This window comes from Mobula birostris, chromosome 31 (genome assembly GCF_030028105.1).
Source record: "Mobula birostris isolate sMobBir1 chromosome 31, sMobBir1.hap1, whole genome shotgun sequence".
In the NCBI taxonomy this organism is placed as follows: domain Eukaryota; kingdom Metazoa; phylum Chordata; class Chondrichthyes; order Myliobatiformes; family Myliobatidae; genus Mobula; species Mobula birostris.
In genome coordinates this window covers 8,150,277-8,294,455 of record NC_092400.1, presented here as the reverse complement: position 1 = coordinate 8,294,455, position 144,179 = coordinate 8,150,277, and the positions used below count along the sequence as shown (strand labels likewise).

The 144,179-nt window shown below is 40.8% G+C and overlaps 2 protein-coding genes across 4 annotated transcripts in view; one reads left to right on the top strand and one right to left on the bottom strand.

Annotated features, from left to right (window-relative positions):
- The window catches only part of taok3a (TAO kinase 3a), a 116,576-nt gene extending 101,551 nt beyond the window's left edge, over positions 1 to 15,025 (bottom strand). For 2 of the 3 annotated variants that reach the window (XM_072247955.1, XM_072247959.1), the window contains exon 1: positions 14,887 to 15,025. The gene's annotated coding sequence lies outside the window, so the exon portion shown is untranslated. Of the gene's footprint in view, positions 1 to 14,582; positions 14,699 to 14,886 lie in introns of those variants that run through there. The other variant, XM_072247956.1, reaches the window with a different exon arrangement.
- A 26,911-nt stretch (positions 15,026 to 41,936) lies between these two features.
- Positions 41,937 to 103,492, top strand: suds3 (SDS3 homolog, SIN3A corepressor complex component). The gene is made up of 12 exons (XM_072247678.1): positions 41,937 to 42,312; positions 72,013 to 72,085; positions 76,274 to 76,329; positions 80,859 to 80,930; positions 81,925 to 81,944; positions 84,050 to 84,206; positions 85,367 to 85,462; positions 88,548 to 88,609; positions 89,603 to 89,628; positions 89,753 to 89,878; positions 100,780 to 100,864; positions 102,827 to 103,492. Exons 1-12 carry the CDS (start codon positions 42,201 to 42,203, stop codon positions 102,923 to 102,925), a joined length of 984 nt encoding a protein of 327 aa, XP_072103779.1. The 5' UTR covers positions 41,937 to 42,200; the 3' UTR covers positions 102,926 to 103,492.
- The last annotated feature ends 40,687 nt before the right edge of the window (positions 103,493 to 144,179 follow it).

The window sequence follows — 144,179 nt, the reverse complement described above, 5'->3', positions numbered from 1 at the left end:
AACTTAGAATATGTTTGGGAACAATATAGCTCTATGTGCAGATGAAGACCAAAACTAAATGAAATTCTATTTTGTTTAAAAGAAAGAATGTGTTGCAATATATTCAAATCAGACAACAGGGATTTGAGGAGTGGGGTAATAGTCACCTTGTTATTTTAATTAAATTTTACAGGGGAAAACATTTAAGCAACCTATGCCAAACTGATAAATAAAAAATAGCTTTAAATAGCTACATAAATTGTCTCTCTATGCCAATGCATTTCAAACCTAATCCACTCTATGAAGCTGATTTTTAACAATGCCTTCTTCCTCCATGAGAAGGCAATTACCTTTTGTGAACAAAAATGCTTATAAATCGTGTTCACAAAAGGAAAATTTTTGCATTTATTCATCACCTTAAAGACAAGCAACTTTGCTATCAGCAGGAACAATGACCCCTATTATATCTATTCACAACTTTATATCCAGTAATCTGATGGGTTTCTATGAATATAATCAACATCATGATGACACATTGCATTCATGTAACACAGAATGTAGTTTCCAGTGTTTGGCTCAGTGAAGAGGGAAAATAGCAGTTTAAAATTTAAAATGTAATCGAGGGTTAAATTAATAGATATTTAACAATATTTTAACCAGTTTACATTCTTAACAAAATAATAAGGATATTCAAGCAAGCTGGCAAACTAATAAAAAGTATATCCAGAAAGGGAAGAAAGAAGAAACATAAAGGTTCTTGGAAAATTCACCCTCTTCACTGAGGGTGAATGAAATTGTTCAGTTTCTACTCAGAAAATTCAGTTTATAGACAATTCTCAGGAACAAAACCCTTAATACAGGGATCCTCCCCACCCATTCCCTATCACAATTTTTCAGGGTGCTGCTAAGATCTGTGTACGTTTGTACTGCCCACGAGGATTGCCATGTGATAGTGTGCAAAGATTCACAGGTTAATTTCGTTGGAGTGGCACCGTCTTATGAGGAATATTGAAGCAGTCTGGACCTCTGCTCTCTTATAATTTAAGAAAAAGAGAACGTGGCAATTCATTGAAATGCAAAAACTCTTTCAGAGCTAAAAGGATAGTTGCAGGGATAAACTCCCACTACTATTAACTGCTCCCAGTGGTGTGCATCTCAAATAGTCTCTGATAAACAAGTCAGGCTCCTGGCCTTCACATGTGACTAACTTACCAAGCCTGGTAGAACTGTATCTACTGAAAGGAGAAGATGCAAAGGTGGGTTACTGGCACCTTAAACAAGTCACTCTGGGCAGATGAGCTCATCAACCCCTCGAGGAGAAAGAAAACTCTGACGTCAAACCTCCGTTGTCTTGCGGCTATATTGATTCACGGGGAAGGCTTCGGGAGTAAATCAATCTGGACCTGGAGTTCCTAAGGCAGCCCTACGTACATTAGGCAATGCACACAACGCGATGGAGGAGCTCAGTAGTTCAGAAAGCATCTATGGATGAGAATCAACAGTCAATGTTTTGGGCCGAGACTCTTCCTCCAGAGCTGATGAACGGCCTCAGCCCAAAATGCCGACTGTTTATTCCCATCCATAGATGCTGCCTGACTTGATAGTTCCTCCAGCACAACGTGTGCATTATCCTGGATTTCCAGCATCCATAGTACCTCTTGTGTCTACGCATGTTGAGTTCAACGCTGACTGGCAACTCCTGCGACACCACTGGTGCTAAACTCTATTGGTCTCCGCCATTCCTTTGATTCATCAGCTGCGTAGAGCAGGGTAGTCTGCTGGATGGGCAACAGCTTGTTCTGCACATTGTACTGCCCTGGCTTGTGCATCAACTGACGGAGACAACGTAAACAACTAGGGTGTAACATCCATAGTCATCCCAAGCAACAGAGGGCCTCAGAGGCATTGCAATATAAATCTAAGTATTCATTCCAACAGTGGTTGAGTGGGATACATTTTCACCTGGTCTCAGAATAGGAATACATTTGGATTCAGTGGGAAGAATAATACATAATAACAGTTTTGACAGAGCAGCTCCAAGTGAGTAACAATGTATAATGGAGTCATTCCTCAAAATTACATCTTTTTGAAAATAGGCTTCCAATGTAAATTTAGCAGTACAGGAAATATGACTAATATTCATTGCTGCAGATAGGGCTGCATACACTTTGAAAAACAACCTGTTACTACTGAGGACATTGAAACACAAGAAGTAAACCAAAACAATGTGCAGACTTGTTTACTCTTGGTGAGGAAAGGGAAAGCCTTCCAATGAAGCATCATTTAGAGTGTATTGGGACATGTTAGAACCGGCAAGAAACCAAAGTTATCAGATTAAAGCACTCAAGTCAAAAGCAGGAAGTTTAAATTATGATACTATATTCGATTCATTCTTTTTAGCAAAAAGTCCACTATAGAATGGCATTAAAAGAAAACAGCTATAAACAAAAACAGTAAATTTCTAAAATCTGCACAAGAAAATTACAATAACTAAAAGATGAGACCAGTTATACAAAAAAAATCAGCAAAATACTAACTGTTTGAAGTTATTAGCCAATTAAAATATGTGCACAAAGTCTTGAAAAAAAGATTGAAGCTTTTGTTTTAGTAACCAAGAGACTGGTCTTAATTAAAACATAAATCATATCATTAAAAACTTATTCTAATTGAACAACAGTAGTATATTTACCATGCTCAATAGGAATATAATGTGTTTGATGGTTAAATGAGAACAAAAGTTGCTCAATGGTAACAAGTTAGTGTGCCAGTTCTACGGGTTCAGTTTGCTTTACTGACAGAATTTATATGAACTTGCTATACAACTTCATGCGCTTTCAATGGTTTTTAAAGCTGTGCTTCACAAGATACTTTTACAATAACCTTTTGATCCATAGCAATTTGAATCAGAATTATCACCGACTTAGATGATATGAAATTTATTTTTTTCTGACAGTACAGTGCAGACGAAATTACTAAAAATTACAAAATAAGTAGTTGTAAAAAAGGAAGAGTGAGGTAGTGTTCATGGATCATTCAGAAATCTGATGGCAAAGGGAAAAAGCTATTACTAAAATTAATTGAAAAAATTTTCAGAAACAATTCAATGTTTGAACGGAAAATGCTGGAAACATTCAGCAACTCAAATAGCATTTGTGCAAAGGGAAACAGTTCACATTTTGAGCCAAAGATCCATCACCAGAACAGAAAATAGCAGAAACTCCAATGTAGCCGATCCATTCAATGCAACATAGTACTAACATCCTTACTGCTTGTCCATTTGCACACAAAGAACAAGAACATGAGAAAATAAGAGGAGACCATCAAGTCTGCCCTACTAATTTACACTGGTCTCAACGCCTGTGCTATTTCTTAAAACTCTATTTTATCATCTCAAAGACTAGAAGAGCTAATTTATAGAAGAATTATCAGCTATGGCAAGAGGCAGGAGCTTCAAACAAGATCAGATACACCTTGGTCACACTGAATGAAAGATTCAGTTTGATGGCCACCTTCTTTTGTCATATCCTTATGGATGAACTTCTGGTTTCCATCACAGCATTTGGCTTTGAACTTCACTTTTAGTGTCCCAGTGAAATCATAACGAAACACAATAATAAAAAGATGAGACTAATTACTCAAAAAAGTAGAAATCTGTAAAATACTGGCTAACTGAAGTTATTAACCAATTAAGATGTGTGAATAGTTTTAACTTCAGATTGATATGCAACCTAGAAATGTTATCATCTGGATACTGGCATAGACAAAAGATTTCAAAATCAGACCTACACAATTTACTAGACTGGGTATTTTTGAACAGAGGAACTAGAGAGGCCTATTTTATTCTGGTTCATCTGCACTTAGCGCTATTTTCCAACAAATGCTACTAATTTTGGATACCATTTATGAAGAAAACCTGTTCAGTTTTAAAGTTCCCAATTACCCCAGTCTTTAGGAATCGAGACTTGGTGTGGAAAAAAGTAAAGGAATCATTCAAGGTTTCTGCAACAACATGTAAAAGTGCCTCCTGATTTCAATCATAAATAGTCTAAAAAATTCAAGATATCCTCATGCTTTTGATTTCCACAGTAAACATAGAAACATAGAAAATAGGTGCAGGAGTAGGCCATTTGGCCCCTTGAGCCTGCACCGCCATTCAGTATGATCATGGCTGATCATCCAACTCAGAACCCTGTACCTGCCTTCTCTCCATACCCCCAATCCCTTTAGCCACAAGGGCCATATCTAACTCCCTCTTAAATATAGCCAATGAACTGGCCTCAACTGTTTCCTGTGGCAGAGAATTCCACAGATTCACCACGCTCTGTGTGAAGAAGTTTTTCCTAATCTCGGTCCTAAAAGGCTTCCCCTTTATCCTCAAACTGTGACCCCTCGTTCTGGACTTCCCCAACATCGGGAACAATCTTCCTGCATCTTGCCTGTCCAATCCCTTTAGGATTTTATACGTTTCAATAAGATCCCCCCTCAATCTTCTAAATTCCAATGAGTATAAGCCTAGTCGATCCAGTCTTTCATCATATGAAAGTCTTGCCATCCCAGGAATCAATCTGGTGAACCTCCTTTGTACTCCCTCTATGGCAAGGATGTCTTTCCTCAGATTAGGGGACCAAAACTGCACACAATACTCCAGGTGTGGTCTCACCAAGGCCTTGATTCATCTCCTATAATAACATGCCAACCAGATCATCTCTGTCATACTTTGGAAAATACATCGCAGTTTATACAACCATCCTCAATTTAACCCACCAAGCCCATATATTCTATTGAAACTATATTCTATCCAAACCAACCACAACATGTCATCTGATACAAAATTCTGATGGAATCTGACCAATGCTCCGGAAAACTGAACAATCTATATACTACTAAAACTCTCATGCTCTGTTTGTCTGTTTGTGACTTCCAATTAGCGCAAACGGTGCATTACAGTGGCACTATTTTTGGCTAAATTGACTTAAAATGCACTAACTTACAGAATGCAGGCAAGGTTCAGGGTTATATATTCGTTAAAATTTGCTCACTCGCCAAAATCAACAGTTCCGCTTTCACCCAAGAGCCGATGTCAGCCATGATGGAAACAGCAACACGACACCACAACGCATACACACAGCCAGCCTCAGAAGCGGCTCACGATGCTCACAGCATCGACACCAACCGGAGCAAAAGGGCAGGGCAGCTCTATTCAGAGCAGTCACTTTCTGCTAATCACCATCAGCATGTGCAGGATTGGGACAGATCTAACTGACACCCATCAATAAGAGATACTTAAATCTTATGGTAATGACGTACTTCGAGACACCCATCAAACCATTTGCTGCAGTCAAAGGACAGCGGTGACTATATCACGTCCATTTAGGAGAGCGCCAACCACATCATCAAGAATAATCAGCATCCTGGAGGCTTTGGTGTTACTGCTTCGTATCTTCTATCCAGCATTATGGTAAAAAAAAATATGGTCAGCCTAATTATGCCGCATGGAAAGAGAAAGGGGACATTATGGTCAAGAGACGACTCCAAACATCGTCGGGAAGCAGCAAGGAGAGGGAGAGAACAAGAGTCAGATGAGGCCAGGCAGGCACGACTCCAGGATCAAAGAGTCAGGACAAAAAATGATGAGACAAGAAGAGACAGAGGAGCTGAGAAATGCAAGTCTCCAGGATCAGTGACAAACAACAAACAGCAAACAGCAGAAGAGATGAAGAGACAGGGGATGAAAGGGCTGCACTTCTCCAGAATGACAAAAAACAGGCACAGGAGGAGGAGGGAGGACAGACGAAGGAGCAGAGAAATGCACGTCTCTAAGATCAGAGACAAAGAATAAACAGCAGAAGAGATGAAGAGACGGCGGATGATAGGACTGCACGTCTCCAGAATGACAAGGAGAGACACAAGGGTGGCAGATCAACCAGAAATGATGCCATCAAAAGTGTCCTTCATTAAACGAGGAGGAGCTATATTTGCCTTGCTACGCATCGCTGTTCTTTAATAAACTGAGGTTTTCTTCTTCAATTTCCAAAGCAAAGCGATACCAATAGCATTCAGGAAAATTTAATGTTCATTCTGGTCACATAAGACTGCACTACCCTTCTCTCAAAGGGTGCTGCAACAGGTCACCCTGTTGTCTAGTTCTAGCTCATTTCAAAATGATTCCATTTGGTGCTTCTTTGCCATCTCACATCAAATCTACTATGATGAGTACTTTAAGAAATGTTTCATGGCCAAACTTAGCTCCTGCCTGAGCAAGGACCTGGGCCCACAGCAATTTGCCTATCACAACAGGTATACAGCAGATGCAATCTCACTGGCTTTCCACTCAGCTTTGGAGCACCTGGCTAAGGCCAATAGGTACATAAGACTGCTGGTTATTGATCACAGCTCAACATTCAACACCATCATCCATCTCAGTACTAATCAATAATCTTCAAGACCTGGGCCTCCGTGCTTCCCTCTGCAACTGGACCCTCAACTTCCTCATTGAACACAGTCAGGGCGGAACAGTAATAACATCTCTTCCTTCAGAAAGTAAATTCTGAAAATATAACTATTCTGAAAAAAAGCCAGTATGACATTGTACATTCCCTCCACATTTTGTTGTCTGGTATGATTGCCTTCACATTGGACTACCTCCATGCACAAATTCTATAAAGAAGTAAAACTACACAATTTCTCATATTTTCAAATATTTTCCCTCTTCTTGGCCTATTTCATCCTTTTCCATTTGCATTCCATGACCTCTGGATTTAATATAAACAAGACATTATTTCAGTATAAATACGTTCTTGTCTTTCAAACTGCCCTTTTGAATTGCTTTATCTTCCTTGCACTTGATTACATTAAGGTTGTTCAATGAGCCTACCAATAACTAGACAAAGGATAATCTCAAAAACAGATGATTAAAAGCTCAAAGCATAATTTAACTTAGAAGTAAAAAAAAACTGTGTATACATCCACGACTATCCATGTTTAACGATAAACACTGTAGGTCAACTAAAATATACGGAATGTCATAAGATATAAAGGAATAATATAATCTACTATAGTCTGGTACCCATTTTACAGATCAGTGCAGAGAATACTGATAAAATAAAGTTTTGTCATATATACACACCGGCCATACTTGATCTCCAGTATCTGACTAGTGCTCACTAGGTTAAAAAAGTTAAAAACAAGTTTCTTTCAGAGACATTTCATTTTTATCTTACAAATAAAAGCCTTAGCAATGCAATAACTTCAACACAGTTTCAATATGAAGGCAACTAAGCAAGACTACTGTATCTACCAAGTACATCATCTGCAATACCCTACATATCTGCTTCAAACTTTTTCTAGTTCATCACCAGGAGGTGAAACACTGACACAGCAGATACAATTACGATAGAGGCAGTTAGAAGGTTTCAAGTATTTTTAAATTAGATTATTATTTTAAAATCATACACAGAAGTACATTGCTAGTAGAATTAACTCTACAATGGTCACAGCTAAAGAATAGCTAAAGTCCAGCACCAAGGCCTAAATAGCAACTGGGCCTTACTGCAGAGCCCCACTTCTGGAACCATCCTAACGACTGGCAAAGCTGGGGGTAAAACAAAAATCAACCCTCAACTATTGTGAAAAGTTTAGAGTATTTTAAATATCTTAAAATAAAATGTGAATTGAAGATTCAAGAAAAAACTTTTTAAACATTTTAATCAAACCAAAATACTCAGTGGCCACTTTATTAGGTACCCTTGATCATTAATGCAAATATCTAATCCGCAAATAATGTGGCAGCAATACAATACATAAAAGTATGCAGACATGGTCATGTGGCTCAGTTGTTGTTCAGACCAAACATCAGAACGAGAAAGAAATATGATCAAAGTGACTTTGACTGTGGAATGATTGCTGGTGCCACACAGGGTGGTTTGAGCATCTCAGACACTACTGATCTCCTCACTTTTGAACAGTGGCATGCAGAAAATTATCTCAAAGAGACAACACACCAAACCTTGACGTGGTTGGGCCACAGCAGTAGAAGATCACAGTGGGTTTCACTCCTGTTGCTAATAAAATGGCTAATGAGTATATATTATCTTTTTGAAAAGGACTGATCTTTGCCTCCTCAGCTGAAAGTTTACAATCTTAACATCACTTGGTTTCAGATACTCCCAGATCCAACCCAGTGCAAAAACTCAAAGGTCATTCCTGAGAATTTATTTTACTACGTGGAGGTAAACAGCAGAGTGATCTGATAAATTCCACAAGCTTCCATATTCAACAATACACTTGAGAAAGTCTGGGACTTGCAACCATTCCAACAATGGAACACCAAGGACTTAACGCACCAAATCCCAGCATGCTATTGCAAAAGAACTTTCCAAAACATCCAGGATAACTGTTAACATTTATGTTGCAAATTTCTGAACTTCCCCCTTGTATGTCTGTTGCTATATTACCTGAATAACTGCAGTTACACATCAGAATAATTGATTTTGAATCAAATACTTTGCAACGCTACATACAACAGAACCACCACATAAATACATTATCTTTCTAAATTTTCCTAAGACTACCCCAAAATAAACCTGGAACTTTATAATTAGCTTTTGCCATTTTGAAGGTAGTGATATGAAAAGACAAAAAAAATGGTCAATGTATAAGAAAATTGATATAATAAATGTAATCAGTCTAAAACTTGGATAATGTGCCACTCAGAACTGCTAGATACTCAACACAGCTGGACAGAACTCAAGTGCAAGCACTCATTGCATATTATTTGGCAGGGTCATCAAAAGACTGATTTTTCAAGGACTATCACATCTACCAATCGAAGATCCTAGCAGATGAATTTTAACAAGAGGATGATGAATGCATTCTGGTTCAAAAAATGCAAGCAGCAATGTACTGTGAACAGAAGTGGAGCAGTGAAACAGCAAAAAGATTAGAGCAAACAGGTTAAAGGGATACCCAAGTATGTTTAGCAAGTTGATAATGTTGGAAAAACTTAATAAAATATTATATTGTGTACGAGACTTTTAAAAAGTTCAAATTCAAGTTTATTATCATTCTACTGTACACACGGAGACAGCTAAACAAAACAACATTCCTCTGGAACCAAGGTGTAAAACAGAATACATATATCACATACAGCATATAAAATAACATTAACATAATTAATATTTTTTATAATTTATCTAATTTCCAGTCTTTTCTCACTCTAAAATCTCACTGAGTCTCCTCACTATCTCTTTACGATCCTGAACAGTCTGTAACTAGTCTGTCTACCACCATACCACTTGTGGCACCCTAGTTAAATCAATGAGCCACCAACTCATTTGGAGCATACATGATAAATGTTCAATTTTACAAGTGCATTTAGCATTTGTGTTTTATCAATACAAAAAACAAAGTACTATGTTAAAAAAACCTCCAGTTCAGTCACATGAAGAATTTGCCATTGTGAAACTGTGGAATATCAAGGATTAACAACTGACACAGAAATTATGGCACATTCAATTTTACACAAAGACAGCTATATAAAAATGCTTTTATTAAATGGGTTTCATGATTTAAGGATTCATCAGAGCACTAGACAAATAAGTATGCATGTTTTAATGCAATGTCAGATTAGGAACTAAAACAGTCAATATTTGATGATACAAATAATGTAATGATGACACAATAAATTATATTTTTAGTGATGCTGATTGAGAGATAAACATTAAATAGGTGGCTGAGGATATGATCCCCTACTCTTTTCAGATATAGTGCCAGAAATCTCTTACATACATCTACCCAAGAGAGCAGATGGGATCTCAGTTAGCATTTTATTTGAAGCCTGCTATGCAGCAAATGCAGCAAAGCCTCAGAATTGCACTGGACTGTCAGTCGATATTGTCATGTTCACATTTCTGACAGGAATTAAAATGCATAACCTTCTGACTCAGAAGCTAGTATTACCCACTGAGCCATAGTGGATAGTGATTAAAACAATCTGCTCAATTTGGCTAATAAATACAGATTGGATCAAATAACCTACTTAAACATTTAACACATCCCCTTAGGAATGGGGGAGGGGGGGAGAAAGTGAAGCAAAAGCAATTTAAAATATAACATACAGTAATTTTAAATAATCACCTTTTGCATCAAGGTATCCATTCTGGAAACAATGCACGCTATCATAAGATCAGGAATTGAGTTTTAATGAAGGGCCTTCAACTCTCTCTTTGTGTAGAAGTCACTCAACTTGCTGAGCATTTCCACAACTTAGTTTGATTTTTACATTTCTAGTCATTGCACTTTTTTATTTTCTTCAAGAATTCACAACTTTAATGCATGGATAATAAAGTATACTATGTGGCACTACTACCTGCAGTAACTTCTATAGTACCACCTTTCATTGCCTTATGGAAGGAGGCAAGTCTGGCCATTCAGTCATTAATGTGACAGTTCTCTACTTGTGCTCCTCTCAAATTCATTGCCCCAGCCCTTTCTCTGCAAATGAAAAATCATAAGCAAACTGCAGAAACTGGAAATCTAAAACAGAATTAACATGCAGCAGATCAGACTGCACCCATAAAAAGTGAAACAGATAAATTTCCAGGTTGAAGACTCTTTGGCAGAACTGGAAAAGACAAAGAAAATATCTCTGATCTGGTAAAACCAGGGTAACCGTAAGAATAAGCTGCAAACAAGGTCAATGAGTGAATGGAAGCAGTTAGGGAGTGAGAGCATAGATAAACATAGAAGCTGCAAAAAATGCAGAGCAGAAAGACATACCAAAGAGGTAAACCTCTATAGCCTTGCAAATACTTCGTTTTCCCAGAATACATTCATCATATTTCTTCTTGAAAGTCACAATAGGACCAGCTGAGACAGAATCATGCTTAATATGACTGGCATGTTATGAAATTTGTTGTTTTGCAGCAGCAGTACATTGCAATACATAATAAAAATTATAAATTGCAATAAGAAACATTATTATATAAAATAAGTAGTTCAAAAAGCAAGCAAAAAAAGTGAGGTAGTGAACACAGATTCGCTGTCTACTTCAGAAATCTGAGGGAGGAGGGGAAGAAGCTGCTCCTGAAACAGTGAGCGTTGTGTGTGGCTTCAGGCTCCTGTACCTTCTCCTTGATGGAAGCAATGTCCTGGGTGATGGGAGACCTTAATGATGGATGCTGCCTTTTTGATGCATCGCCTTCTGAAAATGTCCTCGACGCTAGAGAGAATAGTGCTCATGATGGAGCTTGCTGAGTGTGCAACTTTCAGCAGCTTTTTCTGTTCCTGTGCAGTGACCCTTCCATACCAGATGGTGATGCAATTAGTTAGAACATTCTCCACAGTACATCTGTCGATATTTGTGAGTGTGTTTGGTGACATACCAAGTCTCCTCAAACTCCTTATGAAATATAGCCGCTGTTATGCCTTCTTTGTAATTGCATCAAGATACTGAGCTCAGGATAGATCCTAAGAGATGTTGACACCCAGAAACTTAAAAATAATTGTCATTTCCATTGCAGATCCTTCGATGAGGACTGGTGTGTGTTCCCTCAACTTCCCCTTCCTGAAGTCCACAATCAATTCCTCGGTCTTTCTGACATTGAGTGCAAGGTTGTTGTAATGACACCACTCAACCAGCTGCTCTATCTCACTCCTTGTCATCATGTGAAATTCTGCCACCAATAGTTATGTCATCAGCAAATTTATTTATGATATTTGAGCTGTGCCTCGCCACACAGTCGTGGATGTAGACACAGTAGAGCAGTGGGGCTAAGCATGCATCTATGAGGTGCGCCAATGTTGATTGTTAGCAAGGAGAGGTTATTTCCAGTCTGCACTGACTGTGGTCTCCCAATGAGGAAGTCAAGGATCTAGTTGCAGAGGGAGAGAAAAGCATTCCAAATACCAACCACATAGTGTCAAAATCTTTTCCTCCTAATATGCCCAGTTCTTCCCAGCTTTGTTTTGTACACATTATCTCAAGACCTCAATCACTCCAAAGGAAACATCTTTCCATTATCCACTTATTTCTATATACTTGGATCAAATCTCCTCACAGAAAAGCAAACTGTTGCAGTCTTGGAAACAACAGGAATTCTGCAGGTGCTGGAAATTCAAGCAATACACATCAAAGTTGCTGGTGAACGCAGCAGGCCAGGCAGCATCTCTAGGAAGAGGTGCAGTCGACGTTTCAGGCCGAGACCCTTCGTCAGGACTCTTGAACAGTCTTTCTAATCAATGGAACTAGTCTGTAAAAAAAATCTTATTTGGATACCCTCTAATGTCCTGCAATGTGGCTGCCAGATTGAACACACTATTCCAGTTGAGGCCACGCCACTGTTTCAATAAAGTTCACCACAAAATTCCCTACTGTCATACGCAATGCCTCCACTTTTAAAGACCAAGGGGGACTTCATGTTACTGACTACTTTCTCAACCTGGCCCACGCACTCATTGGTTTGTACACACATATCTTCAAGTCACACTGCACCTGCATTCTTTTTCAATGATTTACTTTATGTTGCCTTTCCTAATCAATTCACCACCTCACATTGGTCTGCATCAACATTCGTCAGCAGGACATCTGCCTGTTCCGTCATATTGCTGTTTCAGAGACACTGAAGCTCATGTCTACAGACAATCATGCACAGACATAATACTTATCGCATTTGCAGCCTAACATTAGTATTAGTTTCAACATGGATGTTGTAATGCAGATAAAATATTCAAATATACTCGACAGTATGACATTCCACCTAAATATTATTGTGCCATCAAATGATAATGAAGAGCAACATGGCAAATGAAGATACAAGGAACCATTAAATACAAAACTGCTCTCCCAAGTGCCATGGATTAGAAAGAGAAAATTATCTGAAGTTCTTCGGCATTAATTACACTCATAATCTTTCTAATAAATGATTTTTAGAAGTCCTAATATTGAACTATGTTTAACTTTTTTTGCTGTTACAGTTGACAGGATACATGACCCATTCAAAATACTTAAAAGGGAAAGTAACTACAAATAGAATAAAGAGAGGCTCCAAAGCTAGAGAAGTCTTCATCGTCAAAACTGGAGCAGCAGAGACTGAGGGAAGTTCTGACTGAGGTGTGTTAACATTATGAAAGGTATAGATAGAGCAGAAAGCATCTCCCCCCACCCCGGGATTGAAATGTCCAATACTAGAGGACAGGCACTTAAGGTGAGAGAGGGTAATGTCAAAGTGGGGGGGGGGGTGTGTGAGGGAGATTTTTTTTAAACACAGAACGATAGGTGCTTGGAATACACTGCCCTGCTTGATGGTCGAGGCAGATATGGTTAGACTTAGATAGGCACATGAATGTGAGGAAAATGGAAGGATATAGACAGTGTTGACAGAAGATATTAGTTTAGTTGGCCATTTGATTACTAATTTAATTGGTTTGGCACAACACTGTGTGCCAAAGAGCCTGTTCCTGCGCTGTACTGTTTTTTTTATGTTCCAATGCATTGCAAAACAAAAAGTATACCCAAAGGAAATGGACTTCAGACGAGGAGTGGCATGACCACTGAATATCCAACTAATTCCTTTATTACACAAGTTCACCCATTCACCCTGCAAGATTCTGAGACGGCTTGTAGTTAGGTCATCCCTCATGTGTCAGATGGATCAAGACCCAACTAGCCAAGTATAGTACAAGTTCAATACTAACAGGAGGTACCACCCAATCTGATACTTTTCAAGTAATTTATAGAGGGTTGAAAATCTGGTGATATTTCTACTTAAGCGAGTCTTTTGAAGAATGCATGGAGCATTCTTGCAGAAGTCACACAAAGTATAGGCGGCACTAACCCAAAATACTGTTGGGCAGACTCGGGGGGGGGGGGGTGGGAGGGAATAGTTAAAGTAGCAAAAAGTCACTCTCAATTACAGGGAAATAACCATACAGTGCTGCTACCTGTTGCCAATACCGGCTGCCCAGTCCTGGGGTTATCAAGAATTATATAAGCAAATAGCAATAGGTAGAATAAAAAGATTGGGCTATAAGCAAACTCCACCCACCACAATTGCAGACCCGAGCTTGGTATCAATAATCGGAAGCACTGGAACTTCAAGGAAGATGGCATTCCCCTACTGCCGCCTCATCCAAATCAACCCCACTGCTCCTTCTCATTAACATCACCAAACTTGACCCTACCAACTCTCTCCTGCACCACCAATGCTGCCATTCTATCCTACCCCACCATGCCCCACCCATTCTCTCCACCATACCAGCTATTGTCAACTCCTCCCCAACCACTCCTTCACCCTCCACTGCCCTTCTGTCATTTATTTCCACCTGCGTCCACTCTCCCACCCTCAGCCCAAACTACCGTTCTCTGTCCCCTGCCACGATCCCTTATCTACCACCCTGTCACACCCTACTCCATTCACCCTCTGTCCATCAGATCCTTTCATGGGCCTTCCCACCAACCCCCTCCCTGCACCCACTCACCAATCCCCTACCCAGCCTAACCCGATCCCCAACCCAACCCCACCCGCCTCCGACTATTCAACGCCCCCACCCCTGATCAGACCTTATCGAAATCCCGCACCCGGCCTGCCGAGTGAGCGATGCTTTACCGGGTTTAAGGAAGCAGCAGATAGGACTGTCAGAGAGAATGCCCCTCCGCAGCGATCCCCGACCCGCAGCGGGCTGGTCCGTTCGAGCTGACAGTTCCACTCCGGGTCGGTAACCCCTTCAGCTCCCTACCCCGAGAGGGTGCGCGACCCGACTTCCTGGTGAAGGCCAGACAGCGCAGGCGGAAACGCCGCCAACCCTCCTCCTCCTCCTCCCTCCACATAAACACACGGCGGCTGAGAGCAGCCGCCGGCCCGCCCGGGCTTCGGGATGCGTCCGGACCGCGGACGGCCCCCGCACACTCACCGGCCGTGCTGGCAGCGGGCCGTCCTCGCCTCCAGCTGCCCTCCGACCCGGATCGTCGCACGCTTAACCCCACTCCAGCCCCGAACCAGCCGCCGCTCTCCGCCACCACTAATATGGCCGCTCGACCGCGCCTCCCCGCCGCCAAAGAGCGTTCAGACGTGTCGCAAGAGGGGACGCACTCCCTCTTCCCGCGCAGGCAATATGCCAGCTGGCTGGAGGACCAACCAGTGGGAGCGGGTCAGCACCGCTCTGCGCCGCAGCAGAGGCATCCCCTGCCTCCCTGTATGCGACCAGGGGCTCGAAGCATCTTGCCAAGTGAAGGAAGGGTCACACAACACGGAAATCGGTCCGTCCGCCAACTGATCCATGTCGATCAAACTTCCCATTTAAGCTATCCCTGTAAGCCTTTCCTATCCATGTTTGTGCCTTTTAAATGTACCGGCCCCAAACACCTTGCTTGGGTAAACAATTTGCCCATCGGGCCCCCATTAATTACTTTTCCTTTCACTTTATGTCTTGTTGTTTTTTTATTAACAAATCTGAAAGAAAGCACCACACATCCTATGCCCCTCATGAATTTATCCACCTCTATTAAGATCACACCTCGCTCTCCTGCACTTTATTGGAAAGCAGTCTCAACCTGCTCTACCTCTCTCCATACCTCAGTTCCTCAGGTTTTGGCAACATCTTCGTCAATCTCCCCGATCCCTCTTTCCAGATGAATGGCATCTTTCCCATAGCAGGGCAATCAGAACTGAGCACAATTTTGTTAATGTGGCCTCGCCAGCATTTTGTACGATGGGTTTGCTGGGGGGGGGGTTGGGAGGAGGTGAACACAGGATACTGCGGATATTGATATCTGGAGCAAGAAATCCAGAGTAGTTCCGATGAAGAGTCTTGACATGAACAACAACTGTCTGCTTCCCTCTGCAGATGCTGCCTGATCCACTAAGACCCTCCACGTTTTTTTGTACTGTCAGTTTAATTCTGCACACAGGTAAGTCTCCTTTACACTGCGGAGACCAAAAAAACCCCTCCTTCCTCACCCCACCTGCACTGCCCTTGCTTCCTGAACATGGTTCTCCTTTCCAGACTCTCAACCTGTTTTTCAAAACAAATACCTATCACTAAAGCAAGTGTGACCCAAATTCTCTAAACTTTCCCACCCAGACTTGTCAGCCTTCGGGCTCCTGCAGTACTCCAATGTAGCCCAGCGTAAATTTAAGTAATAGGGAATTATCAGCTAACTGTTACTGTTACAACACGCACCCAGCCACACCAGCCTCCGGGCTTCAGACGCTCTAACTTTCCAGAATATGAAGAGCTGGCCTGGCCCCTTTAAGGATTCTGGACCGCCCTGCGTATTAGCGGTCATGTTTTGGCGCCAGGATTTTAATATTAAAGGCACACCTGCACTGAAGTTCGTTGCTCAATTTTGTCTTTTCATCTAGCGTCCAGTTTAGAACTCTGTTTTGTGTCTCGATTCTAGTCTCGGCGCTTGGGTCTTAACCATCCTCGCCTTGGTCTCTTGTCACAGTACGATTAGGCCTAATGTGGACCCAGCAGGATATCAGAGCCTCTCGTCAGCTGTGGCTAGCCACAGTGAGAAAATTTCCTGGCAGAGCCTGGAGATACACAACCCCCAGGTCGCTGTGCACCAGCTGTCACAAGGAGGAAGCCAAGGTCGCTTGGGTAAGGCTATCAGTCACTCTGTTCAGTCAGTCCATCTTCCAACCCTGGAAAGTTTCAGCGGCGACTTGGGTTCTTGCTGCTGTCTCCTCACTCAGTGTTCATAGGTGTTTGAAGACCAGCTATCCCTCTTCCCTATGGAGCTCAGAAGGGTGTCCTTCATGATCTCTGTACTGACCAGGAGAGCCCTGGCCTGGGCCACCACACACCGGGATCAGAGATCAGAGGTTTGCTGAGCTTCAGAGGAATTTATGGATGCTGTGAAGAGGGCACTCCATCATCCTGCTTGTGTTAATGGAGCCTTGGACTGTCAGATGAAGGTGTGTCAAGGTAGACGTTCAGCAACTGGCTATGCTATTGAGTTTCGGAATTTGGCTGAGGAAAGTGGCTGGAACAGGGTGGCCTTGCTCAATTTATATAGACGTGGACATTGAGGCGAACTAAAGGATGCCCTTGCCTCGGGAGAACCGATAGAGGACTTAGAGGTTCCGATCAATGAACCATCTGCCTCGATAATTGCCTGGCTTAGTGAGAGTGGGTCTACCTCAAGAGGCCAAAGAAGGCTAGCCTGATCCTGACCTCAACACATCGCAGTTCTGTTTCCTGACCTCTTACAATGACCAGCCCGTCTCCTGCTCAAGATCTTGTCGAGCCCATGCAAGACTCTCCGCTGATGGGGACTCTCAGTGTTGGAGTCAAGGTTGCTGCAGGGAAGTAGGTCACCTACGCGTTGAATATCCAAAGTGGCTGCCATCGTGTGAACTGCCAAAACCGTGTTGAGAGGACTGTGACGGTAGCAGCCGCTACTCCCAACCCTTCTGATTCTGGTGTCACGCTGAAGGCGGAGATCAGGGGAAAGAACCGATGAGAGGTGGATGCACTTGTGGACTCAGGGACAGCCGGTAATTTCGTGGAATGGTGGACCACCCATTGCCTCAACGTACCTCTGCAGGAGTTGAACCAGCCCTGGATGGTCGTCCTCTTGGTTCTGAGCAGATCCTGCAGCAGGCATCGGCTTTGCGGGTGCAGATAGAGGAAAATGTGGAAGACATTTGTTTCTATATCAGCGAGTCTCCTCACACACCCCGATCCTTGGGCACCCTCGGCTGTCCCAGCATAACCGTTCCGTGAACTGGAAGGAGGGGAGGATCATTGCATGGTCCAGTCTTTGCAAAGGGGTATGTTTTCAGCTTGGCATTCTGACCCCAGGCCCTCCTGAGACCAATGGCTAACAAGGAGGCAGACTTCTCTTCAGTGTAACCTGGAGCCCCTGGGAGACCCAGTCCTGCCTCCAAAGGCAGCCAGCCGGCTCCTGCCAACAGGACTGTGTCTAGTCGGGGATGTGCTGGAACTAGAGAGAGAGAATTTCTAGTTCAGGAGCAAGCCAAAGAAACGGTCAAGCAGTCTGGAGCTCTAGCAGCCAAGCCTAAGGGATCCAGTTGCCAGGTCTCGTCTAAGGAGGAGGCTGTTAAATGCAGACCCTTGGACCCTAGTCCCAGGAGCTCAAATACCATTTTTAGTACCTCATTGTCTAAGGATATGAATGAGGATTTGGACTCTGATTTGGTCTCTGTTTCAACTATAGACTCTGAGCGAACCTATGGAGGAGACTCTGAGGTCTGCTGAATCATCCCTGTTACCTAAAGAGCCTTAGGAGTCATCCAGGGGTAGTTGCAATACCCAAGCTGGTCGAAATCCCTTCTGTTCACAAGGATTTGGAAGAGGTCTTCAGCAAGGGAAAGGCTTTGACTCTTCCACTGTACTGACCTTAGGACTGTGCAATAGATCTACTGCCTGGTACTTGGTGCTCCGCGGGGTCGATTATACACACTCCCAGGCCTGGAGAGAAGCCCTATGGAGAAGTATATGAAGGAGACTCCTGCCACAGGATTCATTCAGGCTTCCACTTCACCAGCCAGCCCAGACTTCTTCTTCATACAGGTAAAGGACAAGGGCCTGTGACCATGTATTGATTATGGAATGCTGAATTGCATAACGGTCAGGAATTGTGACTGCCTTCCACTCGTGAACATTGCCTTCAAGATTCAACAAGGGACAAGGGTATTCTCAAAGCTATACTTTCACAGTCTGCTCTGCATAAAAGAGGGCAACAAGTGGAAGACTGCAATCAGCACACTGACAGGGCACTGTGGTTACCCGGTCATGCCCTTCACCCTTGCGAACATGCCAGCAGTCTTCCAGGCCTTTATAAATGACGTGCTCTGGGATGTTCTCCATAAGTACGCCTTCGTCTGCTTGGAAGATATTCTAATCTTGAAGTCCACGGAGAGCACGTTACTCACGTCAGAGATATCCTAAAGAGACTTCTAGATCATAGACTTTATGTCAAGCTAGAGAAATCTGAATTTTATGTAACCACTGTTTCATTCTTGGGTTTTATCTTCTCTAAAGACAATCTCAAGATGGACCCGACCAAGACACAGATGGTCAGAGATTGGCTACAACCATCCAATATGAAACATGTCCTACGATTCCTGGGATTTGCTAACTTTTACAGGAAGTTCATCAGGAGCTTCAGCTCAGTTGCGGCTCCACTGACAGCACTAACTAAGAGAACCACAGACCCTTCTGTTTGGACTACTGAAGTGGAGGCCGCTTTTGCAGAGCTCAAACAACGGTTCAGTTCAGCTCCCATTTTGGTTTCACTAGACCTGGACCTTCCCTTCATCGTGGAAGTGGATGCCTCAGATGTCAGAGTGGGTGCAGCGTTGTCTCAACGGACACCTTCGGACAATAAACTGCGCCCGTGTGCGTTCTTCTCCAGGGGGCTATCCCCGGCAGAGGTGAACTACAACATCAGAAATAGCTGCTCACAGTCAAGTTGCCTCTGGAGGAATACCGTCACTGTCTTGAGGGGGCCAAGAACCCTTTTATCGTAAGGACAGACCACATGAACCTGGCTTATGTTTGGGAGGCCAAACTACTGAATTCCAGGCAGGCTAGGTGGTCTCTTTAATCATTTCAATTTCGTCCTGACCTATCAAACAGTATCAACGAATCAGAAACTGGATGCCTTGTGTCTTCAGATTGAACCTGAAAGAGTGGAGCAGCCTACCACCATTTTGCCCCAAGCTAAGGTGAAGGTGCCAATTTATTGGGGAATTGACGCAGATGTTCACAAGACCCAGGTACAAGGGGAGGCTCCCAAGAACGGACCTCCGGGTTGTCTATTCGTCCCAAGTTACGTCAGGTTTCAGGTACTTCAATGGGGACACGCTCACCCAGGGATTTCCAGGACCCTCAAGCTCATTAAGAGAAGATACTGGTGGCCTGGAATGGCGAGAAAAACTGACAATAGGTGCAGACATGCAAGGTGTGCACCCGGAGCAAGGAGCCTCACATCTAACCTCAAAGGCTTCTTCACACTCTACCTGTTCTGGACAGACCATGGGCACACATTATCACAGACTTCGTCATGGGGCTTCCAAGGGTAAGGCTGCCATCATGGTAATTGTAGATCATTTTTTGAAGGCCTGCAAATTCATTGTCTTGGACAAAGTATCATCTGCAGCAGAGACGGCCAAAGTTGTCCTGCACCAGGTCTTCAGGATCCACTGATTTCTGGTGGACATTGTGTAAAGGCGCGGTCCTCATTTCGCTTTGCGTTTTTGGAAGGTGTTCAGTGTAATAATTGGGGCAACAGCAGGTGTTTCCTCTGGGCTTCACCGGCAGTCCACAGCCGGATGGAACAGGTGACCAGGGGATGGAACAAACCCTAAAGTGCCTGGCCTCAGAAAAATACCAGGCAAGTGGTGAGACCATCTGATGTGAGCAGAGGTCGTCCACAACACTTTACAGCATTCTGAGCATGGGATGTCCCCATTCGAATGCCACTTTGGATATTCTCCGCCACTCTTCCCTGAGCAGGAGGCTGAGGTTGTGGTTCCTGCAGCCAAAGATCTCATCTGACGCTGCAAGAAAAAATGCGGTAGGACAAGGGAGATTTTGTTGGTCGAGACCCAGAAGGCTGAAATAAAGGCTAATCGCAAGAGAAAACCGGTCAGCTTTATAACCTGGGCAACAGGTCTGCCTGTCTACTCAGGATTTGCCTCTCCGGGTGGAGTCGAGGAAATTGACAGCGCAGTTCAAAAGTTCAAAGTAACATTTATTATCAGAGTACATACACGTCACCACATGCAACCTTGAGATTCTTTTTATGTCAGTGTACTTATTAAACTTATAACTGTAAGCAGGATCAATGGACAAAAACTTGTGCAAATGCAGATAAAAATAAATAGCAATAAATAATGAGCATGAAATAACAACATAAAAGATTCCTTAAAGTGAGACCATCGGTTGTAGGAACACCAGAAGTAGAATGAGTGTAGTTATCCCCTTTTGTTCAAGAGCTCATGGTAGCAGCGAGAAAAGAGCATGGCCTATGTGGTGAGAATCTTTGGTGACGGATACTGCTTTTCTACAGCAATGTTTCATGTAGATGTGCTCAATGGTTGGGAGAGTTTAACCCAGTCAGCACACTTTCCACCACACATCTACAGAAGTTTGTCAAGGTTTATGATGACATGCTGAATCTCTGCAGACTCCTGAGGAAGTAGAGCCTCAGACCATGTGATGAAGGAGTGTCAGGGTAGTCAGTCAGCAGCTGACTACACTATTGAGCTATGGACATTGGCCAAGGAGAGTGGTTGGAGCGGAGAGGCCTTGGTCGCTCTGTACCACCACAGACTCTGAGGTGAACTAAAGGATGCTCTTGCCTTGGGAGAGCTGGTACAGGACATCGAGGTGCTGATTGATCAGTCCATCTGCCTTGTTAATAGCCTGGCGGAGCAAGCGTAGGAGTAACTCATGAGGTTGAAGAAGGGCAGCCAAGCCTGGCCTCATGCATTGCAGTTCCACTTCCCAACTTTGGACAATGACCAGCCCGTCTCCTGCCCAAGATCCTGGTGAGCCCATGCAAACCGGCTGCACGAGACTCTCCGCTGATGAGAGGTCCCGGTGTTGGAGTCAAGATTGCTGCTATTATGCAGGGAAGCAGGTCACCTATGGGCCAAATGTCCGAAGCCGCAGCTGTCAGAAGAACTGCTAAGACCGTACAGTGTGGGGAGGACTGTGATGATAGCGGCCATTACTCCCATTCCTACTGATCCTGGTGTCATGCTGAAGGCAGAGGTCTGGAGAAAGAGCTGATGAGAGGTGAATGCCTTTGTGGACCCCATCACTTGGGTCCGAACCATCCTCGCCTCGGTCTCTTGTCACAGTGGAGAGAGCTTATGGGATACTTGCCTTCATTAGTCGCCAGTTAAGAATAAATGTGCAGGTATGGTGTAGTTATAAAGCATCATTTAGGCCAGGCTGGAAATATGTACCACCATTGAGCACATCTGCAGGAAACAATGTCACAGGAAAACAGTCTACACATCAGGGACCCCCACCACCCAGGACATGCTCTCTTCTCACTGCTGCCATCAAGAGGAAGGTACAGGAGCCTCAGAACTCGCACCACCAGGTTTAGGAACAGTTATTACCCCTCAACCATCAGGCTCTTAAAACAAAGGGGACAACTTCACTTGTCACACCATTGAAGTATTTCCACAGCCAATAGTCTCATACTCAAGGACCATTCATCTTGCAATCTCAATACTTATTGCTTATTTATTATACCCTGGGTTCTACGTGTACAGAGGCCAGACCTCCTCCCTGTCCTCTGTAGTTCAGCCTGAGTCCGAAAGGAGTTCAGTTCCTGTGTGCTGCCAGTGAGGAGGTACTACACGAGCCTTGCTGTTGGAGAGGCTGTGTACTGACAGGGAGAGACTTGCACATTCAGCTCTCCTTTTCGCAAGACTGCTAGCCAGTGGTGGAAGCTCAAAGTACCACGCTAGGTACATCACAACAACCATTTTGCCACCAGGTAAATGTTAAAATGTACATTTTGTGAAGATTGTCAGAGCAGGTTAAAAATTAGAATTTGATTCACAAAATAAAGGAAATACCTAATTGGTGTAAGTACATCACCATCAGTTTCCTCTGATCATCAGTAGAATAAAAAGGTGTCGGTAGAGCTGTGAAGTGCCTAATAATCTGCTCAATGTGCTCAATTTGGATTCAGTCAGCTCTAGACTTCATTACAGCTTTGGTGAAAACAAGGACAAAAAGCTAAACCCCAGAGCTGTGGTGTGATTAACTGCCCTTGAGTACCACAACAAAAAACCCAAGCAGAATTGAAATCAGTGCAGATCAATGATAAAAACAATTATCCATTGGCTGAAAGTATATTTAGTATAATAAATAACAGTGGTTGTTAGAGATAAACTGTCTCAGTCCACAGTCATCACAGTGAAGCCTCTTTAAGGTAGGGGATATTGTTTAATCATTTTTAGTTGCTTCAGTAATGATCTTCCATTCTTCAGAAACGGGCATGTGAACTGATGATCGCACATATTCACAACTCCACCATTCCATCATGGCTGATTCCGGATCCCACAAAACCTCATACACCCGCCTCTCGCCATAACCTTTGACACCCTGACCAATCAGGAAACTTATCAATTTTCATGGTCTTGGCCTCCATAGCTGTCAGTGACAGTGCTTTCCACAGATTAAATAATTTGAAATAGCAAAGATTCTGCAGAAAGAAACAAGACAAATTTGATAATAGTTAAAGCATTCCCTTTCCTGAAGTCAGTAACAAACAGAAATGGATTCATTGATTGTCATCTAAATTCACTCAACCTATTAAAAATAACTTACAAATGAATTAAATATTTTTCAAAGAGCTATAGATAATTCTGGCTGGTTCAGAATGTCTTCATTTGTAATAAGAGGCAGTATTTCTTACTTTAAAAAATCTTATAAAAGGATCAAGGAAATCATTCCTCCTCCCTTCCAACACACACACACACACACACACACACACACACACACACACACACACACACACACACACACACACACACACACTACACAAGAAAAGACCGACAAAATTGTTGGAGCAAAGTCAAACGAAAATTTCAAAAATTGTGTTTAATATAACGTTATGGAGGAAGCCATTATGCTTGTTGAGTCAGTACAGGCTCTGTATAAGGGAAAGTAGCAGGTCTTTCTCCTTCCCTCTGCACTCCACACCCACATTTCCCCCTCCCATTGTCCTGCATATTCCTTTCTCTAAGATATTTATCCATATCCCTTTGGAACTTTGCAATTTAACTGACCTCCTTTACTACCCCAGCAGTGCATTCCAGATCCTGCGTAAAGAAATGTACCTTCATGTCACATTTGGTTATTTTACCAATTCCCTTCATTCTGTGTACCCCCATTCTTGAAATGTGAACAGTTTCTATCTGTCAACTTCGTCAATACCCTTCATGGTTTTGTATAACTTTATATAATCACCTAGCAGGCTTCTGTTCCCAAATGAACATCCCCAGCTTCAATAATCTAACAATTTACTGATGTTCTTCTTCCTGGGACTCATTAGTAAATCTCCTTTTCACCTGCTTTAAAGCCTTCAAGTCTTTCCTAAAATGTGATGGCCAGAACTGTACACAATACTCCAGTTGTGACAAGTGTTTTATAAAAGTTCATTATCACTTATTGCTCCTATTCTCCATGCCCCTATCTTTGAAACACAGGTTCATACATGTTTTAACCACTTTCAGTAAACCAGATATCGTGATTTTAGAATCGTGATTTATCCCTGTTGTTCCTTTTAGAATCGTGATTCTCATTTTCCTACCAGAATGTAACACTTTGCATTTCCCTGCATTAAATTTCATCTGCCATCCATCTATCCAATCCAATAGCGACATCCAAAAAGCTGGAGGAACTCAGTGGGTCAGGCGACATCTATGGAGGGAAATTAATAGTCAATCCTACCCTATAGTCAACTGTCCACTTCCCTCTGTAGATGTAGCCTGAAACACTGAATTCTTCCAGCTTTTTGAGTGAGGCTGCAGATTCCAGCATCAGCAATCTTTTGTGTCTCCTGTGTGCACTCATTCCCATAGCCTGCTGACATGTCCTTCACATCTATTCCTATCCACTTTATGATTCACCATGTCTTTAAATTTTGCATTATTTGCAAATCAGAAAACTGTGTATGTCATTAACAATTTTTTTTAAAAGCAGGTATCAAATGTTAGTTAGGTTGATGGAGTTAAGGTACAGATCAGCCATAATCTTATTGAATGGTAGAGCAGGTCCAATTAACCTTCTTATCACAATGAATTCTGTGCTCCAGTAAAAATCTTCAGTAAATAGGTTTCAAATTCATGATTAATAATGAATTCTTGAATTCTCTGTTTTCAAAATCCAGAACTTTATTGGCTTTATTAACAATTTTATCCACCGGGTTATTTTTTTACATTCAAAGAATGATGAGGTCAAGTTGTTCTTCAGTGTTGTTGGAAAATGGATTCTCCTTAAGCCTTTTAACAGTGCTTGTTGTTTGCACTTTATGCTATACATGCTATCAATAAATTTTAACATGATTCCCCAAGTCGAAACCTGCTGTATGTGAAAAGAAGCATAGATCCATGGACTATATCACTTGCAATCTTTTATTGGTTAAAATATCCTGAACTAAACCGAAAGGTGGTTTATGGCAGATCAATAAACTAATATGTCATGATCGATCAATTGACTTCCAAAGGACAGGATAGTCTTCAGCGGCTTAGCAAACAACTAGAGCAGTGCCAAGACTATTTCTGCAACTCATCAAGTCTCGGAGATAAGGAGGAACTGACCAGCCTGATTTCCCACTCCTTATCTTTATCATGCGATTCCTGCTACAAGCACTTGCACATTTTAATAAGGGCAAGAGAGATAAATGTTCCTGGTGTTAAACAGCTGCAGGCACTCACTTGAAATGCTACATGTGAGTAACATTTACATGCACAGTGTTATGCAGTTCAAATATATTCTAGCAATGTTGCAGGACGAAAGATGGAGGACAATGTAGTAAAATAGAGTAAAGTGGTCCATCTATGATTCCTCAATCATAAATAGTCAAATTTCACAGTAAGTCTCAACTTTAGTTCTCACTTTTACTTATCATCAAAGCCATTAGCAAGTTTGAAGGTTGTAATTATTAACTGAAATTGGCCTCAAAGGGGAATTTATCCATAAAATATTATATCGGGGCTAGTAGGGATATTAGATATTAGATACTAAAAAGCATCTAGAAATAATACCCTTTGTAATGTGCATTATCTTCTACATACTGCACACTGATTGTCTGGAAATTTGCCTAGGATTGACCTACTGATTACTTTTCAGCAATTTTTCCTGAAAGTGTATGCGTATTGAGTGAGAATAGGAATCAAGTTTATTATCACTAGCACGTGTTGTGAAATTTGTAGTTTTACGACAGCGGTACATAATATACTATCAATTACAATCGGAAGTACTACAGAATATTAGAGTATAAGAAAATTAATCTAAATATTATAAATAATGTTCAAAGATTCAAAGTACATTTGTTATCAAAGTCTGTATGCAGTATACAATACTGTAGAATAGGACGTGTTTGACTTCAATATTTTATGCTTTCCATTTCATGTTTAGATAGACTTCCAGGATTCAAGTCTGAAGTATAGCAGGTTGGTAATCAAAATGTACTGAGCAAATAATCAGCTCACTCAAGGGTATAGAAGGCAAGGAAAAAGAATCAAAGATCACAAGCTGAAGAAGCAAATTGAATTTAAAATATGATACGCTAATTGTAATATCTGAGATGCAAATGTATTTTTTGCATTGGACTGGATTTGTCGTCATCAAAGAGGATAATGTAGTTTCAAATCTAAAACCTTGATTCACTTTTTGCGCTAATGTAACTAGATCCACAGTAAAACATGTTTTTTTTATTCAAGAGATGATAAACATGGCTCGTGATCTATCTGTGACCAATGTTTGCATATAAATGCTAGAAAACCAGTTCTTCCATAAGAACTACTTCCACACCCACTCTCAATCATATTTTATTTTTTGAGACAGTTCTTTTGCACTAACGTGTAGTGATTCACAGTTCAGTGACACTGCTTGTCTTCAGAATTGGATGACTCATTAAACAATCAGGAAATTAGTTGTGGAAAATGTGTAGGTGGACCATGACCTACAACTGTAGTGTAATGTGTTTTATCTTGTTGTCCCCTTTCCACAAATTGATTCCAACTGCAAATATTTCCATCCCCCAACACTTATTCAAACTATACCTCTACAGATGTATTTTATTTAATTTTGAACAGCAACTTCTCTTCAAGAAAAATTTGTAAATATCAGTACGTACATTTGTGACATATGAACATTATGCTGTGTTTGTTTCTGGATATACAGTGCCAATAAAAAATATTCACCCCCTCCCCCCCGGAAGTTTTCATGTTTTATTGTTTTACAACATTGAATCATAGTGGATTGAATATTTGCTTTTTTTAAACACTGATCAACAGGAAAAGACTGTTTTGCGTGCAAGTGAAAATAAATCTCTACCAAGTGATCTAAATTAATTACAAATAGAAAACACAAAATAGTTGACTGCATAAGTATTCACTCCCTTCAAGTCATTATTTAGTAGATGCCTTTTGGCAGCAATTACAGCCTTGGGTACATGTGGATAGCTCTCTATCAGCTTTGCACATCTGGGCACTGCAATTTTTCCCCATTTTTCTTTACAAAACTGCTCAAGCTCTGTCATATTGCATGGGAATCATGAGTGAACAGCCTTTCAAGTCCAGACACAAATTCTCAACTGGATTGAGGTCTGGACTCAGACTTGGCCACTTCAGGACATTAACTTTATTTTTAAGCCATTCCTGTGTAGCTTTGGCTTTATGTTTGGGGTCATTGTCTTGCTGGAAAACAAATCTTCTTCCAAGTCACAGTTCTCTTTCAGACTGCATCAGGTTTTCCTCCAGGATTTCCCTGTATGTTGATTCATTCATTTTATCCTCTACTTTCTCAAGCTGTCCAGGCCCTGCTGCAGTGAAGCATCCCCACAGCCTGATGCAACCACCACCATGCTTTGTGGTAGCGATGGTGTGTTTTTGGTGATGTGTGGGGTTTGGCTTACGCCAAACATGCTATTTAGTATGATGATCAAAAAGCTCAATTTTGGTTTCATCAGACCATAGAACCTTCTTCCAGCTGACTTCAGAGTCTCACACATGCTTTCTGGCAAGCTCTAGATGACATGTCATGAGAATTTTTTTCAACAATAGCTTTCTCTTTGCCACTCTCCCATAAAGCTGTGACTGGTGAAGCATCCAGGCAGCAGTTGCATGTACAGTCTCTCCCATCTCAGCCACTGAAGCTTGTAACTTCTCCAGAGTTTTCATAGGCCTCTTGGTAGCCTCCCTCACTCGTCCCCTTCTTGCACAGTCACTCAGTTTTTGAGGATGTCCTGCTCTAGGCAGATTTACAGCTGTGCCATATTCTTTCCATTTCTTGATGATTGCCTTAACTGTACCCCAAGGGATATTCAGTGACTTGGAAATTTTCTTGTATCCATCTCCTAACTTGTGTTTTTCAATAACCTTTTTGCAGAGTTGCTTGGAGTGTTCTCTTGTCTACATGGTGTAGTTTTTGCCAGGATACTGACTCACCAGCAGTTGGACCTTCCAGATACAGGTGTATTTTTATTATAATCAATTGAAACACCTTGACTGCACATAGGTCTCCAAAAACAGATCTCCATTTGACTAATTATGTGACTTCTAAAACCATTTGGCTGCACAGTGCTGATTTGGTGTGTCATATTAAAGAGGGAGGGGTGAATACTTATGCTATCAATTATTTTGTGTTTTATATTTGTAATTAATTTAGATCTCTTTGTAGAGATTTATTTTCACTTCGACACAAAAATCTTTTTTGTTGATCAGTGTCAAAAAAGCCAAACTAAATCCACTGTGATTCAATGTTGTAAAACAATAAAACATGAAAACTTCCGGGGGAGGGGCGGGTGAATTCTTTTCCTAGGCACTTATCTACTGGAGTTATAACCAAGAATTAGTAATAGACCCTAAATCAATGAGGTATTTTGTACATTTCTGCAACTTATGTCATTCTCTTCTGTTGTTTCAATTCTGTGCCCATAAATAATTAACACTTTGCCTTTTATAAAATTGTTGACGTCAGTTCTTAATTTACTTTGTGTAATGAATAGTTGTTTTCTTTTATTCCTTTTCTATCTCAATATCAGAAAAAAATAAAACATTTTAATATGACTACTATCCTGAACTTCAATGTTGCAGATGGTTTATATAATTCAAGCAATCCTGGTTTCAAAGTCTTCTGATCATTAGAAGGGTTGACCTTATGATTATAGTTATTTGCATAAAGAACATAGCAAATTTCAGATGAAGCATTTCTTAGTGACATTGGCAAAGTAAAAACCTGCAGAAATTTCTTGAGGATGATTCTGTAGCCAATAGTACATAGAAGGAGAAAATGCAGGAAATACTCAGTCGTTTAGGGAGTGGCTGGGGAAGGAAACAGGAAATGTTATATTTTAATGATTTTTCATGAGAACCAGTGGATGAATTTAAATGTTTTAGATGTTTTACATGTTTTCTTGTTCTTCAATGTGACTTTTTAAAAAATATGGCTGATTTTGAATTTTTCCTGAATGACGGCAGGTTCAGTTTGGTGGCTTGCTTTGACTGGGTCTCAGAGAAATGCAGTGGGATTTATGGTCAGAAAGCCTTGCAGCATACAGGAGCAAGCTGAAGTCAACTTTCACAAGGAATGTCATGCAGGGGCACTGGCCGAAGATGAGATTAAGCTTATTAGGTTGTTGACCAGCAAGTGTGAGAGGTAGGATTTCCACTAATCCAATAATTCACAGGCTTTACGCTTGTTTCCAGGTTACGGTTACTGTCCATCCAAGGTTTTTTTATTTTTTTATTTTTATTTAGTTACAGTAATGTAAACAGGTCCTTCTCGCAACAAAGAGCCTGCGCTACCAAATTTTCTATATCCCATTTTTGAGTTTTTTTCCCCTTTTTAACATAGGGTAAATACCAGGCCAGCATTGGCCAAGGTTTTGTCGTCATCAGAGCACAGTGAGCACTGTTGGATCCCTCATAATAAAAAGACGTAGGCTGTCTGCATGATGCCCTGTCTATAAAGACCACTCATTAAAACATAAGGCTCTCAACAGTAGGCTCTTCAACCCCTCATGTCTGCCCTGCCATTTAACCTCTCACCTCAGCAGCACTTCCCTGAACTAACCTCATATCCCTTGATTATCTAACAATCTGCTGATCTCTGTCTTGCACAAACTCAGTGACTAATACTCTGCTGTTCTGCTTCAGGAGAGAACTCAAATTATTCACTGCCTCATGGGTTGAATTTTTTTCCCGTCTCTAACCTGAATGGCTTCCCCTTATTCTGAGGCCATGAGTCTAGGTAGTAGACGTGCCAGTTACAGGAAACATACCCTGTCAGACACCTTAAGGGTTTTGAACAATTTGACACTCTTCTTAGCTTAACAAAGAATAGACCTGATCTGCTTAATTCTCCCCTATAACAACTAGCCCCAGGAATCAATCTGCTAAATCTTTGCAGGGCCTGTGTGTCATAAACATAACCTTCCCAGGTTAGGAAACTAGACACAAATTCCAGCTACATGCTCACTAGGGCTCTATATATTGCAGCAATAAAGATCAACATATAGCTTGCCTTTCTATTTAAAATCAGAGTCAAAATCAGGTTTAACATCACTGGCATGTGTTGCGAAACTTGTTAGCTTTGCAGCAGCAGTACAGTGCAATACATCATAACAGAGAGAAAAGACTATAGATTCTGTGTGTGTGTGTGTGTGTGTGTGTGTGTGTGTGTGTGTGTGTGTGTGTGTGTGTGTGTGTAATAAGTAGTGCAAAAAATAGAAATAAAAAAGTAGTGCGGCATCCATCACGAAGGACTCCCATCACCCAGGATATGCCCTCTTCTCATTGCTACCATCAGGAAAGTGGTACAGGAGCCTGAAGGCACACATTCAATGATTGAGGAACAGTTTCCTCCCCTCTGCCATCAGACTTCTGAATGGACATTGAACCTATGAACACTACCCCACTACTTTTTTTTTCTCTTTTTGCACTACTTACTTAATTTAACTTTATAAATATACATCTACTAGAAGAAGTTTTAAATTGCAGATCACATCAGATTAGTTTATTGTCATGTATACCAGCATACACTGAAATTCTTTGCACACATAGTAAACATAATTACATGGTTATAATAAGTAGAAGAATGAATACGGCAGTGAGTGCAAAACGAAAAAATGGTGGCATAGAACATAGAACATAGAATAGTACAGTACAGTGCAGGCCCTTCGGCCCACAATGTTGTGCCGACCCTCAAACCCTGCCTCCCATATAAGCTCCCACCTTAGATTCCTCCATATACCTGTCTAGTAGTCTCTTAAACTTCACTAGTGTATCTGCCTCCACCACTGACTCAGGCAGTGCATTCCATGCACCAACCACTCTCTGAGTAAAAAACCTTTCTCTAATATCCCCCTTGAACTTCCCACCCCTTACCTTAAAGCCATGTCCTCTTGTATTGAGCAGTGGTGCCCTGGGGAAGAGGCGCTGGCTATCCACTCTATCTATTCCTCTTATTATCTTGTACACCTCTATCATGTCTCCTCTCATCCTCCTTCTCTCCGAAGAGTAAAGCCCTAGCTAGATTGGGGTTGGTGATTGTTCAGAGAGAAGTAGAGGAACCGTTTGTGATTTGAAGCAAGTTTCCTCAAAACACATGTAGCCGAGATTAAGATAGTTGTAGTGTTTACTCCAGAGTGCTTACCATATGCCATCCTTTGTCTCCCCCTGATACCTCCCCTTTACTATAGTTGATTGGCCTCTCAACATGCAGGCTGCATTCCCCACATCTCTGCTCTCACCCTCTCTCTTCCTGCCCTGAATAATGACACAGTAGATGTTGAATGGTGTGGAGTATGGATATTTAATCAGTGAAGTTTAGAAGAGGATATCTGGTCTGAGTGCAGCAACATTCTGAGAGGGTATATGCTGAAAAGCTGCAAAATTTTAACTAAGGGACCTTCGTCTGAAGAAGGGGATCAGACACATATGAGAAAATGATGGGACGACTCTTCATTCGGAATATTCTCTAACTTTGAAAGGAAAAGAAAATTACACCCCAAACCAGATTCAAGGCCTTGCTGGCAATCTGTAATCTGTGCATAATTTTTCTCTGCAGTGGTAACGGGATATGATGCAAAGACTATGGGGCATTCACTTCCATCACTCATAACATGTGACACGACTGCACCTACACCATGAGGTGAGGTGTCCAAGGGAAACTTCACTGGATGATGTGATCATAATGTGTGAGTACGGTGTCTGATGTCACCATTTCCTTTGCCTTTTGGAAAGCCACCTTACTCTGTTTGTCCTTTGCCAATTCTTCCTGATCTGTGATAATGAGTTCAAAGGGTGGAGCACAGTAGCCAATTTTGGCAGAAACCTGTTATAGTAATTGACAAACCCCCAAAAAAATGACCACAACAGTGACACTTCCTTTAGCCTTGGAAGCCCCAAGATTACATGGAGTACATACTCGTGTAATCCTTGTGCATCAGTGGTGTAACCATAGTAAGTGATGCTTGGTTTAAAGAACTCACACTTGTTGCTTCATACTCTAAGCCCATAGTCATCTACTCTTTTTAACGCTGTCTTGAGATTTTGTAGATGTTCCTTGTCATCCTTACCACTAACAATGGTGCCATTCAGGTAACACTGAGTGCATGGACAGCCTTTCAGCTCCAGGTACATTCTGCCAGACTGCAGGTGCAGATGTTACTCCAGAAATAAGACTATTAGAGTGATAAAGCCCCTTGTGAGTGTTTATGATGAGAAACACTTTGGACTCTTCTTCCATCTCCATCTGTAGGCAGGCTAAATCCACTTTGCTGAAGTGTTTCCCTCTGTAACGTGAAGAGTTAATTTGCTTGGCACTGAAAGCCACTTCTGCTGTGCCAGTTATTGATTGGCCTGTTCAAGGGAGGCCCCACAATGTTGACCCTCCTGTTTTTACCACATACTAGCACAATGTTGGTGCATGGCCAAGTGATTAAGGCGTTCGTCTACTGATCTGAAGGTCGTTAGTTCGAGCCTTGACTGAGGTAGTGTGTTGTGGCCTTGAGCAAGGTACTTAACCACACATTGCTCTGCAACAACACTGGTGCCAAGCTGTATGGGTCCTAATGCCCTTCCCTTGGACAACATCGGTGGTGTGGAGAGGGGAATCTTGCAGCATGGGCAACTGCTGGTCTTTCATACAACCTTGCCCAAGCCTGCGCCCTGGAAGTTTTCGAAGGCGCAAATCCATGGTCTCATGAGACTAACAGATGCCTATTAAATTATTAAACACAATGTGGCTTGTTGGTTGTCATACTTCACTACTATGAATGTCATTCCTACAGGATTTATCTTTTTTCCAGTGTAAGTTCTTAGTTGGATATCTGCAGGCTTCAGTTCAGAATCTTTGAAATGCCTTTCCAACTCATCTTACGGAATGACTGAAACAGCTGAGTCAGTGTCCAATTTCATTTTAATTAATTTGCCGTTCACTTTTGGTGTAAGCTGTATTGCTTCTCTCTTGTTAGTTTTCACATTGTAAACCTGAAGGCTGCGCAGTCCTGTATCACTGTCATCATTTTCAGATCTTTCTTCAACAACGTGCAGATTAGTGCTCATTTTGAAACTACAACATGACATTTTAAAATCTTTTTCTCTTTTCTGTGCAGTCCATTTTTTTGTCTGTCTGACATGCTCTTTGTATGTGTCCTACTTTGTTGCATTTTCAACAAGTTTTGCCTTTAAATCTGCATTGGGCTGGTGTATGTGTGCCCTTGCCATGATGGTATCTCAATTTGTTTGGCCAGGCAGGTTTCTGTTTAGACATTGCGATTTTGTTCACTTTCATTCTTGACTGACTCTCAATTGCTTCTCTGATCGCCGTTTTCATTGATTCAGTGATTTCAACTGCTCTTTTAAATGTGAGTTGTGCTTCAGTTAGAAGCTATTTTTTTATGCTTTCTTGTAAATTTCCACAAAATAAATGCTGTCTCAGTGCATCATTAAGCACATAAGTTTAGCCACATAAGCTGAAATGGGCTCCCCTTCTTCTTGATTCTGCTAATGAAACCTAAAGTGTTCTGTGATCAACAATGGTTTCAGTTCTAAATGTTCCTACATTACATTCATGATATCAACAAAGCTCATTTCGGCTGGTTTGATTGCAGTAGCTAAATTTCTAAGCAAATTGTATGCTTTTCCATCTGTTGCACTTAGCAACACTGACACTCGTTTTTCACTGTCAATTTAATTTGCTTCAAAATACTGCTCAATTCATGCAGTGTACGTCCAATTATCTGTTGTGCAATTGAACATGTCTATTTTTCTGATGTATCCAGCCATTTCTGCTTTATTTATTTATTATCTCCCAGTACTTTGTGCTTATGAACCCATGGCTGAGCTTGTTACTTGTTACTTTTGACCCTTTTTCTGGCTCCCCTTCCGAAGAAAAACGTCCTGCACTTCAACTGGTAGGTAGTTGTCTCGGGTTCATTTTTAAACTTCCTTGTTGCCACTGTTATGTTTTGTAGCTCCAGAAACTAATCAAAAGAAAAAAAAAAACAGGAACTGGGATATTTGCATTCTTAGTTTTTCTTTAGAGAGGCACTCACATTTTTCATGGTGGCATATGCTATTCATGAACGTCTTACATATAGCCCATAATGAATTATGTAAACAAACAAAGAATGTTTAATCAAACAATATATTACTCAAATATCACTGAAATATTAAATATACTGCAGCACTAAAAGGCATCTACGTCTTACAAATACCATAAAGCACAGAGTATCATCACCTAAAACTGCATTATGTGGTAATGGAAAGGCAACCAACATGTTCTGCTGAAAATTAGGTCATGGATTTCTAAGTGTCCAGAAATTCTAAAAAGCAAAGTAACAGGCAAAATACAAAGTGTAGAAATGTCAAGCAAATCTGTTACTAAAATTGAATTCATATTTATACTCAAATCATGACAACAGGAAGTAAGTTAAGTTGACAAGAAGTGAAAAATGTTGCAAAACTTTATGTCTGCTGCATGTCAATCACTCTTCAATCAACAAATCAAAAAGTACAGTATACATGAAAAGTAAACCTAATTATTTTTCTTTTTCTTCTTATCTTTGATATTTTGCTTTTTCCCTTGATGGCCAAGAGCCATGGCTATGTATGCAATTGTGTACTATGTCCTGATGAAAAATCTTGGTCCGAAATGCTGACTGTGCTCTTTTCCATAGATGCTGCCTGGCCTGCTGATTTCCTTCAGCATTTTGTGTGTGTTGCTTGGATTTCCAGCATCTGCAGATTTTCTCTTGTTTATGTATACAATTTTTCATTTATCTTAGTGAAAGTGATCTTGGTGTACTTTTAACATTGCCTCTTTTACAGCACGTGCACCTGTAAGATTGCACCACATGAATGATACAACAGTACTAATTAAAATTTATTGAGATTCCAGTGAATTAAATGAATGCATTGGATGATGCGATGAACATGGCTCAGTGCTCTTTGACTGTCACAAGCCCTGAGCATACTGGTAGAAACACACGTTCCTTCTTCAGAAAATTCAGGTATTGACAAGACTGAGCAAGAAAGGGAGTGACCAAGGAGCCACCAAACTATTCAATAACAATTTGCGCTTATATGGTATTTTTGATTCAACAAAATGCCTCGAGGTATTGTTTAAAGACAAAATGTGATACCTAGCCACAGAGGGAAATGATAGGTCAGGTTATTGATAGGCAGCTCAAATTGTTTCCACTGAGTTTTGTTTTACTTATTATCATGATGTCATTGCTTTAGGATAGGATAACATTTATTGTCCATCCATAATTGTCTTTGAGATTGTAGGAAGAGCCACGCACTTGAAGTGTTGGAGTTTCGCTGGTGAAAGTAATGTAACAATGCCATTCAGGAGGGTATTCCAGGATTTGGACCCAGGTGCTCACGAAGAATGACAATATATTTCCAAGTCAGGATGATATGTGCCTAAAAGTGAGACCTACAGATGGTGATATCCTCATGCATCATATATTATTATCCAACGTGGTTGAGGTCACAGATTTGGCAGTTTCCTGAGTAGCTACAATGCATTTTGTTGGCAACACGCACTGCAGGATTGGCCATGGAGGAAATAACTATTTTGTGTTGTGGATAGAACGTACATTAAGTGAACAGTTTTGTAGTCTGAGGGCGTGGAGCTTCTTGAGTGATGTTTAATTTGTATTCATCCAGGCAAATAGAAAACATTCTATCATACTTTGAATTGTGCCCTCTTAGAAAGTGGAAAGATTCTGGGGTACAAGTGGGTTACTCAGAAAAGGTAAATCTCTGACCATTTTTTAAGGTATGGTACAAATACAAGACCATAAGACTTGGCCTCCAATGAGTGTGAGTAGGTGGAGTGACATCCTTCCACTTAAGCAACAATGCCCTCCTGGCTATAAATTTAGAGAAGATTCACTGTTCAACTTCTGAACCCAGACAAGATTTTTTAACATTGTGGGGACCTTTTTTGAATTATTTTCAAAATCTTTGATTGGCTTTTAAGCACAGATGTTGGCTAACAATATGTTTTATTACATGGTAAGAACTTTTTCCTTTTCTTTTTTTTAACCAAACAGCTTTTTTTTTGCTGGTAGTGGGTTTAGATTTTTTTGTATAATAAAATTATCTCTTTTCAATATTATGTTTAACTTTAATGTATACGGATATGAGGTAATGAGACTATATTTGTGATTTCAATATATTGTAATTGACATATATTATATATCCTACTGTACTCTATATTCTTTTATGTAAGAAATCAATAAAAATATTGAAAAAGAAAGACGTGGCCTCCACTGCAGTCTGTGGCAGTGCATTCCACAGATTCATGACTCTCTAGCTAAAATATCCTCTTTACGTCTGTTATAATTTTGACGCTGTGTCCTCTAGTTCTGGATACCCTGACCATAGGAAACATTCTCCCACGTCCACCCTATCTAGTCCTTTCAATGTTCGGTAGGTTTCAATGAGATCCCTGAACATTCTTCTAAATTCCAGTGAGTACAGGCCCAAAGCTGCCAAATGCTCCTCATGTGTTAACCCCTTCATTCCAGAATCATCCTCGTGAACCTCCTCTGGACTCTGTCCAATGACAAAACATTCTTTCAGAGATATGTCTATTTTAATTATATTACTAGACAATTGTAACATCCCGCATATTGATGAAGGGGGACTTTTGTTGGTAATGTCATTGAATATCAAGGATAGCCTGTTTTTTTTTGGAGGTGATAATTATCTGGTGGTGTGGCATGATGTCTGTGGTAAAGGAATGGCATTGGGCTTAAGTAGAATATTAATGGTGCCATGGACCAGTTGAGCTAAATATTAGCTTTATTTGGCACATGTATATCGAAACTCACAGTGAAATATGTCATTTGTGTCAAATCAAATCAACAAAGGTTTTGGTGGGCAGCCCAGGAGTATCACTATGCTTCTAGCACAATCATAGCATGTCCACAACTCATTAACCTTAACCATACGTCTTTGGAATGTGGGAGGAACCCAGAGCATCTGGAGGAAACCCACACAGTTACAAGGGGAATGTGCAAACTCCATACAGACGGCGTCAGGAATTGAACTGCAATCTTACAGCTGCAGATTTATAAATTAGTCCACATACCTCGTTATTGGTCTGGACTGTATCATTTTATTTCCCTGGCCATACATTATATTGGGGGTTAGTGCTGACCTAAGGTAATATTTTGCTCAGACTCCCTGTGCAGATTCTTAGCCTGATCTCTGTTGTGTGTGGTCACAAGGGTGAAGATTGGATCAATTTTAATTGATATAAATGGAGACTCCTATATAAGTAATTGTAAAGAGCTGTAGCGATATAAGGAGTTGGATATTTCCAGACTTGGCCCATTGCCCAGAGTCACTTCCTAAACTCTTGTCTGCCTGCACTACCCTAGACTAGATATGGAAGGCTGATCTCACTGGATAGGCAAATCCCTATGGCAAGTAGGACTCAAGCTGAGATAATTTATATTCAGATGCGTCCAAATAATTATAGTTATCAATGAGGTATATAAAAACCTTAAATGAAAGTTTACAAGCAATCATAAACTAGATTACTTTTTCTATTCTTTGGGCCAAGAGCCCCAGCTGAAATGAATGACTTTTGTCAGGTTTGAGCTAATGTAGGGTCAGCGAATCCAGTTCACTGCTGGACTCCACAGAAGCATCTGGCATTCATTTTGATTGAGGCTTTCAGCTCTGGCTGAGTTTGGGACTAAACTGTATCTAAGTCTCTTCTTCTTGGAACACACATCAAAGTTGCTGGTAAATGCAGCAGGCCAGGCAGCATCTCTAGGAAGAGGTACAGTTGACATTTCGGGCCGAGACGCTTCGCCAGTCCTGACGAAGGGTCTCGGCCCGAAACATCGACTGTACCTCTTCCTAGAGATGCTGCCTGGCCTGCTGCGTTCACCAGCAACTTTGATGTGTGTTGCTTGAATTTCCAGCATCTGCAGATTTCCTCGTGTTTGCGCTCTTCTTCTTGGGTGGCCTCTTGGAAATGAGAATGTGATCTTGTGATGGTTGATGACACCGATGTGGGGCCTTCAGGTTTTTACCACAGATGGGGTAGGGGGTGTCTGATGGGATGATAGGGTAGGTGGCTGTAAGGTAGTGCACTCCTCTTGCTTTTACCAGCCTTCCTTGTGCTCTTAAAGGATGTGTTTGAGGTTTTCAGTGCCATTTTAAAGGTTCCTGCACTTTGAGCATCCATGGGCCAGGGATTCTCATGAGTAAATGGAATGTTGCTATTTTTTCAAGGAGGATTTGTGAACATACTTGAATCTTTCTTTACTGGCTGGTTATCTTTTTCTGCAACAGACCTTTGAACAATTACCTATTTTTGGAGGAATAAGAATGACCTGACCAGTCCAATGGAGTCAATGAATATAATTAGACCCTCAAAAATGTGGATGTTGACCTGGTTGATGTTGGCTTGCTTACCCTTCTGGTGGATTTTTTGGAAGTAACTTTGGTAGTATATTTCCTTTATGCTCTGACGTGCCTGTAGGTGTGTGAGAGAAAGTTTATATCTGCTGAGTGGCATCTAACATTTGGACCATGAGTCTGTGAGCATGTATCCAAATAGTTGAATGCTGGCTGTTGCTTGTGTAGTTCGTGGCCACAGTCAGGCAAATTCACCCCACTAAACAATATTCACGTCTGTCAGGAATGAGATGATGTCAGCCAAAATCAGGCAGGTGTTGGAAATAATGTTGGAGGTATTTTGAAATAAAATTACTGGGAATACACAGTGACTCTGCACCTGTGTTGAAAGAAACAGGATCAATATTAATTCTAGTGTATTCAAGGGAGAAAAATGATCTATAATTGTTGCAAAAATTGATTTAACAAATATGAATTAAATAAGTGGCATTAAAGGAAATATTTCCAAGGTCGATCCAGACAATAAGTCTTTGAGATTTACAAGGAAGGAAAGAATTCAGAAGAATGCCAAATGAGCTGAGAGTTCATTATGCTGCTTTTTCATTTCCTAAGAAACTCAGAATATTAGAAATGACACCATCAAACATTGGTGTTTACCCCATTTGCTTGAAACAAAAGTGACTCCTTATTTAAACTCCACACTCATCATGGGTTACGTTGGAGGCAGTATGATCAAACCAGTATATCATTTTTAAAAAATCTCCTGAGTGTAAGTCCCTATTTAAAACTTGAAGCAATACACATAAAATGCTGGAGGAACTCAGCAGGTCGGGCAGCTTCCATGGAAATGAATAAACAGTTGCTGTTTCACACCAAGATCTTTCAGGCAGACATCTTCCCCCTTTCTTTTCAGTCCTGAAGAAGGGTCTCAGACTGAAACATCGGAAAAAGCCTCTGACTTTCCACACCATCAATGCCTCTCATCATCTTATACACCTCTATCAGGTCACCTCTCATCCTCCATCACTCCAAGGAGAAAAGGCTAAATTCACTCAACCTATTCTCATAGGGCATGCTCCCCAATCCAGGCAACATCCTTGTAAATCTCCTCTGCACCCTTTCTATGGTTTCCACATCCTTCCTGTAGTGTGGTGACCCGAACTGAGCACAATACTCCAAGTGGGGACTGACCAGGGTCCTATAAAGCTATAACATTACCTCTCAGCTCTTAAACTCAATCCCACGGTTGATGAAGGCCAATGCACCGTATGCCCTCTTAACCACAGAGTCAACTTGCGCAGCAGCTTTGAGTGTCCTGTGGACTCGGACCCTAAGATCCCTCTGATCCTCCACACTGCCAAGAGTCTTACCATTAATATGATATTCTGCCATCAGATTTGACCTATCAAAATGAATCACCTCACACTTATCTGGGTTGAACTCTATCTGCCACTTCTCAGCCCAGTTTTGCATCCTATCGATGTCCCGCTGTAGCCTCTGACAGCCCTTCACACTATCCACAACACCCCTAACCTTTATCTCATCAGCAAATTTACTAACCTATCCCTCCACTTCCTCATCCAGGTCATTTATAAAAATCACGAAGAGTAGAGGTCCCAGAACAGATCCCTGTGGCACACTTCTGGTCACCGACCTCCATGCAGAATATGACACACCTACAACTACACTTTGCCTTCTGTGGGCAAGTCAATTCTGGATCCACAAAGCAAGGTCCCCTTGGATCCCATGCCTCCTTACTTTTCAATAAGCCTTGCATGGGGTACCTTATCAAATGCCTTGCTGAAATCCATATATGCTACATCTACTGCTGTTTAGACACATTCTCAAAAAATTCAATCAGTCTCGTAAGGCACAGCCTGCCTTTGACAAAGCCACGCTGACTATTCCTAATCATATTATTCCTCTCCAAATATTCATTAGTCCTGCCTCTCAGGATCTTCTCCATCAACTTGCCAACCACTGAAACGGATTTGATGGATTATCCCACAGTCTGCACTTCAGCTCCATGTGCTCCGGACAGAGAGACTCAAAAAGTGTCCAAATGCTTCTCTGTCCATCTCAACAGAATCAGGTGAAGGATTCCATTTTTCATATTTCGTATATATTTTTTCAAGACATCTTTGAGAAGATTATTAAAACAGTTTCTCACTCTTCTTTAGAATGCTTGCCACATTAGAGCTGACAGTGCTTGCTTTGGGAGACAGGTATCAAACTTATAGACAGAGTGGGCCACCTATTGAAGCTGGCAGAGCTTATGCTCATAGCTTAAGATCTGAGGACATTGACCTGGGAAAGAACACCAATGCCAATTCACCTATTCCACTGGTGTATTTGATGATCTTTGATAATAACATTTACTTTGAACTTTGAATTATTACCTTCATTGTTAAGGTCCTTCGGCTGTTGCTGAGTAACAGGGATGTTCTTTTAAACTCGAAGAACACATTATTTACAAGATGTTAAAACAGCGAACTTGGTTTCCACTGGGATTTATTTGTCAGAATAAACTTTTCCATTGGGAAGAACATTTTAGGTAATGTTTTTAAATATTTTTCACCAGTTAGCAGCCTACTTATCTTTAGTCAGTAAGTTTAAAAACTTCAGTAAACTGGAGGGTAAACACGAGGAATTCTGCAGATGCTGGAAATTAAAGCAACACACATCAAAGTTGCTGGTGAACGCAGCAGGCCAGGCAGCATCTCTAGGAAGAGGTACAGTCGATGTTTTGGGCCAAGACCCTTTGTCAGGACTCAACCATTTTCTGATCTGTCTAAAGCTACCGCCAACACTCAAAGACATGCTGGAATGACTGAAGTCCACAAAACTAGGAGAACATTGAGATATGGTCTGCGAGTCAATCTATGAGACCGAGTTGCCTTTCTAGTGGGAGTTAGTCTTGACGAAGGGTCTCGGCCCGAAACGTCGACTGTATCTCTTCCTAGAGATGCTGCCTGGCCTGCTGCGTTCACCAGCAACTTTGATGCGTGTTGAGTAAACTGGAGGGACTTGTTTATAGTTCGTTGCATGTGATTGATGAAAGATCCTAAGTGAAAACAAAGCAAAGCACTGGGGTAAACATCCAGTAGCTCAGTCAACAACTAGGTGGAAAAAATTATTATAACGTTATCATTTACATTTATTAAAATCTTTAACAAGATTTATTAGAATTACAAAACAGCAAATTTCAATGTGTTGGAGTGCATGCAATTGACATTTTTCTTCCATAGAAACATGTGAAGGGTAATAATTGCAGCATACACAATGACAATATTGCACAGTGGTTACAAGTGTCATTGAGTGGAGCCCGGATCGCGCGCTCCCTCCAGCAGGGAGGTCCCACCGGTTAGCTGCCTCTGCCTCTGCCTGATGGCGATTTCCAAAGTCTGTCTGGATGGTAGGGTTCACTCTGGTCACCGGAGTTGACTGGCTGTCGGGTTGCTGTCGCGGTAGCCGGGCGATCGCTGGCGGCCGTGCTTGCTGCCCGTGCCAGCGGTGCGAGGCCCCGGCAGGCAGGCGGCGGAGCGCCGGTCGGTGTGCTTGCCCGAGGAGGGAGAGGGGGCGGGCAGCTCGGCGGGGAAGATGTCCGCGGCTCTCCTCTCGCCCATTGTCGACTATTACAACGACGAGGAGGAGCTAGACAGCGTCGACGATGAGGACGAACGCAGTATCCGCGGCCGCGACTCCGATGAAGGTAACTTCCCGTCCGTTTGTGGCGGAGGGTGCGGAAGAGGGCGGGTTGCTGCAGCCGGCTGGTGGGCCTCAGGTACAGAGGCGGAGACCGGTAGGTAACCGTATCCCGGGAGTGCAGGCAGATCCCCGGGCCTCGACTCTTCCCCTACAAATCGGGGGAGTGGGTTGTCCGTGGTAACAGTGGCAATGGCTGCTGCTGTACGCTTGCCCAAACTTTAAGTAAACTCCCACTAGAAAGGCAACTCGGTCTCATTGATTGACTCGCAGACCATATCTCAATGTTTTCTTATTTTTGTGGACTTCAGTAATTCCAGCATGTCTTTGAGTGTTGGGGTAGCTTTAGACAGATCAGCAAACGGTTGAGAAATTGCTCTGTTATTTTCACCCTTTTCCATTCAAATTTAATGCAGAGTCACTTGTTCCCATTGGGACCCTGTCCAAATAGATGTTACTAGTATGCTAGTTTTAGTAGGTAGTAGTGATATTTACAGCTTTTTCATACTCGGTCTGCACGTTTGAGCAAATAAAGTATATTGGATGGTGCAGGGTATTTAACCTGAATGTTGGTTAAATCCTAACTTGGATTGTTTTTGGATATACCCTTTCAATCCCTTTGCACCCAGTATATCCGTAGCATAATTGTATGAAAGACTGGTTCTCTTAATATTGCGAGTTAAGTGAGGAACATTCTGACATATGTTCATGTTTACTTGGCCTGGTATGGAAGCACCAATGCTCTGGAACAGAAAAGCGTACAAAAAGTAGTGGGTACAGCTTAGTCCATCATAGGTAAAGCCCTCCGCACCACAAGCACATCTACATGGAGCACTGACGTAAGAAAGCTGCTTCCCTCATCAATGACCTTCATCATCCAGGCTATGCTAATTTCTCAGTGCTGTAATCAGGAAGGATGTACAGGAGCCTCAGAACCCACACCACCAGGTTCAGGAGCAGTTATTAGCTGATCTATTAGACTGTTGAACGAAAGGGGATAGCTTCACTCACCCCATCACTGAACTGCTCCTACAACCTATGGACTCACTTTCAGGGACTCTTCGTCTTAAGTTCTTTGTACAGGTTGCTTACTAATTAATTTATTATTTACTTACATTTTGTATTTGCACAGTTGTCTTTTGCACATAGTCGTTTGTCCTGTTGGTTGTAGTCTTTCATCGATTCTGTTGTGTTTCTTTTATTTGCTGTGAATGTCTGCAAGAAAATTAATTTCATGGTTGAATTTTGGTGTCATTTAATACTTGGATATTAAATTTACTTTGACCTTTTGACATGTAATTGTTCTGATTGATTTTGGCGCCTGTTTAATATTTGGTGTTTCAGCACCTAAACTGGTCATGATTGAATTTTTTTTTACAATGGTAGTGAAATAGTAGAAATTAATTACCTTGGTCAAGGTCAAATTTGATTTGATTGGGTCAGATTTTAAACTTATCCCAAGCAGACCTTTTGTCTTAATTAACGCAACACACATCGAATTCCTGTTGTTTGCTTTTGTGTTAATTTCAAGTTATGACTTGTCTCCAGAAGGATTGTGTAATGGATGCTTCAAACTATGTAATTATGCAAAATGTATATAATAGATGATGCAGACAAGTTCAAGTTTACTTATGTGTTTCCTTCATGATCTTCCTCAAGTCCAGTATAGCAGCTGTATCTTCTGGACTTGGCCGTTCGTACATCTACTAAGACACCCTTGGTGATAAATATTTAAACTCTTTCACCAGTAATGTACTCCTTGTGCTGCTGAGTTGCCTTCAGCATGGAGTAATTCTGATTCATTAATTGAAGGAAGACAGGTGGTAAACAACAGGGGTTTCCTTTGTGCATATTTGACTAAATCACTGCAAACCATGAAAGTTCACAGCAACATTGAGGACGCCTAGAACTTTGATACTATTGTGCCTTCATTATAGGTGGGCCTCTTTTTTTTAATGTTGAGCAGGATGTAACTTGGGATAGCTTTGGAGGAGTTTTGGACATTGGCAGAAGGTGTGATTCTGTGAGAAAGGTTGTATCTAACTTCGTTGATGCAATAATTGTAGACTGTAACAGTGATTTACTAGTTCATTTCAGAATGAAGAGTTAAAGTTGGTGCTGTGGGTTTGAAATCCATACAAGTCAGAGAAGTAAGAGAGTAAATTTCCTTCCCAGAGAAAATCAGTTAAGTCTTTTGCTAATCCAGCAACTACATAATAAGTTTACTGATAAGGAACGCTGACATTTTTCTTACAGTACAGGTGTCCCCCGGTTTTTGAACATTCGCTTTACGAAACCTCACTGTTATGAAAGACCTACATTAGTTACCTGTTTTCGCTAACAGAAGTGTTTTCACTGTTACGAAAAAAGGCAGCGCGCGATAAAAAGCAGCGCGCGCCCCGAGCAGCCACTGCTCCCCCGGATTCGGAACTGCATTCTAGCCGGCATTGCTTAAACATGTGCCTGTGAGCATCCGTTTCCAAGATGAGTTCTAAGGTATCGGAAAAGCCTAAAAGAGCTCGTAAGGGTGTTACACTTAGTGTAAAACTAAACATAATTAAGCGTTTCGATCGTGGTGAACGAAGCAAGGACAAAGTGAGTTTGGCTTGTGGAAGTTGACGAAGATGATGTTGAAGAGGTTTTGGCATCCCATGACCAAGAACTGATAGATGAAGAGCTGATGCAATTGAAAAAAGAAAGGATAACAATCGAAACTGAATGCAGTAGCGAACAGACCGGAAGTGAAGTCGTCCAGGAACTGAACGTGAAGCAACTGCGTGAGATTTTTGCTGCAATGATAAAATACGACTTTAATTTTGAAAGGGTATGTTGGTTTAGGGCATATTTGCAAGATGGTTTGAGTGCTTACAAAGAACTGTATCATAGAAAAATGCGCGAGGCTAGCAGTCAAGCATACTGTCGTTTTTCAAGCCTTCCACATCAGTCACAGCAGACGACGAACCTCGACCTTCGACATCGAGGCAGGCAGACATAGAAGAAGATGACCTGCCTGCCCTGATGGAAACAGACAACGATGAGATGACACCTCAGTGTCCCACCACCCCCAACCCCCGGTCTGCGAACCGATACATTGCCGCGGAGAATGCAGCGGTAGCCAGGACACCCCCAGCACATCTTTAAGAAAAAAAGCCGAAATAAACAAGCTAGTTAATTAGGTGCCGCCTGGCACGTAAATATCGGCCCAGATCAGAGGCAATTGCCGATTGCGTCGCCTCTGATCTGGGCCGACATTTACGTGCCGGGCGGCACCTAATTAATTAGCTTGTTTATTTTGGCTTTTTTCTTAAAGAGGTGCTGGGTGCGTCCCGGCCACTGCTGTACTCCTGCATGCTTCGTGGATCGGTATTGGTCGGCGGCCTGGAGAGTGGGGACCACTGCACCACCCCAACCTCCGATGACTTAGCCTAACACGCCATCGTCAATATGCTCTGCGCTGTCTTCCCAATTCCGGTAAGTGATACTACACTGTACATACATTGTTTCTACTTTATATAGGCTGTGTATTTTTATGCGTTATTTGGTGTGATTTGGCAGCTTCATAGCTTAAAGGTTACTGGAGAGAGTGTTTCTGCCAAGAGTGCTTGCGTGAGGTTTTCACTACGGAGAACAGTGCAGGCAATGATTGTAGAGAAATATTTCTACTTTATATAGGCTGTGTATTTATCATATCATTCCTGCTTTTACTATATGTTACTGTTATTTTAGGTTTTATGTTGTTATTTGGCATGATTTGGTAGGTTATTTTTAGGTCTGCGAACGCTCACAAATTTTTCCCATATAAATAAATGGTAATTGCTTCTTCGCTTTACAACATTCTGGCTTACGAACCGTTTCATAGGAACGCTCTACCTTCGGATGGCGGGGGAAACCTGTAATAGGAGTGCACAAGTGAGGTTATGACATGGTCGGGCACCCTGTGGAGTCGTGTATTCAACTTGGGGTTTCTTGGCTCTTGGAAAGTATACATCTTATATTCCTCAGTATGAAATTGGAGAATTGCACAAATATAACCTGTATTTTGCAACAGTCTTCACCGTGGAAGACTCTAGTAGTATGGTGGAGGTTCCAGGTGTCAGGCTCGCATGAAGTGTGTGAAGTTACCGTAACTAGAGAGAAGGTGCATGGGAAACTGAAAGATCTGAAGGTAGATAAGTCACCTGGAACTGAAATAGATGGCTGAAGAGATTGTGGAGGCATTAGTAATGATATTTCAAGAATCACTAGGTTCTGGAATGGTTCTGGAAGATTGGAAAATTGCAAATGTCACTCCACTCTTCAAGAAGGGAGAGAGGCAGAAGAAAGGAAACTATAGGCCAGTTATTCTGACTTCAGTGGTTGGGAAGATGTTGTATAGCAGTGATGAGGTCTCAGGGTACTTCGAGGCACATAATAAAATAGGCTGTAGTCAGCATGGTTTCCTCAAGGGAAAATCTTGCCGTCATATCTTTGGAATACTTTGTAGAAATAATAAGTAGGATAGACAGAAAAATCGGTTGATGTTGTGCACTTGGATTTTCAGGGAAGGCCTTTGACAAAGTGCCACTCATGAGCTGCTTAACAAACTACGAGCCCACGGTATTACAGGAAAGATTCTTACATGGATAAAGCAGTGGCTGATTGGCAGGAGGCAAAGAGAGGGCATAAAGGCAGCCTTTTCTGGCTGGCTGCTGGTGACTAGTGGTGTTCCACAGGGGTCAGTATTGGGATGATTTTTGTACATTATATGCCAATGGTTTGGATGATGAAATTGATGCCTTTGTTGCAAAGTTTGCAGGTGATATGAAGATAAGTGGAGGGGCAGGTAGTTTTGAGGAAGTAGAGAGGCTACAGAAGAACATAGACAGACTAGGAGAATGGGTAAAGAAATGGCAGATGGAATGCGATGTTGGGAAGTATATGGTCATGCACTTTGGCAGAAGAAGTTAAAGGATTGACTATTTTCTAAATGAAGAGGAAATAGAAAAACCTGAGGTGCAAAGGGACCTTGGAGTCCTTGTGCAGGATTCCCTAAAGGTTAAGTTGCAGGTTGAGTCTGTGGTGAGGAAGGCAAATGCATTGTTAACATTTGTTTCAAGTGGACTAGCATATAAAAACAAGGTTGTAATGTTGAGACTTTGTAAAGCACAGATGAAGCCTCACTTGGAGTATTGTAAGCAGGTTTAGCCCCTTATCTTAGACAGGATGTGCTGAAACTGGAGAGCCTTCAATGGAGATTCATGAAAATGATTCTAGGATTGAATGGCTTGTCATATGAAGAGCATTTGATGGCTCTGGGCCTGTATTCACTGGAGGGGTGATCTCATTGGAACATATCAAATGGTGAAAGGAACTCAGCTGGTCAGGTAGCATCTCTGGAAAAAAGTACAGTCGATGTTTCAGCCCGAAACATTGTCATTACTTTTTACATAGATGCTGCCTGGCCTTCTGAGTTCCTCCAGCATTTTGTGTGTGTTGCTCAGATTTCCAGCATCTGCAGACTGCAGGACTCTATTGCTCTCAGTAGACGGTCTGGCACTTCGTAAGCTTTCAAGATCTTCAGCATTTTACCTTGGTGAATGGAGTCAAAAGCTTTGCGAAAATTGATGTAAGTAAGCACGGCTGGTAGGTTGTTCTTCTTGACTTTCTTGATGATTCTACAGAGAGCAAGTATTTGCATTACTGTTGTGCGCTTCTGCCGAAAATCATTCTGATTGAATCTTAGCTTAGGGTCAATGGTGGTGCGAATCCTGTTCAAGATCATCTGATTGTATAGCTTTGCTAAGATGCAGGTCAAGCTGATACCGCGGTAGTTATCTGTCTTTGTGAGGGATCCACACTTGGGGACTGGGATAATGTTTGAGAGTGACCACTGTTCTGGTTTGATTAAGGCAGAGGTTGGTAGGTTCTTGATTGGTCAGAGCATGAAGGGATACGGGGAGATGTCAGGTGACAGGCTGAGAGGAAAATTAGATCAGTCATGATGAAACGGCAGAGCAGACTCGGTGGCCAAATGGCCTAATTCTGCTCCTTTATCTTATGGTCTTATCGTATTCTCTTGCATTAGGAGACTAAGAAATGTTCAAGCTGTGTTGTACTTCCGGTAACATGGCGGGTGTTTGAATGCAGCAGTTTCTATGTGGCCAACCAAAGGTGTTTTTGTCTTTTCTAAACTTTTTTTTTTACGATTTCAAGACCTTGCTGGACATTAATAATAAAGCACTGCAGGTCTACGCCCATCAGTGAGTTGCTGATTGGCTGAGAAACTGAAGGAGCTGGACTTGGATGCCAACCATGCTGCTGACTGCTTTTGTGCTGTGTATGACTGTTGGTATTGCATTTTGCACATTGGCCCCAGAGTAACGCTATTTTGCTTGTATTCATGTATGGTTAAATGACTATTAAAATTATTTAAAGGACTGGGAATGTTAGTTAGAAAATGTTTCATCGTTTTGATGAGTACTTTTTTGAAAAATAGATATGTTAGGTATTTATTTAAGAAGTAAACATTGAAACAGTAATTTAAGTATTCGTCTAAGACAGTGGTCCCCAACCACCGGGCCGCGAGCATGTGCTACTGGGCCGCAATGAAATGATATGGTTTGGCGATATGAACTGATTTGAGTCAGCTGCACCTTTCCTCATTCCCTGTCACGCCCATTGTTGAACTCGAATGCACGCGAGGTCCACAAGAATATTGTCAATATTAAACCGGTCCACAGTGTGCAAAAGGTTGGGACCCCTGGTCCAAGATACCCAAAACTACTACAATGTACATTCAACAGGAATTCTGCAGATGCTGGAAATTCAAGCAACACACATCAAAGTTGCTGGTGAACGCAGCAGGCCAGGCAGCATCTCTAGGAAAAGGTACAGTCGACGTTTCAGGCCGAGACCCTTCGTCAGGACTAACTGAAGGAAGAGTCACTCTTTCTTCAGTTAGTCCTGACGAAGGGTCTCGGCCTGAAACGTCGACTGTACCTCTTCCTACAGATGCTGCCTGGCCTGCTGCGTTCACCAGCAACTTTGATGTGTGTTGTTACAATGTACATTCAGTTACCCTTTAAATGAACAGATACACTGCTAACCCTGGAGCTTGGTGATCCATTGCTTGCTGTAACATACCCAGCCATCCCTGGAGTGTATGGATAGGGAGGGTCAGTAGCTTTATTCGCTGCTTCAACAGCCCATTCATATGTTTGACTAGGCCCGCCACCTGAGGGTAATATGGGATGTGAATTACTCAAGCTATTGCAGATTCTGTGACCCAATCCTGGAGCTTAGCTCCTGTAAAATGTGTGCCATTGTTGGATTAAATCTCCCAGGGAACCCCATCCGTAGATGCCAAATGCTGCAACCCTTTTATAGTGTAATCTTGGTCAGCACAGATGCATGTCTCTGTGACTAGAACGCTGAAATACGTGTCAATCATTGTCAGCACATACCGCTTTTTTTTTCGTTGCGGCAGAGGCCCGATGAAGTTGAGCTGCCAGGTCTGACTGGCCCCCATATGCCCTGAGGGGCCCGCCAGCTGTACTCTGGGTTTAACTTGTCTGCAAGTCGGGCAATTTACAGCTGTAGTTCGGGCCTCATCGTAAGTTAATGCCACCCCTTAAGCCTCCGCCCACTTCCTCATCCCATCCACCCCCAAATGCCCACACTTCTGGAGCGTCCAGTCTGCAAGGTGACTTCAGTCCTTGGAGCACATTGTTGCTCTATCTACAGGGTTAGGAATGGCTTCTTTGGTGTCCCAAGAGGTGTGGGCATCTATGTAGTAGACAGAAATCTGCAGCTCCATGCATCCCTCCAGATATGTTCCCAATAAGAGTGCCCCTAAAGAGGTTGCCCATGTACCTCCCAGTTCTGCATGTGCCAGTGATGCATCCAAACCAGCATACTATTAGTGACTGCCCAGCATTCGGTGTAGACCTTGATAGGCTCGATTGTCTTTTGGAGGGGCAGAGTTACAGTCAACAATTCAGCCTGTTGGCTAGATTTCCCCCCCCCCCCCCCCCGTGCCAACCTTGCCTGTTGCAGGGTGGAGAGCCACAGCCTCCCACCACTGCTTGCCACTCTGCCAACGGCTAGAACCGTCTGTGAACCAGACATTGTTTTTCTTCAGGGATCAGATCATCGTTTGGCTTACCCCACTGTTTGGTTGAGGGGTTGATTGTAGGGATTTCATCGAGAGTGCAATGGTGAATATCAGGCAGACATAACCTGCTTATTGAGCCGGCTCACCTCATTAGGACCTTTCTCGGCCCTGTTTGCGCCATACCATTTCCATATGATGATTGAAGACTGTTGGATATAGCCCTCTTTGTGGATTTTACCCACTTCATGAAAGGGAGATACGGTCGCAGCACTACTGACTCAGAGGCTGTCTGGTGTTCAGTGACCTGCAGAGCCAAGTAACGGGCCAATAACAGCTTCTTAAAGGGGGTGTATTATGTTGCTGTCTGGGGGTGGGCCTTAGCTCAAAACCTGAAGGGGACAAGATGCCCCTTCAAAACCTGCCATAACCTCTTCAGCCACCTGAGGGGTAGCCGAGGCCTGCAGCTTGAAGGGTATGCTACTCTTGTCGCAGGACCAATGGGAGAGCCTGTTCCATGGCCTGCCTGGCAGCCTCAAAGGTGAGACTGTATTGGAAAATGGTCTTTTTGTGGGAAACCTGATATAGAGGCTGTAATATTATGGTCAGGTGGGGTATATGTTGGCGTCAATACTCCAAGTTCAACAAAATGCTGTGGCTCCTCCTTTGAGGTGGGACGGCAGTATTCAGAATCTTATACTTAGCCTTTTCAGTTATTTCCTGCTGTCCAGAATGGCACTATATTCTCTGGAATAGAACATTCTGACTGGGGTCTTGTATCTTCTGGGGGTTGATGGACCACTCTCGCTTCCCCAGGGAGGTAGCTGACTAAGTCATCCAATATCTGCTGCACTGCTTCCTGTGAGGGTCCCTGTAACAGCACATTGTCTATGTAGTGATACACGGATCTAACTGTATCTTCTGTAAATCTTGGCTTTCACGCTGTGACACAATGTAGGACTGTGTACATATCCCTGGAGGAGGCAGCTGAAAGTGTACTGCCTACCTTCCCACGTAAAGACAAACTGGTCCTGCGATTCTGGACCCAAGGGAATGAAGGAAAAGGCATTGGTCAGATCCACTACCGCATAAAAATGCTTCCCCGCGCCCCCCCCCCCACCCCTGTACCTCAATGATGGTAACTACATGTGGAACAGTGCTTGTGAGAGGCAATGTGTGTTTGTTCAACTGTCGATAATTGACCATCATGCACTATGTCCCATCTCACTTCTGCACTGGCCACACCAGACTGTCATAGGGAGACACGGCAGGGCAAATGACTCCCTCACATACTAGGGCTTGTACAGTCTCCCCAATTTGTTTGGTGCCTCCCGGGATCCGATACTGTTGGTGTTGACCACCTTTGAGGGGAACAGAATCACCAAAGACTCTCACTTGGCCAATCCCACCAGCGCCTTCGCCTGGGCTACCCCAAAGGAAAAATTACCCTTGCCTGTCTGCAATGATCTGCTCCTCAACACATTATTGCCCAGAATACATTCAGGAGATGCCACCACTAATACAGTCATCGGTCCTGCCGATACTGCTTAGAGGGCCACCTGCAAAGTGACTTCCTGTGTAGGAAGAAGGGAACCTGACCACAGCTCAAGGGAAGCAGGACAGGGGCACACCACGCATTGGTGGACGACTGCTGGCACTGGAGGTCAGCTACGGCCTTTTGTAATGACTCCAGCATGGGATATATGGAATCCTGTCCTTTTGAGATGTGGAAATCAGGCAAGCTTCTATCTGAGGAGGGATTAGAAGATGACACCCCTCCCTTGGCTTTACCCTTGCCTGGCTTCCCCTCGCAGCGTTTCCTCCACCTCTCATATAAGGTAGAATTAGGAACCCCTTCAATCCTGTCCTTCAGTACCCCTGCCTTAAGCTGTGCTAAAAACATCTCCTTACGGGTTATATGGGGTTCCACACCACCTCCGTTTGCCTATCCATCTTCCGTACCTTCATCTGCATACTCCAGCCCTTGAAACAATTGTATGGCTATACTTACCGGTTGACCCACTGCTGGCCCTATTAAAGACAGCGCTACTCCTTTTAGATGGGTGGCTGCTGCCACAACCAGATGTGCTATCATAGCAAAGGTTAATTCCACATACTCTGGCAGGTTATCACTACCGTTGTGTAATTCAGTAATGAGAGGCCACTGGCGAAGGACCTTAGTGCCTCCCTCTACTGTGCTCCGTTCCACTCAGGGCTTTAATTCCCATTCAAGGAGGGAAGGGCATCTGACTCTAACTGCTGCTTCTACTCTTTCCCACAGCGTTAAATTAGCCTCCTGGGATCTGAGCGATGACCTCAGGCTGCTATTAATTGCATGCTAAGATGATAAGCCTGCTAAAATGCCCATCTCTGCATTAGATAGGGTCATTCCAGTACCCTCCTATTCCGTATTCTCAACAGCCAAGTGGCCAGTGACTCCCCAAATCTCTGTCTGTACCGATCTCCTAATTCTATCAATTCTTTAGTGGAGAACTCCCTGGTCACTGTGGTCATGGAGGGGTCCACTGTACTACTACATACCAATTTGTGGCCAATGTCCTCCACCTCTGGGGTGGAAGAGGCCGCTTGCCCAGTATGGGCCTGGTTTGTAGGGTCTAGGGGTAGGGCAATCTTTTTGAGAGGGAATCCCAGAGCTCCGTTCTATCCCCTTCCCCATCCTCAGCTTCTAGCCAGACATCCCCGTTTCCTATACTTGTGTTGAGATCATCACCTCTCCTCATCATGGCTCATATCTTAATGGGATCTGGTTGCCACTTAGCTCTTTGGGCTGCCTCTAACTTTTGTACCTTCATTAGCTGACAGGCTGTCTCTGTACTGTTCTAGCGCTGTGGCCGAGTCTGTCCCATTGTGGCAGCTTCCCCCGTGGCAATACAATGCTCACGCATCTCTGCATTCTCATCCTTGAGACCTGCGATCTGTTTGTGTTGGTGCTTTACCACGGCTGAAAGCAGCCAGAAAGCATCCTTTCAGCTGCCCTTTCTCCTGGGAAATCCTAATGAATTAAGTATGGACAGAATGTGGTGTTTGGTTTCAACCTGGGGGAATCAAATTGATCTGAACAATTTTCAGTCGGTCTGTAACCCCGCATTAGGTTAAGGTGGCTACCAAATCCTGCACTATTATCTAAGCACCTAGGGGCGTAAACGTAAATTTGCTGGATCAAATAACAACAGCAGAAAAAGTGTTACTTATCTTTTCACCAGCTTATTTCTGCGAGCTCAGCCGACGAGTGAACTTGGACCCGACATCAGGGAGAGAAACCTTCTCATCTCCCCGGCGGTTCAACAAGTTCACTGCCTGATGTCAGAATTGTTAGAAGTTATAAGGCCCCCCATACAAAAGAACAATCAATTTGATAAGCATTCCAGCCAAGTCAATGGACTATTGATACAAAGAACAATCAGTTTGATAGACACTCCAGCCACCTTAATTAAAGAAAGGAATGTCCTACCTGATTTGTTGGAGCCACAACTTAATTACAAAGATAAGAACACCCGTCAAATTTGTGCTTTAATCAAGAAAGGAATGTTCTGCCTAATTTCCATCAGGTACTGCCTTTTGTCAAGATCAAAAGGTGTGAAAAGCCAGAAGACATCTTATGTGGATCTGGGTGAACTTTAAACCTTATCTCGCTCCAAAGAAGGCAGCTGTAGACATTATTCAAACACACTGCAGTCACAGACATAGTCAGTACTTAATTGATTGTTTACAGGGATCTGAGAATCCCCCATTCCCTTAAACTTTAGCAGGGGAAATTTCCATCTTTCATGTGGGGGTTGTTCTTTCTTACTCATCCATGTAAAAATACTCATCTGTCCCAAACACTGGATTCTGCTGATTACGCCAAATGTAACGTGGGAGAGCAGGTTCAAGGATCCAATGAACGAAGCAGGAGACAAAGATTTAAAAATAGATATATTAGGTATTTGTTTAAGAAATGAAAAGTGAAACACTAATTTAGGCATCTAGTTAAGCAAGTGTTTGTCGAAGCTACCCAAAACCACTACACTGTACATTCAGTTACCCTTTAAATGAATAGATACTCTGCTAAGCCTCCCAGATTTATAAAACCCAAGGAGTAAGCATGCTACAAACAGATACTTATCTAAAGCCACGGGGTTGGAGGGGCCGGTCTTTGTTTGCAGTGCTCTTTCTCAGTGGTCCTTCAGGCCTGGTCATGAAGTCATCCTGAAGTCGGACCCTGCAGGTGGCGGGAAAGAAAGAGGATGAACCCTCTGCACGTTCTATCTTTTATACTGTCAGGGTGCCCGGAACCGGAGATGGGTTCTGTTGTGCACATAAGCCAACCAATGGGAAAAGAGCATCACAAGCTTTTAAAGGAACCAATCAGCATGATGGCAGTGGCTCTTGAACAGAATAAACTATGCCTTCTAGGGGACAGCTGGGCCGCGTTCAAGTATCATCAGAAGATCTGAATGAATACGCTACGGTTGTAATGGACTTTGTAGACCCTCGTGAGTAAGTGTGTTTTCACAAAATCATTCAGAATCTTCCCCAAACAGAACCCCTGGATGAACCAAGAGATTTGAAATATGCTGAAGGCTTGTTCGATGGCATTCAGGACTGGCCATCAAAGAAAGTACAAGAGATCCAAGAATGACATCTCAAAAGCTTTCTCACATGAAAAGTGGCAATTCGGGACAAAACTTGAATCACAGAAGAATATTTGATAGTTGTGTCGGGGCCCTTACAAAGCAGAAACAAGCAACATAATTAACAACAAGGTTTTTCTCCCAGATAAGCATAATGCCTTTTATGTTTGCTTTGACCAACAGAGCGTGGAGGTACCTTCATGAACCCCCACAGCCAGAAAACCCTGTGATCTCAGGCTCTGAGACCGACATGAGAGTATCCTTCAGGAGGGTGAATACGTATGGCCTGGACAGCATGCCTGGCTGAGTACTGAAGACCTGTGCTAATCAGCTGGCTGGAGTGTTTATGGACATTTCAAACCTCTCACTTCGGCATGTGCTTCAAGCAGACATCAATCATACTGGTGCCCAAGACGAATATGGTAACCTGCCTCAATGACTATTGTTCAGTAGCACTTGCATCCACTGTAATGAAGTGTGCTGAGAGGTTGGTCATGAAGCACATCCTGCCTGGATCCGCTCCAATTTGCCTACCATCACAAAAGGTCAACAGCAGATGCTATTTCACTGGTTTTTCACTCAGCTCTGGGACACCTGGACAGTGAAGATGCACACTTCAGGGCACTCTTCATTGCCTACAGCTTGGCATTCAACACAAACATCCTCTCAAGGCTAACCACTAAGTTCCAAGACCTAGGCCTTAATGTCTCCCTGTGCAACTGGAGCCTCCATGTCCTCAATTGCATACCCCAGTCACTGAAGATTGGCAATAACATCTCCATGATCACCATCAGCACAGGTGCACCACAAAGCTGGGTGTTTATCTCCCTGCTTTACTCATTTTAAACTGTACCTTTGATTGTGTGGCTAAGTACAGCTCCAATGCTGTATTTAGTTTTGCTGACGACACTACTGTTGCTGGCCAAGCCAGAGGTGGTGAGATTGAAACAGATTGAAAATCTGGGTGAATGGTACCACAACAACAGCCTCTCACTCAATCTCAACAAAATCGAAAAGCTGGACATTGATTACAAGAGAAAGAAACCAGAGATCTGTAAGCAAGCCCTGATTAGGGATCGGAGGTGGACCAAAATGTACTGTTCCTGGTGTGTCCCATTTCACTGGAATCCACTGTATATGGTAACATTTATGTACTTTGATAATAAATTGATTATGACTTTGAGAAGAAGGCACTTAGTATGCTGGCCTTCATCAGTCAGGACATTGAGCTTAGGAGTAGGGACATTATGTTGCAGATATACAAGTCATTGGTGAGGCCACATTGGCAACGCTGTGTACAGTTACGGTCATCCCATTATTGGAAACACATTGTCAAGCTGGTGAGGGGTGCAGAAATGTTTTACAACGGTACTGCCTAGACTGAAGGACCTGAGTTGAGGGAGAAGTTGGACACGCTGGATCTTTACTCTGGAGTGCAGAAGAATGAGGGATATAGGTAGGTGGATTTTCAATCTTTTCCTATGGTTGGAGAGTCAAGATAAGAATCAAAATAAGAGGCATGATACAAGATTTAAGAGAATTAAGCAATTTTAAGAGACTTTGGAGGTAACTTTACAAAGAAGATAGTATGTACCTAGAATAAGCTGCCAGAAGAAGTGGTTGAGGTGGGTACAATTCCAACATTTAAGAGGCATTTAGCTAAGTTCATGGAGGGGAGGGGCGTGGAGGTTTATGTGCTGAAGGTTGGCAACTGGGACAAGCAGGGAAGATGCTGTGGTTGGCATGGACCAGTTGGGCCAAAGAACATGTTTCCAAATTGAAAGAAGAGGAAATATGCAGATGCTGGAAATCTAAGCAACACACACAAAATGCTGGAGGAACTCAGTAGGCAAGACAGCATCAATGGAAAAGAATGCAGTCGACGTTTTAGGCAGAGACCCATCATCAGGACCGGAGAAAAAAAGTTGAGGAGTCAGAAGAAGAAAACTCTCCAATTACAATCTCACTCCTACCGAAGGCACTGCTGTCCACTCTTTCCGCACTAATCCTAACCTCACCATCAAACCCGCAGATAAGGAGTATGCTATAGTAGTCTGGCGGACTGACCTCTACCTTGCTGAGGCCCAGTGACAACTGTCAGACACCTCCTGTTACCCCTCAAACAGGATTTCACCAAGGAGCACCAGGCCATTGTCTCCCACACCATCACCGACCTTATTAACTCTGGGGATCTCCCATCCACTACCACCACCTTGTAGTTCCCTCACCCTGCACCTCCCGTTTCTACCTCCTACCCAAGAACTAGAAACAGCCTATCCAGGTAGACCTATTGTTTCTGCTTGTTCCTGCCCCACTGAACTTGTATCTGCATACCTCGACTCGGTTTTATCCCCCGGTTCAGTCTTGTCATACCTACACACAAAATACTCTGTAGATGCTGGGGTCAAAGCAACACTCACAACACGCTGGAGGAACTCAGCAGGTCGGGCAGCATCCGTGGAAAAGATCGGTCGACGTTTCGGGCCGGAACCCGAAACGTTTCAGTCCTGACGAAGGGTTCCGGCCTGAAACGTTGACCGATCTTTTCCACGGATGCTGCCCGACCTGCTGAGTTCCTCCAGCATGTTGTCATACCTACATCTATGACACTTGACATACTCTTGATCTTTTCAATGAACTCAAGTTCCCTGGCTCAGAGCATCTTATTTTCACTATGGATGTCCAGTCCCTATGCACCTCCATCCCCTACCTGGAAGGTCTCAAAGCTCTCTCTTTCTTTCTGGACACCAATCCCAAAAATTTCCCCTCCACCACCACTCTACTCTGTTTGGCAGAATTTATCCTCACTTTCAAAAATTTCTCCTTCAGCTCCTCCCACTTCCTTCAAACAAAAAAAGGTGTGGCCACGGGCACTTGCATGGGTCTCAGTTATGTTTGTCTTTTTGTCCGCTATATGAAACGTTCTATGTTCCAAGCCTACACTGGTATCACTCCCCAACTCTTCCTACGCAACATTGACGACTACATTGGTGCTGCTTCCTGCACCTATGCAAGCTTGTCGATTTCATCAACTTTGCCTCCAACTTCCAACCTGCCCTCAAATTTATCCAGTACTTTTCCGACACCCCCATCCCCTTTCTCTATCTCTCTGTCTCTATCTCTGGAAACAGTTTATCTACTGATGTCTTAATAAACCTACTAATTCTCACAGCTACCTGGACTATACCTCTTCTCACCCTGTTACTTGTAAAAATGCCATCATCTTCTCTCAATTCCTTCATCTCCACCACATCTGCTCTCAGGATGAGGCTTTTCATTCCAGAACTAATGAGATGTCCTTCTCCTTCAAAGGAAGGGGCTTCCCTTCTTCCATCAATGCTGCCCTCAACCCCATCTCTTCCATTTTGTGTCTGTCTGCCCTCAACCCATCCTTCCGCCACCCACCAGGGTAGGATTCCTCTTGTCCTCACCTATCACCCCACCAGCCTCCATGTCCAGCACATATTTCTCCGGAACTTCCACCATTTCCAATGGTATCCCACGATCTAGCACACATTCTCTCTCCCCCCCCCACCCCACTTTCTGCTTTCCACGGGGTTCAGTCCCTATGTGATGCCCTTGTCCACTCATCCTTCCCCACTGATCTTTTTCCTGGCACTTATCCTTGCAAGCAGAACAAGTGTTACACCTGCCCCTATACCACCTCCTTCATTACCATTCAGGACCCCAAACAGTCCTTCCAGATGAGGTGATACTTCACCTGTGATTCTGTTGGGGTCATTTACTGTATCCGGCGCTCCCAGTGCGGCCTCCTGTATATCGGTGAGACCTGACGTGGATTGGGAGACCGTGTTGCTGAATACCTATGCTCCATCCACCAAAGAAAGTGGGATTTCCCAGTGGCCACCCACTTTAATTCCACTTCCGACATGAGAGTCCATGGCCTCCTCTATTTTGGCAATGAGGCCACATTTAGGTTGGAGAAAGCATCACGTTGTGTTCCAAACTGATGGCATGAACACCGGTTTCTCAAAGTTCCAGTAATGCCCCCCCTCACCATTCCCTGTTCTTATTTCCCCTTCTCACCTTATCTCCTTACCTGCCCATCATCTCCCTCTGGTGCTCCTTCCCCTTTTCTATGACATTCTGTCCTCTCCTATCAAATTCTCCCTTCTGCAGTCTTGCATCCTTGCTCTTTACTTCACCCTCCTCCCCCCGCATTTCACCCATCAGCTTGTGTTTCTTCCTCCCTTCTCCCCTTCTAACTCCTACTCTTCATTTTTTTTTCTCTAGTCCTGATGAAGGGTCTCAGCCCGAAACATCGATTGTTTACTCTTTTCCATAGATGCTGCCTGGCCTGCTGAGGTCCTTCCTTTGAGTGTGTTGCTTGTTTCCAAACAGTATTACTCTGTGAAAATCTTATCCATCCCTTTGAAATCACGGGTAAGTTAAGTCATGGAAATTTTGTTGTCAGTTAATACAGTAATTCTGATGTAAAATATGTAATTTAATTCAAGTGTATATTTATTGCAATAATTTGTTTTTAAAATAGACATTCCTAATGACTAAAATAGTGTCAGAAAATTAAATGTAGACTGAAGTGTGCATCTGGTGTTCCTCTGTCCAAGTTAATTCCTCCTCTTGAGTATCTTTAAACATATTAACAATTGTTTCCATAAAACAGATCTATTTTTTAACTAACAATCATAGCCTCACTGGTTTGTTTATGTATGTAAATTCATGTTGTTCTTGCCATTAGGTGGGTTTCTACTGTCAACGTAATGTGATGGTGGCTCTTCATTTGTAGTTAAGTGACTTGAGATTACTTGAGTGTTGTTTCTTTTCTTCAATATTTATTTCTCTTTCTTGCCGTGTAGAAACCTGGTTACTCTTTATTGATACCATATGAATTGGCCAAAATTAAAATAATCTTCGGATTGGCGGGGGTGGGGGGGAGGGGGAGAGGAAGAGAAGATAGAGTTTGACTTGTATTTGATTATTTACACAATAATGCAAAATATTTATTTGGTGGTATAAAGACTGAATAATGGTGATGGGGCAAGGCTTTTACTTAAAGGACCAAATGGAGGATAAATTTCCATTGCCTTGATTGTTTGTACTGTAAGCTTTCATGTAAGAGTTGGGCTGTGCTTGTGCCTTTTGCTACTTCTTCATTAGTTCAAGGAATTTATGGACTCAATGTGGATAGTATGCAGAATATGCATTGCAGATCTTCCTGAGTTTGTGAATACATGATGTGTGCAGCCTGTACACTTGAATGTGAGTTGGGAAGAGCACTAGGATGTTATTGCTAGTTGCTGCAGGCATCTTGCCAGGTGGTTTGCATTTTCAACTAGCAAATTGTTCAGGTTACAAACAAAGGAGCAGAACTGTGACCTAACCTGGAGAGTACCTGTGGTAAGCTTGTGAATCCAGTTGGAAGCCTGGCGAGAACTTTCCTGCGAAATAATGACAGTGGAATTACCTGTGTTTTTAACTATGATTGTAAGAATGCTCACAATATGTGTTTGCTGTACTATACCCATAGTTGTGAGTACAATTATCCTTAATCTTTTTTGGAAGATGGCACTGGTGAAACACAGCAACATGTGGGCAGTTGACAAAACTTCTAAATATACTTTTGAACTACTCTCACTACAATCTGCTGTATGTAATTTCCCTTTAAGTAATCTACTTTTGAACCATCTTAATGAACTAGCGATTTCAGGATCTTCTGATGGACTCGACAGACTTGACTCTCAAGCACGCCAGTACAGCACTTTTGAACTGACAAAGGTACAGCACCACGGCCAAAACAGAGGGAGAGGGGAAGGACTCCAAGCCAGATTTAAATGAAGGGGTGTGAAACTTCCTTTACTCAGGATCTTGTTAGAAAAAGTACAGTCACTGGAGAAAAGAATGGGGACTTAAGGGCAAGATTGCTGTATTGGAGGGAAATAAGGAATTGCTGTGTTCTATGTTTCACGGAGACATGGCTCACTCCAAACACACTGAATTTGGTGATCAGACCTGAGGACTTCTCGATACACAGGATGGGTTGTACTGCTGATTTGAAGAAGGCAAAAGGTGAGGATATGTACAGTATTTAATGGTAAACTCTTTGTGGTGCTTGGACACAGCTGTCTTGTTGCACTCTTGTTGAAACATCTAATGATTCAGTGCTGACTGTTCTACTTACCAAGAGAGTTATCCTCCGTTATCCTGAGCGCAGTCTACGTACTGCTAAAGGACGTTGTTAAGCTGGCATTCAAGGTACTGAGTGCGGCCATCAGTGAAAAAGAAACAGCCTTCCTTGATGCCTTTCAGATCATTGTTGAGGACTTCAATCAGGCTTGCTTGAAGAAACCTCTGACCAATTATCATTGACGTATAACCTGCAGCACCAGGGGGGCCAGCACACTGGACCACTGCTATGCTCTGATTAGGAATGCCGACCATTCAATGCCAAGACAGCACTTTGGGAAATCTGATCACTTGGCTGTCCTCCTCATTTCTGCATACAGGCAGAGGCTAAAGAGTAAGGCTTCAACAGTAAGGACAACAAAGAGGTAGTTGTGGGAGGCAGAGAAACAGCTATGGGATTGCTTTGAGTTGGACTGGGCCGTATTCAAAGACTCATTAGATGGATTTGAATGAATACACTACAGTTGTTACAGACTGCATAAAAGCAGCCATAGATAGTGTGTCCCCGCAAAATCATTCAGTCTTCCCCAGAAGGAAGTTTTAGATGAACCATGAGATCTGCACTTTGCTGAGGACCAGATCAGTGGCATTCTGGTCTGGTAACCAAGTAAAATACAGGAAATCCAGGTGCGATCTTTGGAAAGCCATTTTGCATTCCAAGTGGCAATTCTGGACCAAAATTGATCACTTGAATACAAACGAGACAGCTGTGGTAGGGCTTGAATGCTATCATCTCTCACAAAGTGAAACCAAGTGACATAAGTAACAACAAAGTTTCACTCCCAGAGCAGTTCAATGACTTTGTGCACCTTCACAAACTCCCACAGCCCCCAATGACTCCGTGATTTCAGTCTCTACTGTTGTGAGAGGATGAACCCAGACAGGGTACCTGGCTGAGTTTTAAAGACCTGTGCTGATCAATTGGCTGTTGTGTTCACTGATATCTAATCTCTTGCTTTTGTAGTTTGAGATCCCCACCTGCTTCAAGCAGGCTTCAATTATATTGATATCTATGAAGCACATGGTAAACTGCCACAATGATTACCGTCCAGTAGCACTTGCATCGACAGTGATAAAGTATTTTGAAAGATTGTTGATAAAGTACATCAACTCTTGCCTGAGAAGTAACTTGGATCCGCTCCAGTTTGCCAGCAGTCACTGAAGATCAACAGCAGATGCCATTTCATTGGCTTTTTACGCAACGTTAGATCATCTGGACAGTAAAGATGCATACATCAGGATGCTCTTCATTGACTACAGTTTGGCATTCAGTACTATCATCCCATCAAAATTAATCAATAAGCTTCAAGATTTGGGTGTCAATGCCTCTTTGTGCAACTGGACCCTTGATTTCCTCATGCAGACCCCAGTCAGTTTGGATTGGCAACATCATCTCCTCCACAATCTCCATCAGCACAGGTGCATCACAAGTGTATGTGCTTTGCCCCCTGCTCAACTCACTTTACACTAAAGACTGTGGTGAAGCACAGCTCCAATGCCATATACAAGTCTGCTGGTGACACCATTGTCATAAGCCGAATCAAAGCTGGTGACGAATCAACATGCAGGCAGCATGTTGACGATACCATGTCATTGGCAGAGTGATAGGTGGTGATGAATTAGCATATAAGAGGGATATTGAAAACCTGGCTGAGTGGTGCCACACCAACAACCCCTCACTCAATGTTAGCATGACAAAGGAGCTGGTTATTGACTTCAGGAAGAGGAAGCTGGAGGTCCATGAGCCAGTCCTCTTCAGGGGATCGGAGGAGAAGAGGGTAAGCAAATTATAATTCCTCGGTGTTAACATTTCAGTGAACTTATCCTGGGGCCAGCACATAAGTGCCATTACAAAGAAAGCATGGCAGCACCTCTAGTTTATTAGAAGCTTGTGAAGATTGGGCATATCATCTAAAACTTGACAAATTTCTATCAGTGTGCAGTGGAGAGCATATTGACTGGTTGCATCGTGGTCTGGAAAAGTAACATCAATGCCCTTGAACAGAAATGCCGACAAAATGTAGTGCATACTACCCAGCCCATCACTTGGAAAAGCCCTCACCATCCAGGCTACGCTTTCTTATTGCTGCTGCTGTCAGGAAGACAGCACAGATGCCTCAGGACTCGCACCACTATGTTCAGGAACAGTTATTACCCTCAACCATTGGGCTCTTGAAGCAGAGGGGATAACTTTACTCAACTTCAGTAGCCCCATCACTGAACTGTTCCCACAACCGATGGATTCACCTTTAAGGACTCTTCATCTCATGTTCTCGATATTGTCTGTATGTCTAATTGCATTTGCACAGTTGTTGTCTTTTGTGCCTTGGTTGTTTGTCCATCTTGTTAAGTGCGGTCTTTCATGGACTCTATGGCGTTTCTTGTTTTTACTGTGAATGCCTGCATGAAAATGAATGTCGAGGTTGTACATAGTGATATGAATGTACTTTAAGAAATTTGATCATGTGGGCCAGAGATCCTGTAAAATATCTGGTGCAAAATCTTTGACTCCAATTATTTCAGTGGAGAAGTTCGGCTGTAAGGGACCTAAGCAAATGTAAAGTAATTTTAAGTTTCTTGACTGTTTTTATTTTTTTTACTTCTATTTGAGTAACAGCTGTCTAGGCCATATGGTGTGATTTCATCAACTATTAGATCTTTCTTCCAAGAAAAGGTTATTGAAGATCATAGTTCAAATTAAATTTATTATCAAAGTATATATACCATACCTTGAGGTTCATTTTCTTGCAGGCACCCACAAAGAAACAGTTGAATCCACGATAAAACCCACACAACAAAGACCGCCAATGTGCAGAAAAAAAAATTGCACAAACAATAAAAAGTAAACAATTAATACACAGAATATCAAGCAGTAGTAAATTAAGGCAACTGGACTTGCAGCGTTGTCTAGAAGATGTTTCGCCACTCATCTGAGGGGCTTTATCAATTCTGATCCATGGTGGGTAGTTTTCTGGTTTATAAACTCAGTGAGTTGTTTAAAGGTATAGCAATCACATGAGGGTCATTGAGAGTTGTAGAGGTAATGAGAGTGTCATTACTCTTATTTTTGCGTGAATGGAGGTGTGAACTGTTGTGGAGATGCCGGGGTAAAGATGTTTGGACTGCATTGTAAGTGACTGATAGATTGTGTCATACCCCTCTGTTCAGGGATGTGTTTTCCAGTTTGACAAAGATCGCTTCTTTAACCCCTCTTTCAAACCACCTGTCCTCGCTGTCCAAAATGTGCACATTGTTATCATCAAAGGAGTGGTGTCTCTTGTCCTTTAGGTGTAGATATACAGCCGAGTCTTGACCTGAGGTGTTAGCCCTCCTATGTTGTGAAGTGGTTTTTTTTTCATATCTTTTTATTGTTGTATTATACAGAAGAAATAACACGAGTACATCGAAGTAACAACACTTGTAATATCTCAAAGAAAAAAAGCATTATCTTAAAGATTGAAAAAAAATTTTTTTGTGATAATTTAAAAAAAGCCGTACTAAGCAAAAAAAGTGTGTGTGTGGGGGGAACCCTTTAGGTGTACTACCCCGGAGCCATGCGTCATACAAAAAGCTTCTAAAAATAAACATCAAAACCGCCAGCAAGAAAGAAAAATATACCAAAAAATTTACAAGTGAAGTGGTTGTTTCATCTTGCCGATATGCAGATCTGTGCAGTTCTCATTGCATTGGATAGCATATATAATATTGCTCTGCTTATGATTGGGTGTCGCATCCTTGGGGTGGACGGGTTTCTGTCTGAGTGGTGTTTGTTAAAAATCCTTCTGAGTTTCCCTGAAGCTCCAGTTACATATGGGTTGACTATGTTTTTCCATCTGCTTTGCTCCTTACCTCTCTTTGTTGATTTACTACTGCTTGTTGTGCAATTACCTGGATGGCTGAGAACCTTCATAGACAAACACACAGAATAGAACATAAACGGTTGAGTCCCCGAAAGTGAGTCCACATCTATGGAGCCAGTTCAGCACTGAGGTAAATGTAGCTGGTCAAGATTCTTGCACCTCATATCTGATGGCAGTACCAAGAAGAGAGGGAGACAGACCAGGCACAGGCAGATGGGACAGGCTCAGGTGGGTTACCTGGCTGAAATGAAATAGTGAGCCGAACATCGGTTTGTACTTCACCCTCAGCCTCGATGCCTTAGTCTGTTTAATCTGGCTCGGGGTTTAAATCAGCTGAACTTTTGTTCGTTTCTTACTCTTTAAACCCAGGTTCTGCCACTTCATTTAGGTCTAGAGTTTGCTCCAGCAATGGTTAGACCTGCATTTTTGGGGAGTTTATTTCACTAAATCATTCGGGATACCGAAGAAGTGCCAGATTGGTCAGATGGTTCAAAAGCACAACTTCCAAAGGGAAGTTAAAGACTGAAAACTGCAGTGATTGTAGCCCAGAAAAAGTACATTTTGTTAGCTGCCTGCAAAACCTGCATTCATTACCAGCACCATCTTGGCTTTTTAAGCCCTCAGATCTGGCACCAAACTTGTTGTCTACCAAAGAAACCTTGCCCATATTCTTCTGACATCTGGACTACCTATAAAAAGTCATCTCAGGGTGTTGGTAAAATGCCACCAAGGAGGTTTCTGCAAAGTCCTCCAAATTCACTGGAAAGTTAAGTGATCCAGTGTTAGTCTCCTCTCCCAGGCTAATGCATATGCACATGGTCTGCACTGGGCAATCCACATCATTCACAAGCCCAATTTTACATTCCCAAAGCTAATATGGTTCTGAGTTCTGTAATGGAAGAAAATTTTAAGACTGAAGAAAAGGCTGTGTTTGGGAAAAATGACAATGTTCAACTAACACCTCAAGCTTATGACTGCTCGAAGTGGAAAAGGTTCTTTTGAGAATTTCTAGTCCTTGCATCTGGAGTGCACGGAAGACATGAATAAAGAGCAGAAGGAATGGGCCAACTTATAAATTACTCACCTGTCTATGTCATCAGATGCCATTAGTTGAAGAGGCTGTTTTTCCTACAGTAGCTTCATTAGCAACCTGAACACTCAAGAAACCAGAGCATGCATGTATCATCCTGATCCTGAGGGATTGTCTAAGAAGAACTTGTTCTGGTTCTGTTATATGTTCAGATTTGTATCCGAAAAGCTTTGTGTTGTAAAGGGCTTGCCACAGATGTTCCGTCTGACATTTTGTAAGGATGATCTCATCAGATCTGCATGATAAGTCTATGTTCAGTTAGTGACGTGTCTTTCCCAGAAAATTCTGGGCCAATATTTATCATTATGACCTGAAAAAAATGTTTCCTCCCAGCTTAATCCTTAGTAATATTAAAATATGGATTCTAAAACTCCAGGTATTTAAAATTATAAAATTTTATTGCAATATTTTTACTGAGCAGTTTTTAAAAATTATTTTTGTATTGCTGATCTCTTAAATACTGCTATTTCTCTCTTGTACAATTGGACATTTTCACAAGAGAGACTAATAGATTGCAGATCACATTTGATATGTTTTGTTTGTAACTCCAAAAGGAAAACAAAGGAGCTAGGAGATAACTTGTAGACGTTTGTTGTTTGCTTTTAAGTGAGAGGCACACATATGATGCAGTGAAGTGATGACGTATGCCATTCCTGTACTTTGACATATAACTTTGATGAATTATTTAAACGAAGGATGCTAAATCAAGCAATATAACTGCTGTAATTTCATACTTGTCATCATCTATAATAGCTACTCATTCTATGGTGGGATTCAAAATTTGTGCTTTGCGATCACTATTGCGGATTTCTGGTTCTAAGTTCTCCAATATGCTTCTGAGTGTCTACTTTTATCCCACCTAACTGCAGTCTGAGGGCACTGCCTTTTTTATTGTCATGTATCTGGTAGACTTTGTGCTATTGCAACCAAGCTAAAAAGCACAAGGCTGGATCTCACTGGTAGTTTAGCATTGCAGAATAACCTGAAATTAGATACATGTACTGTCAAAAACAGTGTCGTGTTTTTTTTTAATAGTTATGGAATATAGCATTTATCAATTCATTCTGCTGCTGCTCGAATCCAATGACAGACCTTGGTCTTGCAAACATTCCCCAGCATTGTATTTGGGAATTGCTTTTGTATCCTAACATGTGATCTGACATCATGTAGATTTAAAGCAGGTTTCTGCAGCTTATAGTAGGAGGCCAGGGGAAGATGATAAGTTACTTTTTAAATTATTTTCTTTTAGTTTATTGGTTCTAATTATATGTTTAGCATTTTTTTAAACTTTTGAACTGGCAAATAACTTTAGCTGGATTAAGGTGGCTAAGTCCCTAGGGCCTGATGGGATATACCCCAGGTTTTTGAGAGAGATTCTTAGGGATTTGATTTATGAATATTTAGAAAACGATGCCTGAATTAGGGACAGTCAACAAGGCTTTTTGCGCGGCAAGTCTTGTCTTACCAATTTGATTGTGTTTTTTGAGGAGGTGATGAATTTATAACTGTGGATGTTGTCTAGATGGATTTTAGACAAAGTAATTTTGACACTGCAGTGATTGTTGGTGCCATATAGCGTGGTTAGAGTAGCTCCAAAACTACTGAACTCCTGGGACTTTCATGAACAACAATCTAATTTTTACAGAGAATAGTGTGGAAAACAAAAAAAAAATCCAGTGAGCTGCAGACTATGGGTGAAAATACCTTGTTAATTAATGAGAGAGGTCAGAAGAGAATGACTGGATTGGTTCAAGCTGACTGGAAGGTGCCAGTAACTCAAGTGGTGTGTAGAAGAGCATCTCTGAATGCATAAGTGAATGAGCATCTCTGAGTGACCTCATAGAAACATTTGGAATGTTGAAAGGCATGGACAGAGTGGATATGGCAAAGTTGTTTCCCATGATGGGGGAGTCTAGTGCGAGAGGGCATGACTTAAGGATTGAAGGGCGCCCATTCAGAACAGAAATACGAAGAAATTTTTTTAGTCAGAGGGTGGTGAATCTATGGAATTTGTTGCCATGGGCAGCAGTAGAGGCCAAGTCATTGGGTGTATTTAAGGCAGTGATTGATAGGTATCTGAGTAGCCAGGGCATCAAAGGTTATGGTGAGAAGGCGGGGGAGTGGGACTAAATGGGAGAATGGATCAGCTCACGATAAAATGGCGGAGCAAACTCGATGGCCCGAATGGCTGACTTCTGCTCCTTTGTCTTATGGTCTTAAGTGAAACCTTGAAGTGGATGAGCTACAGCAGTAGAAGATCACACCAAGTTCCGTTTCTGGACCTGATAAAGTTTTGAAGATGGTGCAGAAGAGGTTTATAAGGGTACTATCTGGATTAGAGGGCATATGCTATAAGGAGAGGCTTGAGTGGCGGTGGCTGATGGGAGATCTGATAGAGCTTTATAAGATTACAAGAGATATATGTAAACATCTGATATCCATTTCCCAGAGTTAAAATGTCTGACTTTAGAGGACTTGCATTTACGATGTGAGGGATTAAGTTCAAAGGAAGTGTGTGGGGTAAGGTATTGTACACTGAGAGTGGTGGAGGCAAATCTGAAGCAGGCTGTCAAGTGACTATTAGATAGGCACATAAATGTGCAGCAAGTGAAACAGTATGGATATTGTATAGGCAAAAGAGCATCTGATTACTGCTTTAATTAGTTTTTTAAATTTTTTTTATTAAGTGCAATCGTGAACAATAGCCAGATCAAAAATGCTGATCAAGTCAACTAGTTCCCGAAGAGAAGTTTGATAGGCCAATCAGGTAGTTCACTGCTGCTCAGTGATAGAACACAAAAAAAATCAAGTACAATTAAGAAACATTAAAAAATAGTGGAAATACTGGAGTCATGATGATCATGATGAAGTCTGCTGGAGAGAGACATTTATACACATGCTGTCCTCCATAATTCAAAGAGATTGAAGGATAAGGTTGCAGGGTGACAAAAACGTGGCAGGAGCACTTGAAACTAAAATATAATCCCTACCGGGAAAAAGTAGCACCTGTTCTTTCCGCATCGTTCTCCAGCGGTTTAAGGACTAAGTCCAGCCGGAACATAACTCGCAAGTGCTCTTGAAAGTCAGGTATTAACCCTACCTACCAACAACCAAGCATTTTTTGGCATAATGTTGTTGGCTGAAAGGCCTGCTCCTATGCTGTACTTTTCTATTTTGTAAGTTAATTTAAATGAAAAGTCTGTGTCAGATATAATTTTGCTTTTGCAGCTTTTAAACCAATTTGTAGACTTAAATTAGTAAATTGTTCTGTCAATTGCAAAAGCTCCAATGGATTTGGCCCATATCAGTGGAATCCTCGGTTCTCAAGGTCAGATTACTTGGGCCTCGAGGGATTGTGTATGTTGAGAGAGTTCTGTTTTCGCACTAAATATCTGCATTTGTTTTTCAAGCTGTTTGTATATTGCCAACTAGATTAAAACTGTTAAAATTAGCCTGCAGCACATCATGCATTGTAATTAGTGACAAAATTTGATTCCATCATAATCTATAATCTCATGATCTGGCAGATTCAGTGCCCTGCCTTTAATGTGGATTAAGTATATTTTACTTGGCAGCTGAAGGGCATGCAGTGAGCTGCACTGCAAACAAGAGGCGAGTGAAGTGAGGCTGATCTGAGGGTCAAGGCATGTGGGTGCAAGACAGAGCTGGAGCAAGGTTGAGTTGTGTTCCAGGAGAAAGTGGAGTCGGAGTTGGAATTGTAGACATGGTTGGAGCAGGAGGAGTGGAGTATGTCTGAAGAGGAGCTGTTTCGGAGACTGTCCACCTAAACCGAGAGTGCAGTTTGATCCATCTAAGCGCCACATCGATTTGGAAAGGTCAAGTATGGGCCACTTCCAGTCCAGAGCGTATCGCTGTGGTGGGGCCTGGGTCTGAGAGCAGGGGACGACCAGGTGCTTGGACAATTCAAGTACCAGGCCAGATGGACTGAAAAGGCAGGTTGTTCGGACTGGTGGCAAGGGTCAAACTGGTTCTGATTTGCGGTGTTTTGCTCTACTCTCTTAGGCGCTGGGGCTGTGTCATGCCCTGGCTGCTCCAGACTATCTGTGAGCTTCATGACCATTTGCCGCTGTTTGATGGACTGAGGCTGAGACTGTGACCCGACTCTGGCTGCTCCCAGCTTCGGGTTTATGGACTGTTTAGTTCTGAATGCCGATGTTTGCTTTATTGTTTGTGTGATTTTAGAATATGGAAATCTACAGCACCTTACAGGCCCTTCGGCCCACAATGTTGTATCAACCATGTAGCTTACTCTAGAAACTGCCTAGAATTTCCCTAGCGCATAGCAATCTGTTTTTCTAAGCTTCATGTACCTATCCAAGAGGCTATTTAAAGACCCTATTGTATCCACTTCCACCCCGCCGTCGGTACTCACCATTCTCCCCCTGAGAAACTTACCCCTGATATCCTCTCGGTACCTATTTCTAAGCACCTTAAAACTGTGCCCTCTCGTGTTAGCCATTTCAGCCCTGGGAAAAAGCCTGTGGCTATCCACACGATCAATGCCCCTCATCATCTTGTACACCTCTATCAAGTCACCCCTCTCATCCTCCGTCACTCCAAGGGGAAAAGGCCAAGTTCACTCAACTTATCTTTCGTAAGGTAAGCCCTCCAATTCAGGCAACATCCTTGTAAATCTCCTTTGCACTATCTTTTGTATCCACATCCTTCCTGTAGTGGGGTGACCAGAACAGAATGCAGTACTCCAAGTGGGGTCTGACCAAGGTTTTAGATAGCTGTAACATTACTTCGCGGCTCTTGAACTCAGTCACGTGGTTGAAGAATGCCAGCACACCATACGCCTTCTTAACAACATTGTCAATCTACACAGCAGCTTTGAGTGTCCTATGGAGAGACACCCCAAGATCTCTCTGATCCTCCACATTACCAAGAGTCTTACCATTTAAATTTTATTTTGATTTGTTTTTTTTTCCTTCTGCATTTTTAAAAAATTGAGTTTTTTCAGGTTTCTTGTTTGTGGCTGCCTGTAAGCAGACAAATATCATGATTGTATAAATTATACAAACTTTAATAATAAAATATACTTTGAAATATAGTGGGGGAGTCTAGGACCAGAGGGATGTCTCAGAACAGAGGGACATCCATTTAGAACAGAGACGAGGAAAACTTTCTTTAGTAAAAGGGTGGCAATTCTGTGGAATTCACTGTCACAGACAGCTATGCAGGCCAAGTGGTTGGGTATATTTAACACAAACGTTAATAGGTCTTGATTAATCAGGGTGTCAAAGGTTGCGGGGAGAAGGCAGAAGACTGATAATAAATCAGCCGTGATGGAATGGCAGAGCAGATTCAATTGGCTGAATGGCCTATTCTGCTATGTCTTATGGTCTTATCCCAGGGTATTTGTTACAGATTTCACATAGAGTAGTGTCCTACTTTCTACCATCATTGGATGGTTTCTCTGATCTTCCATTGTAAGATCAGAGTTGAAAATGTCTGCTGTTGCACAATGTTCAATTCATTTCATAACTTCATGGAAAAATTCAGCACTCATACCTGTGTACAACAAAACTTAGATTGGGCTGATTAGCGGTAGGAAAGATTTGTGCCACGAAGGCAATGATTATTTAGTTGTGGAAGAGCCTAATGTCTGAAGCTAATATCTGTTACTGTCACTGAGTGCCCCACTGTTGAATCTCCTCTGCGATGTTATCATTGATATTGAACTCTCTGTTGCATGTGCTCTCTTGCCAACGTCATTAGGGATGATTAAAAAATGTTCTGACTTTACTGGTACATGTAACCCTTTAAGAAATGAGAATTACTTTTGTATGGAATTCTTTTACGTTTCTCTGAAATGATTTAAAGGCATACTTGTTTATATTTACAGATACAGAGGATGCAAGTGAGACAGATATTGCCAATAAGCAGGATGATGAAGACTACCTGGAAGTAAAAGAACAGTAAGTATTGTTGTAATGTGTGCATTTGCCTTGTGGCAAACAAGTTCAATAAAATACTGATTAAAATCACCTTTACACTGAATAGTTAAATTTTAGATGGTAATTTGATTTGATAGTTCAAATTGTCAAATGCTTTGAAGGCACAATTCAGGTTGAAGTACTTGACAGTGGTACATCCAACTTAATTTATTGATAAGTACATTTTTTTAATAAATGAAAATCAACAATTGCAAAAGCTGCAAATTTGAAAAAAAGCACAGAAAATGCTGGAAACATTCGGCAGGCCAGGTAGCCTCTGTGAAAGGAGAAATAGTTAATATTTCACATCAGACCCTTTGTCTGAACTGGGTATGAGAGAAAACAATTCAGTTTTCTGTGGGAGAGGGATAGACAGGTCAAAGGGAATATACTTTATACTTTATTGTCGCCAAACAATTGATACTAGGACGTACAATCATTACAGCGATATTTGATTCTGCGCTTTCCGCTCTCTGGATTACAGATATTAAATAGTAAAAATTAGTAAATATTAAAAATTTAAATTATAAATCATAAGTAGAAAATAGAAAAATGGAAAGTAAGGTAGTGCAAAAAAACCGAGAGGCAGGTCCGGATAGTTGGAGGGTACAGCCGAGATCCGGGTCAGGATCCGTTCAGTAGTCTTATCACAGTTGGAAAGAAGCTGTTCCCAAATCTGGCCGTACGAGTCTTCAAGCTCCTGAACCTTCTCCTGGAGGGAAGAGGAACGAAAAGTGTGTTGGCTGGGTGGGTTGTGTTCTTGATTATCCTTGAATATCTCCAATAGATTGAGGCCAGTGTTGCCATAGGGATAAGTTGGCGAGGTCATCAGTTGAAGTGTTAATAATAGACAGCTAAAGAAAAAAATGAACCCTAGGTATGTGACTAAGGCAGTTAGAAAATGATAATACAAATAAAGAAGCATAAAAGTGGTCACAACTGTGAAATATGACCAGCAATCAGGACCATTTTTGCTGCCGCTGATTTCTTTGTATTGGACCAAACCACTTCTGGTGCAACTCATCCATTTGTGATTATAGGCACAATTTTTCTTTCCATGAGTAAAGCCTGACTTGCTGGGGATGTCTTGAGCCCTACCTTTTGTAACTTTTGAATTCCTTTGATGATACTCGCACTCTCCCACTTTCCTAATTTTTAAAGCTTTTGTGTATTTCACCTAGCTATCCCATTAACCCATTGACTGGATAATCTTTATAACTGGTCATGTGACAGCTCTGGCCTCAACTTTTCAGAAATATTCCCTACTCCCTCTGCAGTTTGAAACATTTTTTCTCTCTTTGCCAATTCTGATGAAGTTTCTTCGGCCTGAAACACTGTCTGCTCTTTTTCACAGATACTGCCGGTCCCGCTATTGAGTTTTATTTCAGTGATGAATAGTGCGGCCTTATGTCAGTATTTGACATTATCGTTCTTTGCATTTAGCTTGCACAACCAATTCTGCAGCAGTACTGTTGATTTAGTATAAATTGCCACCTAGCTGTAAAATATTCTGACTCCTTTGCTTTTTGAAAGATTGCTTCCAATTTTTGCTTCTGTATTATATAAATTTTGTGACAGGTTGCTAACTTCATTGATCTTTTCACCTTTGTTTACTGTGCTTTCGCTTAATTGATTTGAAATTTCTGTTCATTTCTTATTAAATTGATCATACTGCTCTGGAAGGAGATGAAGCACAGTTGCAGAATACAGCTAATGGGACTTTAGAGAAACAAAACATCAGTAATTGTAGGACAAACCAATTAAGCAGTTAATGTATAAAAATGAAATTGAGTACCTTGCTTAGTGACTGTGAAATCTTTGGTATGTACAGTAGCTGTTGAACATTATTTAGAGAATGTGGAAACAGATACCTGTTTTATGGAATGCAAGTTGAAATCTACTGATCAGTAGATATTGATGCCAAGAATTTTGTTGATGGCTTGATAAAATGTATTTCGAAAGTTTTGTTTTGTCTTGAAGAGAACAGTGCTGAAACCTGTTAAAACTTGCTTTGAAGTGAAAGGTTTCAGTAGCATATTATTATACACCAAGTTCTATAATTTCCCCTCAGAATGTTTTCTGAATTTAGTTTCCTGGATGGTAGCATTTCTCTAAGATCTTGGCTTCATGTTTTGATGGAAAAGCTCTATATATGAGACTAAAAGAAAGTCAGGTACTGTAGAACCTACAACTAGAAATACAAGATCCTGGAAATATTCAGGTGAAATGGAACTTGAGCGATTTATTAAAAAAAATTAAATCTCTTCACTAGGCTTTTAAAGAAGTTAAATAATTTGGGCAAGTTCATAGGGAGGTTGGTGGACAATTACAATCACGAGGTTGATGATTAGTTGGCAGTGAGAGGAATTAACTGTCAAAGGATGGCAAAAGAAGCTGGGGAGGCCTGGAGACCATGTAAGAATGAGCGGCAAGGCCATTGCCAACAACTGTTGTGTGGAAAATCAAGCCTAAGAGTATGATTGATTGATCATGACTCCAGTAATGGGCAAAAAAAAATTCACTGAAAGTACACCATGGATCAGGCAATGGTGGAGGAAATAGAGTCGTTGGAGTTTCAGGTCCAGACCTTGCCTCAGGAGTTAATGGATGGATCAATCAGCAGCAGTGGAAAGAAAAGTTAATATATTTCAAATTGAATTTCTAAAATCAAAATTAATCTAGTAAACATTTATCAAAATGGAGTTTTCAAAGATCAATATTGATGATGTAGTTCTGCTTTTGTTCTGATTTGCTCATATTTTATGATTTTTTTCTAATCTATGCTAACTAATGTTATTCTGGTTTTTAAACTAAAACTGCCATTGTATTTTGTTTGCTAGTCATCCTGTGCAAATCATTTTGTTTGTAAATTCTCTTTCATATCCTTAAGTGACCTTTCAAAATATTTTACAGCAGATAGGTTGCTTTTAAAATTATTATTTAAATTACATTATTATTACGTAGGGTACTTATGTCACTGGACGTAACAAGTTCCCACATGCATTTGCAATAATGAGTGGATTTTTTAAAATGGTTAAATATATGCCAAGACATCTTAACTCCCTTGAATAGTTCCTTTTTTTAAAAAATCTGTCTGGTTTAATTTTCCAGTCAAAAGATAATAGAAAGCCTCTTTCTCTGAATCTAAAATTGTTGTCTGAAAAAACATTAGTGATTTGAGCACAGCATTCTTGGCTGATGTTTCAATGCAACAATGAGAGATCATTGCACTGCCAAAAGTACAGCTGTTTGGGTGCAATTCCGTCACATTGCAGCCATCCCATAATCAAACATTTTGTGTTCATATCACTAGAAGAGGAGACTGCCTGTTATTTTATTTGGATTTCAACTGAAGCTATGAAAGACATTCTGTATAACTTGCTGAACTTTCAGCTTCATTTTAACTGGAATGGGGAACTTGATTAATTTAAAATCCCATGGAGAAAAATACAGTGAAATGTTTTGGCTTTCTGCTAAAATAGCTTGTGAAGTATACACATGCAGATCTGTACAATATGGTTTTAAAACCAGTGGTTTAAAGTAAAATGACAAGGAGTTGCATATTATTTCATGAAACATATCTTAATGTGTGCTGCGTATGTATCAACTTAAGCAAACTGGAGCCTATAAAATTTTGTGGGATTTGTTAGCGTAATTTTTAAAAAAGTGTAGCTAAGGTGAAAGCTTCCATGAATATGTAAGGACATGATAATATTTTCACTGCATGAATAAGCTGGGCTAATATTACTGAGATTGAGTCAATTCCCACCTGAACAACTTGAGAATTTTTGATAGTGCCAATATTCAGTTGGAGGCTTATGAGTTGTCGGACACATTCAGTTGACCTGCAACTCCAGTTCCAAACCAAAGAGTTTAATTCCATAGCCTTTTTAGCATGGTATCCACCCAACAACGTATTGTAGGGGGTTAATAAAACTGCCTGACAGTGCCAATCTATTTGTTTAACTAAAAAATAATCCTGGTTATATAAATTCATAAATTAATGTGTTTACTAGAAACAATATTGTGGCATTGTAAACTGGTCAATGTGCTGAAAATAATCAGAATTGTCATCATCAATATTTGTTCTAAGTACAAGTTCAAAGTTACTGAAGTTATTTTACTTTAATCTAAATTCAAGCTTTTATTTTTAACTCTTTTTATTCATAGGATGTACCAGGAGAAATTGACATCTCTCAAAAGACAGCTACAGCAGTTACAGGAAGGTAGGCGCCTTGTTTTCAAGTTTTATACCAAATAATTATAAATGACGTAATATGAACCATTTGATAACCAGCAGTTGTGAATGTCTATTGTACTGGCAGGCGTGTTTTTGTTTGATTTTCCACAATGTTCTATGAATGTTTAACAGATATCTGAAAGTTGTGGGCTCAAATCTCCTTTCAGAAATCTAAGGTGCTTTATTACAATGCTGACGGTGCGCTGCATTGTTAAGATAAAATGTTTAGGTTTGAAAAATAGTGGCAGTGATTTAATAGATGGATTCTCAGTTGTTTTGTGGATAGAATGTTAAACTTAAAGCCTGTCTACGCTCGATCTTAAATGGATGTTAGAAAAATTAGAAAGTTCTTGCCTGGCTGGTATTTACTATTTATCTTGTCCAAATCAGAGTGCCGACTTACCATAGGGATTGAAACATCATGTCCTAGTAACTCTACTGAAAGAGATTAGGTAAATGGTGCAGAATTTGAATTATATCTTTCTTTCTTTTTCAATCCTTGCTTTCACACTTTCAAACAGCTAGTTCAATATCAAATCTTGAAAGAGTTGCAGTTTACTCAAACTGAACATTAAATGATCTAAGCTATTATTTTTGGCTCTTGTCACACTTTACAACCTCACCACCTGCTGTCTAAAGCTTTAAACTGCTGGCGACTTAAGCATTCTGTTTAACGCTAAAGTAAACTTTTAGTTCCATAATCCTTTCAATCACAAAAACTACGTAATTCAACTTCCTTATCAAATTAATTCATTGGGCAATATGGTAGAAGGAAGAAAAACGAAGATAATGTGTTTTTTTCTGTTGCTTTCCGAGATTGCCTCCAAGTGCTAACTTGAGGTTTACCTTGACATTGTTCTTGCTGAACTGTTCTTCATTGTCGCAGGTGTAAAGTTTTCCCTTTGTTGTATTTTAAATCCCTTGAAGAAGCAATCCTTTCCTTTACAACTTCCTCTGGTACACATTTACCTCTGAACTAGCCTAGGCCAACAATTGCTATAAATGTAATTTTCTAGGAAGCTTCTTTTGTTCAATAGTGCCAATCTTCAGAGTATGTCTCATGCTTCCTACTACAGGCCTATGATTGATCTGGAAAATGCCATACATCCCATTCAGCCAGTCTCATTATAGTGCTCATCAAAGCATCATAATCTCTAATCACTATTATCACCTGTGGCTATGTAATCTCCCAGGAGAAGCAAATATAAAGAGACACAATTGGAAAAAAGCTGGAAACCTCTACACGACTTCTTTTGAGTTGCACTTGATGTTTTGCTATGTGTAAATTTTCTGCAAGAAATAAAATGTTTTTTTGCTCAGAATCTCAGTGGCATCAGATGTAATCATGATCTCTTTCCATCTATCTTTCAAAATCTTGAGTACTTCTACTGGCAGGTATAAGGACATTGCTTTATATGAATGGTTAAAAACAGAAATTTGGGTTACAGAGTTGTCATATTATGTCTATTATGCACCTAGCAAGGCATGTTCCAATCTGAGCATAGCTTTACGTTAACAGTGCAGTACTGTGAAAATGCATTCTTAAAATTTTAAGATTACATCTTCAATAGAAAAAACATTACGACTGGTTGCACTTGAAATTTTTATCCAAAGTTCAAATAGTTCAGTGACTATAAATAGAGAAGCTTACAAAAACAACTTGCTGTTCAATCAAATACCTTGCATTGTAACAGAGACACATGGATTTCTTGAATCTAATGTGAACATAATGAACTTTGTGCAGTTTTTATTCATTGCACATTATCTCTTGCATCTTAGAGTACCGGATATGCAAATAGGCACTAGATGTTAACTTCAGGGTCAAAGTTGGGTTTAATATCACCAGAATATTTCGTGATATTTGTTAACTAAATAGCAGCAGTACAATGCAATACATGATAAATATCAAAAAAAAGAATTATGGTAAGTGTACATATGTTTTTTTAATATACAAGCGTATTTTATATATATATATATGTATGTTAAATTAAAAATAGTAGTGCAAAAACAGAAATAATGAAAAGTCAGGTAATACCCGTTTAGAAATCAGATGGCAGAGAGGAAGAAGATATTCCTCAATTGCTGACTGTGTGCCTTCAGGCTTCTGTACCTCCTTGATGGTACAAATAGAAAAGGGTATGTCCTGGGTGACGGGGGTCCTTAATCATTGACACCATCTTTCTGAGGCACAATACCTTGAAGATGTCTTGGGTGCAATGGAGCATGTACCCATAATGGGGCTGGCTAATCTTACAACTTTCTGTAGTTTCTTTCGATCCTGTGCAATAGCCCCCCACCCCATCATTCCAGATGGTGATGCAGCCAGTCAGAATGTTCTTCAAGGTACATGTGTAGAAGTTTTTAAGTGTTCCAGGTGACAAACCAAATCTCCTCAAACTCCTAATGAAATACAGCTGCCGTCTTCCCTTCTCTGGTGTACAGGAGTGAGATATGCCAACTAGTGGAATGGTGCCGCAGCAACAACCTGGCACTCAATGTCAGTAAGATGAAAGAGCTGATTGTGGACTTCAGGAACGGTAAGACAAAGGAACACATACCAATCCTCATAGAGGGATCAGAAGTGGAGAGAGTGAGCAGCTTCAAGTTCCTGGGTGTCAGGATCTAACCTGGTCCCAACCCATTGATGTAGACAGCGGCTATACTTTATTAGGAGTTTGAAGCGATTTTGTATGTCAACAAATACACTTAAAAACTTCTATAGTTGTACAGTGGAGAGCATTCTGACAGGCTGCATCACTGTCTGGTATGGAGGGGCTACTGCACAGGACTGAAAGAAGCTACAGAAGGTTGTAAATCTAGTCAGCTCCATCTTGGACACTAGCCTACAAAGTACCCAGGACATCTTTAGGGAGTGGTGTCTCAGAAAGGCAGTGTCCATTATTAAGGACCTCCAGCACCCAGGGCATGTCCTTTTCTCACTGTTACCATCAGGTAGGAAATACAGAAACCTGAAGGCACACACTCAGCAATTCAGGAACAGTTTCTTCCCCTCTGCCATCCGATTCCTGAATGGACTTTGAAGCTTTGGACACTACCTCACTTTTTTGAATATACAGTATTTCTGTTTTTGCACATTTTAAAATAATCTATTCAGTATGCGTAATTGATTTACTTGTTTATGTATTATGTTTTATTTTATTTATTAATATTTTTTTCTCTCTCTCTGCTAGATTATGTATTGCATTGAACTGCTGCTGCTAAGTTAACAAATTTCTTGTCACATGCCGGTGATAATAAACCTGATTTTGATTTATAACTACATTGATGTGTTGCCTCAGTAACTTACAGTAAAAGAAGAATTTGGTGTTGTGCCAGTCCACTTTTCTAAACGCAGAAATGCCATCTCTATCACTGAGTACTTGTAGAGCTCCATTTCAGGGTTATAGTCATAGGATAGAAGGTTTCTCTATTGTGCATGGATTGAAAAGATTTCCAGAAAAGAAGTGGTACTTATTGATGTTTTGGGTGCAGTAGAAAAGAGTTAGGAAATTGATGGGTAGGGAATGGCAGTGGCCTAAAATTGTAGAAAGCTTTGTAGTGGAGAATTTGAGATGGGGTCTGGGAAGCAGAGACTAGCCTTGGGATGGAGTTAATAGTTGGGTGACCTCTCAGTTCTTGAAGCTTCTCACACAATAGCTGCTGTCACAAAATGACAAAGTCTTTAATCTGTAGTGGACACTGTTATTAAGGTCATAAACCGAAGAACTCCTGTAATCCAAAATGTACTCAAGCCTTTGAGAATGTCTCTGGAAACTCATTCTAGTGGTAGGTCATGTATCAATAAGCTACAGATGCTATTTACTCACCCTTCGACACTCACAAACATTGGTGGCATTTGAAAAAGGATTCTACCGGAACATTACTTCTTTCCTTTTCCCAATTTGGCTAAGGTTATATGGGGGTCTTGCTACAGAATCTGCCATGTGCTATAAAGGCTGCTAGTGTAGCATACTTCTGGATCTAGACATCTCACCTTAAGTGAATTGAGTTGCCTTTAATGAAGCAAACAATAAGTCAATTTAGATCAAGTCCCCAGTGGCAGCACGGTGAGACAAAATTCCAGCCGTGGCCGGAAAAATATTAAGCAGTACACTAGAAAAGTGGTTCCTTGTCTGTACTGTAAACTAAAACTTCAAAATAAGGACTCCTAATAGAAGTCGCCTATGACCCTATGAAAAAGGTTTCTTTATATATTTACATTTGAACAAGTTTAGTCCTATTTAGAAAAATAAAAGTGAAGATATGGCATTCCAAGAATATTGGATGGTTAATGTCAAAATGCAAGGAGGTAACTGTTCCATTTGGGGTTATGACAGATTGATAGATTAATTATTACCACATCCTAATTCTAATGCATTGTTACCCATCCTCTTATTCCTTGTTATTTTGGTTTTGGGGAATTGAATTAGGAAAAAGATAACTCTCTGCTATTTGCTGTGTTAAAATAATTGATGTAACAGTTTTTCTCCTGAAGCAATGCATCTTCTATTGTAGGCACTTTGCAGGAGTATCAGAAAAGGATGAAGAAGCTAGATCAACAATACAAGGAAAGAATACGAAATGCAGGTTCGTTTTACTTGGTATTTAAGATGAAAATTATTTGCTTTGTTCCCACAATTTTTTTTAAATCTCCCACAACCACAGATTATTGTTTTCATTAATATTTCACTGCTCCAAACATCAGCAAATTGGTCTTCAAGGAATTAGAAATCAACTTAATCTGGTCATAGCTATTCTTAAGTTTGGCCACTGGCAAAAACTGCTGATTGTCTTAATGGCTAAATTTATATTTTACATTGGTATCTGGAAGGAGATGTCATTTATTCAAAAGCTAGGGATGTTGTATGTACTCTATTTTACTAATTGATATTGCGAAGTAGATCATTAATTTACTATGGCATGGTATATTTGAATACTAAAGTTTGAGTAACAAATTGATGAAAATGCATTAACTGTGCATGTGAATACGGCCGAACATCTGTGAATCCCTGTAACAAATTGGACTTTTAGTAGCAGTAAAAAAAAGATGCCGGTTACAATGTGTTGAATTCATTGTGAAATCCATATCAAATATTTTGGTTAATACAGACAAAAGAAGGCAAAAAACAATAGTGTTATTTTCTAATTTTTCACAAATGCAATATTTGATTTTTATAGCCAGAAGTTGATTATGAGTAATAAACATCTACCTTGTCATTTGACAAGATAACTGGAATGATCTAATACTTTGTTCAGCAGCTTCAAATTGCTCAATGTTGACCTAGACAGTGTGTTAGTGTTTTCATAAATTTGACAATACAGAGCAGTCCATCTCACATAAGAAATATTGGGTTGGCCCTTAGTCTTGTATTGGTCCATGTCTAAAGTTGCTACAGCATTTGTGCATAAATAGTAGACAGGGGAATTCACATCACTGTTATTTTTGAATATTCTGCTGTATGATTCATTTCTAAGTGAAGCTAGGAAATGTTAAAACTTTACATTGTTGACTTTAGGCACAGCAGCTAACAACTTCAAGTGTATGTCATCGACATGATGATTTTGTTTTCTTTTTCCCCAGAGCTTTTTCTGCAACTGGAGGTAGGTGTTCTGCAACTTAAATTTTCCCCTCACAATTCAGTTAAAAGATAAATGATCTTAACAATTGATGCATTAATATTTTCTCTACTTGAGACTACTGTGATGTTGCGTGATAGTGGAAGGCAATTTTAATTTTGGGCAACTGTTTATATTTCTTTTTTGTTCTGTGTGGTTTAAGTCCCTGAAGAGGAAAAGAAATGTATTTCTGACAAACTTAATATCTGTTGAAAAATATTGTCATAAGTCTGAAAACAGGTTGTTCTAGTGGGAGTTGGCATAGTGTGACTTTAACAGCGAGTGTACAGAGCACAGATATAAAATTGAAAGTTTATGATCTTTAGTGGTTAAATGTTGTCCAAAATACACTGCAAATGAACCAACAAAGCATATATTGGGAGCCTCCCATGTCACCTGAAAGTTAGGTTTTCATTTTCCACGATCCCAATAATGGAACATAGAGCAGTACAGCACAGTATGGGCCCCTCAGCTCACAAGGTTGTGCTGACATATATCAGCCTACTTCATGAACAATGTAATCATTCTTTCCTATACAGTCCGTAACCCTCAATCTTTCTTCCATGTGCCTATCTAAGAGTCTTTTAAATGTTCCTAATGTTTCATCCTCTACCACCAGCCTGGCTGTGCGTTCCAGGCACCCATTACTCTCTTAAGTAGAAAACCCTGTCTCTGATATCTCTCCTAAGCTTCCTTCCACTCACTTTAAATGGATGTCCTTTGGTATTGGCCAATACTGCCCTAGGGAAAAAGATGCCGGCTGTCCACTCTAAGCCTCTCATGATCATATAAACCTTGATCAAGTCATCTCTCATCCTCTGTTTCTCCAGAGACAATAGCCTCAACTCACTTGGCTGTTCCTCATAATACATGTTCTCTAATCCAGGCAGCATCCTGGTAAATCTCCTCTGCACCCTCTCTAAAGTTTCCACATCCTTCCAAAAATGAGGCAACCAGAAATGAGCACAATACTCCACTTGTGGTCAGACCAGAGTTTTATAGACCTGCAATATTATCTCGTGGCTATTGATCTCAGATGAAGGTCAGCACGCTATATGTCTCCTTAATCACCCTATCAACTCTGCGGGATCTATTTACGTGGACCTCAAGATCCCTTTTCCTCCAAACTGCTAAGAATCCTGCCATTGACCTTGTAATCTGCCTTCAAGTTTGAATTTTCTATTCTTCAACCTTTTCTGGATTGAACTCCATTTGCTACTTCTCTATCCAACTCAGCACCATGTCTCCTTCCAGATGCAACCCATACCTGTACAACACTTCCAACTTTCATGGTATCTTCAAAGTTACAAACCCTCCACTCCACTTCCTTATCCAAGAGATTTATAACAATCACAAAAAGGACATGATTTCTTTTGGAAGAAGGGAGGTGACTAATCTGGTAGATCAATTTGTGAACAGTGGAGGACATCCTATTGAAGGGGTTACAGATCGAAGCAAGGAGGGGGGCAAATGTTAACAGTTTTACTCATCAATTGATGTTTTTAAGGTACTTTAACCCTGGAGCATGAGCTAGAGATAGTATCTCCCATATTTCTATCAAAAAATTCGCTAAATTACGGCATACCTTTTGAATGCTAGAATGTAAGCCAGCAGTTTTAGGTGATTATGCTGTTAAATACTCTATATTACTGAGCAGAAATACTGATCTTTTGTTTTCTTTATAAATCATGCCCTAGGAATTGATCTGAGCAATGCCAAAGACTAGAATTAGAGTGTTGAAAATGGCACAACTAGGCACTAAGTAATTATGCACATTTCTGGGCCTCTTAAGTCCCCTGTTGTTTGTCATTAATGATTTTCATCCAGAAATAAGTGGCACATTTAATAAGTTTGCAGACACTGAAATTGGTGGTATAGTGGACAGTGGATTGAACAGTCAAGTCAACAGTATTTCTATACACGCAAGTACATGTATGCATTGTGAGAAGGATGTGGGCCAAACACAGGCAAACAGCACTAGCTTGGTCAGTATGGATGCTTTGGGCTGAAGGGACTGTCTTCTGTGCTGTTTGGCTCTATGACTCCATTTTTCAAAAATAATGAGTCATCAAAAGTGTTTCTTATTGCAGACAGAACAAGTGGAAAGGAATTATATTAAAGAGAAGAAAGCAGCAGTGAAGGAATTTGAAGATAAAAAGATTGAGTTGAAAGAGAATCTCATTGCTGAGTTAGAAGAAAAGAAAAAGATGATTGAGAATGAGAGGCTAACAATGGAACTCACAGGAGGTGTGTAGAACTAAGATTTCATATTCCTTGGGTGCTCTAAGAAGAACTGACTTTGACAAAGTATAATAGCAAAGTAAAAGTTTATTTAAAATTTGAATGAAAAATTATTGACTCTGTTGTTCATTCGTCCCTCTCCACTGATCTCTCTCCTGCACTTACCCCTGCAAGCGTGACAAGTACCACATCTGCCACTTCACCTCCTTCCTCACCACCATTCAGAGTCCCAGACAGTCCTTCCAGGTGTGGTAACACTTCACCTGTGAGCCTGTTGGGGTCAACTCTTGTATCTGGTGCTCTGGATGCGGCCTTCTCTACATTGGTGAGACCTGATACATGTTGAGCACCTTTCTCCGTCTGTCACAAAAGGCAGAATCTCCAGGTCAATTCAATTTGACTTTCCATTCTCATTCTGACATGTCTATCCATTGGCCTACTCTACCCCAATGACGAAGCCAAACCCAGGTTGGAAGAGAAATACTTCATATTGTGTCTGGGTTGCCTCCAACCTGATGGCGGGAACATGGATTTCCCTAACTTCTGGTAATTCTCCCGCCCTCTTGCTTTCCATTCCCTATTCTGATTACCCCCTTACTGTCTCTCTCCTCACCTACCCATCAGCTCCTCTGGTTTCCTTCCTCCTCCCCATTTCTTCCATAATCCACTGTCCTCATCTATTAGATTCCTTTTTTGTTCAGCCCTTTACCTCTTCCACCCATCTCCTCTCAGTTTCTTATTTCATTCCCCCTCCCCCACCCACCCACTTGGTTTCACTTATCACCTGCCATGGTGCTCCTTCCCTTACCCCCAGCTTTTAATGCTGGCTTTTGCCCCCTTTCTTACCAGTTCTGATGAAGGGTCTTGCCTGAAACATAAACTATTTATTCTCCTCCATTGATGCTGCCTAACTTGCTGAGTTTCTCCAGCATTTTGTGTGCGTTGCTCTGGATTTCCAACGACTGCAGTACCTTTTGTGTATAAAATGTAACTGTGTTTAGAACATGGGGTGGGAGGGGAGAGAATGGTATGGGAATAAAATGTATTTTAATACATTTAAATTTTCAGTATTTACAGACTGAATAAATAGTGTTGCATATTTGTGCAGTAAATATAACTTTTGGGTTGTGGCCCTCGGTACTGTTAACAATATCTGTATATTGCAGATTCTATGGAGGTAAAGCCAATAATGACTAGGAAACTAAGGAGGAGACCTAATGACCCTGTTCCAATTCCAGACAAAAGACGAAAACCTGCACCTGATATCCTTTTATTAAAAAGAATATCTGCTTTCAGGATAATTCAGAAAATAATGGACAGTAGGGAATTAATGGTTTGATATATTTGCGTAATCAGTGTAACAGATACGAATTGAGTAGTTCTAACACTGATAGCTGTACCTTCACTGGTTGCGGGCAAACTTCTGGAATTTTTAAGGGAAGGATGGAAGGCAGAAAATGGACACCACGGTAGTGTAGTGGTTAGCACAATGTTGTTACAGCTTGAGCAGTTTTGGTGTTCAATTCCAGCACCTTCTGTAAGGATATTGTATGTTCTCCCCGCGAACCATGTGGGTTTCCTCCTGGTGCTCTGGTTTCCTCTCACAGTCCAAAGATATTCTGGTTAGTAGGATAATTCATCATTGAAAATGTCCGGTGATTAGGCTAGTGTTAAACAGGTGGGTTGCTGGGTGGTGCAGCAGGTTGGGCTGGAAGGGTCTATTCCACACCATATGTCTAAACAAATAAGATTGTGAGGGATTTCTCAGCCTGCGTGCAAGTGTTGAAGGCACACCCACCAGTGGTGTAGTGGCTACTTGGGGATGAATAAGCCATGTTCATTATCTCTAAGGATTAGTGAGCTGGAGAAGATTTCAATGATAAGAAAAGGATTTCATTCAATGAGTATTTTAAAATAATGTGGCTACTTAACCAGAGGCTCTAACAAGATAGAATCATCAGGGGCTGGGTGAATGGGACATTTTGCAAGTTAGGACATGGGCATTTATTTTTTGGATGAGTGTAAGTTTATGAAAGTTGAAGGTATGTAACAGATTGGGAGTGCTTTGGAATGTTGAAATCATATGTAACAAATGCATGGGTGATGTTTTCAACAGCAGATGGAATGATAGAAACGTGCCTTGGTGATGTTGCAACTTGAAACTTGCCTCTAGGTCAAATGTGACATTAAATTTTAGCTTTGAGCAATATGATTTGTTTTCGAACAGTTGCGTGGAAAAGAATTGAAGTTGTTAATGCAATTGTGTAAGTAACTAAATGCAATCTTAGTGACTATTTTGGAAGTAACCTTTTTCTATTTGACTGTCTGTAGTTGAAGGAACGCTTGTCCAGTGTTAGACAAAAGGCAGACCACTTAATTAGGCACAGTAAAGGGATTAAGAGAGATGGTGCTGCCAAAGGTTATCAGATATATTCCTCGCAGATTGTTATCACGGACAGCGTATAGAAATAAAACCATAAGATACCGGAGCAGAATTAGGCCATTTGGCCTGTCGAGTCTGCTCTACCATTTCATTATGGCTGATCCAGTTTTCCTCTCTGCCCCAGTCTCCTGCCTTCTCCCTGTATCCCTTCGTGCCCACCCTGACCAATCAAGAATCTATCAACCTCTGCCTTAAAATACATAAAGACTTGACCTCCTCAGCTGCCTGAGGCAAATAATTCCACAAGTTCACCACTCTGACAAAAGAAATTCCTCCTCATCTCCATCCTAAAAGGACGCCTTCTATTCTAATGCCATGTCCTCTGGTCTTAGACTCTCTCACCATAGGAAACATCCTCTCCACATCCGCTCTATTAAGGTCTTTCACCATTTGATGGGTTTCAATGAGGTCGCCCCGCATTCTTCTGAATTCCAGTGAATACAGGCCCAGAGTCACCAAATGCTGTTCATATGACAACCCATTCAATCCTGGAATTATTTTCGTGATCCTCCTTTGAACCTTATCCAGTTTTAGCATAATTCTGGCTGACTCCTCTCTCATGGCTCTGTAATTCTCTTTACTCCACTACAATACTGATATATCTGACTTAAGCTTCTTCTGAAATTTCAGAGTGAATTCAATCATATTATGATCACTTGCCCTTAAGGATTCTTTTACCTTATGGTCTCCAATCAATCCTAGTTCATTGCACACACCCAATCCAGAATATCTGAATCTCTAGTGGGCTCAACTATGAACTGCTCTAAAATGCCATCTCATATGCATTCTAGATATTCCCTCCCTTGCAATCCAGCTCCAACCTGATCTTCCCAATCTACCTGCATATTGGAAGTCCCCCATGACTATTGCCCTTTTGGCATGAGTTTTCAATCTCCCGTTGTAATTTGTAGGCCATATCCTTAGTACTGTTTGGTGGCTGTATACGACTCCCATTGGGGTCTTTTTACCCTCACAATTCCTTAGCTTTATCCACAATGATTCAACACCTTCCGACCTGATGTCTCCTCTTTCTAATTATTTGATTTCATTTTTTCAAATACAACACCTTCAGTCCTATATTCATCCTTTTCGAATTCGTTATATGGAAAACCTGAACAGGGGATTGGGGTGAGAGCTCCAGGGATGGCTGTGGGTACAGGAGAAGTCATTGATTTTGCCACCTATGATTGGATTGACAATAGGATCTAGCTTGATGACAGGGAAAAGATGCTGGAGGCAGATAATGTAGCCAACTGCAGACAGGTAAAATAGGACAGGGGGAAGTTACAGAAAAAACTACATTTAGGTTCTTTGATCAGAGCTACATTTTGTCAAAAATACCATTGAAGGGATTGAAACGACAATTTTGTTAAGTTGTCATACATTTGGGAGGCAATAACAAGACAATTTCGTTAAGATGGCATACATTTGGGAGGCAATGACATCTTTCAGTGGTATATTCAAAAGTGTAGGCAAAAGTGGTGGATTTTTAAATGTGACGAGTGTTGCAAATTGAGATGCTTGAGGCAGGCATAACAATAAGAGAATATGCCAAGGTTTGATTTGCCAATGAGACCCACACCATCACTGGAACAGGCATTGCAGTGTAAGTACTGTAAATTTCACACATGTTGAGGTTTCATTTGGGAGTCATCAGTTAATATTCTGGTTTCCCTTGAGGCCCAGTTGTTAATCCAGTTACCTACACTAATTTCATGTAGGAGCACCTTCTTCTCAAGTGGGTTGTTGTTTCTGATTGACCATAAAATGAGGCTTGGAAGTGATGGTTGATGTAAAAGAGAAAATAAACAAGCAAGATTATTTCTTGGAAGCTATCTTTTTACTATAGTGTGATATTTGAATCTTAGAAGGCATTTTGGTGTGTTCTGCTTAACAATAAGTACCGCAGTTAAATTACTTGTTAACAGATGAACAGATAATGGAAGATCTGCGAACTCTCAATAAGGTGACTTACTGTAAAAGTGAGATAATTAAGTGATTATACGTTAGAACATAGAACCCTGGGCAGACCATTTAGCCCATGATGTACTAATCTTGATACCATTTAGCCCATGATGTGCTAATCTTGATACCAATTTATGCTCAACCGCCTCCTTTTTATCATCTACGTTCCTCCAATCCCTTTATATTCAAGTGTTTATTTTAAAGCCTCTTAAATTCCCCCAATCTACCTGCTTCCACTACTAATCCACATGCTAAGAGTTTTTACAAACAGAACATGTTGCATATTCAAGCATTTTATGAATTGGAATGCTACCTGGTTGATGTTAGTACAACCAGAATAAAATTGGAGTCAGTAAAAATGGTACCTGTTGACAATGTCACTTAAAAAGTGGAAAATATTAACAATACTCTCTTAAATTTTATGATGAGAACCCTAGATTTTTGCATACAATGTGATCATATGCAAGGCGTTCTTTTGTCTTCCAGCAACTAAAAATTCTTGCGTAGAAGATTCAACGTCTGCTATCAGTTACTGCACATGTTTGCACACACCTTTCACAGGTGTCGATCATTGGTTTTTATCTACTGTGTATACTCTGACGCAAGACTTGGCCAAAGTAGAAGATCAGTTGCTTTAGAACCAGCTGAAATGGCAAGAATTTTATGCCATTGAAAGTTGTGGATTTTCCACAAGTCAAACAGTTTGCTGTTGGCAAATGAACTTGTGGAAGATCGAGTTATTTTAGTAGTATATTAGTCTGGCATGAGGGTTGGGCCAGATTTTGCCTGGAAGAAAGTTTTGATTAACAAGTTATTTGAAATATTTCAGCTATATAGCAGGATTCCTTTTATGTTCTGGTAACTGATGATTGCCATAATAGTCAATCACCTCTAAAACAATGGTACAAATTTATTCTGGGTTTATGCTAAGTGGTCAGGGGTCTGAATGAGTTTAACTATCGAAGGAAATAACCTATTTTATTTTATTTTGCAGCTTAAATCTCCGAAAAGACCAGGTATTTTATATATATATATATATTAAAAAAATCATATATTCATTTGTGAGGTTACACAATGCTTTACAAAATATTCTACAGAAGAAACAGTGAAACATGTTAGTTGTTGCACCAGTCTGTACCCTAACCGATTGTGTTTTTTTAATAGCATCTCCGTCTTCTCCTGAGCATCTTCCGAGCACTCCTGCTGAATCACCAGCACAAAGATATGAAGCACGAATAGAAGATGGAAAGTTATATTACGATAAGAGATGGTGAGTAAGGAATTTGCATTTTTTCTTTATTTCCCCTTGTTGCAGTGGTTATAATTCAACTTAATGAGCATGCCTGATTAACACGCACCACCTTGTTGTACATTTATTAGAGCAGTGTGACTACATTTTTAAAACCATGGAAGATAGTGTCATCATTCAGGTGAGGTTACCTGAATTTCTAAAATATTTTTAAAACATTTCAAGGTTCAAAGTAAATTTATTATCAAAGTGCATATACAGTACGTAACTACATACAACCATGAGATTCATTTTCTTGTTGGCATTCTCAATAACCATAATAGAATCAATGAAAAATTGCACCAATATGGCGAACAACCAGCGTGCAAAAGACAACAAACAGTGCAAATACAAAAAGAAATAAAAAGTAGTAATAATAATAAATAAGCAAGAAATATTGAGAACATGATTTGAAGGGTTGGTGAAGTTGTTATCCCCTCTGGTTTAAGAGCCTGATGATTGAGAGGTAATAACTGTTCCTGAACCTTGTAGTGTGTGTCTTGAGGCTCCTGTACTTTTCTGATGTCAGCAACTAGATGAGGGTATGGCCTGGATGGTGGGGGTCCTTGATGATGGATGCTGTTTTCCTGTGACAGTGCTGCATGTAGATGTGCTCAGTGGTAGAGAGGGCTTTACCTGCGATGTACTGAGCTGTACAGGCATCTTCCATTCAAGGGCATTGGTGTTTCTGTATGAAGCTGTGATGCATCTAGTCAGTGCACCCTCCACCATACACCTATAGAAGTTTGTTGAAGTTTTAGATGTCATGCTGAATTTTTACAAACATCTAAGGAAGTAGAGATGCTGCTGTGCTTTCTGCATAATTGCACTTAATGTGCTATGCCTAGTACAGGTCCTCTGAAATGATAATACTGAGGAATTTGATATTCCTGACCCTATCCACCTCTGATTCTCTGGTGAGGACTAGCTCATGGACCTCTGGTTTCCTCCTCCTGAATTCAATAATCAGCTCCTTGGTCTTACTGATGTGAGTAACAGGTTGTTAACATGCAGCACTCAGTCAGATTATCAATTTGCTGCCTACATTTGATTTGTCACCACCTTTGATTCGGCTTCTGACAATGGTGTCGCCAGCAGACTTGTATATGGCATTGGAGCTGTGCTTCACCACAGTCTTTAGTGTAAAGCGAGTTGAGCAGGGGGCAAAGCACATATCCTTGTGATGCACCTGTGCTGATGGAGATTGTGGAGGAGATATTGTTGCCAATCCAAACTGACTGGGGTCTGCAAGTGAGGAAATCAACGGTCCAGTTGCACATGGAAGTATTGGAGTTTATTGGTTAGCTTTGAGGGGACGATAGTACTGAATGCTGAGCTTTAGTCAATAAAGAGCATCCTGATGTATGCATCTTTGCTGTCCAAATGTTCCAAGGTTGAGTGAAGAAATGGCATCTGCTGTGGACGTGTTGTGCTGGTAGGCAAGTTGAAGTGGATCCAAGTCCTTAAATTGTGTGAATTTTTTGTTTCTTTTTAATCCATTTGCTACTTCCCAAATTTAAAATAAAAAGACCACTAGATGGTGATGTGAACACACTGTTTCCAGATAGAAACATAGAAAACCTACAGCACAATACAGGTCCTTCGGCCCACAATGCTGTACCGAACATGTACTTATTTTACAAATTTAGGGTAACCTATAGCCCTCTATTTTTCTAAGCTCCATGTACCTATCCAGGAGTCTCTTAAAAGACCGTATCGTATCTGCCTCCACCACCGTTGCCGGCAGCCCATTCCACGCACTCACCACTCTCTGCGTAAAAAAAAAAAAAAAATAAAAAATAAAAAAATAAAAAACAGCAACTTGCCCCTGACATTTCCTCTGTACCTACTTCCAAGCACCTTAAAACTGTGCCCTCTCGTGTTAGCCATTTCAGCCCTGGGAAGAAGCCTCTGAATATCCACACGATCAATGCGTTTCATCACTTTACACACCTCTATCAGGTCACCTCTCATCCTCTGCCACTCCAAGGAGAAAAGGCCCTGTTCATTCAACCTGTTCTCATAAGGCATGCTCCCCAATCCAGGCAACATCCTTGTAAATCTCCTCTGAACCCTTTCTGTAGTTTCCATATCCTTCCTGTAGTGAGGTGACCAGTAGTGTAGTGAGCACAGTACTCAAGTGGGGTCTGACTCTGATCAGGGTCCTAAAAAGCTGTAATATTACCTCTCGGCTCTTGAACTCAATCCCATGGTTGATGAAGGCCAATACACCGTATGCCTTCTTAACCATTGTCAACCTGTGCACCAGCTTTGCGTGTCCTATAGACTCAGACCCCAAGATCCCTCTGATCCTCCACACTGCCAAGAGTCTTACCATTAATAGTATATTCTGCCATCATATTTGACCTACCAAAATGAACCACCTCACACTTATTTGGGTTGAACTCCAACTGCCACTTCTCAGCCCAGTTTTGCATCCTATCAATGTCCCGGTTTAATCTCTGACAGCCCTCCACACTATCCACAACAACCTCCAACCTTTGTGTCATCAGCAAGTTTACTAACCCATCCCTCCTCTTCCTCAACCAGGTAATTTATGAAAATCACTAAGAGAAGGGATCGCAGAACAGATCCCTGAAGCACACCACTGGTCACCGACCTCAGTGCAGATTATGACCCGTCTACAACCACCCTTTGCCTTCTGTGAGCGAGCCAATTCTGGATCCACAAAGCAAGGTCCCCTTGGATCCCATGCCTCATTACTTTCTCAATAAGCCTTATCAAATACCTTGCTGAAATCCATATACACTGTATCTATTGTTTTACCATCATCAATGTGTTGAGTCAGATCCTCAAAAAATTCAATCAGGAACGACCCTGCCTTTGACAAAGCTATGCTGACTATTCCTAATCATATTATGCCTCTCCAAATGTTCATAAATCCTACCTCTCAGGATCTTTCCCATCAACTTACCAACCACTGAAGTAAGACTCACAGGTCTATAATTTCCTGGGCTATCTCTGCTCCCTTTCTTGAATAAGGGAACAAACTTGCAATCCTCCAATCCTCCGGAACCTCTCCTGTCCCCATTGATGAAGCAAAGATCATTGCCAGAGGCTTAGCAATCTCCTCCCTCGCCTCCCACAGTAGCTTGGGGTACATCTCATCGGGTCCCGAGGACTTATCCAACTTGATGCTTTCCAAAAGCACCAGCACATCCTCTTTCTTAATGTCTATATGCTCAAGCTTTTCAATCCGCTGTAAGTCATCCCTACAATCACCAGTACTGTGAATACTGAAGCAAAGTATTCATTAAGTATCTCTGCTTATGTCCTCCGATTCCATACATATTTTTCCCCTGTCATACTTGATTGGTTCTACTCTCTCACATCTTATCCTCTTGCTCTTCACATACTTGTAGAATGCCTTGGGGTTTTCCTTAATCCTGCTAGCCAAGATCTTCTCATGGCCCCTTCTGACTTTCCTAATTTCATCCTTCAGCTCCTTTCTGCCAGCCTTATAATCTTCTAGATGTCTATCATTATCTAGTTTTTTTGAACCTTTCGTAAGCTCTTTTCTTCCTGACTGGATTTTCAACCGCCTTTGTACACCATGGTTCCTGTACCCTACCATCCTTTCCTTGTCTCATTGGAACATACCTATGCAGAACGCCATGCAAATATCCCCTGAACATTTGCCACATTTCTGCTGTACATTTCCCTGAGAACATCTGTTCCCAATTTATGCTTCCAAGTTCCTGCCTGATAGCTTCATATTTCTTCTTACTCCAATTAAACACTTTCCTAACCTGTCTGTTCCTCTCCCTCTCCAATGCTATGGTAAAGGAGATAGAACTGTGATCACTATCTCCAAAAAGCTCTCCCATTGAGAGATCTGACACCTGATCAGGCTCATTTCCCAATACCAGATCAAGTACAGCCTCGCCTCTTGTAGGCTTATCTGCATATTGTGTCAGGAAACCTTTCTGAACACATCTAACAAACTCTACCTCATCTAAACCCCTTGCTCTCGGGAGAGGCCAATCAATATTTGGGAAATTTAAAATCTCCCACCACGACAACCCTGTTATTATTACAGCTTTCCAGAATCTGTCCCCTTATCTGCTCCTCAATGTCCCTGTTACTATTGGGTGGACTATAAAAAAAACACCCAGTAGAGTTATTGACCCCTTCCTCTTTCTAACTTCCACCCACAGAGACTCAGTAGACAATCCCTCCATGACTTCCTTCTTTTCTGCAGCCGTGACACTATCTCTGATCAGCAGTGCCACACCCCCACCTCTTTTGCCTCCCTCCCTGTCCTCTCTGAAACATCTGAAGCCTGGCACTCTAAGTAACCATGCCTGCCCCTGAGCTATCCAATTCTCCGTAATGGCCACAACATCATAGCTCCAAGTACTGATCCACGCTCTAAGCTCATCCGCTTTGTTCATGATGCTTCTTGCATTAAAATAGACATATCTCAAACCATCAGTCTGAACGCATCCTTTCTCTTATCTCCTGCCTATCCTCCCTCTCGCACTGTATCTAAGCTTTCTGTATTTGTGAGCCAACAGCCTTTTCCTCCGTCTCTTCAGTTTGGTTCCCACACCCCAGCAATTCTAGTTTAAACTCTCCCCAATAGTCTTAGCAAACCTCCCTAGGATATTGGCCCCCCTCAGATTCAAGTGCAACCTGTCCTTTTTGTCCAGGTCAAGCCTGCACCAAAAGAGGTCCCAATGATCCAGAAATCTGAATCCCTATCCCCTGCTCCAATCCCTCTGCCACGCATTCATCCTCTGCCTCACTCTATTCCTATACTCACTGTCGCGTGGCACAGGCAGTAATCATGGGATTACTATCTTTGAGGTCCTGCTTCTCAACTTCCTTCCTAACTCCCTGTCATCTGTTTTCAGGACCTCCTCCCTTTTTCTACATATGTCGTTGGCACCAATATGTACCACGATCTCTGGCTGTTCACCTTCCCACTTCAGGACATTGTGGATGAGATCAGAAACGTTGCAGACCCTGGCACCTAGGAGGCAAACTACCATCCGTGTTTTTTCCCTGCGTCCACAGAATTGCCTGTCTGACCCCCTAGTTATAGAGTCCCCTATTACTGCTGCCTCCTTCCTTTCCCTACCCTTCTGAGCCACAGGGCCAGACTCTGTGCCAGAGGCGTGGCCACTGTTGTTTCCCCCAGGTAGGCCGTGCCCCCCCAATGGTACTCAAAGAGGAGACTTAATGTTAGGGGGGGACAGTCACAGGGGTACTCTCTAGGATCTGACTCTTGCCTTTCCCTCTCCTGACTGTTACCCACTTATCTGTCTCTTGAGACCCCGGTGTGACTACTTGCCTATAACTCCTCTCTATCACCTCCTCACTTTCCCTGACTAGATGAAGGTCATCAAGCTGCAGCTCCAGTTCCCTAATATGGTCCCTAAGGAGCTGCAGCTCGACACACCTGGTGCAGGTGTAGCCATTCGAGAGGCTGGGAGTCTGGCTGACACCCAGTACAGAACACCGGCCTCACAGACATACTTCCTGTTTCTATTCTTCACAGGTAACCTGCCTCGCCTTGACCTGTTATTGCCTAAACCCCATTGAGCCAAAGTCCTCCTACTCTGTCACCTGCTGTATAAAGCTGTCTCCTTTTAAACTCTTCATGCTGGTCTAACTCGCTGACATCCTCGGGCTTGCGCAGTTGTCCCTCAATCTTCATCTTGTACATCTCTTGCTGCTGTCCATAGTTAAAATTCTCAGAATAGTGACCTGATTATCTTGATTGTTTTCTTTATAAGTATTGTTGAGGTGTACATAGACTGTAATTATTGGCTATAGTGATTTAAAGGCTCAAGTTCTCCTTTCCAGAACTTTATGAAAGAAAGAAGCCTGAAAATATTTTTGTCAAAATGTGAAGAAAATTGGTTTAGGGAAGCATTTACTTGTTTCTATGAATTTACTAATTAAAAAGGGAGTTTAAGATAAACAAAGGTAGTATTATGGTATGACACTGCAATCCTCAATAAAGAAACGAGTTTGTGAAGTGAAACTCACTGGTTCTTAATACATTGTTTAGCTATTTCATTTGTAGTAAAAGGTGGATTTCTGTGCTGGTAGAGACACAATACAGAACTTGCTGAAATATTTGAGTGACTGAATCTATCAGTTTTCTCTACTTGTTGACTCCAGAGAACTGTCATCAGATTTGCTCTCTAAAGGAGGATATGCTTGCAATAGGGGCGATTCAGCAGAAGTTCACCAGATTGATACCTGAGATGAAGGGATTGGTGTACGAAGAAAGGTTCAATAGTTTTGTTTATACTTGTGAGAGGTGATCTGACCAAATCATAGCTTCTGAAGCAATTTGATAGGATGGATGCTGAAAGGTTACTTTCACTTGGTTAAGGTCTAAAATTGGGGCCATAATTTCACAATAAGGGCCATTCATTTCAAATGCTCACGAGGCTTTTGAATCTTTTTGGATTTCTCTACCCCAAAGGCTATGGAGGTGGAGTAGTTTCATTTTTTTAACGGCAGAGAGTGGCATGCATTTTAATTATGAGATATGGCAGATGGGCAGAAGGTTAAAATTCTCTTGAGGCCAAGATTGAATCATTCATGATCTGCTGAATGTTGGAGTAGCATTGAGGGGCTTCCACCCAGTGGATGTTCTTGATCTTGTGTTTTATGGGTTCCATCAGCTGAACTCAGTTGCTGACTTTACATGGTTAGACTTCACACAGAAGTCAGAACTATATTTATTTCATTGGGAGCTTTGGGCAAAAAATTAGGAACAATAAGGTAACTTGCTTTAAATCTTATTTATATGTTATTTGGCAAAGCTGCAGGTAGCTTAAGTATAGGCCTTAGGCACACACTGGGTGGGGTACAAGTTGATGACTGCAGTCCAGGTTTTCGTTCTTTTGGTAAACTTTATTTGTTTCACCACACAGCACTGATTGATCTGAGTTTTCCCAACACACAATGTTGTATCTTGTTGTATGATTGTTTTCTTTCCTCCATTTCCCCTGAAATAAAAGTATCCTGAAACCACTGTTTCATTGTTTTGTAACATTATAAGTCCACCTACCAAAATGGATTGTGAAGGCGTACCAATATATTTCAAAACATTAATTAATTAGTTTAACTTCAGAACTCCTCTGCATTACAGTTATAGAAACCATAGAAAAACTTCGGCACAGAAACAGGCCTTTTGGCCTTCCTTGGCTGTGCCGAACCATTTTCTCCCTACTCCCACTGACCTGCACACAGACCAAATCCCTCCATACACCTCCCATCCATGTATCTGACCAATTTATTCTTAAATGTTATCCTTAAAAGTTCTGGAAGTTGAGGTCATGTTTCATTTGTAAATACTAAAACATAAAACAAGATTAGGCCACTTAAACCTTTGAGCCCATTTCTCATTTGAATTGCTCATTATTTTAGTGAAATGGTGAGAGGCACTACAGTTTGGTATCGTAGAGCGCATGTATTAATGCTGATCCTCTTTCCCTGTCATTGCTCTTCTATTTTATTCGGATTTCTTTGGAACATAGCTGATACATTTCTATAAATAAAACTGTTTTATCAGATTCCATATTTGAGCTGTTTGAAGTTAGAGTCTATCAAGAGTTACTTCTCAAAGCATTGGTAAAAGGGTAATTTCAAACTGCTAAATTTATCTTAAATTCCAATCACAGAGGGAGCTCCTTTGCATGAGATTCATCATGCTTGTCAGGCACATTGTTCACTTAGATGTAGTATCTATCAGTCTAAAATCCTTGTGACATGTATCCTAATGCTGTCATCACAATCAAAACTGAACCTTAAAAAGTTCTAGAATAATAGTTTATGTATGAATTAGATTTAATAAACAATTTTGGCTTGTATGTGAGCTAAGATTCCACATGCACATCTGTCCAGAAACTTTATGTTTGGGATTTTTTTTTGGTTGTTGCTTTGATTATCTTTTTAAGAAGTAAATCCTATCTTTACCCAGTTGGGGGCATCAGAAAGCTATACATTTTTAATCTGTGTTTCTCTGTTTTCTCTGTTTGAAGCAAATAATGTTTTAAGGTTCAAGCTTGCTTTCATTGTTTCTCAATCCTGTTTGGAATAAATCGGTTTATGTTATAATATGTAAAAGCATTGATTCATTTTAGCCGACGAACCCATTCTTACAAATGTGTGTCTCCATGTTCAGGCAAAACCTGTTTACCAAATGATAAACATCAGCCTTATTTACTGACTTCCTTTGCTAACCTTTTTTTGTCTACTCTCTCAAACTTCCAGTTTACACCAAGTTGTAGTCATTGAGTAATTGCTCATAAAATGTTTAGATATGTAAGCCACTCCTATTGATAAGTACTTATCTTCCTCACTGAGGGCTAGTTATGTTTTTTTTATGTGGCCTTTTAATTTTTTTTCTTGAACAATGAATGTGAAAGCTAGTATGTCAAAATGTGCGATTATATATATCTCAGAAATGGTGGATGACGATAGTTGAAATGACAAAATGATGGAAATGCTCAGCAGGTCAAGCAACATATGTGGAAAGAGAATCTGAATATCTCAGGTTTAAGACCTTCTGTAGGCGCATTGCTGATAATTGAGGTCCATGAAAAGTTAATAATAATAGCTTTGGTTAAAGCATTTTACTAGTATTAAACTTCCCTTAAATTCTTATGAACAGTCATTAGCTAGAAATATTAACTTCATTTATATCTCCATTTAGGCTGAGTGACCTGAGTTTTTCTAGCACCTTCCATTTTTTTCAGGTACCAGCATCTCACTTTTTGGCAGACAAATCAACCTTTCCAATCAGTTCCCAATCAATGCAATAGTTGAAGTCAACAAAGCTAATTGAATGAGTAACTATGTAGTTGTCAATACAATAAAAAGCAGGCACTGATGCAATATGATTAACTAACAAGAATTAAACCTCTACTGTTTTAGATTTATTGAGTTACCAGAATTATGTTTTGTGATACAGCTAGTCAGTTGATAATTTAGAAATACTGTTCATCCAGGAAGATGATTTTCCTTGAGATGCTGGAAATTCAAATGCTATCATTTGGTAAGAATTTTCTCTGCTCATGGTTGGGTGTAAAATATAGGAGCTGAGGGCCATTCAGAACCTCATGCTCTTTATGATGGATCATAGCTCCGGGTACACAACTCTTGTTTAACCAATTTTTGATCTGACTTCTTTACTAACCTCACCCAGTGAAAATAATTGTCAGCCTCTGTTAAATATCAGTTGACACAGCATTTTCTTTTTGCTAAAATAAAAATCAGGATGCAAGTATGCTAACAAATTCTGCATGAGAGGAAATAGTTTCTTTGTACCCATTATATCAATTTAAGTGCCTCTGTTACATCAACTCAAGGAAATTCAATCTAGACTTTAAGATTTATCCTCGAAATTTAACCACTTAGGTTCCTGTATCAATTTAGTACTTCCTTCAATGCTGATGAATCCTTCCTAGAAGTTGATACCTATGACTGAATGCAAAAACAAGGTTATGTCTTATAAATAATTTGGTGTTCACTTATTATGACATTTTGAGGGTATGTGGCCAGAGCTGGGGTTGGGGTCTGGTACACTGGGTGGGGAATGAGGAGATTTGTAATTGGAGCCAATGTCTGAAGTGCTTGTACGTTACCCACTCCATTTAAATTCACTACTCACTGGAAAACTTGTACTGTTCACTGAGTATCATGTAAAATAAGGTGATATAAAACTATGTTTGAATATTGGTAAGAGTAACATCTAGCTGTACGGAAAATTTGCTAGTCTAGTTACACCAGGGTCCCAAAGGTGTTGATATTGTGCTACTCATGATGTGGCCTCCTCTGCATTGGTGAGTCCAGCACTCCTGATTCAACCACCTCTACATTAGTGAGATTTGCGTAGATTAGGGGATTGCTTTGTCAAGCATTTTACTCCATTCGCAAAAAGCAGGATTTCCCACAGTCAACCATTTTAATTCCAATCCCCATTCCTATTCTGACATGGCCTCCTATTGCTCCTCCAACTTGACAGAATGAATATTGATCTCTCTCACTTCCAATAAAATTTCCCCTCCTCTTACCTCCTCTTTAGTTCCCCAGTCTGACCTCTTACCTCTTCTCCTCACCTGCGTATCACCCTCCTCAGCTGTCCTTCCTCTGTTTCTTTCTCCCAAGATCCACCATCCTCTTCTATCAGATTGCTTCTTCTTCAGCCCTTTACTTCTTCCTCTCTTTCACCTACCATCTTCCAGCTTCTTACTTCACTTCCCCTTCCTCACCCCCCCCCCACCCCCGGCTTCACTTATCACCTAGCTTGTACCCCACCCCGCCCCCCACATCTTCTAATTCTGGCATCTTCTCCCTTCCTTTCAAGTCCTGATGAAAGGTCTCTGACTGAAACATTGACTGTTTATTCATTTCCATGGATGCTGCTTGACTTGCAAAGTTCCTCCAGCATTTTGTGCGTGTTGCTCTGGATTGCCAGCATCTGCAGAATCTCTTGTGTTTATGATTTGCTGGATTATTTACTGTTTTACTGTTTTTAGTAGTAGAGCTTGTGTTTAAAACTATAAATTCATCATTTTGCTCAGATTGGAGAAGGAAAGGAATAAAAGGAGTTTGCCATTCTAGTTTGTATTTCTGTTTGTATTTACATGTGTAGATGAGGTGAGTGAACGTAAAAAAATATTGTTTAGGGTTGTTTAATAACTAAGTTTAAGCTTTAGTACATTTTCCAATTCTGTATTATATATGGATTCTGTCAGCACTTGCTCAGTACTAGTTTGCAGTGCTGGTCTGGTTACAGAACTCAGGCCTGAAGGTGAGGCTTGAATTTTAAAGCTTGATTTAAAAACAATAATTTAAGATATTGTTACAAATATTAGAATTTTTTTTCCTTTTAGGTATCATAAAAGTCAGGCAATCTATCTGGAATCTAAGGAAAATACGAAGATTGGCTGTGTAATTAGCTCAGTTGGAACAAATGAGGTACTCTTTCTTATTCTAACTGAGGTACTATTTCTTCTTTTCACCAGTGTGCATTGATGCACAAGCTTCCTGATTGTTAAATTAATTTTGGTTTCTTCTACTTCAAGCTTAACCTGGTATAGGGTAAAATGGTTGATGGGGCAAGATGCTAGATTATTAAATTCGTGCGCTTGGGCAGTTTTAATATCAAGGTTTATTAACAATTTTTTTTGGAGATACAGCACTGAGTAGGTTCTTCTAACCCTTCGAATCGTGCCATCCAGCAACCCCTGACAACCCTGATTTTAACCCTAACCAAATCACAGAACACTTCACAATAGCCAATTAACCTACCCGGTATGTTTTTGGACTGTGGGAGGAAAAGCACAGCACCTCGAGAAAACCCTTGCATTCCAGAGACTCCTGACAGAAGACGCTGGGACTGAACTCTGAACTCCAACACCCCGAGCTGTGATAGCGTTGCGCTAACTGCTACTCTATCGTGGTGCCTGTGGCATTAAGCATTTCCTTTGTAACAAAATCCATGTATCAAAATCTTCTTTTAAGATTATAATTATTATCAGTCAATTTTTTTTCTGGTCGTATGTATAGTTCATGTTCGTTTTGTGTTATTTAAAATTGTGCCCCTTTTCAACATTTAATAATAAGGAATTTGGAAGCAGCTTAGAATATCAAGTTAAAAAAGCAAAAATTATTTCTTTGTTCATTTCTTATATAATGTATTTGACTTGCATTTGCATTGCATCTAATTTGCATGCAGTCACAGTTTAATTTCACCACTGTTTAGTTCAAAAACATATCTTAAAACTTCTGGTATCCAGCACAACAGGTTTTTCTGAATTCCTGTTTTGCACAACAAAACATTGTAATGGCAGCATTGCCGATTACATTGAAGACAGAAACACATTCTGAGATGGGTTAAGTACATTTCAAAGCAGTTTTTGAGCAGTAGTATGTTATTTAATGTAATTGGCAAAATCTGCTGCTTCCAAGCTTACCAGCCCATTGAAGTGAAATGAAATTGTGGACAACTGTGCACAGAAGATCCCTATTTAGTGTCCATTTCACTTTAATGTGCCAGTCCTTGTTAAGAATTTTTAAAATCCTTGAATTATGTGTGGGGAGACTCAAAACAAAAATAGAACACAGAAATAATTTAGCCTGGAACTGGGCATTGCGGCCATTTAGAAGAGAGCTTTATCTCAGGTGAGTACGGACTATAATGTAATGGCAGTATTTGAAAATGAGGTAGAGAATTCCACTTGCTACTAAGAAAAATCAGATTGATTACAGATTTAAAGCAGACTGATTTGAGAAAAAATGCTTTATTGGGTGTATAATTTTCCATAGTTCTCCCCTGGTGCTGGCCAGTGGTGAATTTTGAGCTTTCAGCAGCAGTTGATTTAATTCTAAACAATAGGCAATTGCTCTGTGGGATGGAATAAGGAGAGAAGTGTATTGCTGCTTTCTTGTACCAAATGCCAGGGAAAGTATTGGCCGTTGCCTCCTGCACATTTAATTTCATTGAACACATTGGATTTTGCAAGATCTGTTCAACATTGAATGTTGCAAGATGTGTTCATCTGGTACCTGTGTGATCAAATTGTGGCATTTGCAATCAGTGATTACATTATACCCTAAAACAAGCAGCATCCCGCATTCTGGACTGTCTCATCTGTCACACAATCCCAAATATTGATGAAGATTTAACTTTCCTTGAAAGCACAAAAATAGGTGATTATGAGTGAAGAGAAACTTCCACTGTATTTGAACAAAATGCCAGTTAATAATTGTTATTATCTATACACTTCTTCCAGGGACCTGTAGGAAAAAAATGTGTGTACTAATAATCTACCTAATTTGAAGCTTTACATTCCAGGTATTTGGGGTTTCTGTGAATAGTTAATATGTATCAGTTTAAATGGTGTAAATTTAAAGTCCATCCATTTTTGTTTCTTACAGATATGGGTAAGGAAGACAAGTGATAGCACAAAGATGCGTATATATCTAGGACAGCTGCACAGAGGAGTCTTCATTATACGGAGGCGATCTGCTGCCTAGAACTGTTAACAAGTTGGAGGCGCACATCTTCTTAACTCCCTATGCTCATAGGTCAACTTTTCATGACTTTTATATGGAAATCTGTATTAAAACAAACAAGTTTATTGACAGACTGAAGAACACGCTATTTGAAGACACTTTCCAATGCCATCTGAGTTGTGATGATTGTACATATTTTTAAGAATAACGTTCACCTTTTCACGGATTTCACTTTGCTTTCATCATCTTTGCAAGATGGAGGTGACCACTCTTCATGGCTGGAACCTGCCAATTTGTGGATTGTTTAATTTATTCCAGACGATAGAGTGAAGACCTGTTTGCTTCAGTGCCGGACAATCTGGAACATTTTTTCCTGAACAACATCACCCTTTTTTTGAGAGGACTCTGTTTTGTACATGCTGTTTATTTTGTATTAAATGCTTTATCATTCTCACTCTAGGGAGCAGGCCAAACATGCATTTGTTTGTTTTTATAAGTATGTCAAATAACCTTGTTTCTTTGAACAATCAACTCAAGTTCATGGTTTATAGTACGCTGTATCCTTAAATAAAATTGAAAATGTTGGTAGCCTGTGATTATGATTTATCATACATTGTGATCGCTATTTATGACATTCTGAGGATTTTCCTTAAATGGAGTTTTGCCACACATGACATTGGAATAGAATTGAACCAAATAGCTGTTTGTTAGCAGCTTGATTGGCAGGTCAGAGCTGTGTTTTTAAAGCTGCATCTTAAAAATGTTCATGGTCAGTGACTGCTGTTTCAAAGTAATTTTGCCTGACTTGGAAAACCTTTGGAAATATTTGAAGATTTTTGCTTTGAAGGCAACAGTATTTGAGAAATAGGAATAAATCAAAAAATTATTTCTTTTGTAATTATCCCTGGTATCAGTAACTGCTTTGTATTGATGTTTATAAGTGTTGGATGATGCCAACTTCCTCAATTATGTGGCAAAATTTTGAATTGCTTTTGAAACAGATATTTATGACTTGTAGTTGAAGACCTGTTCCTCCTTCAAGAAGGCTGCCACAAACTCTGTTTTGTTTTCTTCTTTTGAATCATGAGTTTCAAAATCTACCTGGTGATATTGCTGCACAATTAAAACCTGAAGCAAGTTACACTCAAACTGAGAATGTGCACATGAAAACATGTTCTTCTCTACTAATGTTTCCTTTCAGTGTATGTGTGCGCACAGATCTTTTGCTACTCGCGCATGAAAGAATTTAAATTCTGCACAGAAGGTTGTCACCCTCTACTTCGTTGGCTTGTTAATTATATTTCACAATTGTACACAATCACATTTCCTTTTCCAGTTTCTGATGTGGAAGGTGTTGACACCATGGAGTTTTTAATGATTTGTCTGCAGATTTTAGAACTGACTTAGCTATTTATACCGCTTTTATTGACGAAATTACTGATTCACTGTGTCGAATTCCAAAGAAGCAGAGGGTGTGAAGCGCAAAAGAACTGCTAGTTCATTTAAAGCAGAATGGCTTAATGAAACAGTAGAAACTGCAACACCAAAAGCTCATGAGGTCAGGAACGTGCAGCTACAAGAAATGTTTATGTACAATACAGAAACTGGTGTTACCTGTGTAAAAGTTACTGGAAAACTTACAAGTGGGAAGAGGTGAAATGATATTTGGAAGCTTGACTTTTTAAAGTGTCATTTACCAAGTAAATCACATATGGGCGGTGTGCAAAAGCTCTGGTGAGAAAATTCTTTATTACCTGCTGGAGGCCTGCTGTGTATGTTATGAGAGTGCAGATGAACGAGAGTGAAAACTATCAAACCTAGAGGAGGTCAAAGTTCTTATTGACAGTTTATATAGGCATCCGTTAGTCTTGTGAAACCATGGATTTGCGCCTTGGAAAGTTTCCAGGGCGCAGACCTGGTCAAGGTTGTATGGAAGACTGGCAGTCTCCCCTCTCCATGCCACTGATGTCGTCCAAAGGAAGGGCACTAGGGCCGATACAGCTTGGCACTGGTGTTGCCGCAGAGCAATGTGTGGTTAAGTGCCTTGCTCAAGGACACAACACGTTGCCTCAGCTGAGGCTTGAACTAGCGACCTTCAGATCACTAGACCGACGTCTTAACCACTTGGCCACGCGCCAACACAGTTGACAGTTATTTATTTTAAACAATGAACAACAAACTGAACTTGGTAGTTTAATATCCTTAGAATAGCTTCAGGTTTACTTCTGCTTAAAAATTCAGTGTGTACGTGGTGTTCGCCACTGGGCAAAAAATTGCACAGCACAAGATTTTTGCACGCACTGTTCATTACAAATTAGGTTTAGATCAGGTTTAATATCACTGGCATATGTTGTGAAATTTGTTAACTTAGCGGCAGCAGTACAATGCAATACATGATAATATAGAAAAACAGAATTAAATAAATCAACTACAGTCAGTATATATGTATATTAAAAAATTAAATTAAAAATAGTGAAATATCAGAAATAATGAAAGTGAAGTGGTGTTCATGGATTCAATGTCCATTTTGGAATCGGATGCCAGTACAACAGAAGCTGTTCCTATATCACTGAGTGTGTGCCTTCAGCTGTCTGTACCTCCTTCCTGATGGTAACAATGAGAAGAGGGCATGTCTAAGGTGATGGATGTTCTTAACGAGGAATGCTGCCTTTCTGAGACACTGCTCTTTCAACATGTCTTGGATACAATGGAGGCTAGTACCCAAGATGGAGCTGACTAATTTTACAACTTTCTATAGTGATGCATTCTGACAGGCTGCATTACTGTCCGGTATTGGGGGGGGGGGGGGGGTGGGACTGAAAAAAGCTGCAGAGAGTTGTAAATTTAGTTGGCTCCATCTTGGGTACTAGCCTACAAAGTACCGAGGACGTCTTCAAGGAGCAGTGTCTCTAAAAGGCAGCGTCCATCATTAAGGACCTCCTGCACCTAGGGCATGCCCTTTTCTCACTGTTACCATCAGGAAGGAGGTACAGAAGCCGGAAGGCACACACTCAGCGATTCAGGAACAGCTTCTTCCCCTCTGCCATCTGATTCCTAAATGGACATTGAACCTGTGAACACTATCTCACTTTTTAATAAATACTATTTCTGTATTTGCACAATTTTTAATCCATTCAATATATGTATACTGTAATTGATTTACTTATTTTTTTGTTCTTCTACATTGAACTACTGCTGCTAAATTGATAAATTTTGCGACACATGCTGATGATAATAAATCTGATTCTGAGCTGCTTTCAATCTGGTGCAGTAGCTCCCGCCCACCCCCCATACCAGATAGTGGTATGATGCAGCCTTATCAGAATGCTCTCCACTGTACATCTTTAGTTTTCGAGTGTCTTCGGTGACAAACTAATTAGAGGGAACATTGTTCTCTACTCTTCTCAAACTTTTAGAACTCAATTGTTTAGGGATGGTTTTGTTACTAACTGTTTAAATAATATGGCAGCATTATATTTTCAAATATGCTTTTGGATTTTACCTCCAACAACTATGTAAAGGCAAACCTTACTGTATGTATTTGCCCCTCATGATCTTTTGAGATGCAAACTTGGTTTCTAATGAATATCATGCAACATCAACATGAATGATACAATCAAGACTACCATTTCCTTTTCTATTTGAAAGAAGTTCAGATTTTTTCCCATTGAAGTAAGTTTTTTGCATTGTGTTATTCTTTAATTATGATAGTGAAATAAAAGCAAGTAAATCTGTTTATTAACTGAAATGGTACATTAAACATTACACCAAGTTTTAAAGGTGTCTTTGTCACAGCTTAATGTCGTTGAATACTTTTCAGGTGAAGGTTTAAAGTATCTTCTCTCACAATACAAAATAATTCTTAATACAACATTTTTTCTTTCTCTGCAAGAGTATCTTGCAAATGAATAAGAAATAACGCATGCTATCTAGATGGAGAAAATTAAAATAATTGCTTGTACTTGTTCAGAGATTACACAATGTATAGAAAGTTGCCATTTATATTTCTTTTGTACACCTAACAATACAGTATTAACTGTGTGGGCGTATTAGCTGGGTTTTAGGCATAGTAGAGCATTGTCTTCCGTGCTGTGAACATATGCTTTGAAATGATAATGAAAAATGGAGCTTGCATTAAGTAACATCCCTTTCCTAAAATGTTGAGAAGCTATTTACAGTGCCTAAAAAAGTATTTACCTCTCCTTGGAAGTTTTCATGTTTTATTGTTTTACAACATTGAATTACAGTGGATTTAATTTGGCTTTTTTGACACTGGTCAACAGAAAAGACACTTTCGTGTCAAAGTCTAAATTTATTCCAGTTATTAAACTCAAAATAATTGATTGCATATTTACTCACCGCCTTCAATTCAGCATTTAGTAGATGCACCTTTTGGCAGCAATTACAGCCCTGAGTCTGTGTGGATAGCATGGGGATCATGAGTGAACAGCCCTTTTCAAATCCAGCCACAAATTCTCAACTGGATTGAGATCTGGTCTCTGACTTGGTCACTCAAGGATATTAACTTTGTTGTTTTTAATCCCTTTCTGTGTAGCTTTGGCTCTATGCTTAGAGTCATTACCTTGCTGGAGAACAAATCTTCTCCCAAGTCGCAGTTCCCTTGCAAACTGCATCAGGTTTTCCTCCAGGATTTCCCTATATTTTGCTGCACTTATTTTACCCTCTGCCTTTCAGGACCTGCTGCAGTGAAGCATCCCCACAGCATGATGCAGACACCATCATGCTTCACGGTAGGGATGGTGTGTTTTTGATGATGTATGGTGTTTGGCTTATGCCAAACATAGTGTTTAGTCTGATGGCCATAAATCTCAATTTTGGTTTCATCAGATCATAGAATCTTCTTCTAGCTGATTTCAGAGTCTCCCTTAAAGCTGCGACAGATGAAGTAACAGTTATATGCACAGTCTCTCCAATCTCAGCCACTGAAGCTTGTAACTCCTCCAGAATCATCATGGATCTCTTGATGGCCTCCCTCACTAGTCCCCTTTTTTGCATGGCCACTCAGTTTTTGAGGACGGCCTGGTCAAGGGAGATTTACAGCTGTGCCATAATCTTCATTTCTTGATGAATGACTTGATTGTACTCAGTCAGTCAGTCAGTCACTTGGAAATTTTCTTGTATCCAGCTCCTGACTTGTGTTTTTCAATAACTTTTTCGTGAAGTTGCTTGGAGTGTTCTTTTGTCTTCATGGTGTAGTTTTTGCCAGGATACTGACTCACTAGCAGTTCGACCTTCCAGATACAGGTGTATTTTTACCACATTCAATTGAAACACTTTGACTGCACACAGGTCTCCAAAAATAGATCTCTATTTAACTAACTTTGTGACTTCTAAAACCAATTGGCTGCACCAGTGATGATTTGGTGTGTCCTATTAAAAGGTGTGTGGGTGAAGTGAATACTTATGCAAACTATTATTTTGTGTTTTGCCTTTATAGTTAATTTAGATCACTTTGCAGAGGTGTGTTTTCACTTTGACGCAAAAAGAGTCTTTTTTCTGTTGACTGGTGTCAAAAGAAGCTAAATTAAATCCACTGTGATTCAATGTTGTAAGACAATAAAACATGATAACTTCCGGTGGGGGTGGGGGGTGGGGGTGGAGTGGTGATTAATTTTTATAGGTACTGTATGCTTTGAAATGATAATGACAAATGGAGCTTGCCTTTTCCCAAAATGTCGTGAGGCTATTTAACTTGAGTCTTTGAGGCCATTCCATTCCCTCATTTATTTCCTTGTAAACTATTCTCTTCACCTTTAACTGGCTATTGTAAATCATTCTGAGCGTGCCACCCACCCATACTTATGGTGATTTACAATGGCTAATTAATCTACTAACAGCGCTTACGAAATGGGAAGGGGAGCTGGAGTACTTGAGGGGACAAACCTAAGTTGTCATAAAGAGATCATGCCAGATTCACATGGACACCATTTGTGTGAATTGGCTTTGGATTGTTAGAGCTGTGTGGCAGCAGCACTAATTGCTGTGTCAACTTTGTGGTTTTGCAACTCTGTCAAGATAGATGAAGACCTGCGAAAACTGATCCTTTTTTTGCAGTTGCTGCCTGCCCTGCAGATATTTTCTTGCCTGATCTGTTTCGTTTCATGTTCTTGCCCGAGATTAAAATGAAGATTTTCTTTGCGAAGATGAATGTGATGATTGCTATGCTACAGGATAACGGTTTAGGGATAATTCTCAGTCAGGACAATAGGCCTCCTCAAAAGCAAATAATTTATAAATGTATGACTCTTGGGCAAGAATGCAGCCACTGATCCATGTTTGTAGTTGAGTTAACAGGTAACTACAATGTTTTGCTACTTCTCCCCATAACCCTGAACTAGGACATGTTATCTCTTCTATTGTGATCTTCTACATGTCATATAGTAGCAATCCTGGCTTGTACAATTTCACCATGATCTTTTATTACAATAATTTGTAATCTAGAAATTAAGTATTTACCCATGACTTTTTCCAGTCAAGTTGCTGCCTGTGTGCAATGCTCCTTTGGTTGACATCTCCTTGCTAGATCATGAAATTATATATTCTACTCCTTTTATGTCTTTTATTTTTCGTTTTCAATGTGATTCTGGATCTGTTGGAGCCTGTGATTTGCTGTTTGGAGATTGTTTGGGTGTTCCAGCGCTCTGGAGGCAGAGGCAGCATGCGGGAGCCTCATGGTGGGTAGGCTGCGAACCGATGTTCGACTTCATTTTACCAATTAAATCTTCCATTGTTCGTCGATAAAGGGATGAGGGAGATTGAAACATCAAGGTGAATGCGGAAGCTTGGATATTGGGTGTTCCAGCTCTCTGCAGTCTCCAAGAGGATTCTGGGAGACAGACAGCATGCGGGAACTTCATGACGAGAAGCATGTGGGATGGGGCACAAGCTGTCACTCGACTCCATTTCTCTGATTAAAATAACGAGGGAAGAGTCATTGAGGTGGGTGCAGAGGGTGAGTGTCAGCTACCTGTCTTTTGATCACTGCTACTGAGAAGGAAAGGTCTGCCACTGGGCTGGAGGGTGTTCCTCAGGGTTTCTGCGTTTCTGTTGTGGACTTGGACTGTAGACCGTTTTCAGTCTTATAGTTTTTTATAATGTGTTTTTTTTTGCCCAATCTTGTTTTTTTTTTGTGCAAGGAGGGGGATTTGGGAGTCGGTGTTCCTTGTTGTTTTTTTTTTGTGCGCGAGGAAGGATTTGGGGGTTGATGTGCCTGTTCTGTCTCGGTTTGCTTTTTGTGTCAGAGGAGGGATTTGGGGGAGGAGTTGGATATGCCTGTTCCATTTTGTTCACTTTTTTGTGTGGGAGAAGGGATTTGGAGTTCAATGTTCCTGTTCCATTTTTTTTTATTTTTGTGGGGGGGGGGAGGAGGAGGGATTTTAGGGATTGATGATTGTGTTGCCTTTCTTTCTTGGTTTCATAGCTACCTAGAGAAGAAGAATTTCAAGTTGTATGCTTTGATAATAAATGAGCCTTAGAACCTTTTGAATCTTTAATTTATTACACTCACCATCAATCCCAGGACATGATTAGTAAATACACCAGATATTTATTTGTTTGACTGCTGGTCTCGTGTGATTTACTGGGACTGGTTATCTATCTCAAGAGTATGAATGATTTTCATTACCAGCCTGTTGGTAGCAGTATTTTTTTTTTCTTTCTTGGTGCAATAATAGGTGTCATCAAAAACAACTCCACTAAAATTTAAAACTCGGTGGGATTTTGCTATTCTGATTCAGTGAACCCTTGGCAATTGCAACTTGGGTATTTCTTATGTTTCCATCAATGTTCAAAACCCCTCAGTGACCTCATTGGCTGCCCACATCCTCTTTTAACCCCATCCCTTCCTGACCACTTCCTATCCGTCAAGAACACAATATTCTCCCAATAAAAGCCTCTGATTAATCCCCACACTATCACCATTCTACAGGATGCATTCAAATATTTATGCTTTAAATTCAGAATTTCCTTCTTAAAACCTATCACTCATTCTTTAAAGTTCTTCTGAAATTGATTGCTTTAACCAAGTTCTTAGTTAACAGTCCGACTATGTCCTTTAGGTTAATTTTATTGGTTGATTATACTCATGAGGTGCATCTGAGCAGTTCCAATGTTAAAATTGCTAAATAAGTGCAGGTTTATGTTTCTTTTACTTGCATAATTGGAATTTCAGAATGGTGAGTGCTGCCTGTTATTGGACAGATAAAATATGCAAAATGATGAACAATCCATACTCAATGTCAACATAATTTCACTTTGTTCAAATTACTTGGTAATACTTCCAAATTTACTAGTGAAAATGAATGGGTGGGAATCTTAAAATCCTGTGAAACTAGAGCGCTTTTATTTTTAGCAGAGAAGGGTAAGAGAAGGTGTACAAAATTATGAAGGGTTTGGTGAAATAAGATTTTTTTCATCTGATCATTAAAAGTCTAAATGGTATGAACAAATTTATGAATTTAAAAGAAAAGTGAATTGTTTGAGTACTTTTGTACTGAACATTGCCCCTGAGTTTTAGGTAGGTAAAATGGAGGTGGATAAATACTTTTTTTTAAAAAAAGGTAACTGTAAAGGGATGAAATAGTTAATGTTTTCAGAGATGGTGTACTGCTTTGGGCCTTAGGCTATTGTGCTTTGTTCAGTTTAATAATGTTCCATTTTCATTGGGGTAATGTTTAGTGCATATGTTATCAGTAATGATTTTGATATTTTATAAGACCTGGGAGCAGAGTCAGGCCACTGTGACTGCTCACAAAGCCATCAACTCCTTCATCCAAATCATTGACATACAAAGTGAAAGGAGTCTGAACACCCTTCGTCACCACAGCGAAACAGAAAAAGCACCCTTTATTACTACCCTGCTTCCTGTTAGTCAGCCAATCTTCTATCTGTTCTAATTCCTTTCTTGTAATACCATGGGCTGTTATCTTGTTGAGCAGCCTCATGTGCAACACCTTGTCAAAGGGCTTCTAAAAATTCAAATAAACAACATCCAGTGACTCTCATTTGTCTGTCCTGCCTGTTATTCTTCAAAACATTCCAACAGGTTTTTCAGGTAGGATTTCCCTTTTCAGAAAACTTAGCTGACTTTGGCCTATTTTATCATGTGCCTCCAAGAATCCCCAAAGCATCATCCTTAATCGTAGACACCAAAATCTTTCCAACCATGGAAGTTGGAGTAACTGGCCTATAATTTCCTTTTTTCTGCCTCCCTCCCTTTTTGAAGAATGGAGTGACATTTGCAATTTTCCTGTCCTCGGGAACCATTACAGAATCTAGTGATTTTTGGAAGATCATTACTAATGCTTTCACAATCTCTTCAGCTACCTCTTCTTTCAAAACTCTGAGGTGTAGTCCATCTGGTCCAAGTGACTTACGCACCTTCAGATTTTACAGCTTCCCAAGCACCTTCTCCTTAGTAATAGCAATGATACCTCTGCCCCCTGACACTCTCACATCTCCGGCCTTCTGATAGTGTCTTCCACAGTGAAGACTAATGCAAAATACTTAAGTTCATCCATCATTTCTTTCTCCCCAATTACTACCTCAATACCGTCATTTTCTAGTGGTCCAGTATCCACTCTCGTCTCTCTCTTACTTTTACTCCTTACATATCTGAAATAACACATCCTCATTTATATTGGCTAGCTTACCTTCATGTTTCATCTTCTCTCTCTTATGGCTTTTTAGTTGCCATCTGTTGGTTTTTAAAAGCTTCCCGATCCTCTACCTTCCCACTATTTTTTTTGCTATATTATATGCCCTTTCTTTGGATTTTATGCTGTCTTTGGCTTACCTTGTCAGCCACAGTTTCCTCATCCTCCCTTTATACAACAACTTCATCTTTGGGATGTATCTCTCCTGCACTTTCTGAATTTCCCCCAGTAACACCAGCCATCACTGTTCTGCAGCCATGCCTGTTTGTGTTTTCTTTTGATCAACTTCGGCCAGCTCCTCTCTCATGTCTCTGTAATTCCCTTTACTCCACTGAATATTGGTACATTTGATCTTAGTTTCTCCTTCTCAAAATGCAGGGTGAATTCCATAATATGATCACTGCCTCCGCAGGGTTCCTTCATCTTAATCTTCCTAATCAAATCTTGGCCATTGCATAACACCCAATCCAGAATTGCCATTCCCCTAGTGGACTCATCACAAGCTGCTCTAAAAAACCATCTCATAAACGTTTTTTGAATTCCCTGTCTTAGGATCCAGCACCCTGATTGTCCCAATTTACCTTCATATTGAAATCCCCCATGATTATCGTAGCATTGTCCTTTTTACATGCCTTTTCTATCTCCTGTTGTAAATTGCAGCCCACATCCTGCCTCATAGCTCCCATCAGGGTTTTTTTTACCCTTGCATTTTCTTAACTCTACCCACCAGAATTCTACATCTTCTGATGCTATGTTGCCTCTTTCTAACAATTTGATTAAATCTTTTACCAAACGAGTCACCTCACCTCCTCTGCCTACCTGCCTGTTCTTTCAATACAATGTGTATCCTTGAATCTTAAGCTCCCAATTATGTTCTTCTTTCAGCCACAACTTGGAGATGTCCACAGTAACATGCTTGCCAATCTCTAACTGCAGTACAAGGTCATGAACTTTATTCTGTACACTGTGTGCATTCAAATATAACAGCTTCAGTCCTGCATTCGTCACCCTTTTTGATTTTGGCCCCCTATTGCACCTTAACTTATTCCACTGACTGCAACGTTGCTCTATCACTGCTGTTCCTTCCTCTCAGTCTCGCTGCACACTGTATCTACTTGTATATCAGCTGCTCATTCCTCAGCCCTATCACTTCTGTTCCCACCCTCCTGCCAAATTAGTTCAATTCCTCCCCAATAGCTCTAGCAAGCCTGCTCACAAGTTTATTTGTCCCCCTCCGGTACAGGTGTGACTTGTCGTTTTTGTACAAGTCATGCTTTCCCCTGAAGAAATCCCAATGATCCAAAAATCTAAAGCCGTGCCCCTGCATCAATTCTTCAGCCACGCGTTCATCTGCCAAATTATACTATTCTTACCCTTACTAGCATGTGGCAGAGGCAGCAATCCAGGGTTTACTACCCTGGAGGTCCTGCTTTTCAGCTTTCTGCTGAACTCCCTGTATATTCTCTCTTCAGTACCTCCTCCATTTTCCTACCTATGTTGTTGGTAGGACCACAACTTCTGGCTGTGCACCCTTCCCCTTTAGAATGCCGAGAACCCAGTCTGAGACATCTCTGACTCTGGCACCTGGGAGGCAACGTACCATCTGGGTGTCTCTTTCGTGTCCACAGAATCTGCTTTCTGCTCTTCTAATTACGGAATCCCTTATCACTATTGCTCTCCTCTTCTCTCTCCTTCACTTCTGACCTACAGAGTCAGTCTCAGTGCCAAAGACCTGGTTGCTGCAGCGTCCCCTGCAAAAGTATTCAAAGCGGTATATTTATTATTGAGGGGAATGGCTACAGGGTACTCTGCAGTGGTGGCCTATTATCTTTTCTTCTCTTGACAGCCATGCAGGGACCTACGTCCTGCAATTTGGAGGTAGTCACTCTAAATTGATAGACTGTAGCTTCTGTCTGTCACCTCCTCCTCCTCCCATATGAGCCAAAAGTCATTGAGCTGCAGCTCCAGTTCCTTAACGTGGTCTTTAAGCAACTGCAGTTTGGTGTACTTCGTGCAAGTGTCCCAAATTTCACACAAGGAATACTACCTTTGGATCCATTCTCAGAGTTCTAGTTATTAGTAGCAGGGAAAAAAAACTTAGTTGAAACTTTCTTACTTACAGGCTTAGGCAAGCCCTCTGTTTGTGCTCGCCTAAGCCTGTTCTCACCTAAGTCTATTGAGCCAAAGTGCCACAGACACAATGGCCACTCCACTTACACCTCCTTAATTCTTATCTTTGTTTTCCGCACTGAATTCTGCTCACTGAGAAAAAAGCCAAAATTACCTGAGTTCTTTTTGAACCTTGCGCCGTGTCACCAACAAATGACCTCTCGCGCTGGTTGCTGTCTGCCGAGTATATTACTACTAGGATTGAACATAACATTTTCCACCGCATAATTAATTTATCAAAGCTTGCCAAATATATGCAGGTAGAATTTTGGAGTATGGCTAAAAATTATTTTCCCATGATAAATGATTTCCCCCCTTTTTGTTGTCTTTAGTTCTATTAATTCAAAATCCAACAAATTGTCTAGGGTAACAAAGGACAAAGATATTTTTAATTTGCCAATATATTATTGGCAACGCCATTTACTAATTAAATTAGAGATTACTTTGTCTAATTCAAAATAAGGTACTAAAAATAAGGGATGTTTGGCAATAGACCTTGGTGCAATGTCTATTTTCAAGCATCCTTTATCTTAAGTATCCTATTTTGAATTAGACTTATAGTAATCTCCAATTGAATTAGTAAATAGTGTTGCCAACAATAGTGCTGAAATGCAGACAGATGATTAGTGGTAATCTATAAATATAATGGAAAAGAAAATGTGTTTGTTGCTCAGTCTGTCTTCAAGGGGTTTTGTGAACATAAGTGTCATATGGTTTTATCTTCCTGTAGGATGTAGAGATGAAATATTTTTCATTTTGCCTTATTTCTTAATAGATATATTATTTGTTCATTCAGGAAATTCAGGCTATTATTTAAGAAGGACATTCCTTTCCATCTCATATGTGCTAGGAAATATTTTAGTGACCTTGTGTTTGTTTTAGTCTTCAATTCTGTTTAACTTTCCGCAACCATGTTTTTAAAACTTTGTCGTAAATATATTTATTTATTTGATTTTCCTCAGAACTAAGTAGTAATTGATCTTAAAACATATCTTAGCCTTTTATCTTTTACTTTGTAATATTTACAGTATGTCAAAGGTAATCTCAGTAATTTTATTTGTGAAGCAAGTTTGACTCTTTCAGTCCCAGTGGTTTGGAGAGGAAAATAGAGACCTAACCTGTGGTTAGTGTGTGATGTAATTACTGGATAAGCAAATATAAAATTGTGATACACTGGTATGCCTTTTGTTTAAACATATACAAGCATAGTTAGATTAAAGAAGTGTAATATACATGTGATGTTAATTAAATGTATTATTAATATTCAAAGCCATTTAAAATATTTGGCTAGTTCTTTGAGTTAGACCATGCTTGTATTAATCAAGTAATTATTTCTTATGTCATTTATTATTATGATCTCAACCCAAAGTATGTACATTCTTTACAGAAGTGTGCTTGGGCAATCCATTTTTACATCATTTGGCAGAGTAAGATTGAATTGAGATGTTCTGTATTTTATCAGAATATGGTTCATCCTTTCAAAGAGAACCTAAGTAACTTTTCCGCAAATCTGCAAGTATCTCTGTTCACTGACACTTCAGAATGAAATTAGCCCTGATTATTAATAGTATTCATTCATTTTTTTAGTGTTTGAAAAGATGCCACTTTACTGATTGAGCTAATTATAGTGTGAAAATAGCAGCATGCTGTTTTTGCATTGCAGATCATGGAAAAAATGTTGCTATTAAAGTTGTTTTTGTATTCAAATTACTTGTGATCATTAAATTGTTCTGCATGGTTTCACTTCTTATGATCTCAGGATGAATGCCCTACAATTTTTTTAAATAATGAGACTGAGTTTGATTACAAAATTACTCTGCTGTTTTAAACTTGTAATTCTCTCGTACTTATGTTAACAATGTATGGCAGCAAAAGTGTGGGTTTTGAAATCATGTATTTTATCAGACTTGATATACTTTCAAGAAAAATGTTTTTACCCTGAGCTTGTATTTTTAAGCTATAACATTAATTCTGTTTTTCCAGAATTCCAACATTTTAAAAATTAATTAAAAGAGCATCTTTTTGAGAAAAGATGTCTCGGCCATATATATCCATAAAAAATTGTAATCATCTTATTTGAAACTCATAATAGCATTAAATGGAATGACCACGATGGTGAGCACCTACACCACGTCCCCCAGAAAAAGTGTAATCTCCCAGTGGCCACCAATTTCAATTCTACTTCCCACTCCCCTTCTGACATGTCAGTCTATGGCCTCCTCTACTGTTATGATGAGGCCACACTCAGGTTGGAGGAGCAACACTTTATATTCTGTCTGAGTAGCCTCCAACCTGATGGTATGAACGCAGATTTCTTGAGCTTCCAGTAGTTGCCCTTCCCCCTCTCCTTCACCATTCTCTGTTCCCATTTCCCTCTCTCACCTTATCTCCTTACCTGCCCATCACCCCCCTCTGGTGCTCCTCCCTCTTCCCTTTCTTCCATGGCCCTATCAGCGTTTCCCTCCTCTAGCCCTTTATCTCTTTCACCAATCGACTTCCCAGCTCTTCACTTTACCTGTCCCCCCTCCCGATTTCAATTATCACCTGCTACCTTGTACTTCTTCCTCCCCTCCCCTCCCCTTCTAATTCTGACCTCTCATCTATTTTTCCAGTCCTGATGAAGGATCTCAGCCTGAAACGTCGACTCTTTACTCTTTTCCATAGATGCTGCCTGGCCTGTTGAGTTCCTCCAGCATTTTGTGTATTGCTTAAACAGAATATTGTTATCTGGGGTGGGGGGGGGGAGGAGAAGCACTTCTCCATTGGAGGCACAATTAATTGGTCTTGAATATGATTTCAAGGATATCAAGTTTATTCTTGTATCAAAAAAAAACTTGTTCTGGCTCTTCTGAACTGTTTGGAAATACGAGATGTTTGGACTCGCGATGAAAGTACGAATAATTTAGAAATTGTGCATAGGAAGACAAGTAGCTAAACCAATTGGTTAAATTAAATGAATTAGAATGTTCATCAGAGGCTATGGGTAATTGATTAAAAAAAAATCTGTAGCATTTTTCAAAGGATGAATAAAAGAAGTCATCTTGAAATTTTAAATATTTTGCGCTTGAGATATACTTTGTTTTGGCTCGGTCATGGAACTTCTACAGTGTATTTAAGTTTCAATGGAGATTCATGACCTTCAGTTTTTGTCATTCATTATTGCATTATGAAGGGACTTAGTCAACAAACAGTGATTCTCCATCCATAACTGCGGACCGACTGACCTGTATCTTTCTGGTGTTTTTTTTGTTTTTATTTCATATTTCCAGTATCTCCACTATTTGTTTTTTTTTTAGTTACTTACTGTGCCAATGTGAAAAATTAAGTTGCCTACAATAACTGCATTTCAAAGGGTGGGTGGGAAGAGGAAGAGGAACAAATTCCTGATGTGGTGATAAGATGCTATATTTAATACTATTATAATTGCTAACTGTGCAGATCTTTTCTCCTAAGCCTTCATGGTTTCACTATTAATACATTGGTTCCTCATTAGTTTAATGTTAATTCCAGTACTTCTACTCTCTCAAGGCACTGGGTCCAGCCCGTTTTATACAATTGAACCACACCTTTCCCTGATGTTGTTGTCAGTGCCCTGTAAGTTGAAACCCCTGCTTCCCCGTGTACTTCTCAGCCATTTATACAATCATATTTACTCACATGTGGCTAAGATGCAAGTCCTCTTCGAAATATCAGCTCAACCTCCTGTGGCGGAAATTGGATTCAAGCTGTACTATGAGTGAGATGCCTAGGAGGATGGGGAAAGTCCAAATCAGCTATAATCTGTCATGACACTTTTTCACCTGTAATGTGGTGCTAGAGGTTTATGCCTTAGCAAATTGCTTGGCCAGCGGAAGCCCCATCCTGGAGAGCCATCAGTGGTGAAGTATGAATCTACTGTCCTTTCTCTACATGTCTGCTCCAACACTGCAGGTTTGGCATTATTTTTACAGTTGCCCACAATCAGGAGGCAATAACCAGCTTCATTCCATATGGTGATATGGAAAGGGACAATCACTGCACAACTAGTCTATATTAAATAAAGGCACATTGAAGGGTGAGCATTGAGGGAATGTACCAGAGTGATCAGACAACAGTTCTATGGTTTTGATTTTGATGTATAATGATTTTTTTTTGGGATGTTCATTATTTTGTCCTATGTATTGTGATTTGTCCAGAAGGGAACATAAATGATCAGTTACAGAGAAAGATGGTGACAGAAGAACTGTATCATGAAGGAGAATTCAGTTTTCTTTGTTGTTCCTGAGCATTGAACATTGTGGAAAGGTTATCATTTGTTGTTTGTTCTTCATTGGTTGAGGATCTGCCTTTCTGGCCTGCCTCAATACTTGTAGTAAAGCAAATTTTACATTAAAATGATGTTTTCATGACTTAATTGTTTTAATGTGAGGAATGTGATCTGTATGTGACAATTGTTCTTGTGTTGAAACCACTTATGACTATGCAATTCGATAAAAACACATGCTGCAGGCATCACACTAATGCTGGTCTGCTTTGTCAGTTCAGTGTGTTTCATGGAGCAGACAGTGCAACAGGCTGCCTTGTTAAAGTGTTTAAGCACTGTTGAGGACCTTGTATTTATGAAGCCAGCATTAGACAACATTGTTCAGTGTATGTGGGGTCAGATGGTAGGCAGCTGGAATCCCTGATCTGCCCCTTGCCAGATTCTTACTTGACGAATACTAGCTATTTCATACATTTCTCATTGACAGACTTTGGGAGTCCCTCCTTCTGGTGAATTGTGTACTGTGCTCGTCTCATGAGTGTCCATGGGACAGGACAGTTATGGCGCTGGCTTTAAAGACTCTTCCTCAAAATCTAGTTTGACAGCTTCACTGAGATGGTCTGAATCTTCCATTTAAGATGACAGAATGTGAGAACAAAAATAAGTGTTCAGCATAGCAAGAGTTGAAATGAGGTGTGAGACACTGAACAATGTCCAATTACTTCTAGAACCAGTACAGGCATTTGAATGCTAATCCAATTGCTGCAAGGTATCATAACTGTCTTCTTCAAAATAGAACTGGTTGAGTGTTTATTTCTGTGTACACTGCTACTGGATCTGCAGATTTCAAACTCCTCCAGGGCATTATAACACAATTAATCCTGCAACCAGAAACACAAATACAATCAAGACAGAGGGTATCTTTATCCTTCTTTCCAAAACGTTAGCATAGGCAGTAGCCAGTGAGGCAGATTTTGATGCGTCACGACTTTACCTTGTGTGAGGCCAATTCTTACTAATGTGTGTGTTGACAGTGGGGCAGTTTGTCACAGAAACATTTCTCTCATTAAGATGTACAGCTATTTGGACGATGTGGAGGCTGCCCACAGGTTGGCTGGAGCTTGGGGCACACTGCTGTAGTGGAGAAGACAACTCTTGCTACTGCTGCCCACTTATTAGGTATCCAAGAAGCACTGGAATTGGCAAGGAATCGAATGCTACTGCCAAATTATGTTAACCCGGATTCGTATCGTCCTTGATGTTTGGCATGGACAAGATGCACTGAACGGTCTGTTCCAATGCTCCATGATTCTGTCGATGCAATGCATTCCATTTCGGAGAAATACAAATATTCATCCCATCCAATATATCTTAAATAGATAGAAATTTGAGTAAATTTCCTTAATGGCACAGAACTCCACTCCTTTCTGATTTCTACCCAATTTGCTGCATCTGGTGAAACAATAAAGAAGCCTATAACCAAAGCACAGTGGTGTTTAAGGTTGCCAGTCTATTCAATGGACCAGAGGTGAAATATGACTTCCTGCTTGTTTATCTTTTCTCTTTTGAATAGTGCTGTAATTAGGTATTTAACAGGCTCCTTCAGAGCCTTTTGTTGAGGGAAATTTAATTCCATTTTAGTGCTAATGAAAGAATAGCCCACTCTTTTTTGCCTTGGAAGTGATTGCATCATGAAAGTTAGAAAAATTAAAGAAAGGAAGATTTCTTCTTCAATATTTACATTTCAAATTGTTATTGATAATGAGGGGTTCTATTATGTAATCCACCATGTTTTATGGAAGTATTCCTTCCCCACACCACCACCACCCCAGCTTGCAATCTCGAAGTGAGCCAGAGATGCTGGTCCTTCGGGGAGGTGGGGCGGGGGGAGGTTCTTTTATCACTCAACAGCTCTGGTGCACCGGTAAATCACAGTAAAGCCAGCAGGGGTCGTCATTGAAGCAAAGGCTTGTGAATGGGTAGTGAGTAGAGAAGGATATCTCATCTGTTTAACAACAGAGTAATTCTGTCTTCTCTGCTAATTCTCCACCTATAAAGTGCTGACATTCATGGTTGGTTGATGAGTAGGATCTGGTAGCCACAGATTTCAAAGAAAACTTTCCTCTTTGACTGAATTAGAGATTCTGCAGATGCTGGAAATCTGGAGCAACACACATAATCCTGGAAATATCAGCAGTTCAGGCAGCATTGATGGAAATGAATACACAGTGAATATTTTGGGCTGAGTCCCTTCATCAGGACTGGAAAGGAAGGGGAAAGATGCCAGAATAAAAAGGTAGGGGGAGAGGAAGGAGGACAAGCCGAAGGTGATGGGTGAAGCCAGATGGGCGGGGGCAAGGGATGGAAGCAAGAAGCTGGCTGGAGATCGGTGGAAAAGGAAGAGGAGGAATCTGAGAAACACAGATCAAAGTTGCTGGTGAACGCAGCAGCCCAGACAGCATCTCTAGGAAGAGGTACAGTCGACGTTTCAGGCCAAGACCCTTTGTCAGGACCCTTTGTTAGTCCTGACGAAGGGTCTCGGCCCGAAACGTCGACTGTACCTCTTCCTAGAGATGCTGCCTGGCCTGCTGCGTTCACCAACAACTTTGATGTGTGTTGCATGAATTTCCAGCATCTGCAGAATTCCTGTTGTTTAGGAATCTGAGATGTGTTTGGCAAGTTTTACGAAGAGTGGTAGGTGCTTGGAATCTGCTTCTAAGGGTGGTAGTAGAGGCATATACAATAAAAGTGTATGAGAGGCTCTTGCATAGGCACACACATGGTTGATATTGCGCAAGCAGAGAGATTAGTAAGGCACTTGATTAGCTCAGTACAATATCATGGGCTGAAGAACCTGCTCCTATGTGTTCTATGCTCAGCCCTCACTTCCAACCCCACCACCACAAGATAATCCTTTCTCCTCTACCACCGTCCTGCCCCATTCCCATGCATCCTATTTGAATACAAAATTCATTGACTCACTTTTATCTAATCCTGATTTGGCTTTCCTATTATTTTACTCTGATTTGTAGGGCTACTAAGAGGAGACCTAATAGGTTATATTGGATATGGAATTATCAATTTCTTCTTTCTTCCAGTTAATCCTCCTTTACCTCTAAGTTGCACTATCCCGCTTTTGTTCCTGAATATCAGTTTATCTCACCACACCATCCCTTATTCAATTTTGATGGGAAAGCCAACCATTTCCTACTTTTTTCTATCTCCACCTCCCATTAGCAACATGTCAATTAAAAAACAGGCCACAGACTTGCCTGTAATGACAATGTGCATGGTCTACCCCTTTCGTGAGATTGTTGTCCATTGTGTTTTATTATCTTACACTTGCATTACAGGTACTGATTGGTATAAATCTGATTTCAATGTGCTGTGCTGGAATTGGCCTGATGTCAAAGTAAATATGTTATTAATAGTTTTTTTTAATTGATAACTATTGGCCTTTCAGTATTAGGGGATTGCATTAAAATGCCAAATGCATTAACACTTCAGAAAGCTGAGAAAGTTATTTGAGTTTATCTAATGCAAGTTTCATATAACGAGATTTTAATGGTTGTTCACATAAGTTACAGTTGTACAAGTTTCCTGCCCTCTCAGAGTGCAATGTCTGTGGGAGATTTCTGACTAGAATTCTGAAGCTGAATCTGAAAGCAAAGCAACACTAATTGACAAAGAAGCTCTTTGGGGAACAATTTCCAGACTTTTATAGTCAATTTACTACCATCATTTTTTGATAGTTTCTTTGGTATTTGAAATGTGTATAGTACTTGCGCATCATTTTTTGAAGGCTGTAATAGAATTTCCTGACAGGAGTTTAAGTACTGAATATAAACCTAAAATATTATAACAGAATGGCTTGAAGGATCCTTTAGGAAACGAGTTTCGCATTTCAATTATATTATCAAATTACTGCTTTTACAGCTGGAGGACAGTTTCGATTGTCCATCAACTGATACTCTTCTTCCCGATAATTATTTGGACTATATCCATATACAGGATGTAGGCATTGCTAGGGAAACCAGGATTTGTTATCCCCCCAGAAGGTGATAGCTGTTTCCTTGAATCCTTCAGATGAAATTGCTCCAGAGTAGAGGTGAAAACGAAATGCCAGATTTAGATCCAATAACAGCAGAGATCTGGAGATATATTTCAGCGTGGTGATAGTGTGTGACTTTAAACAGAAATTCACACGAGTTGGTGTTTCTGTATGCCTGTTTCTTCAGGTTGTAATGGGGTCATACTTTGAGAGGTGTTGTCAAGGAAACTTAGATAAGTCATTGCAGTGTAATTAACCCTTAAAATTAAATTAACAATTAATTACTTTAAAATTCTTAGTGAGATTTAAACTCAAGACTCCGGATTGTTAGGCTAGACCTCTAGTTTATTGTTCTAATAACTTCACTTCATCACTGTGTCCAGGATACACAAATATCCATCACCATTCTGGAAAAGGATCCACATTATAGTTGGTCTCCTTTCCTGGAGGATAGGAACTTCTCCTGTGGCTGTCTGTTGAAGAGTATATGGGCCATCCCTCTGTAAAATGCCTGTATCAATTCACATCATCATTTTTCAGTCACTGTGGATATAAGACAATTCTTGTGCAGAAAGCCACTGGTGGCCCCCAGTGGAACTGTATACAGAATGAAATACGAGTTGAGCGGTTGCTGAAAGGCTCCCGATAACATTCAAGGCATCAGAACAAAGAGAAAAATAGCACCGGAATGGCAATAAATTCTGCATCGAATCTCTTTATTTTTCCTTGTCAATACACCTACACCTGCATTTAGACCATTATAGAACAGTACTAAAAGAACAAATTTGTGTACACAGTGTACAGTTTATTTTTAGTGTTCCAGAGAGGCTCATTACTAACTCCTTTCCAGCTGAAATGTTTACAGACTTCATCCATATGCAGCAGCATGGATTTTTAACCAAATTTCCTCTTTGCTCACTTAGAATATTAGCTCACTGAGAAAACTTCCTCTCCCTTTTGAGCTAAACCTGATCAGAAAATATAGGCTGCAACAAGCTAAACAACTCAAATTAATCTTGAAGACTGTGCTTAATGTAGCTTGATGAAAGACAATGGTTTTTAAATAGTATTATGATAATGGAACTTGCAGACCCATTATTTTTAATAAAAGGTCACGTTATAATGTATCATTATAGATTAAAGGTATCTCCTGAGCTGCTGTATTTGTTTTCTTCCTCGTGTTTAAATTAGCAATTGTAATCATAGAATTACTGTACATTAAAGAAAGGAATTTCTTTTAACTCAAGCCTTCAGTCCCTATCTAACATGTGAAATTATATTTGGGAGGAAGAGAAACAATCCGATTTGAGAAAAAAACTCATTTTCTTCTGACCACCCGGAAGGATCTATGCCACACTGCATCCCTAAATAAGTAAGTATCCCAGGATGCGTGAATCTAAATCATATATAATTAAGAAAAAGAACTCTTAAGAAGAAATATTTAGGTGTGGGAATGCGTGATTTAATTATCACACTGCTATTAAATTGAATAGGAATTTAGTGGGGCTAGTTGAAAGAGATCCTACCAATGAACAGTAACCCGAAAGCATATGTCTCTCACTGAGAAACTTGCTTGTAAACATTGATAAGCTGATCTCTGAAAGCCCTGCTCTTAATGTCAGCAAGGCGAAGGAACTGATTGTGGACTCCGGAAAGGAGAAGTTAGAAGAACACACCACAATGGTCAGTGTAGAAAAGAGGAGTAGCTTTAGGTAGGTTCCTGGGTGGTGTCAACATCTCAGAAGATCTGTCCTGTGCCCAAGACATGGACAAAGGCATTTCAGTAGCTAAACTTTATTAGAAGTTTGAGGTGACGTGGTATGTCACCAAAGACTCCAGCAAATTTCAACAGATCTTCCAAGGAGAGCATTCTAACTGGTATGGAGCTTCCAATGCACAGGATCAGAAGAGGCGGCAAAGAACTGCAGGCTCAGCCAGCTTCATTATGCGTACAAGCCATCCGATCATCGAGGACATCTTCAAAAGGTGGTCCCTGAAGAAGGTGGCATCCATCAGTATGGATTTTCACCATCTGAAACACACCCTCTATCAGGTACGCTTCATCCTCTATCACCTTCTAATACTGCTGTCAGGGAGGAGGTACAGGAGCCCAACAACCCGCAGAGTTTTAGTGACATCTCTTATCCTCTGTCATCAGATTTTTTGAACAGTCCATGAAACTGTGAACACTACTTCACTATTCCTCTTTTTAATCTATCTAGTTACCTATCTTTCTATCGATCTATCTAAACTTGTAGAATGTTATGTCTTGCACTGTACTGCTGTCACAAAACAAAATATTGCGCGACCAACAGGAAGTCAGAGATAATAAGCCTGATTCTGATTCTGAAATTTTGAACTATGAATTGTCTTTCATGTCCTTTCATCAGTTTAACTGAGGGAGCAAGCCAGATGTCACATAGAGCATGCTGTAACTGCGGGGGAAGGTTATGATAAGCAACAGTAATTGCTGAATTCCTTTCTCTCTCTGTGTTATTGTACATTGAATCAATGCACAGCGTCTGTGGAAGATACAGACACATTCAACTTCTAATTTGGTTTCCAGTTGTTTGAGAGTGCCACAAAGAGAGTTTCTATTTTACCTTTACAATATTTAGGACAGCAGGTAGGCCTCTAACTGCAGGTGTTGGCATCGTGATATGTCAGAAAAGTGCAGAAAACATTTGGCAATTCTCATCATCCTTCTGCCCACCCACTGGTGGGCCAAATGGAGTATACATAAAACATAACAAATAACAGGACATTTGCTGGAGTATCCTTGATAACATTTATGGTAACAGAACCAAAGGAAAGAAAAGCTGCTGGAGTGGTCAGTAAATTTCACACTAAAACTTCTCAATACACTTCCAAATCAGCCCTCTGTCTGATGAAACATTAATAGATTTATAAATTTGTTTGGAATGTGTCTTGCCACTTACTGATATGTTCCCTCTGTACTTAGTCAAAATCATTATCAGGACTCTGCCTTACTGAAATCCAAGTGAAGAATTGTTCATAATTTTCTAAAGGTAGTTCTTATTTTTATACAGCACCTATCACTAGGCTGAACACTGTATGCTTAATAGTAGTCATTTAAATAAAAGGTAATCCATGATTATATTCATAATGGTCAGTGGCTTTAATAAATGTTTCATCTTCTATGTGTTATTGTGCTGCAATTTCTGGCATCAAACTTATCAAAAATGACATAATTTGATAAATGCTGGATTAAATACAAACAGTCTGTAGAGTAAGTAATCAGTCATCAATTTTAATTGAAGGCAAGCAACTCTCTAACAATGAAGAATAACTTTTCAAGGTATGGAGTCTTATTCCTCAGATGTTAGGTACTGTTGAAAATTTTAAAGATAGGAAAAGATTATCGTATATTCTTTATTCTTCTACTTTATCTCCTTTACCTCTCTCACTTAAATCCTGTTCCTACCTTCCCCCATCCCTTTTCTTCTGCTATTGGATTTGAGATTGGGTTTAATAATGTAATTGTCGCTTCTTGGTTTGAACTCTGTAGACACACAAGAGTTTCTATTAGAAAAGCACATAAAAAGTCAGTGGACAAGTGCAAATCTAACAATTGGTTTTGGTGTTTGTTCTCTGTTCAAAACAAAATCAGGTCCAATACATTTGTTAGGATTCACAGAAACTAATACTTTGGTCCAGAGGGATAGGGGAAATAAATAAAATGGACTCAATCATTTTGCCAGCCAGAATAGGTGGGAAAAAATATAACCTTTGAAATCTGTAATCCAACTTTATAGCGTAGTGACCTTCTGAAAAGTGAGGCCGTGGAGTGGAACTGAATTAGGTTCTGGTTTGAAAAACAACACAAATCAGTTGCAGTAATACAAGAAAAAAACTGTCTAATCTTAACATTGCAGTCACACAGTGTCTATACAAAATAATGTTCAATTCTGGATGTTTCTGAACATTTTAGGAAGCAGGATTAAACAACACTTGAAAACTTAGGTCTCAGTTTCTCTGAAAGCTAAATTGTTGGCTTGATACAGTGCAGTCAGATAGAGGGTATCAGAAAATAATGAGTGAGCAGAATTGCTTTGGATTCAGATTCAGAAATATACATCAAAGCATACAGTGGAATTTGTTTGCATTAGCAGCCAATGCACCCGAGGATACGGCTGTGGCAGTCCGCAAGGATTGCCACAGATTCCGGTGCCAACATAGCATGCCCACAATGTTCAGCAGAACAACACGAACAGCAGTAACAGCAACAACAAAACAACTATAGCAAAGCAAGTCCCCTTACCATCCTCCCACCCACCTATTCACTCACAAAGCTGGGCCTCCGACCCCAGGACAGGACATTTCCGGACTTCCTGTCCTCGATCCTGGACTTTCAGACTTGCAGGCACTAGGTCTCCAACCTTCAGTCACTGGCCAGGACCCTCAGATATTAGGCCTCTAACCTCCAGATTAGCCAACTCAGGGGCTTTGACCTTTGGACCTAGACCTCTGGATTCACTGAATTCAGTCTTCATTCTTCAGGCTTCGACCTCCAGTCATGCCAACCTTTGGATATTGACCCCAGGACTTGCTGATCATAGGATTTTGACCCTCGGGCCTCGACCTCCATAGTTGCTTGTACCTCTGGCCTCAGAACTCACAGACCCTCATGCTTTCTGCTCATACTGACCTCCAACCTGGGACTTACTGACCTGGGGGTCTCTGGTCTTTGCCTTCAGTGCTTGCCTACCCAACATTGGTGATCATGAGTCTTTGACCGTGGGGTGCTCCAACCTGGACTCTGAACACTGGTTCTGCCCCTGACTCCTCATTTACTGTCCCTGACCACTAACTCTTTCATCCCTGTTCCTAAACCCGAACCACTAACTCTCCACGCTGTCCCCTACTTTTACTTTTCTAGTTAGAGTGATAGTGATGTGCTATTTTAACTTTTATAAACTTAACACTTCAAACATGTTCTTCAAAATTCAGCTGAACTAAAGTAGTAGAAAATGCCGAACTCGAAGTATCCTAGCAACCCATCCATTTGTACCAAACTGCTGCAATAAAGTATAACAGAATAAAACGGGATAGATTGCCTAGCAGCAATAAAAGTCAGGTCCCAGTGTCCCAGACTTCTCCATCTTGGTACATGGATGTTTCCTGTCACTCTGGCAGACCTGCTACAGGTGGCAGCTCTGTGGTTTACGGATGCGACCAAGCGACCCTGGAGTCCTCAGAAATGGGAAAGGAAACCACCAGGCAAATATCACATTTGCTGTCCCTCATTTGATGCATATGTGTGATCAACATGACTTAGCAGAAGAACTGAAGTAGTAAGGAAATGTTGTATGGGTGCCTCAACCCAACTGTGGGACAAGCAATCCTATTCCAAGCAAAAGTTGGCATGAGTTTACCAGGTGCACAGCGGTAAAAATACAAGCATGAATACAAGTAAAAATACAAGTATACCTTCAAAGCCTTTGTGAACAAGTGTAGTTTTCCCATTATAACACAGACAAAATGATGGAGAAATGCTGCATAACAGACACCATCTATAGAGAGGAATAAACAGTTGCGATTTTGAGATGAGATGCTGCCTGATCTGTTGAGTTCATCCTGCAGAGTGTGTGTGTGTGTGTTACTCTGATTTCCAGCATCTGAAGAATCTCTTGTGTTTAGATTTCCCATTGACTCATGGGTATCCATGCCTTAAGTCTGCTCAAAATGGAGAAGGATAGTTTTAAGGATCTCGAGTCCACTCATCGGGAAAGGACAGAGGGTTCAGCTTAAATGCTGAGGGAATGCATCCATCTCCCGGGATACCTACTCAACTGCCCGAACTGTGGCAGAGATTGAACATCCCACTCTGGCCTTATTAGCCACCTGGGAGTTCATAGACCTGGAGTCAAAGCAGCTTATCCTTGATCCCAAAGAGTTGAAGTCAGGACCTTTGTTTCTTACTAAGTGAAAAGTTCCTATCAATAAATGTGTATTGAGAAAAGGCACCACGTTGAGAATGTTAAGAATGAAATTGATATTAAACGGCAGTGCAGTAATCTTGCTGAGGAATGGGCCAGATTCTGGCAACTGGTTTTCAAGTGTAACACCCTGATTAAGATTTTTACTGTTATGCTATGGGTATTTCATTTTGGATGTTCTGTAAGAGCAATCTGTTCTGCTTTCGGCTTGTTTGGGTTTGTGCTGAGATAAGAGGCTCATTGTCCCAACTTGGGAAGGTAGAACGTTCTGGAGAATGCTGGGCGGAGAGGTCTTTGTTGGCAGTAGCTGACAGAAGACAGGAGAGAAGATGGTGGAGGATGCGATCCCTGTTGCACAAGGTGCTTTGTACAGACAAACGGCTTCGAGGAGGAAGGACCAATCCTCCCGTGGGAGAGCTCGTTTGTTCAAGATGGATTTCAAGCAACCTTTAGAAGTTGGTTTGTGCTTTCACACAGACTGAGGGTCCAGCACATGGGTTACAAGTTCAAGATTTGAGTTCCACTGTACATATGTGACTGTTAAAGTATAATGGGCCCTTTTTGTTTGTTTTTTCTCTTTTTTTCCTTTAATAACTGTTTACTTAAGTTCACATTCTTAAATATACTTCTGATTAATTGTATGCAGTGTACGATCTGTTATTTCTTGCCAATGGGTGATTGCCAGGGGCAGTAAATCACACAGCATTCACGCAAACTGGGGTTTGGGTGGGCAAGACATCCCAGCCTCTCGGATCTGGTGGGACCAAAGTCATATACACCCTAGATGAACGAAGCCTGAGAGAGGTGGGTTTCTGGCCGTGGAATCCAGCAAGGGGCTAACAAGCCACATTTCCAGAGGTGCCCAGTAAAAGGGGGTTTCACAAGCTAGACAACTGCAATGGGTTGCACGTAGGCAGATCCAGCACCAAGGATTTGCATAGGTTGTAACTGAAATCTGTTGAGACACACTGTTTATAAGTGTTCAAACATAAAAAGATTTGAAAGGAAAATTATGTAGCGAGGTGGATGGAGCAAGGGGAAGTGGATGCACCAGGGGCATGAGAAGCATCCCGTACATCGATTTCTCTACCTTAATGCATTGTGGCTGAAAGTCTCAGAATGGAAGGCTGGACATTGAAACACCACCAACCTGCTCTAATGGACCAGCAATGGGTATCTGCTGTTGAAACTGCCAATTCACCAGTGTTTAGACAAACAACAACAAGAAGCTTTTATCCTTACAATCTTGTAAGGTGATGAATCTGTCAAGCTAGTCACTTGAGTTGCTATTCAAACTAAATTTTGTCCTGTAACTGTCATAACACACTCCTATGTTCTTTGCCTGTGGTTTGGTACAGTGGCTGTGCTTAACTGGTGAAGTGCTGATATTGACCTAGTCTCATTAACCTTAGTAGACAAGCTCCTTGATCCTTTCAGCACAAGAGGTACAAATGCTGCAACGCTCTGAGCTGTTTCCACAGTAGGGAAGGTACCCGGGTAAGGTTGGGACAGGGAGGTATATGCCATAGACTGATATTGCAGGCTGAATGGATCAGCGTCATGAGGGAATGGATCACAGCATGAATGAGCAGTGGTGCTACGCTGATTCGAGATCTGATGATTAGATTGGATTAGATTAGATTATGAGGACACGCAGTCCTATTTTATTGTCATTTAGTAATGCATGCATTAAGAAATGACACAATATTCCTCCGGTGTGATATCACAGAAACACAGGACAGACCAAGACTGAAAAACTGACAAAAACCACATAATTATAACATATAGTTACAACAGTGCAAACAATACCGTAACTTAACGAAGAACAGGCCATTTAGCATGGTAAAAAATTCAAAGTCTCTCAGAAGTCCCACACCTCACGCAGACGGGAGAAGGACAAAAACTTTCCCTGCCGTACTGGACCACAGTCCGACTCTGAGTCGTCCAAAAACTTCGAGCTCCGACCAGCCCTCCGACACCGAGCACCATCTCTGCCGAACGTTTCGACCCCAGCCCTGGTTGCCAGTAGCAGGCAAAGCCGTGGATTTTGGGGCCTTCCCTCCGGAGATGAGAGATATAAGAAGATGCACAGTAACTTTAAAGCACTAATCAACTTATTCGGTAAACAATACTTATCTAAAGAAATGCCCATGGGCCCTGGGTCTATTGCAGAGTGCCTTCGTTCCCACTGTTGTCCCCAACACCATGTGCAACATGGTCTGGTGGTGAAGCCCCTCTATAAGTGTGGAGTGGTTGTGTTTGTTCCTCTTTGTAGTTCTTCTAGGAGGAAGTAATAACTCACCCCTTGCACAAACAAGTTCTCCTCCCCAATGGCCATGCCCTGGTGGAATTCAGCAAGGCGAGTGAGTTCCACAATATAGTAAATGTAACATGGCATGTCGAGCTGTGTCCCACAATCGGAGTTTGAAAATGTTTCAGTGAGTTCATTTACCCCTCACTCAGATCACATGGCAGCTCCTCAGGATGTTCACCCCTGATTTGGCTTTGCATTTTATTCTACTGTGCCATCTTAGAGGTTAGGCTGAGAAGTTGGAAGTGGGGCTTGATGGTGACATTACTATTGTTGACCAAATTTCTCAAGGTGCCGAGAAGGTGTACAGGAGTGAAATAGAGCAGTTGGTTAAGTGGTGTCGCAACACCAACCTTGCACTCAATGGCTGTAAGACCAAGGAATTGATTGTGGTCTTCCAGAGGAGGAAGTTGGGGAACACAGACCAGTCCTCATTGAGGGATCAGCAGTGGAAAGGGAGAGCAGTTTCAAGTTCCTGGGTGTCAACATCTCTGAAGATCTATCCTGGGCCCTGAACATATTGATGCAACTACAAAGAAGGCATGCCAGTGGTTGTGTTTCTTTAGGAGTTCGAGGAGACTGGGTACTTCACCAAGGCTCTTGCGAATTTTCACAGGTGTACTGTAGAGAACATTCTAACTGGCTGCATCACCGTCTTTTATGAAGGCTCCTGCAAAGGATCAGGAAAAAAAAGCTGTAGAAAGTTGTGAATTCAGCTTTCACCATGAGCACTAACCTCCTCAGCGTTGATGCATCAGGAAGGTGACATCCATCATTTTGGACCCCCATCATCCAGGATGTGCTTTTCTCACATTGCTACCATCAAGGAGGAGGTACAGGACGCAGAAGAGGCACATATAGCATTTCAGGAACAGCTTCTTCTCCCCGCCATCAGATTTCTGAATGGACAATGAATCCACGAACACTACTTGGCTTCTTTTTCTCTCTTTTGCCTTATAAGATTCTTATTATAATTTATAGATTTTCATTTTGTATTCCAATGTACTGCTGCCACAAAACAACAAATTTCACAATATATGCCAGTGATATTAAATCTGATTCTGATTGGTGTTTTAAGTAAAGATGGTTGGTAGCTGTCCAGTTACTTTACGTCTGGTTGTAAGCTCGTCTCGGTGCAAAATTATTTAAAGGATGCCTCAATCAGGCTTAAAATATTTGTAAGCCATCTAAACCCAATGAGATACATGCTGAAGTAGGGGTGTTAATTTATCCAACAGCTCCTTTATCAACATGACAGGCAATGCAAATCCAGCCGGATGCTGAATCAGACTGGGACATTTCTTTGCCTGGGCTTATTTGATGCTCAAGTGTTAGTTGGTGCCTTTGGCCTATTTATTTTATTTATTTTTATTACTTGAAAATCCAACAGGGTAACAACTCTTCCATCCCAATGAGCCCACACAGTCCAACTACACCCGTGTGGCCGATTAACTGACTAACCCCTACGTCTTTGGAATGTGGGAAGAAACTGGAACTCCCCAAGGAAACCCACACGGTCATGGGGAGAATGTACAAATTCTTTACAGACAGTGGTGGGAAGATGCAGTAAATGAGGAAACAGAAGAGCTGTTTCTTATTTATGGTTGAATGGTCATTTCTGTGATTTGGAGCCGTTTCTGAAGAGCCAAAGGTGAAAATTATAATAGCAGGGAAGTTTAGTTTTGACAACACAAGAGGCTGCAGGCACTGGAATTTGGTGAGTGGTGCCCCAGGTGATGCTCACGTTATTATAAAATATTTCTTCTAAACATTTTGTCTGGTTGATTAAATTATTTTGATTTTGAACATTCGTTCATTTAGTCCCCATTGAATATCTCCCTGAATCTCCTCTTCCTCAGCTCTTTTAAAATCTCCAGTTCATTCTTTAATGTAGGATACTATCTGGTGATGATTATTTAATGTTTTTGGATTAAAAAAAGAGAATTAATTTTTAGAACAACAGACAAAAGATACAATCATTTTTATACCTTTCATATATCTGCAAATTGTTTTCTATTTTGGTGAATGCAATATTGTTTAATGAGGCAACTACATTATTAAAATGTCAAGGATGGACGCTACCAAGCGTGCAAGTTCAACCTTTACAGGCACTCCGCAGATCCTCAAACAACAGATGGAATCCAGCTGTGAGGAAAAAGTCCCTCCAGTGAAACCTTTCTTATCCTGTCAAGAAAAGATTGACAAGTTGCATTAATGGAATTGGCAGCTTTGTGAGAGTGCTTCTAAGTCACAACCAGGGATGAGAGCTGAGCTGTCTTGACTTTGACAGCAACATGACTTTTCAATTAAGGAGATTCAGGATGGACTCAACCCTTTAGGTGTTTACATTGCTTACAAATCAGCTCAGATTGAATCCTAAAGGCACTGGACTAGTTTGGATGATAGGATTAAGTAGATTCATTACACAGTAGCTGATGACTTATGTCAGCTTCCTCGAAAAATGATGACTCCAAACAAGTCCATTGAAGAGAAATATGTTTATTCAGATCTATATGTGTTCCTAGGTGAACAATATAATACTGTCTAGTGGTGGAAAATCAGGTTAATTTCCTCACTAGAATCCTACACAAACTCTTTCTTTGTTAATATCCTCAAGTATAAGTTTCAAGAAAATCTATTAGTGGATTAAATTAATAACCTGCTGGAAATCATTCAGCCTCAGGCATTTGCTCCTTTCCTCCTTCCCTGTAAAGTCTGATAGGGAGAGGAATGGTAAAGTCAACTGATGTGGTTCCAAAAGAGAAGTTGATGGAGAAGGGAAACTTTCTGTAATGGTGTAAGGTAAGTCAAAACTTAATGGATAATCTGGTTTGTACAAGTTTTCTTTAATAAGAACTAAGGAATTTCAGCCATCTTGTATATTTTGTTTTGTTTAAAAAAGAAGTAAAATATAGTTTTTTTTCCAACTGAGGTTGGATGAAACTAGAACTGGAGGTCATGGGTTAAGGATGAAAGGTGAAATATTTGAGGCCAACATGAGAGGGAACTTCTTCACTCAGAGGATGGCGAGAGTGTGGAACGAGCTGCCAGCGGAAGTGGTGAATGTGGGTTTGATTTCAACATTTAAGGGAAATTTGGATAGATACATGGATGAAAGAATGGAAGGCTGTGGCCCGGGTGCAGTTGACGGGACTAGGCAGAATAATAGTTCAGCACGGCCTAGATGGGTCAAAGGGCCTGTTTCTGTGTTGTGGAATTTTATGTCCTATAGCAAGCAGCTCTGTTTGCTTTTGTGCGAAGTTTTGTTTGAGGTGGTGGCATGGAGTGATAATTGGCCTATGATTGACAAGCTTAAATTTGAGTTCTTGCAATTTTCCATAATCAGAATTATTCTTCTGTAGATAGTTCTGTAGTTAATCAGCATTATAATTCCAAAGATAACATCTGAAAACAGACAACACAAGCATCACAGCCAATCAGGTTTTGTTTCAATGGTGCTCATAACAGTCTACAGTGCGATGATGCTGAGCAAATGCATACATTTGTTCCTTAGCTGTCAGATTTTACTGAACTATACAATTAAGTCCAGATTTTGACCTTATAGAATACCATGAAATGGAATAGGACATTTTAAATTAATCTTAAAAGCATTGAATTTAAATGAAAATAAAGGTTTAGCGATTGCAGTTTATAGTGACAAGGACAGCTTGAATTATTTTCACTGTATGTCTTTCATATCTAAGCACTCTGGCAATTCACTCATTTAAAGAGGGAGTGGATTGAACTTCAGATTTTCCCCATCACTTATGCAAAAAATAATTACTGATATTGAGGGTTTTTGCAGAAAGACGGCCAGACTGTTGTCGAGCTGATTTTCTGCTGGTGTTACTGAGGTAGTAGCCTTTGTGTTTGAAGTCAGTGTGCCTCGATTGAGTTCTCCACTAATCTCTGCTTGGAGGCAATCTCCTAATGCAAAGGGTTTACTGTGCTGCTGTGTAAATGCTTCGCACAGGTGGCTGTCAGTTGAAGCTCAATCCTTGCTTCAGATCTGCAGATCAAAATTCAGTAGATAATTTTGAATAGATTTCTTGTGGATTGTCAGTTAACCCGGGTCCTGTGTGGGTCACTTTAGTGGGTGCTGTTCAGAATGCCTGAGCATTATGCTCTTAAACTGCTTAAGGACATCCTCAGTCATGTGTCCTATACTACCTTCATAATGTGGTTGAATTCCATTCAATTTAATCTACTAAAGGGATAGATGCCCACAAAGAATGTCTCTGAGAAGCAGTTTTAAAATAGAGAAATGAACATAGAACAGTGGATGATGGGTAAGCGACTGAATATACACTCAGTACTTTTACACTGAGTATTTTCCTTTATGTTCGTTGTCTTCTGCTGGTGTAGCCCATCCGTTTGAAGGTTCGATGTCTTGTGCATTCAGAGATGCTCTTCTGCACACCACTATTTTAATGTGTGGTTATTTGAGTTACTGTCACGATCCAGACAGCTTGAACCAGCCTGGCCACTCTCCTCTGATCTCTTTTATTAACAAGGCATTTTCACTCACAGAACTACCGCTCACTGAAGGTTTTTGATTTTTGCACCAGACTCTGTAAAGACTAGAGGCTGTCGTGCGTGGCAATCCCAGAAGTTCAGCAGTTTTTAAGAAACTCAAACCCGGCACTGATAATCATTCCACAGTCAAAATCACTTAGATCAGATTTCCTCCCCATTCTGATGTTTGGTCTGAACAACAACTGAACCCCTTGACCATGTCTTTATGATTTTATGCATTGAAATTCTTCCACATGATTGGCTGTTGAGATATTTGCAATAATGAGCAAGTGTATAGGTGTACCTAATAAAGCGCAGCTGAGTGTGTATTTTAATCTACTTTGCACTCAGCTGATAATGGAATAGAAATCCTGTGCCAACTTGAGTCTTCACAATCCCATTGAAGAAAGGTTACCCAAAATATCTTTGACAAGAGCTTAAATGCACAAATTACAATTTAAATATTTCTTAATCCAATTCACCACATTTTTCAAATTGAAATAACATAACATAAAATAAAATCTAAACAAAGGTAGAAGTAACAAAAGTAATTTGTTTTTTTTTAGATTATGGGAATACTCAGTCCTCATTTATTGTCATTTAGAAATGCATGCATGCATTAAGAAATGATACAATGTTCCTCCAGAGTGATATCACAGAAAAACAGGACAAACCAAAGACTAACACTGACAGAACCACATAATTATAACATATAGTTACAGCAGTGCAAAACAATACCATAATTTGATAAAGAACAGACCATGGGCACAGTAAAAAAGAAGTCTCAAAGTCCTCGAGTTGATCGACTCCTGAGTCCCCGATAGCAGGCGGCAAAGGGAGAAACTCCCTGCCATAAATCTCCAGGCACTGACAACTGCCGATGCATTGGAAGCACCCGACCACAGCCGACACTGAGTCCGTCCGTCTGAGAACTTCGAGCCTCTGACCAGCCCCTCTGATACAGCCTGTCGAGCGCCATCCTCTGCTGAGCGCCTTCGACCTCGTCCCGGCTGCCAAAATAAGCGAAGCTGAGGATTCGGGGCCTTCTGCGGAGATTCCGGACCACACAGTAACAGCGGCAGCAAAGCGGGCATTTCAGAAGTTTCTCCAGATGTTCCTCCATACTCTCACGTCTGTCTCCCATCAAATCAGAATTGTGCACGGTCCCCTACTTGACAAATAACAGACATCACCACCGAAGTGGCTGCGTGTGCTGTGTCGCGCCGCCATCTTCTCCTCCTCCTTTTCTGTTATTAAGTGGACAGTTGACTAATGAACAAAAGTATCCTTGGGTAGATGCTCGAAGATGAGAAAATCTGCAGATGCTGGAAATCCAAGCAATACATACAAAATACTGGAGGAACTCAGCAGGCCAGACAGCATCTATGGGAAAGAGTTAACAGTGGATGTTTTGGGCTGAGACCCTTCATCATGACTGGAAAAAAGGATGAGGAATGTGTGTTGCTTGGATGGATGCTGGTGGTTTCCTGGCACATGTGGAAAGTGAGTTAGAATAATCTGGAGAGGAGATCCAAAATAGGGGAAAATCAATTAAAAATTCTCTGTGGCTTCAAAGTACTTGTCAGAAAGCTCTGACTTATTATGATACAACATTCGCAAAATTAAAGGTTTAGGAAACATAATGTACTGTATGTAAATTTGCCCACTGACATGTTAAAGGGTTAATGTCTGTTTGGTTGACAGCCCTCGTATGCTGATTGATTTTATAGCAGGAGTTCTGACTTGGGGTCCACAGACCCCCTGGCTAATGCTATTGGTCCATGGCATTAAAAAGATTGGGGGCCCCTGTTTTATAGCATACGATCCCAAGGTATGTTGGAATTGGGCTTCAATGAGAAAAGAGACAAAGGTCTGTCTTCTGGGATTGAATCACACTGGTAGAAAGATGTTAATGGGTCTGACCATGCTGCTCTAGAGGTCAGTAACAGCTGAAGTCAAATGCATTGTGCACCATTGAACAAGTCTTGTACAAGGCAAATCCTTTCCTCTAAGCACTCAGTTGCTGAGGACAGCACAAAACTCAGGGTTATAGAGGCCTGGAGAGCTGAGTTTATGGTGGAGGGAGATCTGTGCTGGGGGGAGGGTTGGGAGGAAGAACGGGGATCATTGCAGGATCCAGCAACTAAGGACTGATGATCAGCTGGAAACTCTGTAAGAGGTTGGTAGCTGAGGATTGGTGAGGTCATCGGTGGATGGGGAATGGTGCGGGTGGGAGGGGAGTCAGCCAGTGTGGGATGAATAGGGCAAGATGCATAGAGGGGTTCAGAGGATCAGTGATTGACGATGGAGGGGGGAGGTTATCAGTGTATAGACATTAGAATCATTCGATGCAGCATTGAAGGGCCGGTTGGTGGGGAATAAAGGAGGGAGGCAGTGAATAAGGATTGAAAGGATTGAGGGGAGAGGTTGGATGAGGGATCTAAGGAGGTCATTTTATGGGGGATTGGGGGGGGTCAGTAGATGGGAATTGAAGCGTTCAGTAATGACCATTGGTATGTGGTGACTGCAGACGGTCAGTAGCTGGGGATTGGGAAATCAGTGAATAGCAATTGCTGGGGCCGCCCACATTTTTGGACAAAACACCTTGGTGCCCTCGATTTAATTTAAATTAAAAGTTCAAAGTAAATTTATTATCAAAGTGCAGATATTTATTTTTATTTATTTAGCGATACAGCGTAGAGTAAGGTCCTTCTGGCGCTTCGAGCCTCGCCACCCCAGCAACCCCCGACAAACCTGATTCACCCTAACCGAATCATGCGGCAATTTACAACGACCAGTTAACCTACCTGGCACACCTTTGGACTGTGGGAGGAAACTGGAGGCCCCGGAGAAAACCGATGCATTCCATGGGGAGGACGAACAGTGACTCCTTACGGAACGGTGCTGGAATTGAACTCCAAACTTCAGAATTCCCCAAGCTGTAATAATCTTGTGCTAACTGTGGCGTCCAATATATGCCACTATATGCCACTCTTAAATTAATTTTCAAGAGGGTCGAAGCCTATTTGCAACTGTATATTTGCTATATACCAGATTTATAGTTTATAAAATGATTTCTGATGGTCCATAGCATGTCATTTGCAGATAATCCATTGGATCTACCTTGTATGACTGAATATAGAGATTTTATTTCCCTTACTATGAATTATACATTTGTTGTAATACATTAAAGTGAATGGATACTAAATTTTTAATTTTCACGGCTCATTTATTTTCACTGTTTTATAGCTATTTCAAATCTTAAGACCAACTATTAACTGCTTAATGACAGGATTTTATTTGCATCGCTAATTTGGAGCACAACGGTAAAAATAATTGAAAACAGGCAAGTTGATTTTCATTGACAGTGGTAATTGGGTCGTCTCTACAGCAAGCAATTGTTTTACATTGTCAATTTTTTATTTCAAAATGCTAGCCCACTGGATGGTAATGAAAGAGGAAGGACAATACTCAAGCTGACTATTAACTGCACTGAGGTGCTATCTCCCCATAGCCAGAACGACTTTTAAAGAGGCAGTAAGTGAAATAAAAAAAATGTTGCAGGTGTTAAAAAGCTGAAATAAAAACAAAAAATGCTGGAAATACTCAACAAGTAAGACAGCATGTACAGAGGGAAAAAACAGTTAATGCTTCAGGATTTTGGATCCCTGTCAGAATTAGGATGCTAAAAAGAACATCCGCTGATATCCCCATTAATCCTTAGCCAAGTATTTGACAAAGAGTTGAAATATTAGCCGTTTTTCTTTCCATAGAAGATGGCTGATCTGCAGTGTGTTTCCAGCATTTTCTGTTTTGTGGAGATTCAAAACTAGAATTAACAGGACACTTTGTATTTTCCCACAGAGTTCCAGTGCCAGTGACGGATGTTCCAAATGGATTTTTTTTAGCAATGGTGAAGTCCTAAAGGGTGATGAGGTGTTATTACTGAATCATTTGTTCAAATGGCTTCATCAAAATTTTCATTTGAAGCAACTAGAGCTCTCACGACTGTGACTTCTTTTCCCTTTTAGCACAATGTATACAGTTTGGTAGTATTTTTAAACACTATAGATTACAACGTGAAACTGTGCATGAGGAAGTGTTGGGCAAGGGCTGGGGATATTTTAAGTTTGCACAGTGAGAAATGAATTGTCTTACTCTTGGCTATTAGCCAAACTCTGGGAAGGAAAATATCTAAGGGGTAGCTGCGTAGGAAGAACCATCATCAAAACAAAATGTGATGGAGAATGAGGGCAGTGGAAGAATGAACAGAGTTCTTGCAGGAAGATAGATGGGGAGAAAGTTTAGTCAATATTGCTCCAGTGACTGGGCTTAAAATGGATGTTTATTGCTAGCCCATCCCCTGAGATGCAGATAGAACAATAAAGGGAGGGGGAGGGGGAGGGTGGTGGTAATGCTGTTTCTGTTACGACAGCAGAAGGTGCAGGAATTACTCAGCAGGCCGGGCAGCATCCATGGGAGGGAAACAGAGTTAACATTACTGGATTGCAACATTTCATCTCATTATTTGGAAAACTGCAAATTGGGTCTAGGTAAACCCATAGGTAAGGGTAAGTTTTCCAGGGAGAAGTGTGAGAGTGAAATGAACGGAATTTTTTTTAGAGTGGGACTCTGTTCATTTGCATTTCCCTGAGACAGATACAGATTCCTTTATTTATTACATGTACTGTACATTGAAACACATAGTAAAATGAATAGTTTATGTCCATAGCCAACGTAACCTTCGGATGTGCTCGGGCAGCACTCCGATAAATCTCTCCTGTAGCTTGCGCTCTACATTTCCTGATCAGCCAATATATTCTTTCTAAGATAGAGACCCGTACAAGTGTACATTATGCCATTAGTTCAACCATACTTTGAACCCCCTCCCCTTTATGTTCTTGCTTCAGGTCATATAGACTAGTAACACTGGACAACAAAGATTTTGATTTCTGAATACCTTTAGGTGCACCTTATGGACTTTGGGCTGCTGATCATGAAAATAACCATGAAATTTTCCAATCACACACCATTTTTTGAAATCACCTTCATTTGTTATTTCAATTCATAATTCAAGTCAGAGTAACTGATGCCAAGATTAAGGAAGGCATTTTTCTTGGTCCACAAATCAAACAGGTAATCAACAACAGGCAATTTGAAGAACTTCTAGTGGAACTAGAGAAAATTGCACGAAAGGCATTCAAGGATGTTGTTGAAAAGTTTCTTGGTAACTACAGAGCACCAAACTACGTGCAGCTGGCTGACAAAATTCTTGAAGCATATAGAACTATGAAGTGCCACGTGTCACTAAAGATTCATTTTCTGCATTCCCATTTAGACAACTTCCCTGTAAATCTTGGTGCTGTCAGTGATGAGCATAGTGAAAAGTTTCACCAGGAAATTGCAGTCATGGAGAAATGCTATCAGGCAAACGGAATCCATCAATGGCTGATTATTGTTGGACACTTAAGCAAGAAGCCTCAGACACTGAGTACAAATGAAAATCATCAACAAAGCATTTTTAGCTTAGTTAAACTGTTACAAAGCATCAGCACTGTTATGCAATTAAAATGTTACATTCAATAAAAGTTAATTTCTTGAGTTTCTCTAAATTCCTATGTTATACATTATATTTGTGTTCAGCTTCAAGCGGTCTATCATAAACAAAAAAAATTACTGAGGAAGCACCACTTTCGAAAAAATTTGTTGTCCAGTGTAAATTGTAATTCTGTGTACATCCTAAATTTTTCAATATTTAAATGATACGCTGATTTGTTGATAATATGATATATAAGATCATACTCAACGATTTAGGAGCAGCTTCTTCCTCTGCCATTGGATTTCTGACCCATAAACACAATTTCATTATTCCTACTTTGCACCATGGGTAAATTTGGTACAAAGATTGATGGAATAAGATGGGAGAATGAAATTGCAAGGAAGCATCTATCATTCTGGATAGCCACATATAAATCCTGACACGTTCAGCAGCTCAGAAATCATGTATAGAATGGAAACAGAGCCAATCTTTCTATTTGACAATTTTCATCAGAAGTAAGTGAATGCTTTTGGCCCTGGCAATCACAGCTGATGGCATCAACCTTATCTTGTTAATCAGCAAATAATTCTTAGATTATTTTTGGCATTCAGCGTGAACTAATACTGTTGATGTAAGTTGCTTTTCAACTTCCACCCAGGTACATCAATTATTGTAGTGAAAATGTAATATGTATCTTCAGAACATTATCAAAAATAGTTCATCCTGAATTATCCAATGTTCTTGGTTAGAACTGGGCAATGTACAAAATTATGAAACCCACATTTGTATCTTACAGCCAAGGAACCAAGCCTCCAACTTATTCTTTTGGAAACTAAAGGTACCTGGCACATATGAGACTAGTGATGTTTATTTGTGACATAACTTTTAAACAAAATAATTTGGAGTTCAGTACAGATAATTTAATTAAAATGTAATATATTTCATTATGCTACATCTGTATAAGAAATGGAAACAAATGGGCTATTCAGCCCTTCATCCCAATTCTGCATACAACAAGAGAATGCACGGAATTCATTGCCACACAGGGCTGTGGAGGCCAAGTCACTGAGTATATTTAAAGTGGTGGTTGATAGGTTCATGATTAATAAGGGTGTCAAAGGTTATGGGGAGAAGGCAGGAGAATGGGGTTGAGAGGGATAATAAATCAGCCATGATGGGATGGCGAGCAGACTTTGATGGGTCGAATGGCTTAATTATGCTCCTTTGTCTTTTAGTTTTATGGTTTCTCTCCTGAGCGATGTAGTTTCATTTTGGTGTTCCAATTGTTTTTTGAAGTGTTGATGTTTTATGCCAATCAACTGAGATCTGTCAATGCCAGGGAATGGAGCAATTCCTCATTTTTATTATTTTGTGTCAACGTCAAGCGTTCCTGGCTGAGGATCAGCACCACAAGATACGTAGTTCCCATTGTTTCTTGCTTGTATCAAAATCATAAATCCACTCTTTTCCCTTGCAATATCAACTTCTATATAAATAACTCTATGATTCCTTGAAATGATAAATCAGCCTTTATCTGCCTATGTTCTAACCTCTGAAGTGCATCCATAATTGAACTTTCAGAATGAAGGATAAAGAGACAGGGAATCACTTTGTCCTTTTTACAACCACAGGGTGTCTCAGTGTGTTTCATAGCCAATGAACTGCTCCCTTTTTGACATTACTGTAAAACTAAGGAGACCACCAATTTGCAGACAAGTTACTGACTGCTTATATGGAGCACTGATTTACAAATCCTGACAAATTATGACATTTTGAGGGAGAAACAGCAAAGGCTATGAGTCAAAGGTTGCTAGGCACCATAATCCATTAGTGTGCTTTCAGAGGGAGCAGGAAGCTGCAATGCAATGGGTCTACCCAGATCCTCCTCCCCCGCTGATCAGACCCTAAATTCCTTGGCAAACAATAAAATCTAATCCCAGCTATAAAAGCTGTTACTGATGTTTAACAACTTTTAAATGTTTCCGACAAAAATCATACAAATGTTAGAGAATAGAGAATGATTATAAATAAATAAAACATTCAGCAAAATTATTACCTTTCCCTTTACCTACAATCTTTTTTTCCCTACAAATTCTATTGAAATCAAAATGCTCCCCTGTCCTGCACCGGATTTAGTCTGGCACAGGATCACGGAGGTGATTGTTTCAGCAGAGGATTGGAAAACCAGAGGTCCATGAACCTGTCCTCATCTGAGGATCAGAGGTGGAGGGTGTCAGAAACTTTATATTCCTCGGTGCTATCACTTCAGAGGATCTTTCCTGGGCTCAGCAAATAAGCGCCATTACAAAGAAAGCATGGCAGTGACTCTACTTCCATAGAAATTTGCAAAGATTCAGCATGACATCTAAAACTTTGACAAACTTCTATAGATGTGCGGGGAGAACATATGGACTGGTTGCATCGTGGCCTGGTTTGCAAACACCAATGCCGTTAAATAAAAAGTCCTACAAAAAGTAATGGACTCAGCACAGTCCATCACAGGTAAAGCCTTCCCCACCATTGGGCACATCTATACGGAGCGCTGTCCCAGGAAAGTAGCATCCATCATGAAGGATACCCACCACCAGGACATGCTCTCTTCTTGCTGCTGCCATTAGGAAGAAGATACAGGAATCTCAGGACCTACACCACCATGTTCAGGAACCGTTAATACCATCAACCATAACTTTACTCGCCACATCACTGAAACGTCCCCAGAACCTATGGACTCACTTTCACGGACTCTTTATCTCATGATCACGATATTTATTGCTTATTTCTTTCTTTCTTTTGTATTTGTATAATTTGTTGTG

Coding starts and splice junctions, on each gene's coding strand:
- suds3 (XM_072247678.1), top strand. CDS start 42,201: ATGTCCGCGGCTCTCCTCTCGCCCATTGTCGACTATTACAACGACGAG. Junction 42,313..72,012: donor CGGCCGCGACTCCGATGAAG/GTAACTTCCCGT, acceptor TTATATTTACAG/ATACAGAGGATGCAAGTGAG. Junction 72,086..76,273: donor TACCTGGAAGTAAAAGAACA/GTAAGTATTGTT, acceptor TTTTATTCATAG/GATGTACCAGGAGAAATTGA.